The sequence below is a fragment of the Hibiscus syriacus genome, unplaced genomic scaffold (assembly GCF_006381635.1).
Source record: "Hibiscus syriacus cultivar Baekdansim isolate YM2019G1 unplaced genomic scaffold, ASM638163v2 tig00110655_pilon, whole genome shotgun sequence".
Taxonomy (NCBI): domain Eukaryota; kingdom Viridiplantae; phylum Streptophyta; class Magnoliopsida; order Malvales; family Malvaceae; genus Hibiscus; species Hibiscus syriacus.
Genome location: NW_024062815.1, coordinates 78,528 through 222,706, shown reverse-complemented (window position 1 = coordinate 222,706; position 144,179 = coordinate 78,528). Strand labels below are relative to the sequence as shown.

General features: G+C 32.5%; 6 protein-coding genes and 2 pseudogenes across 8 annotated transcripts; 6 read left to right on the top strand and 2 right to left on the bottom strand.

Moving 5' to 3' along the window:
- Positions 1-28,813: 28,813 nt before the first annotated feature.
- On the top strand, positions 28,814-36,839 carry LOC120137266 (zinc finger protein BRUTUS-like). The gene is made up of 14 exons (XM_039153064.1): positions 28,814-29,255; positions 29,760-29,969; positions 30,222-30,416; positions 30,524-30,882; positions 31,219-31,444; positions 31,648-31,816; positions 31,894-33,117; positions 33,292-33,463; positions 33,557-33,778; positions 33,856-33,993; positions 34,383-34,617; positions 34,749-34,808; positions 36,317-36,388; positions 36,478-36,839. Exons 1-14 carry the CDS (start codon positions 28,953-28,955, stop codon positions 36,619-36,621), a joined length of 3,729 nt encoding a protein of 1,242 aa, XP_039008995.1. The 5' UTR covers positions 28,814-28,952; the 3' UTR covers positions 36,622-36,839.
- A 4,241-nt stretch (positions 36,840-41,080) lies between these two features.
- Positions 41,081-41,787, bottom strand: LOC120137267 (annotated as a pseudogene).
- Positions 41,788-49,357: 7,570 nt separating this feature from the next.
- On the bottom strand, positions 49,358-51,018 carry LOC120137261 (zinc finger protein JAGGED-like). Its single transcript, XM_039153062.1, has 5 exons — positions 50,861-51,018; positions 50,324-50,412; positions 50,029-50,160; positions 49,823-49,901; positions 49,358-49,754 (listed from the first exon to the last, which is right to left on the bottom strand). The coding sequence occupies exons 1-5, from the start codon at positions 51,016-51,018 to the stop codon at positions 49,358-49,360; spliced, it is 855 nt and encodes a 284-aa protein (XP_039008993.1).
- A 24,034-nt stretch (positions 51,019-75,052) lies between these two features.
- LOC120137260 (adenylate isopentenyltransferase-like) lies at positions 75,053-81,310 on the top strand. The gene is made up of 2 exons (XM_039153061.1): positions 75,053-75,168; positions 80,351-81,310. Exons 1-2 carry the CDS (start codon positions 75,053-75,055, stop codon positions 81,273-81,275), a joined length of 1,041 nt encoding a protein of 346 aa, XP_039008992.1. The 3' UTR covers positions 81,276-81,310.
- Positions 81,311-97,007: 15,697 nt separating this feature from the next.
- On the top strand, positions 97,008-98,178 carry LOC120137245. 2 transcript variants are annotated; one of them, XM_039153048.1, is made up of 3 exons: positions 97,008-97,455; positions 97,541-97,604; positions 97,884-98,178. In XM_039153048.1, exons 1-3 carry the CDS (start codon positions 97,268-97,270, stop codon positions 98,175-98,177), a joined length of 546 nt encoding a protein of 181 aa, XP_039008979.1. In that variant the 5' UTR covers positions 97,008-97,267; the 3' UTR covers position 98,178. The 2 variants fall into 2 exon arrangements, with proteins under 2 accessions (XP_039008979.1, XP_039008980.1); XM_039153049.1 differs by having other exon boundaries at positions 97,060-97,455; positions 97,887-98,178.
- An 8,301-nt stretch (positions 98,179-106,479) lies between these two features.
- Positions 106,480-110,078, top strand: LOC120137251 (chaperone protein dnaJ 16-like). Of its 2 annotated transcripts, none has more exons than XM_039153052.1 (12): positions 106,480-106,882; positions 107,798-107,921; positions 107,999-108,081; positions 108,177-108,288; positions 108,370-108,474; positions 108,570-108,620; positions 108,721-108,810; positions 108,911-109,019; positions 109,124-109,272; positions 109,354-109,407; positions 109,511-109,718; positions 109,817-110,078. In XM_039153052.1, exons 1-11 carry the CDS (start codon positions 106,743-106,745, stop codon positions 109,712-109,714), a joined length of 1,221 nt encoding a protein of 406 aa, XP_039008983.1. In that variant the 5' UTR covers positions 106,480-106,742; the 3' UTR covers positions 109,715-109,718; positions 109,817-110,078. The 2 variants fall into 2 exon arrangements, with proteins under 2 accessions (XP_039008983.1, XP_039008982.1); XM_039153051.1 differs by having other exon boundaries at positions 109,511-109,723; positions 109,822-110,078.
- A 1,713-nt stretch (positions 110,079-111,791) lies between these two features.
- LOC120137244 (IAA-amino acid hydrolase ILR1-like 1) lies at positions 111,792-113,805 on the top strand. Its single transcript, XM_039153047.1, has 5 exons — positions 111,792-112,211; positions 112,355-112,480; positions 112,549-112,863; positions 112,959-113,087; positions 113,393-113,805. The coding sequence occupies exons 1-5, from the start codon at positions 111,813-111,815 to the stop codon at positions 113,765-113,767; spliced, it is 1,344 nt and encodes a 447-aa protein (XP_039008978.1). The 5' UTR covers positions 111,792-111,812; the 3' UTR covers positions 113,768-113,805.
- Positions 113,806-123,707: 9,902 nt separating this feature from the next.
- LOC120137250 lies at positions 123,708-124,581 on the top strand (annotated as a pseudogene).
- The last annotated feature ends 19,598 nt before the right edge of the window (positions 124,582-144,179 follow it).

The window sequence follows — 144,179 nt, the reverse complement described above, 5'->3', positions numbered from 1 at the left end:
TGGTGATTGGATTGTGGGCTATGGATGCAATATCGGACGCTGTTCGGTCCTTCATGCCGAGTTATGGGCCCTTCTGGACGGTTTACGCCTCGCATGGGATGTTGGGGCTAGGTCTATCATGGTCGAAATGGACAGTGCTGAAGCTTTATGGTCGAAATGGACAGTGCTGAAGCTTTATGGTCGAAGCACGAGCCCCACTCCCCACGGAGTCTCCTTTCTTTATATTGTTAAAAAAAATACTAAATATTTTTTTAAATAAATTAACAAAAAGGTTAAAAGCAATGAAATAATATTACTTTTAACTATTGAAGTTACATTTCTTCTTACTTGGGCTAATTCCATATCTTAGATCTTGATATAATCTTATATTAAATATAAATTCATTTACTTAGAAATTATATCATTGTTCTTTCATGGTCAAACACGTTTATTAGTATCGTAAACCTAGTGCTTAAATAAATAAAACCAATGAAGCATGTGTTTTGTTGAATAAATTCTCAAAGAAGACAAACAAGCCTTCACAATTAATACAGTAATGTTTTAAAAAAACAACAAGAATAGATTTAAAGCATGTTCTAGGTCGCTGGAGAATGGTGGGGGCAGTGTCTAGAATCTTTTCGCTTCAAAACCATAACAATTTATAAACACCTCAAATTATTTAAAAAAATAAAATTTATTAGAATATATCAAATATAATTCAAATATATATTTACCATCTGAAATACTAGTCTAATAATTTAGTGATAAGTACAAATCAAATGACTTTAATGATTAAGAGATTGGTATTATCTCTTGAGGTCTCGATTATGAGCATTCTATATGTTAGATGTATAAACGTCTATGTAGGGACGGATGCAGAAATTTATGTCAATGGTGTCTTAAGAAATTATATTAAAAATTTTAAGGGTAAAAAATTTAAAAAGAAATACAAAGAAAAATAGTTAAAGTTTAAAAAAAATACAAAGAAAAATTTAAAAAATTTAAAATACAAGAAAATTTAAAAATTTTAGGGATTGTAATAGTACTCTATAGCACCCCTGGGTCCACCATTGGATTTATTGTCAAATAGTTAAAGTTGCTTGAATAAATAATCCTTTATATTTATGTAATATTATAAAAAATAATATTAATGATAGTTAATTAATAATTTTTGTAAGAAATAATTTCAATAAAATGAGTTTTAGCAATTAGGGAATATAAAGAGGAGATAAGACTTGTGAAAAACACGGGCGTGTCACGTGCCAACCGATAATCGCCACACCTTCGCCCATACAAGTTTTCCTTCCAGACCATTCATTAATAGAATTATTATAATACCACTATTCTTTATTATTATTATATAATAATAATTATTATTATTATTATTATTTTAACGTTTTTCTCTTGTTAGTATTAAATCTGGAGGGGCGGATAATTAAAATGAGCCTCTACTGGAAAAAAAATTAACAAGTTATCTCTCACGACATCCACTACATTATATAAATAATCATTTGACCTATGGAGACATGTTTTTGTTTCTTCATCTGGATATATGTCTACTGTGTATATATGTATATTGGAACCCGGTTGATCACAGAAGGTCTAAAGATGGTCATTTAACCTAAATTCGACGAGTTTTGATCCAATTTAATCCGACATAGTCAGATTTTTTTATAAAAAATATCAGGTTCAGATTGAGTCGGGTCGGATTTTTAAAGTGGTGATGTCAGGTCAAGTCAGGTAGAGGGTAAAAAACTTAGACCTGACCCGACTCGAGGGTAATAATGTGATTTTCGTAAAACTATTATTATTTTTTAATTAAGTCGTTATTTTATATTGGGTCGGATTGGAACATGTCCGATTTATAGTCTAAAAATTCGGTTCGGGTCAGATTCGGGTAGAGGGTATGTGACAAATGTCGTTTTGATGTCAAAATAAATTCATTCTTCTCAATTAATAAATAAAGGAAATACGTAGTAAAGAGAAGTAAGGGTCGATCCTCATGAACTTATAAAATTCTAAATTTATGTTTAAATGATTTAAACCATGGGATAAATAGTAAAATAGGGTTTTTTTTGTAAAAAGATATTTAAATAATAAAAAACAATCTAAAGAAAGAATAAAGAAAATAAAGAGTGTAATGTTGAAAATGAATATAGTAAAACAACCTCAAGCATCGCTTTGACTCAATTTTCTTCGGATCATCAAATTAGATTTTTCCTACGGGATTCACGTCGGGTACTTTGTCTACAAGGGCAATCATCGTAACTCTATTTTGTATATCGAATACCCAATGCAATCTTTGATTCCAACTTCGGAAATTGATCTGATCAACATCAATTGTCGTAGATCAATTATCGTTTAAGTTCGTGAAGACTGACTCGGATTGTTGCTTCAATAACTACTAATTCTGATCTCAATTCCCTCTTGGCAAGGTTATCTCGTCAAGTGTGTTCCCAAGAAGTCGAATATGATTTCAATATATAAGTTAATCATTCCTTCCACACATTTAATCGCAACAACATTTTGACCAAAGTCAATCTTTGATTTTGAAAACTGTTTTGATTTTGAAAAATAAGCGCATAGAATGAGAGAGATATTCCGAAGTTATTAAGGTGTTTTTCAATTCTCACGTTGGAATTGAGTTATCGCTTCAGCTCTCGGCATATGAGAAAATTAGCTAAGCATGACTAAAGACATACTTAACATATTAAAAAAACTTAAAATAAAATGAAAAATGAAAAACTTGAAAAATAAAAGAGAAAACTTTTATAAAACTAGAAAGGAGAAGAAGAATATTGTAATCTGAGTTGTGAATTTAAAGCTTACCTCAAGAGGGTATTTATAGTCTCTAAAAACATAGAGATAAACAAATAAATTAAAATAAAAATAATCCTAAAGATAATTCCAAATGTTTTATAAATTCAAACTTTAAAATTTAAAAATAAATCTTCTAATATAACTCTGTCAGTCCACCTTTCAGAAGACGTTGACTAGATCTTTTAGAAAACTACTGCGGACTGTACCTTCTAGAAATTATCACGTCAGACCGTGTCATGCCCAGAGTCATGCCCATGTCTCCAGCCGTGACCAAATAATAATAAAAATACATAATACGTCCGTTTTACTGCTAATTCTGGAAAGTAAGATCCTGCACGAAAATAAGCATGACAACCAAATCAGTAACAATAAATCCATAAAATCGAATATTGAACAAGCAAATAATATCGATTTAGAACACTCATCAAATTCCCCCTCACTTATCTCATGCTTGTCCTCAAGTATGATATAATCAAATCAGTCAAAAATTTTATTTACTTTTCTTTGTCAAGTTTCACATTCAAGGAAGCAAGGTAGAGACCACAATAATTATTCAAGTCGAGATACCAATCAATTGAACATCACCAATTGGAACAAGTTAAATGCAATTGTAACATCCATTCATTCATCAATCTCAATGCTTATAACTCAACACCTTACCGGGATTCACTCAAATCACTCAATGTGTTTGGGGTATAGAAACGCTCAATGTCAGAACCGACATGATATTACCATAGGCCTGCAAGTAAATCAAATCTCCACTACTAATTAGAACAAGATGCATAAATCGAAGGATCTTTTATTGGTTGTAACGGGGCTTAGGTAAAGGTTGGGAAAAAGTCTAAATAATATGAATAAAATTCAAGGCAAGGAACTAACGAATAACAAGTTCAACTCCATCAAAACATTAAGCACGATAAGATAAAAAGACAAACCATCAAACAACAACTTTCCTTTCGAAATGAATTTGATTTATTTCCGCATTTTTGTTGTTGTTTTGTTTTCCACTTTTTCTCATGTTTTTTTTTCTTTTTTTCCCTTTTTCGAATAGCTTCTTTTTGTTTTCTTTCAAACTGTTGCTATTTTTTTTCATGGAGATATATCGGATTAACTGTTCACTTGTTTCTGAAAAAGGTAGAAAAGAGGGATAAAATAAAAAGGATTGGATTTATAAATGTGGTGAAAACAAAGAAGTGGGAATAAGATCAAGAGTGGTTAACTAGGGGAAAATGCATGGGTAGATAATTTTTGTGGGGAAAATAGAGTGGTTAATCCTAAAGTGCCCAAATATTTTTTAAGCATCATGTTCATGTGTAATCTCGACAATATTTAAAATGCATGTTCTAGAATACCAATGTCAAATTCGACACACTCAATCCAACAAAATGATATGCTCGTAAATGCTCAAATCTCACCAAATTGTTTTCATGCATTTAACTAAGCACATTTCAACCAACAAAATCATGGAATGTCATAATAAATCTAACTTGATTACAATTCATGCTATCCACTATAAAGAATATCATAACCTAAACAATTATGTGTTCTCAAATAATCATGGCATTCCAAAAATATTCAACAAGACAAAGGAATTCAATGAAATTTTTCGTAAATCCAATCAACACATACTAGCATCAAAATATTGAGATAAGCAAAGGGAAATTCAACCTAGACTCTACTCCCCATCACTTAAAGCATTTTTCCCCAAAACGTAAACTTAAAGTACAAGATAAGAAATAGAGTACTCCATGAATTTACTACAGACCACGGCCTCGGTGGGAGGCGCTGGGACGGAAAAGTGGGCTACTCGGGTTGATGTCGTGAACTAGAAGCATGGTCAGGTAGTGTCGTCAGTGGAAAAAACTGCATCTAAATCCTCTGTAAAACCATAAATGTGATAGTACATTAGTAATGGTTGAACGAAAATAGGATCGAAATTTACCTCAGGAGTATTTTTGGATGTTGCCGAATGCATTGAACATGATGAGAAATCTAACGGGCGTGGATGTGAGGAAGTGGCCACGGTTGGCATAGACTGGAATGATTGAGATAGTGAGCGCGGTGGAGAGTGGCGACGAACAATGCTTGGTCTGGGACAGAAAGAGACGGTGGGTGTGAACGTCAAATGGTATGACGCGAGCAGAGTGTTTGGTGCAGGCCTCGACATCATTGTTTTGCTGGTTCCTCGTGCACACCATCATGGAAATTATAGTCGTTTAAAAGCTCGGTGGTGGGTACGATGAGGGAAGCGACCTGTGTGGAGTAGAAAGTTGGACAAGGCCAACGGTGGGAGTGAATGAGAAGAGAATGAGCAACATGTTTGGTTTGGGGAAGATGAATCTGTTAGGTTTTGATTTTTTTTTTCTGTTTGATTAAAAAACGTGGGGAATGGTGTTTTAATTGGGGTGAAATTGGTTTTTAAAATTAAAAATAGGGTAAATATGATTGAGATAAGAGGGAAAATTGAATAGGGGTAGGGCTCACGGTGAAAGGAAAAGAAAGATAAGAAGAGGGTGAAGTGGGCGAAGACAGGTATATATTTCAAAATGGGTGGCAGATGGTTTTTTTTGGGTTCGGCTAAAATGTGTCGGCCTTCAAGGGAGATGCTAACGTGCGCCATTTAGTAAAACGGTGTGCACGAAGTTAGAACAATTTTTTTTCATTTTTCTGTGCGATTTCTACTGCTCTTGGTGTAACATCCCAAAAGGCGGGTCAATGACCAAAATAAAATTTTTGGTAATTTAGTGACCAATCTCAGAAGAGATTGAAAGTTTAGGGATTTAAATGAAAAGTATTAATGTTGGATTTAAATAACAAAGTTTGAAGTAACAAGGGTATTATGGTCATTTTTCAGGAAATATTTTTATTTCCCTTTATAAAGGGTAATAAGCACGTGGGAATGAGATAATTTCTCCAGAGCATTCTTCAGTCTTCTTCTTCTTCCTCCCGTATCTCCAAGCTCAAAGATGAGTTTCTTTGCTTGTGGATTAATTATTGATTTTAAGGTTGGGTTATGATCATTAGAGGATAATTAATCTTAAGAAAAGCTTAATTTGTTCTAAAACAACAAGATGAAAGATATAGAAGAGATTAAAGAAAATGAGTTTTTAAGTGAATTTTTGAAATAGAAGGAGTTAATAGATTTTGAAGTTGAATTTGACTTGTCAAGGGTTAAATTAAGAGATGTGAAGTGATAGAATGAGTTTTAAAACATGTTAAAAAATCTGGTATGATTATTGAAGTCAATGAAGAGGAGAGGATATTAAGGTTAAAGACGAGATAAATGAATATAAATGAGTTTAAACATGTATATGTAAGTTAAGAATAAGAAAGGGGATGATATATGAAGTAATTAAGCTTAAAAGAGTGGATTTTCAGGTATAAATTGAAATTCTGGGCTATGTGCATCGATGCACATTCAATGTGCACCGATGCATCAATGATAAATCCCAGAAATTGTTCAAGGTGTATCGATGCACCTGAAGTGCATCGATGCACTCTTCTAAAATATGAACATCGAATGCCATCAGTGCATCGATGCACAAGTAGTGCATCGATGCACCCCCTTAAATGTAAATATCGAATAGGATTTATGCATCAATACAGGGTATGGTGCATCGATGTATACCTTCATTAAAAGATGAAAATGGCTCTTCTTTTAGCCCAAGAAATGATAGTTTAGAATATATTAATTAATATACTGATTAGTATCAATGAATTACTATGTAGATTCAGAGCCTAAACAAGTTCCAGAACTTGGCAAATAAGATCGATCAAGGAAAAGATAACAGATCGATATTGACTAGTGAGACCAGGTGAGTAAATGATATTAAGTGTACATGATGTTTATGGAATTAAGACTTGCGATGAGTCTAATTCCGATAATATATAACATGAGTACAATAATATAAGTATAGTATGATATGATGTTTAAGAGTACCTGAGCATGATTCTGTAATAATATGGTGCTAGAAGTATATGAGTAAATGCATAGGTTTAATTGTCGAATGTATCTTTGTATGTGAACATTGTGAATGCATGTATGTGTGATAATAGGTTATATGATCATAATAGATAAGATATATGATAAAATATATGTGAAAGTGATATGACTCATATGTGTTTCTATGAGAACGTTACACGATATGCTATGTATGTTATATGAGTGATGTGAATATATGTTATGAGATAAGAATCATAATTATAAGCTATGTGAAAAAAAAGAATACAAGTACAAGTGGAAAGTTATGTGATACGTGAATGTGAATTTCATGGAAAAAATACTACGTGAAAGTAAACTACGTGACTATGTGATATGAATATGTGAATGTGTAATGAGGTAAAAGATAATGCCCATATCATGTGTTATGAGAGCTATAGGTATATTTGGCATGCCAAGAGTCGAGGGTCTACGCGGTCCTTTGGGACATAGTGGTCCTTCGGGATATATGTGTTATAAGTGGTCCTTCGGGACATCTACGTGGCCCTTCGGGACAAATTCTACGCGCCCCTAGTGGGAATTATACGAGCTGTGGTGACAGCATAGTGCATAACCTCTATGTACTCACATACCTTAAGTTCTTAGTAGTGTGCATGGGCTAACAAAAAAGATAACGATAAAATATGAGTTGCAATGAGAAATGTGTTACATGTTTTATATGATGATATATGTGAATGTGTGTATATGTTACAGGAAAGAATGTGTGTTATGGGTTATGGCATTTGTTATGGGATGTACATGAATATATGTTAAGGTATATATATGAATAAATATCAAGGACTCATATGATGATGTAAGAACATGTTATAAGATATAGAATATGAAAATAAAAGATCATATGAACAAGAGATAAGAGATAGAAAGGATAATCATATAATAGTATGAGAAAATATAAATGGTGACATGCATGTGTGTATGTAATTGTTACATGAAAAAATATGTATATCAGTATGACGTTGTATTACATGATATGTACATGCATTTGATAATTTACATATGTATTTATATGTCTCACTAAGTCTATGACTTAGCGTATGAGTGTTTCACACGTAGGTTCAGGAAAACAGGAAGAGAAGATAAGAGGAGCAAGACAGGTTAGTTTCTCCTTACCGAAGGTCAGATCAGAACCTAAATGAATAACATGTATTTTGTTATATATAGAATTTAGTTGGCATGTAATTAAAAGATTTGTATTAGATACGCTCTGATCAGTTTTGTAAAAGCATATGTTTTATATCATAGAAAATAAATGGTTTTATTAGAAATATCAAACTGAATATTGGGTATTTTGTAAAAGTAAATGTTTTGAGTAGTCAATGTGACACCTCAGACTCGTATCCGGGTCGGGTACGAGTTGGGGGTGTTACATTTAATGGTATCAGAGCTAAGGTTTAGGCGATTCTAGGCTTAAACCGAAGTCAAATGAGTTTTAAAAATGTGTACATGCCAACATAAAGTGAAAATTTCTGATCTGATAGTGTAAGGAGTGTGTTATCTTGCTAATAGAATTAGATTACTAAGTTATAATAGAAGTATGATTATGATAATTCCGAAATAAAGTGAAAGGTGATATTCCTGATTGTTGTAGCTATTCACCTGCCCTGGCCAGATAGGATGAAGAGCGTACACCTCAGGAAGTGCCTTGTAAGGTCAAAGGTTGATTTCAAAAAGTTGAAAGCATATCTGAATAGTGATAGAAGGTCTTTACTGTTTTGAATCAGAAAAGTGATATGGAATAGTTTTGTTATTACACGAATAAGATAGAATATGGTGAACAAGTGTCACCATAAGAAAGTTAAAAGATCTAACGATGTGATTAGAATTTGTAAAAAAGTTCAAGAATAAGTGAATTAGTGATCAGTTTATAAGATAAATGTAATTAGAGATATGAATTTGAAACAAAGATATAGTACCGTGTATAAACAAGAGTGTAGATATAATAAGGGCTTGCATTCTAGATGGAAAGAGTTAGCGTTGGCTAACCAGATTATGTGATGGAAAATGTATTGAAATTATAAGATTTTGAGATATTGTCAGGATAAGATAACTAAAGATAAGATGGATCTGGATACAGTTGTATATTTTGATCATATTAATGTGACATGGTGAAGAAGGTGAGGATTCATATGTTTGAGTAAAGCTAAGGATTGATAAGAAGAGTTTAAGAATGATGCATCAGTGATCAGTTTATAAGATAAAAGAAGTTAGAATATTGGGTTGGAACAACGAAAATTTCATGGTATATGAGAATAAATGTGGATTGATAAGTTAAGTAAACTATTATTGAGATAATTTTGACTGGAAAGAATGCATATGAATGGTTCGATGGAGGTTTATGCTTTAGATTGGAAGAATTGGTGCTGACTAACATAATCATGTGATGGTAAGTGTATTGAAGTTAAAGGATTAGAAGATAATGTCAAGGTAAATTAATTAAGTATGATGTGAATTTGGATGTGATTCTGATCATATAGATATGATGTAGGCAAGAAAATAAATATTTGTATATTTTAAAAAGGGGCTTTAAGGAAGGAAATACAAGTACAAGAGATGGTAAAGAATGAAGTTCTCTATAAGTAAAGCGGATTATCAAAGTTACGAAGATACGATGAAGATCGGTAATCAGAGATGAGTATAAATGATAAGAAAAGAGTATGTAAACTTTAAAGAAAAAGATATGATATGTATAAGAAGATTTTGATTTTGAAGGAAAGAAAGAATAAAAGGATAGGAAAAGATTGTGTGTATAATAATACAGACAAGGATTATTAAATGAGCAAAATCTTGATTTATGTGCAAAACACATAGAGAATGATGGAAAAGATCAATTGATCCATAATATTGAGGAATAAGGATTTGGGGTTACAGTCCATATAATGAATGATATTATATGGACTTATACAGATGTGAACGTATATTAAGAATTTAGTATGGGAAAATGGTAAGTTTGCTAGTGGTAACAGGAAAGATTAAGGGAAGCAACATGAAAATATTAGAAGACATGATATTATAAAGGTATGCAGTGAAAATTCGAGGATGATTTTTTTTAAGGAGGGGAGATTTGTAACATCCCAAAAGTCGGGTCAATGATCAAAATAGAATTTTTGGTAATTTAGTGACTAATATCAGAAGAGATTGAAAGTTTAGGGATTTAAATGAAAAGTATTGATATTGGATTTAAATAACAAAGTTTGAAGTAACAAGGGTATTATGGTCATTTTTCAGGAAATATTTTTATTTCCCTTTATAAAGGGTAATAAGCACGTGGGAATGAGATAATTTTTCCAGAGCATTCTTTAGTCTTCTTCTTCTTCTTCCTCCCGTATCTCCAAGCTCAAAGGTGAGTTTCTTTGCTTGTGGATTAATTATTGATTTTAAGGTTGGGTTATGATCATTAGAGGATAATTAAGCTTAAGAAAAGCTTAATTTGTTCTAAAACAACAAGATGAAAGATATAGAAGAGATTAAAGAAAATGAGTTTTTAAGTGAATTTTTGAAATAGAATGAGTTAATAGATTTTGAAGTTGAATTTGACTTGTCAAGGGTTAAATTAAGAGATGTGAAGTGATAGAATGAGTTTTAAAACATGTTGAAAATCTGGTATGATTATTGAAGTTAATGAAGAGGAGAGGATATTAAGGTTAAAGACGAGATAAATGAATATAAATGAGTTTAAACATGTATATGTAAGTTAAGAATAAGAAAAGGGATGATATATGAAGTAATTAAGCTTAAAAGAGTGGATTTTTAGGTATAAATTGGAATTCTGGGCTATGTGCATCGATGCATCAAGGATAATTCCTAGAAATGGTTTAAGGTGTATCGATGCACCTGAAGTGCATCGATGCACTCTTCTAAAATACAAACATCGAATGCCATCAGTGCATCGATGCACAAGTAGTGCATCGATGCACCCCTTTAAATGTAAACATCGAATATGATTTATACATCGATACAGGGTGTGGTGCATCGATGCATACCTTCATTAAAAGATGAAAATGGCTATTCTTTTAGCCCAAGAAATGATAGTTTAGAATATATTAATTAATATACTGATTAGTATCAATGAATTACTATATAGATTCAGAGCCTAAACAAGTTCCGGAACTTGGCAAATAAGATCGATCAAGGAAAAGATAACAGATCGGTATTGACTAGTGAGACCATGTGAGTACATGATATTAAGTGTACATGATGTTTATGGAATTAATACTTGTGATGAGTCTAATTCCGATAATAGATGACATGAGTACAATAATATAAGTATAGTATGATATGATGTTTAAGAGTACCTGAGCATGATCCTGTAATAATATGGTGCTAGAAGTATATGAGTAAATGTATAGGTTTAATTGTCGAATGTATCTTTGTATGTGAACCTTGTAAATGCATGTATGTGTGATAATAGGTTATATGATCATAATAGATTAGATATATGATAAAATATATGTGAAAGTGATATGACTCATATGTATTTCTATGAGAACGTTACACGCTATGCTATGTATGTTATATGAGTGATGTGAATATATGTTATGAGATAAGAATCATAATTATGAGCTATGTGAAAAAAAAAGAATACAAGTACAAGTGGAAAGTTATGTGATACGTGAATGTGAATTTCATGGAAAAATACTACGTGAAAGTAAACTATGTGACTATGTGATATGAATATGTGAATGTGTAATAAGGTAAAAGATAATGCCCATGTCATGTGTTATGAGAGTTATAGGTATAGTTGGCATGCCAAGAGTCGAGGGTCTACGCGGTCCTTTAGGACATAGTGGTCATTCGGGACATATGTGTTATAAGTGGTCATTCGGGACATCTACGTGGTCATTCAGGACAAATTCTACGCGTCCCTAGTGGGAATTATATGAGCTGTGGTGACAGCATAGTGCACAACCTCTATGTACTCACATACCTTAAGTTCTCAATAGTGTGCATGGGCTAACCAAAAAGATAACGATAAAATGTGAGTTGCAATGAGAAATGTGTTACATGTTTTATATGATGATATATGTGAATGTGTGTATATGTTACAAGAAAGAATGTGTGTTATGGGTTATGGCATTTGTTATGGGATGTACATGAATATATGTTAAGGTATATATATGAATGAATATCAAGGACTCATATGATGATGTAAGAACATGTTATAAGATATAGAATATGAAAATAAGAGATCATATGAACAATAGATAAGAGATAGAAAGGATAATCATATAAGAGTATGAGAAAATATAAATGGTGACATGCATGTGTGTATGTAATTGTTACATGAAAAAGTATGTATATCAGTATGACGTTGTATTACATGATATGTGCATGCATTTGATAATTTACATATGTATTTATATGTCTCACTAAGTCTATGACTTAGCGTGTGAGTGTTTCACACGTAGGTTCAGGAAAGCAGGAAGAGAATCTAAGAGGAGCAAGACAAGTTAGTTTCTCCTTACCGAAGGTCAGATCAGAACCTAAATGAATAACATGTATTTTGTTATATATAGAATTTAGTTGGCATGTAATTAAAAGATTTGTATTAGATACGCTCTGATAAAATAAATGCAACGAAATTAAAAAGGGGTTGCCTCCCATAAAGCGTTTTTGTTTAACATCATTGGCTCGACAACTTGGTTCAGACTACATGTTCGAGAAATACTTCATCCACTTCATACGCTTTTTCCAACTAAGAATTTCCTTATGAGAAATTCTACGATCATATAATTTTTTTATTTTCTTCTTGTAGAATTTGACATTCTCATAGGTTATTATTCATAACTTTTTAAGCTTTGAAAACATATCTAAAATAAACCAGTGAAGTAGCATTTTCTCCTAAAAAGACACTCTTTAATTTTTTGGCATTTGTTTCAATTCTATCTCAGGTGCCTGCAAAACAGAAGGCAGAACTTTAGACTTAGAAAGAATCAATTTTAAATCGGCACAATCTAAAAATATTTTTTTCAACTTCCTGATTTTCTCATCATGATATTCTAACTCTTTACATAGATCAAAAGAAAAATTAGTTTCTACAAACTTATTTTCCAAATGATCAATAATACCAACATAATTTATACTCTCCACTTTGTCAAGATATCTAATTGCCTTATACACATCAAATTTAACGATCTCACCATCAAACTCCATTGTTAAAATTTCGCTTCTTACATCAATTTTTGTGTGTGCAGTACTTAGGAAATGACACCCCAATAGAATATCAGAAGAAGTACTGGTGCGATCATTTTTCATATCAATTACATAAAAATCAATGGAAAATATTAAATCGTTTACCTCCACCAGCACATTTTCCAAGAGTCCTTTCGGGTAAATGATAAATCTGTCGGCAAGCTGAATTGATATTTTTGTATCCTTCAAGAGTTCATTAGTAATCATATTGCAAACAGATAGAGGCATTACATTAATTGAGGTGTCAAGATCATACATGACTCGCTTTATCCCAACTTTACCAATTTTACAGGGTATTGCGAACATACCTTGATCTTTTAATTTTTTGTGGTAACTTTCGTTGAAAAACAATTGAGACATGTTCTCATAGATTTACCTTCTTATTCCAGGTAAGTTTCCTCTTTGTTGTACAAAGGTTCTTAAAAAACCGAGCATATCTTTGAACCTTTCGAATAACCTCAAGGAGAGGTATATTGATTTCCACCTTCCAAAATACGTCTAGTATTTCCTTTTCCTCAGCTTATTTATCCCTTTTTACTAACCTCGATGGAAAATGTGGTGGCACGTCATAGAGAGATAGCGTTAGATCTGTTTGTATTTTGTCACTCTTCTTTTGGGATCCTGAGTCAACTGTCTTTTTTCCTTTTTGGATTGCTTCATCTTCTTGAACAGATGGTGCGATCACTGTACCACTCCGAAGAGTGATGGCACTAACATTCTCCCTTGGATTTACCTCGGTTTGAAACAGAAGTTTACCTTGTGATTCCAAGCATCCCACAGTCTGAGCCAGTTGGCTTATCTGCTTGTCTACCTCTTGTAAGTGGGCTTCAGTATGAATATGAAACTTTTCCTGGGAAAGAGATAATCTTTTAATGATTGATTCTAAAGATGACTTCTGCGGCTGTTGGTTGGTAGAGGTGGCCTTTTTTAATAAACTTGATTTGGCCTCGATTTTTTAGTATAACTGAAATATGGATGATCCATCCATCTTGGGTTGTAAGTGTTGTTGTAGGGATTATAAGTCCTCTAGGGAGGTCCTGGAAAGTTCCCTACTGCATTAACTTGAGTTGTTTTGTCATCTTGAATCAGTGGACAGTCGTCTATTGGATGATCAAGTAATGCACATAATCTGTTGGGTCATATCTTTCATGCAACAAGAGAGTTAACTACTTCGGTTAATTTATCTATTTTACTTTCTAAAGAAGGCGAACTTATCTCATTAACCCTTCAAGGAGGTTCAATAATTGGACAAAACTGTTGGGAATTTATGGCCGTTGTGGAAATTAAATCTCTAGCCTCAGTAGGAGTCATGTTAACCAAAGCTCATCCGTTGGCAGCATCGATCATCTTCATTTCTAGGGGTGTTAATCATTCATAAAAATATTGAAGGTGTGCTTGTTCGGTTAACCCATGTTGTGGGAAACTGGCACATAATTTTTAAATCTCTCATAGTAGTCATAGAGTGACTTCCCGTCAAGTTGCTTGATTCCCAATATTCTTCTTCGTAACTCACTTGCTTTCGCCGTAGGGAAAATCTGTCAAGAAAAATGCGAGTCATTTGAGCCCATGTAGTAATAGAATTTGGGGGTAAATAAAATAATCACTCCATAGCCGAATCGACTAAGGAAAAAAGAAAAGCTCTAAGTTTGATTTGATATTCAGTTACTCCCCGTGGTCTCATGTTGGAGCAGACCATGTGAAATTTCGTGAGATGTTTATGTGTATTCCTGTTTGGCAATCCGCGGAAGGTAGGGGGGAGATGAATAAGGCCAATTTTTAACTGGCATGGAGTTTCGCCTTGGGAAATATCAATGCACAAAGGCTCTTATTCAGTAGGTGTCACGGCTAACTCTCTGATAGTGGGATTGACCATCAGATCTGGTTATGTATGAACAGATTCACTTAAACTCGATTCTGGATTTGATTCTGTGTCTAACTTGTTGAAAATATTTTGATGTTTCGATATAACAAACTAAGTATAAATGAATTTTAAGATTTTACAAAGATTTTCATAAGTATATTCGATTCAATTAATCGAATATCAAATTATTACTCCAAGTCTTTCAAGATCAATTTCAAACCTTACTAAATGTGTAAAATTGTGTTTTATACTTAATATATTTTTGAAACAATTTTCACAAAGTATTTTGAACCAAAATCAAGCCTAAAATCAATTTTTCAAAGGAATGCACCGATGCACCAATCCATGCATCGATGCACCAATGAATAAATTGAACATCAAATGCATTTTATGCATCGATGCACTCTCCATGCATCGATGCACTCAGATTTTAATGAAAACATCGATTGCATTTTATGCATCGATGCACTTAGGCTTATTCAAAACATCGAATGCATTTTATGCATCGATGCACACTTAGTGCACCGATGCACTAAGTGTTCCAAAGGTTAAAATATTTGAATTTTACACTTGATGCACCGATGCACTGACGCTCCCAACTGATTTTATTAATTGTTTTCACACTTAAACGGCTCTATTGACTCCACTAATCATCCCCAACGTTTAGAATCAATTGAATGAGTATTTAAACAAGCTTAGAAGCCATTGATCAACAACAAGAAACAACAAGAATCAAGAATTAAGAGAGAATCAAAGAGAAAGAATCAAACCTCAAGTTTGAGCATTTTAAGCCTATTTTTCATTCAATATTCATTTTGCTTTCAAGAACACTACTTGTACTCAATTTTATTTATTCTTGAGTGTTCTTTTCTTTGTTCTAGAATTGTGCAAACACATTTACCTTGTGAGGTTTTTCATTAAGTTTGCAAATTTGTAATCTTCTCTTTGAGAAAGAGTGTTCTCAAGAATTGGGGTATATTCTTGAGGGAGTTGTAAGGTTATCTCTTTGGCCTCAAAAGAAAGAACAAATTAGTGAATTTGTTGGAAAATCCTTAATGTGGATAGCTAAGGTAGTGGACGTAGACTTTGGTTGAGAAAGTTGAACCACTCTAAATCGTTGTGCAATTACTTTCAATTTCCTGCAAAAGCTTCCACCAAAATTTTAATTGCCAATTCACCCACCTCTTGGCCGATTCCATCAATTGATTAACTCAACAATTGGTATCAGAGCCACACTCATTTGAAGGTTTAATCGCCTCTTGAGTCTATTCGGGAAGATTTACATCGATAATCAAGTCATCAATGACCTCCACTTTAAACTTCGACTCTGGTCTCGATTCGATGCCCCGTCAACAAGCCTCCTTTTTTCAATAGAGCTAACTATACCTATTGGAATAATAGGATGATGTATTTCATTCAAGCAAGTGACATGGGAGCATGAAATGTTGTAGAAGACGGATATATCAAGCCTCTCACTCATCCAAGATTGTGGAGTGAAGAAGAGATGAGAATGTTCCAGCTCAACTCCAAAGCCATATATATCATATTTTGTGCTCTTGGACCAGATGAATATGGAAGAGTTTCATCTTGTACGACTGCCAAAGAAATATGTGATAAACTACAAGTCACTCATGAAGGCACCGACGAGATAAAAGAATCTAAAATTAGTCTTCTAATACATAGCTATGAAAATTTCAAGATGAAACCAAATGAAGATATCAAAGCTATGACGGATAGATTTTCAACGATTGTCAATGGTCTCAAATCATATGAAGAGATCATTTCTAACGAAAAGCTTGTGAGGAAGTTAGTTTACTCACTTCCAAAATCGTGGCAATCAAAGAAGACGACAATCATCGAGGCTAAGAACCTAAAATCCTTAACTCTTGAAGAGCTAATCGGTTCCCTCCTCACTCATGAAATGATTCTTGAAGATGAGGTGGACCTCGATAAAATTGACGAGACACCAAAGGAGAAGGAGAACATGGGAGTTACTCTCAAATCAATAAAAGATGAGAGTGATTCAGATAAAGATGACGATGACGAGGAAATGAAATTGTTTGCCAAACGGTTCAGAAAAATGATGAGACCTTACCGAGGAAGAAAATTCAAACGAAATGAAGGCTTCAAAAATGAACCAAAAAGAGACTGACCCTATCATTTGCTATGAATGCAAAAAGTCGGGGGCATGTCAAATATGATTGCCCACAATTAAAGAGAAAGTGTCAATCAAAGAATAAGCACAAGGCTCATGTGGCTACATGGAGCGATGAAGAAGGTTCCGATGAAGAGGAACAAGAAATAACAAACTTGTGCTTGATGGCATTCGGGGAAGATTCTAAGGTAACCGCTAACTCATTTGATTTAGATGATTTATCTTATGATGAGTTATTAGAGGAATATACTGGGTTAGCTTCAGATTATGAGAAATTGTTTTTAAAATATAAAAATGATATTTCAAAATTGAAAAATGAAAACAATCTCATATCCAAGACCAACAATGATCTTGAAGGTAAAATCAGTGATTTGCAAATCAAGCTAAAAGAGTTTGAAAAGAAAAATTCGGATTTGAAAAATTTACTTTCAAAGGTCAATGATGATCATCAAAAGAAAATTGATGATCTTAAAGCTTCTTTTGATAAAGTTGGAACAAAACGTTTTGAAAATGGAGAAACTTCAAAGTCCCACTTTGTTAGAAAAAGTTTTAAAAACTACAATCATAGAGGTCCCCAAAGAACATATAATGGAAAAATCGTTAGAAATATATGGGTTCCTAAATGACTCATTACTACTAAAGATAAGGATATCCTACACAAATGGATACCTAAGGGGACTAGGATTTTGGAAACTAATGAATATGGACCCAAAAGAATTTGGGTACCAAAAATCAAAAATTAATTTATGTTTGTAGAAAAGGAGCATTGCTACAATGCATGAGAAACAAATTCAAATTCATGGTACCTTGATAGTGGATGCTCAAGACATATTTCCGGAGACAAGAGCCGGTTCATTGAGCTTAACGCTAAAAATGGAGGAGAAGTGACTTTTGGTGATGATTCAAAAGGTCACATTGAAGGTATAGGTACTATAGGTAATACCTCTTCCATACAAAATAAGAATGTTTTATATGTGAATGGATTAAAGCATAATCTTTTGAGTATTAGTCAATTTTGTGATAAGGGATTCAATGTCATGTTTGAAACTAATGGTTGTAAAGTTATTGACATTGCATCTAATCGGATTATGCTTGTTGGTCATAGAATATGAAACATTTACATGGTGCATTTAGATTCTATAGATATGACTAATTTATGCCTAGTTGCTAATGATGAGCATGATAGTTGGTTATGGAATAGGAGACTAGGACATGCTAGTATGAGTGTTTTGCAACGGCTAATTCAAGGAGATTTAGTAAGAGGGTTGCCTAAACTAAAATTTGATAATGATAAAATCTGTGATGCTTGTGCTAAAGGAAAACAAAAGCAAGTTTCTTTTAAATCCATTGATGATGTATCAACTAGTAGAGTATTACAATTGATCCATATAGATCTTTTTGGGTCAACTAGAACTACTAGCCTGGGTGGAAAATAATATGCATTTGTCTTGGTAGATGACTATTCTAGATATACTTGGGTTCTATTTTTTAGTACTAAAGATGAAGCATTAGAACATTTTATCACATTTTCAAAAATAATCCAAAACGAAAAAGGTTACTCTATCACTAGTGTTAGAAGTGATCATGGCACTAAATTTGAAAATCTTGGATTTACTGAGTTTTGCAATTCTAATAGCATTAGCCATAATTTTTCAGCACCTAGAACCCCTCAACAAAATGGAGTTGTTGAGAGGAAAAATCTAACTTTAGAAGAAATGACTAGAATCATGCTTTGTGAAAATAATTTGCCAAAATATTTTTGGGCGAAAGTCACAAATACCGCTTGTTATGTTGTAAATCGAGTAATGATTATGCCAATTTAAAAGAAAACTCCATATGAAATTTTCAAAAATAAAAAGTCTAACATTAGCTATTTTCATCCTTTTGGATGTAAATGTTTTGTTTTAAACAACGGTAAGGAAAATCTTGGCAAATTTGATGTTAAAAGTGATGAAGGAATTTTTTTGGGTTATTTCTTAAATTCTAAAGCTTATCGAGTATTTAATAAAAGAACTTTAGTTGTAGAAGAGTCTATACATATTGTTTTCGATGATAATCCCCTTCAAAGGAATGATTCTTGTGTGAATGATGATGTAGGCATTATAAATATAAATGACGTTGGAGAACCATCATCAAAGGAAGAAATGAAAGATGAGGAAACTCAAGATCCTCTCGAGAATCCAACCATTGAAGAAAGGGAAGTCTCTTACCCAAGGGAATACAACTATGTCAAGGATGGTGAAATAATAGGTGATCCATCCAAATCGGTAACAACTCGATCTTCTCTTAGAAATATTTGTAATTATGTTGCATTTATCTCATGCATAGAGCCTAAAATTATTAAAGAAACATTAAATGATTAACATTGAATTATGGCTATGCAAGAAGAGTTAAATCAATTTGAGAGAAGTAAAGTATGGACATTAGTTGAAAGGCCTAGTAATAAATCTATTGTAGGTACTAGATGGGTATTTAGGAATAAGCTTGATGAAAGTGGTAATATAGTGAGAAACAAGGCTAGACTTGTTGCTCAAGGGTATACTCAAGAAGAGGGCATAGACTATGATGAAACATACACTCCCGTAGCTAGGATGGAAGCTATTAGAATGCTATTAGCATTTTCATGTTTCAATGAATTCAAATTATATCAAATGGATGTTAAAAGTGCATTTTTAAATGGTTTTATAAAAGAAGAAGTGTATGTGGAACAACCTCCTGGTTTTGAAGATTCAAAATTTCTAAATCATGTTCTTAAATTGACAAAAGCTCTTTATGGTTTAAAACAAGCTCCTAGAGCTTGGTATGAAAGATTGTCAAATTTTTTAATCGAAAAAGGTTTTTCAAAAGGGAAGGTTGACACTGCATTGTTTTTAAAGCATAAAGGTAAAGATTTATTAGTAGTTCAAATTTATGTTGATGATATAATATTTGGTTCTACTAATGATGTTCTTTGCCAAGAATTTTCTAAGCTAATGCAAAGTGAATTCGAGATGAGCATGATGGGGGAACTCTCATTTTTCTTGGGACTCCAAATCAAGCAAAGAAAAGATGGCATATTCATCAATCAAGCTAAGTACGTCAAAGATATGCTCAAGAAGTTTGGACTGGAAAATGGGAAACCTCATGACACTCCAATGAGCTCGTCAACAAAGCTTGACATAAATGAATGAGATAAATGTGTGGATGTTAAATTATATAGGTCAATGATTAGTTCTTTGCTTTATTTAACTGCAAGTAGTCCGGACATTATTTTTAGTGTTTGCTTTTGTGCCGGATTTCAATCATGTCCTAAGGAATCACATTTACTAGCTATTAAGAGAATCTTTAGATACCTTAATGACACTCCTAGTTTAGGACTTTGGTATCCTAGAGACTCTAGCTTTAGCTTGCATGCCTTCTCTGATGCGGATTATGACAGATGCAAATTAGATAGGAAAAGCACCTCCGGTACTTGCCAATTCTTTGCAAATATGTTGATTTCTTTGTTTTCAAAGAAACAAAATTGTGTGGCATTATCTACCACTAAAGCGGAATACATTTCAGCCGGTAGTTGTTGTGCACAAGTTTTATGGATGAAACAACAACTTTTTGATTATGGAATTGAAGTAGGTACCATTCCTATCAAGTGTGACAATACTAGTGCTATTTGTCTCACTAAAAATCCCATCCAACACTCTAGAACTAAGCATATTGAAATTAGACATCACTTTATTAGAGACCATGCCACTAAAGAAGATGTAGTTCTAGAATTTGTTGATAATTTGCACCAATTAGCAGACATTTTTACAAAACCTTTAGATAAAGAAAGATTTTGGACACTTAGGAGAGAATTAGGTTTAACTGACCTATCTTCACTTAGTGTTTAAATTAACTTTAGCACTTTTAATACTAAATGAAAAAATGCTTATAATAATAATAATAATATTTTATTGCATTCTTTGCTATTAGTTAGGGGGAGTTTATGATTTTTAGTGAAAATTGATTATATGTTCAAATGAAGTTCAAAGATAAAATTAATTGATTGGACATGATTAATTTTCGTTATATGAGTTGCCAATACCACTTGAGTAGTTTATTTTAGCATTTTAATGTTTAAATACAAATTTTTGTCATTTTTGTTCTTAATGCATCGATACACTGAACAGTGCATCGATGCATCCCTTTGTATGTGCATCGATACATCATGAATATGCACCGATGCACTCCTTGAATGTGCATCGATGCACAAAGCCATGCGTCGATGCACAAAGCCATGCATCGATGCATCCGTCGGGTTTTGGGTTTAAAAGACTTATTTTCTTATTTGTTTCAAACCCTAAAACTAAACCCTCTCCAGCCGTTCACCTCTCTCCCTCTCTAAATTATCTTCTTGCTCAAAATCAATGAAAAATAGTCGGAATCTTCAAGCTTTTCATCTCCATATCCTGCTAACATCATTAAATCGTGCAAAACAACTTCTCATTCTCATTAATCCAAAATTTTCAAGGTATTTTTCTAAAAACCTCTATTTTATCATATTTTGATTTTAGAACTAGTTTAGATTATTTCTAGGATGAACATTATATCGGGCATTGATTGTTTGGTGATTAGAAACAAGATTTTACAACAAATTTCGTCAAAAACACACAATATTTCAAAATTTTGTTTGAAATTCAAAATAAAAAAATCGAAAATCTTTTGATTTATTTAGATGTTTTTGACTCAATTATGTTGTTTTTCATGAAAACTATACATATTATGATTTTTCAAAAATTATTTTCAAATAAGTTTTCGAAACCTTGCCCATTAGGATTTAATTTAGAGAATCTTGAATTATTGCGGACTCAATTGAGTTTTGGGATTGATTAAATTGCATACATGTGTTTTTCAAATTGTAGGTTACATTCCTTATTCTGATTCCTTAAACCATGTCAAATCCTAAATGCCCTAGGACCTCTTCTAGTCGTTCTACCCGACCTCCTAATCCCGTTCCTCCTCAACCTACAAATCTTATAGGATCCTGTTTTAATATGCATGAACGTTGTAGAGAAGAATTGTACCATAGGTACATGAACTCTTTCCAATCTTATAGAATCCGGGAAGAGCGTATTCCTTCTGTTCAAGCCATGATTGATATTGACTTCGAATACCTTCCAATTCTCAAAACATGGAAGTTTGATAAACTGTTTCACCTAAAACCTATCGTCTATTATCAGTTAGTCTGTATTTTCTACTCTAATGCGGTATGCATTCAAAACCAGACTCAATGTGGGACTATAACAATTAGATCCTACCTTTTAGGATAATATATTAATATTGACTCCGAGACGATAGATTCACATTTTGGGATAGATGACGATGGTTTATATAATGAGAAAGAAACTGTGGAATATCCCTATGTTCCAAATGCTAGTGTTAGTACTCTACGATCTCATCATGATTGTCTTCTTCATTTGATGATCTCTTGGTGATTTAGACCATCCGGAGGTAGGTACTCCACTCTTCGTATTAGGGATTTATGGTGGATGCACTGTATCAAGAATAAGAACAAAATAAATTTGCCACACATTATATTTAGTGAGCTAGTATATACCATAAACATTATTCCTTCAAAACATGTCGAAACATTAGTTTATGGATGTCTTCTTAGTAATCTTTTTATCAAACTCGGTCTTAACGTCTCTCTTGACAATCTCATTCCTCTTCAAAACCAAATCAATCTCACCTCATTGAAGAAAGCTGATTGGAAACAGGATGAGGAAACTAGTCAATGGGTTTATCGACCCTCTAAGCAAACTCCGGGAGCGAGTTCTTCACGAGCACCTCCTGCTCCTAGCTCTTCTCGTGCTCCTCCTCCTTCTCCGGCACCGGTTGCAGATGATGATCCCGAGCTTCAAGGATTATTTCAAGACATTGACGATCCCGACAATGCGCCGGCACCACAAGAGGATCAAATAACTCCATATTTTCGTTCGTTTTTAAAGACATTTGATCTATGGTTTGCTTCCATCGAATCTCATTTGACTGCTAACAACGAAGCAGTGAATCATCGCTTAGACACTTTGGAAGCTCAACAAATGGAGTTTCAACGGCAGATGCTTGCACGTATGGATGCTCTTTCTCTTGAGATGCAAGAACGATTTCCTCCTCCTCCCGATCCTCCAATGGAGTAGATTTTTCCTTGTTATGCTTTCTTGGATTTAAAACTTGGATTGATTTTGATGTTTCTGATTGTTTATTTTGGATTATTGAATGTTTGGATTAGTGTTTTGGTTGTTTTGGCTATAAGAACTTAATACATATATGTTTAGTTTGGTTTGGTTTGATTTGATTTTTCTTACTTTTACATCATTAGACATATATGACCAATTTACCATTTCATATTCGATATGAATATTGATTATGAAACTAATAGCTAATCTCTCTTTTGATTGTGATCTTAGCAGCTTAATCTTATTATTAAATAAATTGGCTAAATTTTTTAAAGTCTTTTTGATTTAACAAAAAGGGGGAGAAGATGTATCATAATAAGAGGGAGTAATTTTCAACTTTTCAAATTGATTTCAAAAATAAATTTTTAATACAAATCTTAAAATTACTCAAGTGTTTTGTTATATCAAAAAGGGGGAGATTGTTGAAATATTTTGATGTTTCGATATAACAAACTAAGTATAAATGAATTTTAAGATTTTACAAAGATTTTTATAAGTATATTCGATTCAATTAATCGAATATCAAATTATTACTCCAAGTCTTTCAAGATCAATTTCAAACCTTACTAAATGTGTAAAATTGTGTTTTATACTTAATATATTTTTGAAACAATTTTCAAAAAGTATTTTGAACCAAAATCAAGCCTAAAATCAATTTTTCAAAGGAATGCACCGATGCACCAATCCATGCATCGATGCACCAATGAATAAATTGAACATCAAATACAGTTTATGCATCGATGCACTCTCCATGCATCGATGCACTTAGGTTTTAATGAAAACATCAATTGCATTTTATGCATCGATGCACTTAGGCTTATTCAAAACATTGAATACATTTTATGCATAGATGCACACTTAATGCACCGATGCACTAAGTGTTCCAACGGTCAAAATATTTGAATTTTACACTTGATGCACTGATGCACCTTGTGTATGAATCGATGCACTGACGCTCCCAACTGATTTTATTAATTGTTTTCACACTTAAACGGCTCTATTGACTCCACTAATCATCCCCAACGTTCAGAATCAATTGAAGGAGTATTTAAACAAGCTTAGAAGCCATTGATCAACAACAAGAAACAACAAGAATCAAGAATTAAGAGAGAATCAAAGAGAAAACATCAAACCTTAAGTTTGAGCATTTCAAGCCTATTTTTCATTCAGTATTCATTTTGCTTTCAAGAACACTACTTGTACTCAATTGTATTTATTCTTGAGTGTTCTTTTCTTTGTTCTAGAATTGTGCAAACACATTTACCTTGTGAGGTTTTTCATTAAGTTTGCAAATTTGTAATCTTCTCTTTGAGAAAGACTGTTCTCAAGAATTGAGGTATATTCTTGAGGGAGTTGTAAGTTTATCTCTTTGGCCTCAAAAGAAAGAACAAATTAGTAAATTTGTTGGAAAATCCTTAGTGTGGATAGCTAAGGTAGTGGACGTAGACTTTGGTTGAGAAAGTTGAACCACTCTAAATCATTGTGCAATTACTTTCAATTTTTTGCAAAAGCTTCCACCAAAATTTTAATTGCCAATTCACCCCCCTCTTGGCTGATTCCATCAATCGATTAACTCAATATAACTGTTGTCTCATTCTTTCCCGAAGTGTCTGTGCGTGAAGTCTCCGAGCTCTGGCTTCGATTTCCAGGTCGTACTCCACTAATTCGCATGGGCTTATCCTGGTCATAAATCAAAAGCAAACAAAAATTAGTACATTTGAAATATATTTAAATATTTTTACTATTAATTTAATATAAAAATATATATTTTACTATTATTTTAAATTAAAAAATATATAATATTTTAATATATTTTTAAAAGTTAAGATAATAAAAATATATATTTTAATTGAAAATAAGAATAAAATATATTAAGATAATAATAAAATATATATTTTTATTTAAAATAAGAATAAAATATATTTTTAAGTAAAGATAAGAATAAAATATTATATATTTTTTAATTTAAAATAATTGTAATATATATATTTTATATTAATTTAATAGAAAAATATTTAAATATATTTCAAGTTAAGATATTTAAAAAATATATTTTTAAGTGACGATAAAGATAAAATATATATTTTTACATTAAAATAAAAATAAAATATATTTAATAAATTAAGAAAAAAATAAAAATATTTAATAAGTTAAAACAAAATTAAAGAGATAATTTTAAAATTTAAGATATATAACATATTATTAATTTTGAGTAAAACATTTACATATTAAGATACAAGATATATACCATTTGTTGTCCAAAATATGTTAAATAATTGTCTTGGCTCAATAGTTTCACTTGCATTATTTCACTCAAGGGTCCTATATTTGAATCCCCCACTTGCTTCTTTGTTGCTTTATTTTATTCCAACCAGAGGGTGACACATGTCACCTTTTGATTAGTAGAAATAAATATATTAAATTAAAAAATAAATTAAAATAAATTTAGTCTTCCAATCAAATGATAACATGTGTCCTGATAGGTGTGTAGCAAATGACACATGACACCTCCTGATTCGTAGGTAAATTTATTTTAATTTATTAAAACTATGATCAAATTGAAAGAATATATAAATAACATGAAATATTTGTATAATTATACCATCCATGTAAGCCTGTTAATACCTGTTAACAGTCCACGTGTGTTTTCCATCACATCTGTTAACGACGAGTGACCAATTTGTAACAAACGATAATGTTAGTAACCGATTTTTTACTTTTGAAACATAAGTGATGAAAAAAAAATTTACCCAAACATTGTTGACCATCATAGTAGTTTACCCATATATATATATAACCTTAGCAAAGCTAAATTGGCGATTATACCTTTGACGAGTGTCCGTCTCAGACGCCGAGTGGATGCTTACGTGGGCGTTGGGATAAAACCAACCTTTGTCCTGACCGCGCTCTCACGTGCTCTCCACACGTGTCAAACACTTTGCCTCTCACCTTCTTCCTCCACCATGAGATCTGCCCACTTCCATCCTTTTCCGTCTTTTCACTCACAAATCGTTTTTTAAACATTTCGGGTTTGTGTCGGATCGAGTTCGGATTTAAGGTAAAAAATATTTGATCCGAAAAAATATATAATTTTATCTTATATATTTTGAAATAATTATAATAATACCCTCTATATATAAATTTTTTAATTAAATCACTATTTTTATTGAATAAAAATAATATTTTATTATTATTTGGATTAGGTGAAATTTTATTTTGGTCAGGTCGGATATCGGGTGGAAGATCCTTTGTTCTCGGATCGGATTGGGTGGACCAAAAACCCGACCTATGTCCATCTCTAATTTTATTCTAATTATAAATAAATAAATAAATAATAGATTCCGAGTTTAAAAATATGAGCTTAGCTGTAACAATACCTTTTTAATAAAAAATATTATTACGTGGAATCTATTAATAATTGCTTTTTTATTTTTAATTTAAGAAAATTGGTAGAGAGTGAAAAAGGGGAGAATCTAATGGTACTTCATGTAGTAAAATAACAACATTTATGCAGATTTTATATCTAAATTAATTAGGAAAATAATGATTATTTTAAATACTCTTATATTAATAAAAAAATACTCTTATATTAATCCACATTTCTTACAATTATTTATGGTAATATAATTTTTTCGCATTATTGCTAATGTAGTAGTAATATTTTAAAATTTTGCATGTAATTACCAAAATCTGGACCAAATTTTACCTAATTTGTTCACTTTAATTCTTTAACTTTTCATATTAAATATAATTTATTTTTTATATTTTAACTGATAACAAATCAACAATAATTAATTTTAGTAGATAAATAAAAAATTAATAAAATTATGAGTTATTATTTGATTATTTTTTTATTAAGCTAAAGTGATTATAAAATAATATCAGTTATAAATACTCTTAACCATTTGAAAATGAATGCTCAATCATCCTGCTGCAGCTACTGGTGCTTGAACCCATGATCTCTATGAACAACAATGATTTCTTTAATCACTGAGTTGAGTTAGTTTGTAACTATTATTTGATTCATAAGATTTATTGTACACAAATTGCATTTTATTATCAAATTTTAAAATATAAAATCATAAATTCTTGAACTTAAACCTTAAATCTATAATTCTCAAACCCTAAACTAAAGAATTAACCCTTGAAACTTAAAATCATAAGTCTTAAACTCCAACTAGAACATGTGATATAAAAATACATAAAATTGCGTAAAATTTACATAAATTGACTAATAAATACTTTTTTTAATATCATAAATTTTAAATTTCTTTTTATAAAAATCATAATAGATTAATAACGTTAAACAAGTTATTTTCTCTCTCTAAAACCATCAAAGATCACAAACTAATAATTAAATAATAAAATTAGAATTATACACAAAAAGAACAAAGAAATTAACTAAATATCTCAAAATATAAAAATAGTTATAAATATAAGAGAATCAATTATTTTGAGAGTTCAAAATAAAGGTATGTTTGTTTAACCGAAAATATTTTTCGAAAAATACTTTCTGTAAAATGAATTAATTTTTTAACATTTTTTGAAAAATGTTTTTCGGTGTTTGGAAAATTTTATGTAAAGCATTTTCCACTAATTGATGATTTTAGAAAAAATATTTATTATAACTATTAAATACAATAAATAATATTATTTATCATAAACTTAATATTATTATTTTTAAAATATTAAAATAATTTATTTATTTATTATTAAAATATTATTTCTATAATTTTATTAATAAAAATATTAATATCAGTACATTTTATTGATATAAAATGCTATAAATTATATTAATTATTTGTTAAAGTAATATTATTATATTATATTATAAAAAGTATTAATTAATATATTTTAAACATCTTTATTAAAATATTATTAAATTAATATATTAATATTAAATATATAAATTATTAATAATTTAATAATATTATTTCTATGAAATTAATAAATAATATAATTTTTTAATAATTCATTATATATTATTAAAATAAAAATATAATATCTTATAGTATTATAATGTAATTGAGTATTTTATTATAATATTACAAAAATAATATATATTATTAAATATTAATAAATATATTTTAAATATTTTAATAATTAATATTTTGATTAAAATAATATTAAATATTTTATTAATATTAAATTTATAAATTAAAATTATTTTGAGTATTTATTCTTTGAGGTGAAAAGTTTAGAAAATGACTTATGGAAAATCATACCGTAAGTTATTTTTTAGAAAACACAAGGAAATTCTGTTGACCAGAAAAATATTTTATATTAATCAACCAATTTTCCTCCGACCAAATATTAAAAATAAAAAAAAATATTTTTCAAAAATTATTTTACGTAAACAAACGTACCTAAGTAAATAATTAAAAAATATTAACGGTAAAAACAACTCAAATATAATAAATAAAAAAAACATACCGGTATAAAACAAAGAAAATAAAATATATAATAAAAAAATATGACAAAATTGTCTTAATATTATTTTTAATCAGTACTTTCGGACTCAAATATTACTATTAGAAAATGGATCCTATTTTTCTACCGCATTGATGAAAAACACGTACTTCTCGCTAACAAGACAGAAGAAAACAAAACAGGCAAAAGAGGGGAAAAAGAAGAGGCAACAAACACAAAGGAGAAAAAGGAAGCTGTGAAATGAAATCTCCAAGTTGTTTGAACAGGCAAAGTATTTAGGGATTTTGGAAATCTGAATCGGAAACCACTTCGAGTTTGCTGTCTATAATGTCGACTCCGTTTTCGAGCTTAGAAGCCGGAGGAGGGGGAGGCGTAGCGATAATGGCAGGTCCTTTGAATCCAATCGATCCATCAACACCGTCCAAATCGTGCTTGAAGAATTCGGCATCTAAATCTCCCATTCTCATCTTCCTCTTCTTTCACAAGGCCATCAAGGCTGAGCTCGACGGCCTCCACCGAGCCGCCATGGCTTTTGCCACCAACCACCACGACGCTGATCTTAATTCTTTGTTGGAGAGATATCATTTTCTTCGTGCTATATATAAGAACCATTGCCACGCCGAAGATGAGGTTCATGCGTTGTCGTTTTCCTCATTGTTATCTATCTCTCTTTTTTTTAATAGTTTTGGCTTATTTTGCCCCTTCCTTTGAATCGAAGAATCTTGTATTTGTTGTTGCTCTTTTCTACTTTCCGGAAAATTCTGATATCTTCGTCAGAAATTAGCTTTTACGAAATTGATACTAAATTCGTAGGTTTTGTGATGCTTTTATCGTGTTTGAAAGTTTATTGTTTAAGGGAAAGAATTTGATTGATTATAGAAATTGAGATTTAGATATGGGCTGATTTTTGTAAAGCTCGCTGTCCTAGTTTTCTCAACCTTGATGGCTCAAAAGACTAAGAAAATCCCAAAGAATTAAACTGCCTTATTGTACTTACTCATCTAATAAAAGTTGTACGGTATCTCCAAGGTCTTTTTTTCCCATTATTCTTGTTGGTTGCATCATCAATTCATCACCTTACATTTGTCTGTTGTTTGGGACTGATTACTGAGTTCATAGCTATCTTATGTGTAGGTTATCTTTCCGGCTCTTGATAATCGTGTGAAGAATGTGGCTCCAACATATTCACTTGAACATGAGGGTGAAAGTGTACTGTTTGATCAGTTGTTTGCATTGCTGAATTCAGATATGCAGAATGAAGAAAGCTATCGGCGAGAATTAGCCTCTTGCACTGGAGCCCTTCAGACATCAGTTACTCAGCATATGTCCAAGGAAGAGGAGCAGGTCGGTTAGATATTTGAGGCAAATGTGCATATGAGACATTAAATCAGATTTTGGTTGTTTTGTTCTTGATGTGTGATAGCAGCTCATCTACTGTATTTTGGAGTTGGATGAGGTTGCGATATACATTGCTGAGATGATTGTATTCACTGATCACTTGTCATGATGCTTTCCGTTTCAAACTTAGGGTTCGGAGTTCAACAGTCTAGGTTAAAATTTTCTTTTAGTTTCACGTGATTGCTTTGGAATTGGCAGGTATTCCCCTTGCTTATCGAGAAGTTTACATTTGAAGAGCAGGCATCACTGGTATGGCAATTTCTTTGCAGCATACCTGTTAATATGATGGTGGAGTTTCTTCCATGGCTTTCCTCCTCTATATCATCAGATGAACAGCGAGATATGCGTAAGTGCTTGAGCAAGATAATTCCAAGAGAGGAACTTCTTCATCAGGTGACAAGTCTTCTAGGTTATATGTGATATTATCATTAATTAATTTTCTAAAACTCAAAAAAGTTCCTTTGAGAATCAAATCTCACAATTTTAGTTCTGCTGTGAAGGTTATTTTCACCTGGATGGAAGATGTTAAGACAACTGAGAAATGTAAAAATTGTAAGGACGAGGCTCAAGGAGAAACTTCTGGACCTATTGTCTTACCAGGTCCAACTGAAAGTGGCCACTGTGCATGTGAATCTTCCAAAAGTTATAAAAGAAAATATACAGAGCTAAGTTCTGGACTTGAGTATTCTACTCTGTCATGTCCTATTGATGAAATTATGCTTTGGCATAATGCTATTAAGCGAGAACTGAATGATATAGCTGAGTCTGCTAAGAAAATACAACTTTCTGGTGATTTTTCTGATTTATCTGGCTTCAACGAGAGGTTGCAGTTCATTGCTGAAGTATGCATCTTTCACAGGTGTGGATTTTCTCTGTTTTTTTCACTTTTAACTGTTAAATTCTGATAAAAATGTTATTGTCAAGGCTGTTTTTATGTTATTAGAAAGAGGCTCTCCATATTAGTAATCATCTTTGATTAGGATTGGTATTACTTCATAGCTGGCACTTTGTATCTTGCATGCTCTTTTGAAGCCAGAGTTCATTGTAGGTGGCTAAAAAAACTTCAATTGTACACTCTGGTGTGCGATATAGAAAAAATGAATAAAATAAAAGTATCAGGGCTACTTATTATTTGCCTTTATGACTGGTAGCATAACAGATACCTGTTATGAAATTATCTTCTCTCTTGCTGCAGTATTGCTGAGGATAGAGTTATATTCCCTGCTGTAGATGCAGAACTATCTTTTACTCAGGAGCATGCAGAAGAAGAAATTCAATTTAACAATCTTAGGTGCCTTATCGAGAATATTCAAAATGTGGGAGCTGACTCATCTTCTGCTGAGTTCTATGCAAATTTGTGCTCACAGGCTGATCAAATAATGGATAGCATACAGAAGCATTTCCATTGTGAAGAAGTACAGGCAAGTATTTTATTGCTTCAATTTGATGAGTTTCTGTCTTTGCTTTGTGGAATTTCATTGCATGCTTCTGTATTTCTTGACATTTGTATAATCGTTGTACCAATTGTCTGCAAGTTTACCAGAGGATATAACCTGAAATTTTGTTTCTTATCTCTTTTTGTGCCCTAGTGCTGTCGTTAAGGTTTTCTTTATTCCTCTTGTAGGTACTTCCACTTGCTCGAAAGCACTTCACCCCTCAAAGACAGAGAGAACTTCTTTTTCAGAGCTTATGTGTGATGCCCTTGAAATTAATCGAGTGTGTCTTGCCATGGTTGGTGGGATCGTTAAGTGAAGAAGAAGCTAGGTCTTTCCTTCAAAATATGTATTTGGCAGGTTTGATTATTATTGACTGGGTGTTCTAGGTTATGTTTTTCCTTTTGTATGTTTCTAACTTTCAGATTAATGGTCAGCTCCAACATCAAACTTTGCATTGGTTACGCTATTTTCTGGTTGGGTTTGCAAAGGTCGCTCTGCAGATGTTTGTCTGTCTTCCGATGCATTTGGTGGCTGTCCTGCAAAAATACTTACGAAAGCCCAGAAGGATATTGACCAACCATGCTGTGCGTGCACCTCTATCTGTTCTACCAAGGAAAGGCCAAATTTTGTTCAGGCAGATGATAATAGACGGCCAGTAAAGCGTGGAAATTTATTTTTATCTGAAGACTCTGATTCTTTTCAGTTGACAGGAATAATAAATAGCCATAAGTTATCTTGTAGTGATCAGTCTTGTTGTGTCCCAGCTTTAGGAGTGAATAGCAGTAAGCTTGGCGTGAGTTCTCTGGCTGCTACAAAATCTTTGCGGTCATTATCTTTTACTCCTTCTGCTCCCTCCCTCAACTCAAGTCTTTTTAACTGGGAAACAGACATTAGCTCTAGCGATGTTGGAAGCTTACGACCGATTGATAACATATTCAAATTTCATAAAGCTATCCGTAAAGATTTGGAATATTTGGATATTGAATCTGGAAAGCTTAATGATTGGAATGAGACTTTCCTAAGGCAGTTCACTGGCAGATTTCGCTTGTTGTGGGGTTTATATAGAGCTCACAGTAATGCTGAAGATGATATAGTATTTCCAGCACTAGAATCTAAGGAGACTCTTCATAACGTTAGCCACTCTTATACTCTGGATCACAAACAGGAGGAGAGGCTTTTTGAAGATATTTCATCTGCACTTTCTGAGCTTACGAAACTTTGTGAATACTTGAACAATAGTGATGTGCATGATAACTTGAATGGAATTAACTCTGATCCTTCTGAGCAAAACGATACAATGCAAAAGTACATTGAGAAAGCCACACAGCTTCAGGGCATGTGTAAATCAATTAGAGTAACACTGGATCAACATGTGTTCCGAGAAGAACTTGAGCTTTGGCCGTTGTTTGATAGACATTTTTCTGTGGAGGAGCAGGACAAGATTGTTGGTCGAATTATTGGTACTACAGGTGCAGAGGTACTCCAGTCAATGTTGCCATGGGTAACTTCTGCCCTTACTCAGGAGGAGCAGAATAAAATGATGGACACATGGAAACAGGCAACTAAGAACACAATGTTCAGTGAGTGGCTTAATGAATGGTGGGAAGGAAATGCTGCATCTTCACCGACATCAACATCTGAGAGTTGCATTTCTCTTGGTGTGTTTAATGCTTCTGTCCATGGTTTAAATTGTTTTATTTATCTTTTTAGTCTCGTTTGGTTGCTAGGTTACTGAAATTTTATGCTGTTAGTTCTTCGAATTTCTTGATATCTGAATCAATGATTTTCAGATATGATCTATTCCTAATGAAATTGAAAATTTCTTTTTTAAGGCACCGATGTACATGAGAGTCTAGATCATAGTGATCTCAATTTTAAACCTGGATGGAAGGATATATTTCGTATGAATCAGAATGAGCTTGAAGCAGAGATCAGAAAAGTTTCTCGGGATTCAACTCTTGATCCAAGGAGAAAAGCGTATCTTATTCAAAATCTTATGACCAGGTTTAGTCCGCCCATAATACAATCTTATGAGCCCTATGTACATCTGTGTATGTCTATCATTGCTTCATCTAATAAATTTGTCGGTTATGCTAGTCGCTGGATAGCTGCACAGCAGAAAACTCCTCAAACCTCAGCAGTGGTAGGTTCAAATGAGGAAGATATACATGGATGCTCTCCATCTTTCAGAGATCCAGAGAAACAGGAATTTGGATGTGAACATTACAAAAGAAATTGTAAACTCCGTGCTGCTTGCTGTGGAAAATTATATACATGTAGGTTTTGTCATGATAAAGTCAGTGACCATTCAATGGATCGGTAATATTCTCCCATTCTTGCTTTCTTGGTTTTGGACCAACTTCTATAAGTTTAATTTTTGTTTTGTTAAATTGCAGGAAGGCTATAACTGAAATGATGTGCATGAGTTGCCTGAAAATCCAGCCTGTTGGACAAGTTTGCATGACACCTTCGTGTGGCCAGCTCTCAATGGCAAAATACTACTGCAACATCTGCAAATTTTTTGATGATGAAAGGTGCTACCAATCTCTTTAGGATTCTTTATACTAGATCTAAAGAGTTCAGTATTATTGTGAAGATAACTAGAAATTTTGAGTAATTTTGAAATTTGTTAACGAGTATGTTGTCTCTTGATCATCTGGAGCACTAAAGAAACCTCCCAAAAGAGTGGAGAATGCTTGTACCTGATCTGCTCATTCCCTTGTTTATTCGGTAGAATTTCTAAGTTTGTCTTTGTCCCATTGGTTGTAGAAAGACTGAGCTATGTTTAGAAAATGAGTTCTTGTGAGCACTCTGTGAACTGGTTCTTATTCAGTCTGGAAACTTTTGACAGTTTTGTAACAAAAGCTGTCGACTGCTGTTGCCGTTCTATAAATATTCATCTTGTTTCTTCCATTTATTTCAGGACTGTCTATCATTGCCCATTTTGCAACTTATGCCGTGTTGGAAAGGGACTTGGTGATGATTTCTTTCACTGTATGGTGTGTAATTGCTGTCTGTCCAAGAAGTTGGTGGACCACAAGTGTCGAGAGAAAAGTCTAGAAATAAACTGTCCTATCTGCTGTGATTTTTTGTTCACATCAAGTGAAAGCGTAAGAGCACTTCCATGCGGTCATTTCATGCATTCAGCATGTTTTCAGGTCTGCACGGTATTCCTTTGTTATTTCCAGATATTTTATTCTGTTCAACACATCAACCTTATCTTTGGATGTAGTGGAACAATATTTTGGAGTGCTTAATAATAAATTCTTCACATACTTTGTTTTGTCAGGCATATGCATGCAGTCACTACATCTGCCCAATTTGTAGCAAATCAATGGGAGATATGGCAGTAAGAAAATTAATTTTAAATGCATACTGCCATTTTAAGTTATGATTACATATAAAATTATTTTAGGGGTTAGGCAGGTTGATTTTTTGTTTCAGTTTCGGGCATTTTTTATTTGCTTGCATAACTTAAACTTAAATATCATATAAACCTTAACTGTTTAGGATCACAGTTTTATCTTCAATTCATATCAGGAACATCCTTCTGTCAATTGAACAGTTAAGAAAATTGTCAACTTACCAATTGGAATACACATTTTGCTTTTGCAACTTACCGCCTAGTGGAAGAATGGAAATCTAGGTTGAGTAAGGTGTTTTTCTAAACAATTGTGAAGTTTGAGGGAAATTATGTTATGTTTGGAACTAGAAGAACGTAAATGTTATTTGAGGCAGCCTTTAGGACAATGAATGCAATTTACTCTTTTTACTATCAATACAAACTTGAGTGCATTTAGATGAGGGATTTCAAGGAGGAATTTAATTTTTAGAAAGGGTTTCATATTCTATGTATAAATTGACCACCTTTGGCTAAATAAAGTTGGAATATCCAAAAAGTTAAGATTTCAATGATGACATTGAAAAGCCCAAATTGGCTCAACTCAAGTCTTATGTGTTTTTGTACATGTTTTATTCTCTCTCTAACTAGAAAACTCGTATTAAAATATATATTTTAACTTTTTATTAACATCTTCAGGTTTCCATGAATTATATTTATGCCTCCCATATTGACCTTTTCCCTTTCTGTTTTAATCTTAAACATCAGTTCTCTTCATCTCATAATATTTTTCCTGTCACTTGAAATTCCACTAAAATTTCATTCTTAAAAAAAATGATTATTCAAACAATATGTTAATAAATATTATAATTTAAATTGATTTGAAAATAATTTCATTTTCAAATTCTTGACCAAACACACCTGTTGAAATTCATTGATAATATCTAAATTTATATAGCAAAATTTAAAAGGAAAAGATGAGCCAAAAGCCTAAATCAAATATAGTATAGGTCAAATCCAATCTCAAAATGCACATGAACTTTGTTCCTGTGTACTGTGATAGGCGAACTTTATTTTGGTGCAATTGTATGCATAGATGACAACTCTCATTTTGATTCAGTTTTCGCATATCACTAACACTGTTTTCTACATGGCATCATTTTTTCTTTACTTGTTACATGTACATACATCTATATTTCTTGAACATGTAAATGTCTGTATTTATTTGTTTTTATGATTTGATATCTTTCAGTTTCATGTACACAATTGAATTAAATTCAAAGTTTTATGCGTATACTTATGTTAGATCAAAGTTTCCATCTCACATTGCACATTGAATTCAACTTCATGTATGATTTTGGGATTTATACTTCAGAAGCATAATCATCTAATTAATCTCCCAACGCATGCTAAATGGCTAGTAGTTACTGGCTCGTTTCATTCATCACCCATCATTGTTTTTACATCTAGTTGAGACGTTCCACTTATTCTCAAGTTTTTGTACTACCTCTTTTCAGGTTTACTTTGGCATGCTCGATGCCCTTTTGGCTTCCGAGCAGCTTCCAGAAGAATACAGGAATCGTTGTCAGGTAAACCATGCACCATGCATGACATTCTATGTGTATTCTTCAAGCTCATGTTTTTCTAGGAATACCGACACACTGGTGTTGTTAATCAGGACATACTGTGCAATGATTGTGATAAGAAGGGAACTGCAGCATTTCACTGGATGTATCACAAGTGTGGTTATTGTGGTTCATACAATACCAGGGTAATCAAGGTCGAGTCGGCCAATACCTTCTGCACGACCTCGAATGTTTGAGGGATCTGGTCTCATGTTAATTTAGGTATGTATGTAAATACCTCAAGAGTGCCCACTTACGTACAAGGCTTGTATAAAATCAAAATTATCGCATTATTCTAAATCCAATTTTTTCCCCATTTTCATCCCTATAGATGGAAGAAATTATCCCGTTTTTTCAATGATGTTAATTTTTGTTGAAAGGCAGAGCAAGTTTAAGTATGTATTCAGAACTTTAACCTCGTCTTGTGCATATTGTTTTTACTTGAGACAGTAAGTGTGGTGGTTGATGAACTGGAAAGTATGCTATTTGAAATTTAGAACAGAATGAGAAATTTACCTGGTGGAGGTGCAGCTACTCCCCACGGATGCAAACAGCTCTCTCCCTTTATACTTATTGCCACTTTCGCAATCCTTGGAGTTACGAAGGAAATACAGTAGGCAGTGCTTTGCGCTCTCGTTATTATGAAAACAAGATACCGGAACCATAACGTCCGGTGAAGTCTTGGATGAGACGAGTATGATCATGGCGTATGATTTTAGCCTATCGGACCTGAGCTAAAAGAACGTTGGTCGGATTATATTTCCAGGACATGGGAATTGAAGATTAAGCATGGCAGGTTTACGGTGGGATTGTACAAGGCGGATGACGACCGGATACCTGCCTGACTGGCGTTTATGTTTATCGTTTCCTTTGGCAGGAACAAGAAGGTCCAATTTTCTGACTAGTTCCATTATAATTCCGTCGCTTTCTTTTATTTTTTTATAATATCAAATGTTTAAGGTATTTAATAACAGTTGACGAAGTACATAATTATTTAATTAAAAAAAGTATTTCTAATATAAATTATAACACAGTTAATGTTATGGTATTTTCTTTCGAAATTAATATCTTAAAAAGGGTAAATTATGTGAACATTTCTCTTTCTTTCGGTATGATTGACTTTGATTACTTTGGTTACTGGTTTTTTAATTGAGTGCACTTGGTCCCTAACGTTATCAATTCGTCCGATTTAAGTCCCTCAACTATTAATACCCGTTAGTTCATTAACATAAATATTAGAACAGTTAAAAAATTTTAAAAAAATTCATTGCATCCACGTGTTCATCAACACTTCTTTCTTCAGTCTTTTGCTCACTTGTTTCCCCATTTCTTTACTGTTTTTATCAACACTCAGGAACTCTGGTTTCATCCCATTCCTCCCGATTCAACTCGTAAGTTCGTAACCCTACCTTGCTTTGCAAAACACAGGAACTCATAATAGTCAGTATGGGGGTGGAACTCTGGTTTCAACACTCAGTCGTCGTTCATTAAGATCAACCTTGCTTTGCACGTCATTCCTTCACGCCTTTAGTTATCAAGAGCAGCAGAAAAAGTAGGAAGAGTTTCTTTAAGCTTACAAACATAAGTAGCCTGTCCAACAGTGGAATCCCTGGCTCGGATGAGGATATTCTCGAAACTAAATTGTACAGAGAAGCAATTGCCGAAGGCGGTGGAGCATTTAAACGTCATTCCAGATTTTGTTAAAATACGTGGCACTTTTAGGGCATTTTCGAAAAAAAGCTTTGTTCAACTCAAATATAGGATTGATTACAAGAACTGCTTGTTGGAAGCTTAAGATGATTCCACTCCTTTTCCATTTATCTTTTCCCCTTCTGCACTGGTCTTTTGGAGGGAGTTCTCCATTTATTCCGTGTTGGATGTTTACTTCAATACGAAGTTGCAGGTTATTACGAAGCAAGCAATTGTACAGAGATGCACTGCGAAAGTGACATTCGATGAGAAGTCTATGGTGTTCAACGACAAAGAGTTGCATGAACATTTCAGACAGGTTGCAGGGGAAATGTTGGGTGTTCAGAATGTTGCAGAAGCAAGAGTCTTGATGGGAGCAGAGGACTTTGCATTCTATTCAGAGGCAATTCCAGGACTTTTCTTCTTTCTTGGAATGAAGAATGAAACTCAGGGACCATTTCATTCGGGGCATTCACCCTACTATAGAGTTAATGAAGACGTATTTCCATGGCTCAACTACATGAATCGTTGGCGACAACTTACCTCTTGGAAAATACACCCAAGCATACTTCATCACCAGAAGGAAGTTCTCATGATGAACTCTGAGCACAAACTTCTGTGATGTCAAATACATTTGTAGTTGTATGTCTCACGCAAAATATTGAGTTTATAGGGGATTGAGCGTTATCATTTGAGAATGTTGTCATCAGAATCTTGTTTGAACATTTTATGGATAAATGAAGCTAGGAAAATGCCAACTTGTGGGGTTCGTTGTAAGTCCGGTCGACTCTTTCCCGAGTACAGACCGACTTGTAGCCCCACTTTTTCCGGTGACGTACACTCCAATAGCTGACAGAAAGTTTTGGAATGAAGTGCTGATTCGAGGGAAAGTGGGGATAGTGACCACCCCTATGCTTCCATAGTTGACGTATTTTTTTTAAGTTTTTAAGGGTAAGGGTGTTAATGAGAATGTATTGTGGGACTTTTTTTAAGGGTAAGAGTGTTGATGAGAATGGGTGGAAGAAGAAGAAGAAGGTGTTGATGAGATTGGGTTATAAGAAAAGAAGAAGAAGACTCAACGTTTGAAGAAGAAGGGTGTTATGGAAGTTTTTTTTTTTCTTTTATTTTTGAATTGCCATCTCAAACTTCTGTTAATGGGTTAAAGAAAGTTAACGGTTGAGGGACATGAATTGGATGGACCGATAATGTTAAGGATCAAGCGCACTTAATTAAAAAATCGATGACCAAAGGCAATCAGACCAAAAACAAAAGGGAATATTGACATAGTTTATCCTCTTAAAAATTATTTATAATTTATTGAATAAAAATTCTTAAAAATAATTGTAAGAGTTATTTAAAGGCTTAGTGCTCAAATAATTGCCCAAACTATACCTTTTGTGTTAAATAAGTGCTTACAATTTTTTTATTACAAATATTAGCACTTTAGGTGTATAGGCCGTCAACGACGTTAGTTTTTTCCGTTAAATGACATGTGCCACAACCTAGTAATTTTAAAATTTATTTTTTAAAAAATATTAAAAATATTATTATATTTATTTAAAAACCCTAACTTTTCTTATATTATAAAACAACCCAAAAATTCCAAATCCAAACCTTAATTTGCCGTTGTCGCCCTCTCCGGCCACGACCATCACCGTCGATATAGTCCTTGCCATTATTTTAGTTATATGTTGCCATAGTTGTTGTCGATTCACCATCGGCATCGCTTGGGATTGTGATTTTCATCCTAGGGTTCACGGGATTTAAAACGTTGATTTGTCGTCGGTCGGTCACAATTTCATAGGGGTTTTGGTCGCCGGGTGAAGGGGAGGTTGGGTGGAGCTTATTCGACGGCAAAGGGCGACGGTCGGCTTGGGTTTAGGGGGGTTGAAATGAAGGTTTTCAAAGTTTAGGGGTTATTTCAAATTTTATGTGTTTTCTTTTTAAAAATATATAATTTTATTTTTTAATTTTATATAAAAAATTTAAAATTACCAAATTGTTACACGTGTCACTTAACAAGAAAAACTAACACCGTTGACGGCTCAAACACCTAAAGTGTTAACATTTGTAATATTAGGTACCCGGATGGGCTAAAAAATATAGTCACTTATTTGTCACAAAAGGTATAGTTTAAGCACTTATTTAGACATTAAGCCATATTTAAATAAAAATAATAATATTTTTTATAAAAGAATTCACCCTCTTAACATTTAATTTAATCATTTTTTCTCACTTACGATTATTAGGATAAATTATGCATTTAGTACATAAAAATATCAATTTTTGTTCATTTTAGTACTTAAATTTTTTAATTTTTTTTAAAATCATACTTAAAGTTCAATTTTTGTTTCATTTTAATGCCCCTATTCAAAATATAACTTTAAGTGTTGATTTTTTTTGAAAGTTTAGATACTAAAATAGATCAAAATTGATAGTTTATGTACTGAACGCGTAAAGTTTTTAATGGTGGGGGTATTAAAATGAATAAAAAAACTAAACGTTAGACATAATTTAGACTAATTTAGACTGCAGATCACCGTTTGGGGATAAAAATGAAATATTCAAAAGTTTAAGGATTAATTCAATATAATTGTCATAGTTTAAGGATGAAATCAAAATGTTTAAAAGTTTAGGGGCCAATTTGAAACGAAGTTCATGGACCGGGGACGTATGGTGCAATTAACTCAATAATAAATGAAAACAAGTAGTAGGAAACGATTGTATTATATTCATCCAACACTAATCTATCTGGTAACTTATTTTCTTTTTTGAATTAATCATTAATATCCGATCTATTAACCGACTAATCATGTTTGGATACTAGAGGCGAGGGCGACCCTCCCAACCTAATTTGCTCTATTCGTAAACACCAAGATTCGAACTCCTGATCTTACTTAAGAGATCTAATGTCTCATCCTACTAATTGTCCCAAGCCGGATTCTTACTCGAATCCTTCAACATATATGACAAAACAAGCATTTTCAGATAACAAACAACAGTACATTAATTGTTCCAAGCCGGGTTCTTAACCACGAGAACAGGGCACTTAGCGTTGTGAACACATTGATTGCCAACACAGTTTGTACATTCATTCAATCTTCAAACAGTAAGAAACCAAACCGAGTCGAGATTGTTTACTCACCTCTGTATTGCTCCTCGACCATTGCTCCCCGGTATAAGCAACTCAATGTTGAGCCTTTCCACGGCCTCACATATTGCATCTTTTGGGTCCCCAACTTCTGTCATCGTCTCTGCTTCAACCTGCACCAGAAGAAGTGCATGTTGATTTAGTGGGATTTTCGATTTATAGTGATTACGTGTTTTTGATACACATCGAGTGTATATAATTTGAACTATACCCCATGATTGGCGCAGATCTCCTTAGCTTTCTCCAGCAACGAGAAGAAGGAGAAGAAGGAGAAGAAGAGGAGAGCAGAAACATAGGAGGGGCACCGTAGGTGGAAGCAGAAAGGTAAGCAAAACCGGGCAGAGGCTGCGCGTTGAAGATGAAAAGCTGAGAACCGGAGATGGTTTCACCCAGGTTTTCAAGAGCCCATTGAAGAGCGTAGTGGCTGCACTCGTTCTCTTCTAATGCCACCATCGCTTTCTTCTTCCTCTTCCCTTCTTCCATTCCCACTTCTCTAGTTTTCATTTCCTTCAAGCCTTTTCGTTTGCACCTTCTCCCCCCCCCCACACAACACTTTTAAGTCTTATCCGAAAGCACTACTGTTCCTAATGTTTCTATAGTCAATTTTTTTTCCTCTTCCAAGGTCGACCTTTAATTTAGATCGATCCGGATCACACATACTTAATTTTAATTATTAAATTTCTCAATGAAATTTTTTTACATACATAAATGCTCGAACTTAAAATCTTATTTAAACAATATCAAACTGCTTACTACATAAACCAACTCTATTGATATTATAGTCAATTTTTTATTAGTCATTTTATGTAAGTTTTGAGTCTAATCCTTATATTCATTTTGGTTATTTATGTTTTTCATATTTTCCCCCTAAATTTTTAAATTTTATTTATATTTAATTAATAATTATTAAATATAATTTTATTTATTAATTATTATATTATAAAGATTTATATCCTAAATAATTACTTAAAGTATATATATTTTTATTTTAAGTACTCAAAGTATATTTTTTTCAAAGTAAGTATCTAAAGTTTACTTTTTGGTCAAAATATGTATCTAAAGTATTCAATTTTTTTATCTAAATACCTAAAGTATTCTTTAAATAATATCGAGTGCCAAATTTTTTTGAACTTAGATGAAATAGATTGAATATTTCAAGTACCTGTTTTATTAAAAAAATACTTTAGGTACTTATTTTGATCAAAAATAAAATTTTAGATACTTATTTACAATATTATCCTATTATAAATTAAGCTATAGATTTATTTTTTTTAAAGTAGTTATGAATTAATCATACTATTGAAAGGTTGTCAATTTCCCCTCCGTTGATTTTATAAGCAAAAAAGCAAGGCTCTAGTGGAGATTAAAAATGAGCTTTGATTTTCGGCTATATTTTGATTTAGTTTCAAGCCTTGCGATTGTTGAGAATAGTTCGAATTTTCTTTTTCTTTTAATATACAATGTGTGCTCTGTCTAAAATTAATACTTAAATTATATCATTTTTTAAATCTAAATATCCAATTTTTTTGTCAAAATAAATACCTAAAGTTATCATTTTGGTCATAATAAAGACCTAAAGTATTTTTGGTCAAAACATGTATTTAGATATGATATTATCTCTATAATTTACTTTTTTTTATTAGTATGTGATAGTTATAAGATAATATTTGTTCGAAATACTCTCAACTGATTGACAATGAACGCTTATATGCCCTACGAATATTGTGCTCGAACTCGAGACTCTTTAGAAAGAATAACATTCCCTTTAACCATTGAAGTTGCTTAATGAATTTTACAATTTACTTTAAATTGTTGAAATAAGAGATATAGAAGAATATATAAAATATAGACTTAATTAATATATGTCCTCAAAGTACAATCTTTATTTTAAATTGGTCCTTAAACTTTTAAATGTTTCAGTTTCATCCCTAAACTATGACTATCATTTTAAATCAGTCCTCAAACTTTTAAATATTTCAATTCCATCCCCAAACTATGATCTTCATTCCAAATTAATCCCCATACTTTTTGAACATTCCAATTTCATCCCAAACTATACGTATAGACTAATCACATCCATTGTTAATAAAATCATTAAGCCAAGTTATATTATTATATATTTGAAACAAAAAAAAACAAAATTTTGGTTAAGCTATGGTTGAAACTAATTATATATTTGGATGAATTTTGGGATGAAATCAGAATTTTCAAAAGTTTAAGGACTGATTTAGAATGAGAGTCATAGTTTAGGGATGAAATTAGAATAATTAAAAGTTTAAGGACCAACTTAAAATGAGAGTTATAGTTTTGTGACATATGACGCAATTAACTCTAATACATATATATAGCCAATTAGGCATGCAGCAGCTTTAAACATTCCCTTTGAATGAATTACCAGGAGCCTATAGCCGACTACATGCTTTTTCTCTGCCCTGAATCGCTTTGTGTGTTTACATGCATCTCTCATTTTTCAGTTAGATGCAACCTTTTCAGTGTAGTTCTAGTCTATCCCAAGGCCTAGAAGGCCATTGATCCCCAAATATATTTGAGAAAGGTACGGGGTTGACAAAGATTCACTGCTTGTGGTAGACCTACAGTGCCCTAAATACTGCATTTCTATGTATAAAGTATATGTTTGGCCACGTGGACAAATTATGAACCCTAGAGTCATACCTTTCGGGTTTTAGATGTCATCCTTTTAGACTACGAGGGTCGTCTTCCTTTTAGCATAATTGTCCTCGTCAATTAATTGCTCTCCATCATTTTCTCCCAGCTCACACCCACATACCAATGAACAAGCCTACATTGAATGTCTATGATTTGAGCCATTGATCCATTGTTAAGTAAATCGTTGAATAAAGCCTTGAATTTGGGTTTTACTCACAAAACCATAGTGATTGATATCAACTTAGATGATGTTGCTTCTTTCTTGTTGTATCTCTAATGTTAGTGATAAAAGTATGTAAATAGAACCTGATATAAATCATATTCATCATCATCCAATCAGTGACGGATCCATAAACATGCTAACAACACAATTTTTCATAGAGTAGACAAAAATAAAATTTTAAAATGAACATCATTAATAAAATAAGTAATTAAACGAAAAAGTTCTAAATTTTAAGGTGGGCATGTGCCCACCCTAAATACACTATGATCCGTCACTGATTCCAGTCACCCTACATTCATGGATATGACTTTAGGGATAATATGATAATTTCTCCCTTCTTCTCCCTAAGAAAAAGGTATGATGTTTTATTTTTTCTCTTTTTTTCAATGATTTCTTTTCTTTTCTTATGAGAATACTCTCTCTCTTTGTTTTCTCTATGACCATTAAACTTAATGTATACATCTTTCATTACGTGTGACTCTTCATCTAAATAAAAAATATGATCTGTCATAAAAGCATCATTTTCTATATTGTCCATTAATATTGATGCGGTGGACATTAATAAACAGTTGAGCTTAAAAAAAACATAATTTGAAGCTCTCTAGGTAATACTTTATTTTGAGCTTTCTCTATTATTATTTGTTTATATCTCTACAAAGATCTTGATGAAGCTATAATATTCTTCATAGATTCTATGTAAAATACGATAATAGACATTTTGTTTATGGTGTTTTTTTTTTTGCACGCTCTAGATCACTCACAGTGTATGTAGCCTATGCACTTGTGGATCCTACTTGGTGCTCTTCCCCCGCACCCTGCAGAGCCTACTAGTGCTCCTCCTCTGTACCCGAAAACCTCTTAATTAGTGCTACTCATGGATTTAAATTGTAATTACCATCATATTTTTAATTACACTGTGTTTGTCGCGATCGCAATAATAACAAGTGTTATTGTAATTATTATAAGTATGCAATCATGCGATAACAGTTTTAAACAACATGTTAAAAAGGAACTCGCATACGTAACGTACTCAGGCGTACCATAACGAAAAGTTAAGTATATTATTATAAAATTATAAAATCATTGATGTTCTTCTTGACTCACATAAGAACAAATAATAAGCCATACATATATGGCAATGCGTACCTCGTCCCAATCCAAACATAATGTAAAATAATATTATCTGGGTTTCCACGTATCATGAAGAGAAAATATTCTATTGAAACAATCATTCTTATAATAATTTTTAAAAAAATCTATATATAAAAAGACTGTCCACCACACTTTGATTAAGACCCGAAATACTATAACACCATAGCGAACATCTTGAAGGACGGACACAAGATCTAATGGTAGGAGGATAAATTTTTAAAATTTTAAAGATAGATAAACTTATAAAATTATAAGAAGACGAAAATAAATTATTTATATAAAATATAAAAAATATTTAAAATATATGATAATTTAAAAATTTTAAATACCACTGCCTAACTGACCCTCGGTCCATCTCTTAACCCCTTAAATACAACCGTAAGCAGGCACAAAAAGTAGAGTATTATCAACATCAAGTTCTGCAAAGGGGTCATCAAATGGATTGCCCTGAACAAAATCACCTACTGAATCTATTAGATTAAGAACAATCATCACAAACTGTTTCACAGTTCATAAGGGTAGAGAAATGGTATGATCCAAGATGCAGTAATCTCTCTCTCTATGTGTTTTCTTTTTCTTTTTCTCTACAGGATAATTCCATGTCTTCGAGTTGAATCTGAGTTCTGAAATGCAAACGAGTGGTGGACAGATTTTGCAGTCTCTTCTGCTTAAAACCTATTGCCTTTGAGCCTTGAGGGCGCACATGTTAGGGCTACCCTACCCTAGGGTTAGCCTCACTTTGAGTTTTCTCTCTAACCAGCCGATTGGAATAAATCTTTGCAATCTCAAACACCTGAGACTCTTGATATATTAAATAATATTTATGTTATTGTGTTTGTCTTAAATGTTGTCTTCTGTCTTTAAAGTCACTGCCTGCATTAAATTGTGTCTGCAGTGTAACTCATTAGCTATTGAGCCTCGGGTTCTAGGGTTTTTTTGCTCTTTATTACTTTTGAAACTAAGGCCTTATTAATTAAACACTATATACTATTTAGTGGAAAGAAACGAATCCCGTATTAATTGAAGTGGGACGATAAAGGAAAAGAAGAATCATCCAAATCTGTACTGCTTTTGAAACTTTGAGTTTTAGGACTATTGTACGATTCCCATATCTAAAACCATACCGGAGTTTACTGCTGTAAAAAAATGGCGTTCAAGATTTCCCAGATCTCTTACTCAAAGTAAAGATTTCCCCGGATCTCATTGGATTTCACTTAATGTAACTAAAGATTATAAGAATAAACCAAAAACCCTAAACCAAAAAAAAAACCTAACCGCATCAATCTTATTGTTGATTGCCGACCTCTGTGACTATTAGTTCTATTATTTTTTTATATTATGCCTTTTTTTAGTCTTTTTACTTTTGAATTAGATTCTATGTCCTTGTGACATATTTTTCTTTGTTCTTATGGCACGCGTTTTCTCTACTCTTGTGGTACAATCCTCATGATTATTGATATGTTTTTCACATACATTTGCGGTTGTTTTGGTTCACGCATAAAAAACATCACGACATTTATTTTCTGATTAGTTAGTCGATAGTCAAGTATAGTCAGATCCCCTCTTTTGGTAAAAAGTTGTTTGTCGATGTAATCATATTGTGTAGCGAAGCAACCTACCAGATTATTTGATTTGCTCTCCACTCCATTATCACTTCATCAAGCGTCTCATTTAATAGAGACAATGAGTTTTTATAAAGGTTTTGATGGTTGTCATTATCATTGGAAGGTTTTATTTTCTTTGTATCCTTAGTTTTAATTTTTTTTTCTTTTATATGAGTATTTTGGTGATCTAAATTTCTCTCTCTATTTTTATGCGATTAATTTTGAACCATTCCATTATTAATAAAATTCAATTGCCAATTGTTAAGAAAAAAAAGATTATAGAGTAGATTCACTCTCTCGACAAATCCCAGAACTATATTGTTATCATATTGTCTATTGTGATCGAAATATAAACTAGCTAGATAATATTCGTGTGTCGTGTTCTTTTCTTCCTTTGTTTTTTGTTTAGCTGGAGACAACACCAATTTTAATATTGATTGCCGACCGTCGGTGATTTTTATTTTTTTATTCTTTTTCATTTTATGTCTTTGTTTTTTTTTCTTGAGTTTTTTCACTTTTAAATAAGAATATGTCCTTGTGACACGCTTTTCTCTCCTCTTATGCCACGCTTTTTCTTTGTTTTTGTGCACGCTTTCTTATGGTTTTTGGTAAGTTTTTTGCATACTTTTACGGTCATGTTGGTGCTTCTACAAAGATCCTCACGGCATTTGTTTTCTGATTGGCTTGTCGATGGTCACGTATTGTCAGTTCCTATATTTTGTAAATGGTCGTTTGTCGATATAATCATAATTGTGTAGCGAAACAGTCTACCAAATTGTTTGATTCACTCACCACTCCGTTATCACATCGTAAAGCTTCTAGTTCAACTGAGACAAGGAGTTTTATAAAGATTACTGGATTGTTTTTATGTTTGGAATGTTTCATTCTCTTCGTATCTTTGAGCTTAATATTTTAATTTTATGTATGGGTTTTTGGTGACTATTGTCTCCAATTTTCTCTTTGGATGCGTTATAATTTTGATTCTTCCATTTTTATTAATGAAATCCAGTTGTCATTATTAAAAAAAATGTTAAAAAATTTGGGTAAATTATAAATTTACTCACTGAATTTTACTTTCTCCTAATTCATTCACTGCACTTTTAAATTTTTCAATTTAACCACTGAATTTTATAGATTGAATTTTTTAATCACCCGTCTTTTTCTTAATAACGGTTTGATTATATAACTTATTTTAAACATTAAAACCAGCCCCGTATGATTTATATTTAATAAAAATTTATAACCCTTTATCTTCTTCTAGATGTGAAAGGAAAACAATTCATGGATATCCATTAATCTTCACCTTTCTGCAACCAAGGAAAACTATCAATCGACAATCTTGAGATGACTGCCGTTAGATGCCAAAGGAAAAGTAACCGGAGAAATACTATCCATGACAGCCACATCTAATGTGTCTCCTTTGTCATTTTCATCGTCTCCATAAATCATTCATTTTCCTACGATGCTACATAATAGGGTTCTGGGGTAGCGAAACATAAAGATCCATTGAAGGACGCACCTTCCTGATGGAATTTCTCAATGAGGAGCCATCTTACTGTGTCCACGATTGATCCTTGGAGCCGTACATAGAAGCATAAAAGTATAATGAGTGAAATAGGAGAAAAATAAAGTGCATTAAATAAATTTGTAATTTACCGTAAAAAAAACAGAGATGAAAGTAAATCAAATGTTAATAATTTTTTTCACGTTACACCTTTATGAATTTAAGCAAAGGTAGGGAAGTTAGGGCTACGCCGACGAGAAAGGACGCAAAAGGAGAAGCATTCATGAATGTATATCAGAAGGGCATAAACATTTAACCAATAATGCAAGGTAGATGATGAAAAACGAAATTCAGTGCTTAATATCAGACCTTTTTCTTAACAGATTTGATTCTAGGTCAGCAAGAAAAGGGTTAATTAACCACCTCTCTAGGTCATTGCCCATATTGTGCTAACATGGTGTAACCATACATGTCTCAAATATCAAGAAGATCCCAAATAAAGAGGGCCAACCCCATTCCACCAGCTCGGATCATGAATGCAATCAGGACCCAAAAAATACTTTATAAACTTATAAAATTTTAGTGGGAGCAACAAGGATAAGCACATAAATAAAATTGAAAAAAGGACTACATAACAAGAGATTTTAAATAAGAAAATGAATTGCCAAGAGCAAAAAGGGGGTTTAGAAACTTTCTGTTCATATCTAACTCGTCCCCATTTCTTACTGTTCAACACAACACAAACCCCATCCAATCGCGACTGCTCCAAGCCAAACTAGCTGAGAGTGCCCAAAGCTCCAAAAAGCTGCACCTAATCCTTGTACGTAAACCAAAAATTTTCCTTCTCTCTCTCTCCTTCTCTGGGTAGCGCGTCAAAGCTGTTAATATACTTCATAAACATGATCAAAGTATTTTTTAAAGATGAAAAAATCTTTAGAACAAGTTAGAATCCGTCCTGAAATCGATTTTCCAAGCGCTGATATTGTGTCCCTCCTGCATAGTTCCTACCCGAATTCAGCCCCTCTTCCTGGACGTTGTTGCTCAGTGATACGCCTCTTCCGCCGTGTCCGACCGGAGCTCCAATGCAAGTGAAGTTAGTGTCTTGTGGAACAAGGTAGTTTAAGTTTTGCTGAGGGTATTGTGATGGTGAACCGCTGCTTCCTAGCGCATGTCCTATATAGTAATCGTTGATGGGGTAGGAGCTGAGACGTGACGGTGATGGATGTAAATATGGCGGCGGTGGCGGTGGTGGTTGAATAAGCATCGAAGAAGAGCCGGGGAAGATTCTCGGTGGATAAACTGATCTAAATGACAATGTTGGATCATAACTCGGGTGGCACCTGCAATGATTGGAACAATTTTTGCTCAGTGACATGAAAGTTGGAGGAGAATAGTGCATAGTGCATACCCTAGATGCCCTTGGGTGGCCAAGTTATCGTTATTGAAGACCAGCTGGCGAGCTCGGTTCAGTGTCTCTGTCTCCCTTTCTGACTCACCCAACAAAAAAACGCAGATCAAATCAAATCATAAGTGAGTCATCCAACACGGAAAACCAGCCAAGAGATTCATCATAACAACCTCTGACGCTACATAAAAATGGAAGAAATGACTTGCCTTGGCGATGGCGGTTCATGTGCCCCCCAAGAGCTTGAGATTTGCAGAACTTTAGGGAACAAAACCTACATTCATAGACCTTCCCACACTCATCTTTCCCATCCTTACCGCCGCTTTTCTTTTTCCGAGAGCCTGTTTTCATACACCCACCAATTAAAGCAACTTCGATGAGACCATTCTTTGCCCTATACCCCAACCCTAAGTTTACCCAAATCGTGTAACAAAAAAAAAGAAGCTACTTTAAAGTTCAAACCCTAAAGCATCAAGAAAGAGTTGAAGAGAAATGTGAGTATACCGGAGGAGCCTTCCTCAAAGACAACTTTGCCATCCCTTGTATAATCGTCGGGCAAGTTATTGAGGTCCAAGGGATTTTCTTCAGGTCTCCTGCAAAATGAACAAAAGTCACAATTATAAGTGAAAGAGACAAAAGGTAGAGGTTGAAGATGAAGGGAGGTAGACCTACATGGTACAAACAGAGAAAGACAGGAAAATATGAGGTGAACAATGCTTGAGATTGAGATAACTAAAGCTTCAGAAGATTACAAGACTTCAGTTCTAGACCGGGCTAGTTTGAGTGGTGGTGTAGAGAAAAAAAGCTAGATTGTTTTGAAAGTTCTCTATCAGCACCTCATCCACCAGCTCTCATAAATTGAAAGAACAAAAGAGGGGACAGTGGGTCTCGTGACTTTGGAAAAAAGGAGTTTAAGGAATGGGGGTTTAGTGGAACTGATTTGGTTGGTTTTGCCTACAGATAGAGGGTCACTTGCCCTAAAAACTAGTTTCATGAAACAATGATGGAGCCTGAAATAGTTAAGATTACAACAGGATTTACCATAAAACGGGTTTGCTATTGGATTCATTTAAGCGAAAGGCTGGAACCAGAAGTGTGGTTTGAGGGTAGCTAGCCCTAGAATTAAGGTGATTAGTGGGTGGTGCATGGTAAAAGTAGAATGGGGTTGGTCCCCGTGTAAGGCATCCCTGGGGCATCATTGTACCGTGAGCATTGCCATGGAACATGGAACTGTAACTATCAAGATCTCATTCTCAGGGTTTTTGTGATCTAAGGTGGGATAAAGACTGAACCACAGAAATAAAAGTGTTGTTTTATTCTTTGGAACTTCCCTCCTTGTTTCATGATCCTCTTTTTTCCTTCACTATAAAATCTATATGTTGTGTTTTTTTTTTCGTTTTACTTCCACATTTTTTTAAAGAAAATGTAAGTGTTTTATAGGGTAAACTAATTTTTGACATTACACTTGTTTTAAGTTTCTATTTTGGTCATTTAGCTTTTTATAGGTAAAAAACGTACTTAACATTATATTATGTTTTTATTTTTATCACTTATTGTTAATTTTGATTGTTGACTTAACAGATATGATGATGTGGCATGATATAATAATAGTTTTATCCCCCTAAAGTTATACATTCTATCAATTTGGACATGATTTGAAATCGATAATTTCTTAATATTTAAAAATTCTATCAATTTTATCATAGTTTTAATTAGAAATATTAATAATTCTATCAATTTTGATTGTTGACTGAACTAGGGATGAACATGGGTCAAGATGAGTTGGGTTTTGGTCGACCCGGCCCGAATATTATATCCTCTCCATTTGTCACCCAGCTCGATCTGGGTTTAGGAAGGCTCCACTCGATCCAATTTTTGAGATAAAAACCTACACTCGACTCGATATGACCTGATACACACACAAATATATATATAATCTTAATTTTGTTAGATAAAAAATAAGGACCTAAATAAAAAATATATAAAAAGAATGATATTATTACAATTATCCCTAATATATATAAAGGGATAATTTTTTGAGTCAAGTCAGATCAAATTAGAATATGTCGAATTCGAATCCCATGCCCACCCCTCAAGTTTAACCATTGAGTCAAGCTTTATTTTTTATATATTGGGTAACATTATACCTATGGTTCAATGACTAAGTCCTTTTTATCTTAATTGCCCAAGTTTGATTCCCTTTGGTCTTATTGTTTATCATCTTATCGGATGGCTAAGTTCATTACATTATTTTAAATTAAAACGAGGACCAAATTAATAGAAAATTTAAATATTAAAAATTTATTGAAATATTTTGAATTAGAAAAAAAAACACTCATGCATTTAGCTATAGCACACATGTTGATTCACATGACTATCACATGTATAGTTTCTATGAATCTATCAAGAATAGTAATGTATTACCTCAAGCAAAACCACCAAAAAGGAGAGCAAGGGTAAATAGAAAGAAATGAGGTCACCTTGTCCCCATATCACCAAGCCCACGGCTAAATCAAGGCTAGAGACAAAAAAAAACTTTTTTGTATTCCTTTGAGGGTAAAATTACATCTTGGTCCTCCTCATTCAAAAACACCCCTTAAGTCACCAATTGAGCTTCAACTCCTCCCCAAGAAGGCCCAAATCCATAAATAACAAGCCCAAGACACCTAAACCTACCATTTACTAACTTGGGTACATCCCCAAAAGCCCGCTTGGTACAAGGGTCTATGTGTACTAGGGTCTATAAATTTAATTTTCAATAATTTTGTGTGAGAATTCGATCATAATCAATCAATCATGAATATCATATGAGAGTAGTATATTTATTGCAAGGTCGTTGGAAAAAGACTATAAATAAATTCAATTTTCAATAATTTTATGTGTGAAAGTTCGATCATAATAATTTATTAAAATCATTCTGAGTTAAATATTCAACATTTAGAAAGCTGAATAGATAAGAACAAGTTTTCATATCTTTGAGTTGGACTATGCATGATTTTGCTTTATATTTTATATTTGAATTATATTAATTATTTATTTCTTATATTATTTTAATAAAAATGCATATTTTTATTAAAACAACATGTTTTTCACCATTATTTAATTTAATAAAAATATAATTACTCTATTAAATTGTTCTAAATTTTTCATACATTATACATTTATACATGTAAAATACAATTAAATTAAAATACATTCATACATTATACATTTATACATGTCAAATGTTGAGATTAATGGAGAAAAAAGGAAACGTAATACAACAATCATATTAGCTACTCTTTGAGTAAAGCACTAGGTTAATGCAAAAGGGACTTTTAGCTACCAAACTTTGAACATTGTTCTCAAAATTAATAATACACTCATGTGGTGCTCAACCACCACAGGGATACGACCCTGATTTTGAATCTGTCGGGAGGTCGAGTCAATGTTGTATCTTAGGGTTCGTAGACCATATTGCAAGGGTACGGTAATTCAATGCCGTTTCAAGTATCCAATACGTACTCAAGATGGATGTGAAACAAGTACAACTTGGGTACGTACAGGGGGCGCCTCATGTTGAAGAGGTACGACTAGAATTAGTTGGCTACATCAAAGAGATTTTTTAGGACATATCAGGTATGACGTTTGAACTTCATTCGTATATCCATAGTCATTTTTGATATTTAACTTTAAAAATAATTAAAAAAAAAAGATGATTGTGAATAAGAAGTTGAAGTTTGATTTTGAAGCCTGAAATATTAGTTGGCTTACGATGATTTTTGGATGAGACCCGAGTTTTTTTTTTTTGTTGAAATGTCTCCTTAGGTATGAACAATCTTTCAGTTATCTATCTAATACATCTTCAAATGCCGAAAGCCATATATAAAAGTGACGATGGTCAATGAAAAGCAGTACTTGTTGAGTCGAGAAACGGTGGTTTGGCCGGCTTGATATACGGGTTTTGATGGAGACGATGATGGTCCTTAGTGGTCGGTAGAGAAAAAAGGTTGCACATTGCTATGACTAAGACTAATAAAAAGTAGGAAGAATTAATGAAAAATGAAGAAGATGATAGTATGTATTCATGATGTTCACTGATTATTTAGTCAATTCTAATACAATCTTGCTACTTTGATCATCTTCGTTTTTGTTTTCTTTCTTTAAATTTTCTATATGCTACGACCTTAACCAATCTGTTAAGGTTGTTGAATCCAACACGACACGAAATGTAAGGATTATACTATAGAATGTAATAACATGATAATTTTTGACAATTACACTTTTAATATTGATATCGATTTTTGAATAATTATATCTTATAAAGATAATTAATTATTTTTTTAATCAAATATGTGTATTTATTATTTTGTTAAAAGCTAAAAAAATTGAACTATTTATTTGAATCAATAAACTAAATTTATCTTTCTTTCTAGGGTACATATACGTTTTTGCATATAAAAAATAAAAGAACACTAATGTTGTTAATCTCCATCTTTCTTTCTAGGGTAATTACGCATTTTTGTACTTGGTCTAAATTTGCATACCTAATTGAACAAAAAAAAAGTTTAAATACCAAATTACATTTGGAACCAAATTTAGGTATAAAATATATATGGGTAAACAACAAGTTTAGACTCTCAACTAGTACTTTCGTCCTGTTTTGGTCATCCAACTATTTTTTTAACTCATACTTAACTTTATGTTTTGATTTCATTTTGATCACTCACCGTTAAAAAATTTATAGAAATATTGACTGATATTTTTTTATTATTTTTCAATGATGATGTAGCATTATCTTACGAATGACCCGTCAACGTCATCGTTAAATTTTTAATGATGAGTGATCAAATGAAACTAAAATTAAATATTAAGTATGATTTAAAAAATAGTTGAGTAACCACAAGTGATAATTAAGATATTAAAGGTGTAATTATCCAATATATTATTTACCCTTTCTATTTTCTTAGATCACCCCTTCGTCGTGCATGCGTGTGTGTGTCTTGTCGCCATAAACTTTCTTAAACATCTTTCCTTTTCTTGTTTTCAAACATATTTAATTGTATCCGGACCATGTCGAATTTAGTTTTCGTTCTTTTGCATTTTTTTTGGGTTCAACGTATTGATGCGTATTCAAGTAGGATGATTAGACCTGTGAATCGGGTGGATCACGTTGTGTTCGGGTCGTATTTATTTCGAGTCGGGTTTAATTCGGATCAAATTGATTTCAAGTTCAAGTCCATTTTAGTCTGGTCATGCCAATTTAGTGTGTTTATCTATTATTTGATTGTCATTTTCGTTTAATTTTCTTAATATTAGATTTTATATCGCCCTGATTAACCACAAAGATATTTATTTGTTATCTTGTTAATTTTTAATGATTTGAACTTTCTGATTGGATTTAAATATATGATTTATATTTGGAGATAATTTTTTCAAGATGTTCGACTCTGATTTACGTTTTCGATGATATTTTGATAGTTTAATTATTTTTTATGATTCGTTTATTGATGCAATTAAATATCTTCCTATTCATATTTTGTTTGAATTTTTGAAATATTTTTAATTTTTCCTTGTATGACCTTTGTATGATATCAAGTGTTCATTTCTTATATCAATCATGGGCGGACCTTCGTGAGGACCAAGAGGAGCCTTGGTCTCTCATAATTATTTTTTTAAGTATTAACAAATACCAAAAAATTTATATTTTTAAAAAGTAAATAAATAAAACTTTATCAAACCCCTTAAATTAAAAAAATTATACATTTAAAAAATAAAAACTATTTTAACCCTCGTTAATAAATTTCTAATTCGGTTTCTGATGTCATTGGTTATTAGAAATCTCCAACGTATATATCTAGTTTATGTTTATAATTATAATTTTTTATTATAATTTTAAAATTTTCCTTTTTTAATAAAATTAACTAATTTAATTTAAGTAAAAGAATAATAATAAATCTTCAAAATAATACATTAGAAAAGAAAATTTTCCACATATTCCTGCTTCATTAAATATAAATAAATACCATTTTAGTATGTTTCTAAAAGTGACGTTAATAAGAAGTGTTGACAAAATTAGATTGAATAATTTGAATCTAATTAAATGAGTCAAATGTAATACGTAATTTTGGTCAAAGCTAAGTTATCGCTATCTGATGTGGATAGGTTTGTCGAATTCAAAAATTAGAAGGCTTACATCGTAAATAAGTACATAATATAATATTCTTTTTCATTTAAATATCTCAAATATGTTTTATTAAAATACTTAAAATTATATATATATTTAAATAGATATCTAAATTAATTAAACATATTCATATAAATTTTAGAAAAATTGAATATTAAATAATGAATACTTTAAATACTTAAATGATTATTTAATTATTTATTTTGATTAAAAATATAATTTTAAATATTTATTTTAATTAAAAATATTTTAAATACTTAAATAAAAAGACGATATACTTTAGATATGTATTTGTTATCTATTTGTTATGTAAACCAAATTACAAACAAAAAAACAAAGAAAGAAAGAAAGGATTTTTCTTGGCAACCATCAGCAGATCATTCGAACCGTCCATGAGAGAATCCACACAGCAATCAAACGAAAAAAAAGCCATCTTTTTTTTTTCACCACAGCGAACGTATTAAAAAAGGAAAACCCCAGAAAAAAAAAACAAGCAAATTGCTTAAAAATCTCACCTTTTCCTCTCGAGGAGTGTCGCCGTTCGTTAGCGAAGCGTGGAAAAGCCTTTTCAGGTAGAAGGTAACGTTCCTAAAGCATTTCGAGTTTGTTTGATATTTGGGTATTCTGTTTTGGGGTTGTTTGTGGAAAGATGAGTCTTCGAAAAATCGATCTAAGGTAATTTGGTTCGAAGAGGGTTGATTAGCCCTCATCGGAGCTGGAGTCCGAGGGCCTAATGCTATGATCATCTTCTCTCAAAACGTGAGAGAGTGAGTGTGAAATGGAGAGTTGAATGAGAGAGGCGGCTGGAAGGAAAGTATGAACTGTTTTTTTTTTTTTTTTTGTATTTTAGGTATATACACTAGGTTTAAACGCTGCTGTTTTGCATCTAGGGTAGGATTTGCTTTCTTTTGGTCAATGGGCTATTTGCTTGAGAAGGGTTCCATCTTTTGTAATATTTTATTTTTATTTCCAACCATCAAATGAAGCTATTTTATCTTGATTTGAGCCTTGCCTTTGCTTCATGTTATATTTTCGTCCTTGTTTATTTGTTGAAGCATTTATGTTAGTATTTTTTTTTTATGTTGATAGCTTGCATTTATGCCGTTTTAGTCAAAAAAAAAAATAGTTTCGAGCCAGCCATTAACAGATATCTATTTGCATTAATACCATGGCCTTACATTTGTTTCATGCTTGTATATATATGCTTGTATATCTTTTAAACTTACAACCCATTATGTAGCTTTTATACAAACAAAATATAAAATAAAATTGCATCTGTTTATTTAATTATTTTAGTAATTTAGATAATTTTGTAAGAATAATATTCTTATAATAATTAATTATGAAAATAATATAAAAATATTTAAAGAAATAACATATATTTTAATTATGTAGGATAAATGTATATTTAACTAAAAGTGTTTTACTAAAGCTAGACTGGAGACCTAATTTCTTTTGTACTAAAAAAAATGTTTTACTAAAGATACTCTTAATTGGAAGCGTCTTTGTCCTACGTGATATAACATGTCAAATAGATCAAAAACTTCTTTAACTAAGAGTGTCTTTAATAAGACGTTATTAAATAAATATATCTTTAATTTAAATGATTAAAATATATTATTTCTTTAAATAATTTTTTGAATACTATTATTATTATTAATTACTAAAAATATATTATTTCATAACATTATCAATAATTATAATTAAAAATACATTTACAATTTCATACTAGTTATCTAATTTTCCACAAAAAAAATGGGTAAATTACACTTTTCCTCGCTGAATTTTACTTTCTATCCTACTTCACTTTTGTACTTTCAATTTTTAATTTATTAATTGAACTTTCAAATTGCTCCTATTTTGGTCACTTTAAGTTATTTTATTATTATTTTGATATGATGTATTTTTTTATTATTGTTTAATATAAAATAATTTAAAATATAAAATTAAAATATATGGTGGCCATCCACTGTTCGTCGTTGTTGGACGCCACCGTCGACGATCGTAGATGGTGGTCATTTGATCCCAAATTTCATCGAGCGATTCGTCTCGACCCTTTGAGTTTGAATCCAACCTCCATTTTGTCAGAACATGCTCTGAATTCAATCGAAAGTGAGAAAACTAAAATGTCGACCATCGTAGATAGCAGTTGTTCGATCCCAAACTTCATGGATCGTTTCGCCTCGACCCCCTAAGTCTAAATTCGACCTTCATTTGATCATAATATGCTTCAAATTTGGATAAGAGATTGATAGTGAGAAAAATTGAAATATTTGAATCGATATTCACTAGTTTTGGGACTTTTTTTTGGTGAAACAACCACTAGATTCGAACTCAGCATGACAAAATGAGTCTCTTGATATAATTTGAGATCGAACGGTTGTCAATTCCAAAGGCTAACAATGGTTGACGGTGATGAGAGGGGGCGAAAGAGGTGGTCTGATTATTTTAATTTTTAAATTTAATAACTATTATAAATCATTTTATTCTTTATTTTTAAGGGTAAATTACACCATTTCTCACCAAACTATACTCTATCTCTTATTTTCCTCACCCAACTTTCAATTTTTCTATTTTGCTCACTAAACTTATCAATTGAATCCCCCATTTTCTCTTTAATTTCCGGGTGATGTGGCTTTTTTTTATTTTTAATATAAAATAATTAAAAATATTAAACAAAATTAAAATGTGGTTGGATGCCATCGTCGATCACCATCAACCGCAATAGATGGTGGTCATTTGGTCTCAAACTTCAAGGGTCACTTCGCCTCGACATCGTGAGTCCAAATCCAGCCTCTATTTTGTCAAAAATTGCTTCAAAGTCCACGAATTTGAGATTAAAAGTGAGAAAGCCGAAACATTTATGTCGAGTTTCACAGGTTTTGGGATATTTTTCGGTGAAACAACCACCAGATTTGGACTTAAGGGTCGAGATGAACCGACCCATGAAATTTGGGACCGATGACATGATAGTCGGCGGAGAGAAAATGAAGAAAAAAAGGAAAATGGTAAATTACACAATTCCTCACTGGACTTTATTCCATCTACTATTTTACTCACCGAACTTTCACTATAAGATTTGTCATGACGTTGTTTTGGTGTATATTTGAGTTTTTCAAAATTATATTGTTTTGATGCTTGTGCCACATCATAACGACGTTAAATAGTTAATGACAGAGTGAGCCAAATGATTCAATTTGTAAAGTTCAGTGAGTAAAATAGAAAAATTAAAAGTTAGGTGAGGAAAATATGAGAGAATGTATAGTTCTGTGAGGAACGATGAATTTACCCTATTTTAATTATTTTTATATTTTAAATAATTATAATAATAAATACCATATCATAGAATAATAGTAGTAGTAATAAAATAATCTGTAGTGACCAAAATAGGTATAATTCTAAAGCTCAGTGAGTAAATTGAAAAAATTAAAAGTACAATAAATAAAATAGAAGAGAGAGTGAAGTTTATTGAGAAATGATGAACGATTTGAAATGACAAATGTCAGAGTATCCTCTTGGGATAGTTACATAGATATTGATGTTCAACTACGTTAAACTATTACTATATTTCATAAATAAAAAGCTAATTCAAATTAAATTAAATTTTCTGATGTTATGCAAATATTTTAAAGGTTTTTTTTTTGTTTCGAAGCTATTAAATATGATTTGAACAATCAATATTATAGCATTCAAGATATTGAGTTTGACAATCATATCATTTATCATGTCAACCTACGATAATTATCATCACTTTGAATTTGACACTTACACAAAGTCTACATATAAACTATCATGTAAGGCTCGAGAAGTGGACTCTCTCCTCCTCCCTCATTCTCTAGGATGGTTGTTCATAATCTTATGTAGTTGGTCCGCTGTCTCTTTCTCTTTCATACAATTACCATATGTGACTCTCCATCAAATCAAAAAGGACGAACTGTCATAAACAACTACACCATTATTTCTCTCATCAGGATATTTTTACCTATTTTTTTTTTTTTTTTTCTCTCGTAATTTCTTTAATTTTCTATTTATTGTATTGAAGGGAGTCTAAATTCTCCCCAGTGGTTTGTGGACAGAAATGTGTATATGTGAAGCATGCGCGGGGTGTGCTTGAGATTTGACAAAATCCTACCACTACTTTCCCACTTAACCCTAACAAAATTGATTTGACAAAAAGCTTTAGAACAAACCCAGATTGAACCCTACCGGCCATTAGTTATTCCATTCTACAACATCATTCAAAGATGAGACTCCACAATTACTTTTTCGGGTTTAATCGCATTATACACCCGAGATTCTCCATTATTATTCATTTTACCCCTTAAAGAATTTTGTATTTCTGAAAATAAAGTGTGAAATTTTAGTTAAATTCATGTGACAGATTTTGATTGAGCAATTCATTTTCAATGGATTTAGACAGTGAGTTAGCTACGTTAAAATTTGGAACTACAGGAATAAAATTCATATAAAAAAATCAAGGGATAAAAATGATAAAAATGGACAACTTTAAGGGTATAACGTCGATTTAACCATTTTTAATGACTATGATAACTTATTCTTTTCCTTAAATTGCTTTTCCTAAATTTCTACATTTGATCGGGCCAGATAAGCTGCTGTCACCCATCAATCACATCTCTAAGCAGAAATAGCAATCGGGTAATACTCCTTGACTTACTATTTATACTTATAAGATGAATTTGTTCAACGAATATAATATTATCTTTAAGAATAATATTATTGAAATATAAAATTATTATATAAATATTATATTATTTTATTTTATTTATTTAAAAATATAATGTTTGGTTAGAGGAATATAATATTAATTGAATACATATTTTATTAAATTTCGTGTAATATAATTTTATTTATAAAAAATGAACTTTAATATTAAATTATATTTGAATGAAAATTTGGACAAATATTTTAATCGTTATACTATATAACTTTTGAGAAAAATACATTTAATATATCATTTAGTATATTATTATATTTTTAAATAATTTTCATAAGTATCATATTTATTTATATAAAATATAATATAACATAAAAAAATAATATTATGATCTCGTGTTCAAATATATTATTTTTCAATGTATAATATTTATTTTTAATAACTTAAAGTTAGAAATTATTTTAAATAATTACATTTTTACAATCATACTATTTTTCACCTCATAAAATTATAAATAATTAATATATTGAATACTAATAATATAAAATAATTTTAAATACTCATATTATTAATATTTTATTAAATTAAACTTTTTGTATATTATTATTATATTTATTGTGTTTAGTAAAGTACAAAAAAATTGAAAAAGAATTCATTATTCTAAGAGTATTCTTGTCCAAATTGGTGGGAATTGTCTAATACCTAAGAATTTGGAGGTAATGATATTCCTACCATTTTAACAAAAAATATTATTATTGGGAAAAGAGTATTCCTTAGTAATAATCTTTTCCGTGAACCAAACGTGGGAATGTTATTCTAGAAAAGATTATTTCCCTTGGTAATATTTCTTGTTGAAAACATTTTGATATTTCGATATAACAAATTAAGATAAATGAATTTTAAGATTTTCAATTAAGGTTTTCTAAGTATATTCGATACAATTATTCGAATAACAAAATATTACTCCAAATCTTTCAAATGTTATTTTTTTAATCCTTACTCAAGTGTAAAATTAAGTTTTAATCTTAAAATAATTTCAAAACGATTTTACAAAATATTTCGAACCATCTCAAAGAAAAAAAATTCTAGATTGCTCAGAGGGAACCGATTCCCCCCGAATGGTTTGGCTCCGAGAATTCCAGTATGCTCGGAGGGAACCGATTCCCCCCAGGGGGTACCGATTCCCCCACTGTTCAACGGTCGAAATATTTGAATTTTACACTTAGGGAACTGATTCCCCCTATGGGGTACCGATTCCCCCCACGCTCCAAGCTGCTTTATTAATTGATTTCACACTAAAACGGTTATATTATCTTCATTAATGATCCCCAACGTTCAGAAGTGATTCAAGGTGTATTTAAGCAAGCTTAGAAGCCATTGATCAATAACAAGAAACATCAAGCAACTATAATCAAGAGAGAATCAAAGAGAAAGCATCAAACCTCAAGTTTGAGCATTTCAAGCCTATTTTTCATTCAATATTCATTTTGCTTTCAAGAACACTTATTGTGCTCAATTGTATTCATTCTTGAGTGTTCTTTTCTTTGTTCTAGAATTGTGCAAACAATCTACCTTGTGAGGATTTCCTTGTAAGCTTGCAAATTTGTATTGTTCTCTTTGGGAGAGAGTGTTCTCAAGAATTTGGGGTATAATTCTCGAGGGTTTGTAAGGTTACTCTTTGTCCTCAAAAGAAAGACAAATTAGTGAATTTGTGGAAAATCCTTAGTGTGGATAGCTAAGGTAGTGGACGTAGACTTTGGTTGAGAAAGTCGAACCACTTTAAATCGCTATGCAATTTCTTTCAATTTTCTGCAAAAGCTTCCACCAAAATTTTTTATTGCCAATTCACCCCCTCTTGGCCGATTCCGTCAATCGATTAACTCAACAATTGGCATCAGAGCCTAACTCATTTGAAGGTTTAATCGCCTCTTGAGTCGATTCGAGAAGAGTTACATCGATAATTAAAGTCATCAATGGCCTCTACTTCAAACTTCGACTCCGGTCTCGATTCGATGCCCGTCAACAAGCCTCCTTTCTTCAATGGGGCTAATTATGCCTATTGAAAAAATAGGATGATGTACTTCATTCAAGCAAGTGACATGGGAGCATGGAATGTCGTAGAAGAATGATACTTCAAACCTCTCACTCATCCAAGATTATGGAGTGAAGGAGAGACAAAAATGTTTCAGCTCAACTCCAAAGCCATCCATACCATATTTTGTGCTCTTGGACCAGATGAATACGGAAGAGTTTAATCTTGTACAACTGCCAAGGAAATATGGGACAAACTTCAAGTCACTCATGAAGGTACCGATGAGGTAAAGAAATCTAAAATTAGTATTCTAACGCATAGCTATGAAAATTTCAGGATGAAACCAAATGAAGATATCAAAGCTATGACGGATAGATTCTCAACGATTGTCAATGGTCGCAAATCATATGGAGAGATCATTTCAAATGAAAAGCTTGTGAGGAAGTTAGTCTACTCCCTCCCAAAATCGTGGCAATCAAAGAATATGGCAATCATCGAGTCTAAGAATCTAACGTCCTTAACTCTTGAAGAGCTAATTGGTTCACTCCTCACTCATGAAATGATGCTTGAAGATGAGGTGGACCTTGATAAGATTGAAGAGATACCAAAAGAGAAGGAGAAGAAGAAAAATATTGGAGTTGCTCTGAAATCCACAAAAAATGAGAGTGATTCGGATGAAGATGACGATGACGAGAAAATGGCATTGTTTGCCAAACGGTTCAAAAAATGATGAGACCTTACCGAGGAAGAAAATTCAAACGAAATGAAGGCCTCAAAAATGAACCAAAAGAGAAGGACCCGATTATTTGCTATGAATGCAAAAAGCCGGGGGTCAAAATTTGCCCATAATTGAAGAGAAAGGGTCATCAAGCGACGAAGAAGGTTCCGATGAAGAGGAACAAGAAGTAGCAAACTTGTGCTTGATTACATTCGGGGAAGATTCTAAGGTAACCTCTAACTCATCTGATTTTGATGATTTATCCTATGATGAGTTATTAGAGGAATATAATGGGTTGGCTTCGGATTATGAGAAATTATTTTTAAAATATAAAAATGATGTTTCAAAATTGAAAAATGAAAATAAACTCATATCCAAAACCAACAACGATCTTGAAAGTAAAATCAAAGATTTGCAAATCAAACTAGAAGAGTTTGAAAAGAAAAATTTGGATTTGCAAAATTTACTTTCAAAGGTCAATGATGATCATCAAAAGACAATTGATGATCTTAAAACTTCTTTTGATAAAGTTGGAACAAAACGTTTTGAAAATGGAGAAAATTCAAAATCCAACTTTGTTAGAAAAGGTTTTAAAAATTACAATCATAGAGATCCCCAAAGAACCTCTAATGAAAAATTCATTAGAAGTATATGGGTTCCTAAAGAGCTCATTACTATTAAAGATAAGGATATCCTACACAAATGGATACCTAAAGGGACTAGGATTTTGGAAACTAATGAATATGGACCCAAAAGAATTTGGGTACCAAAAATTAGAAATTAATCTATGTTTGTAGGAAAAGGAGCATTGCTACAAGGCACAAGAAACAAATCCAAATTCATGGTACCTTGATAGTGGATGCTCAATACACATGACCAGAGACAAAAACCGGTTCATTGAGCTTAATGCCAAAAATAGAGGAGAAGTGACTTTTGGTGATGATTCAAAAGGTCACATTTAAGGTATTGGTACTATTGGTAATAACTCTTCCATACAAATTAAGAATGTTTTATATGTGAATGGATTAAAGCAAAATCTATTGAGTATTAGTCAATTTTGTGATAAGGGATTCAATGTCATGTTTGATATTAATGGTTGTAAAGTCATTGACATTGCATCTAATCGGATTATGCTTGTTGGTCATAGAATAGGAAACATATACATGATGCATTTAGATTCTATTGATATGACTAATTTTTGCCTAGTTGCTAAGGATGGACATGATAGTTGGTTATGGCATAGGAGACTAGGACATGCTAGTATGAGTGTTTTGCAACGGCTAATTCAAGGTGATTTAGTTCGAGGGTTGCCTAAGCTTAAATTTGATAATGATAACATCTGTGATGCTTGTGCTAAAGGAAAACAAAAGCAAGTTTCTTTTAAATCCATTAATGACGTATCAACTAGTAGAGTATTACAATTGATCCATATAGATCTTTTTGGGCCAACTAGGACTACAAGCTTGGGTGGAAAACAATATGCATTTGTCTTAGTAGATGACTATTCTAGATATACTTGGGTTATATTCTTAAGTACTAAAGATGAAGCATTAGAAAAATTCATCACATTTTCAAAAGTAATCCAAAACGATAAAGGTTACTCTATAACTAGTGTTAGGAGTGATTATGGCTCTGAATTTGAAAATCTTGGATTTACTGAGTTTTGTAATTCTAATGGTATTAGTCACAATTTTTTATCACCTAGAACCCCTCAACAAAATGGAGTTGTTGAGAGGAAAAATCGAACTTTAGAAGAAATGGCTAGAACCATGCTTTGTGAAAATAATTTGCCAAAATATTTTTGGGCGGAAGCCATAAATACCGCTTGTTATGTTGTAAATTGAGTAATGATTAGGCCTATTTTAAAGAAAACTCCATATGAAATTTTCAAAAATAAAAAGCCTAACATTAGTTATTTTCATCCTTTTGGATGTAAATATTTTTTTTAAACAACGGCAAAGAAAACCTTGGCAAATTTGATGCTAAAAGTGATAAAGGAATTTTTCTGGGTTATTCCTTAAATTCTAAAGCTTATCGAGTATTTAATAAAAGAACTTTAATTGTAGAAGAGTCTATACATGTTGTTTTCGATGATAATCCCCTTTCGAGGAAAGATTCTTGTGTGAATGATGATGTAGGTATTATAAATACAAATCAAGTTAGACATGACGTTGAAGAACCATCATCAAAGGAAGAAACAAAAGATGAGGTAACTCATGATCCTCTTGAGAATCCAACCATTGAAGAAAGGGAAGTATCTTATCCAATAGAGTACAATTATGTCAATGATGGAGAGATTATAGGTGATCAATCCAAAGGGGTAACAACTCGTTCTTCTCTTAGAAATATTTGTAATTATGTTACATTTATTTCATGCATAGAGCCTAATAATATTAAAGAAGCATTAAAAGATGAACATTGGATTATGGCTATGCAAGAAGAATTAAATCAATTTGAGAGAAGTAAAGTATGGACATTAGTTGAAAGGCCTATTAATAAATCTACTGTAGGTACTAGATGGGTATTTAGGAATAAGCTTGATGAGAGTGGTAATATAGTGAGAAACAAGGCTAGACTTGTTGCTCAAGGGTATACTCAAGAAGAGGGCATAGACTATGATGAAATATACGCTCCCGTAGCTAAGATGGAAGCAATTAGAATGTTATTTTGCATGTTTTCATGAATTTAAATTATATCAAATGGATGTTAAAAGTGTATTTTTAAATGGTTTTATAAAATAAGAAGTGTATGTGGAACAACCTCCAGGTTTTGAAGATTCAAAATTTTTGGATCTTGTTCTTAAATTGACAAAAGCGCTTTATGGTTTAAAACAAGCTCCTAGAGCTTGGTATGAAAGATTGTCAAATTTTTTAATTGAAAAAGGTTTTTCAAAAGGGAAGGTTGACACTACATTGTTTTTAAAGCACAAAGGTAAAGATTTATTAGTAGTTCAAATTTATGTTGATGATATAATATTTGGTTCTACTAATGATGTTCTTTGCCAAGAATTTTCTAAGCTAATGCAAAGTGAGTTTGAGATGAGCATGATGGGGGAGCTCTCATTTTTCTTGGGACTCCAAATCAAGCAAAGAAGAGATGGCATCTTCATCAATCAAGCTAAATACGTCAAAGATATGCTCAAAAAAGTTTAGACTGGAAAATGGAAAACCTCACGACACTCCAATGAGCTCTACAACAAAGCTTGACTTAGATGAAGGAGGTAAATATGTAGATGTTAAATTATATAGGTCAATGATTGGCTCTTTGCTTTATCTAACTGCAAGTAGATCGGACATTATGTTTAGTGTTTACTTATGTGCTAGATTTCAATCATGTCCTAAGGAATCACATTTACTAGCTGTTAAGAGAATCTTTAGATACCTTAAGGACACTCCTAGTTTAGGACTTTGGTATCCTAGAGGCTCTAGCTTTAGCTTGCATGCCTTTTCTGATGCGGATTATGGAGGATGCAAATTAGATAGGAAAAGCACCTCCGGTACTTGCCAATTCCTTGGAAATATACTGATTTCTTAGTTTTCAAAAAAACAAAATTGTGTTGCATTATCTACCACTGAAGCCGAATACATTTCAGCTGGTAGTTGTTGTGCACAAGTTTTACTGATGAAACAACAACTTTTTGATTATGGAATTGAAGTAGGTACCATTCCTATCAAGTGTGACAATATTAGTGCTATTTGTCTCACTAAAAATCCCATCCAACACTCTAGAACTAAGCACATCGAAATAAGACATCACTTCATTAGAGACCATGTCACTAAGGAAGATGTAGTTCTAGAATTTATTGATACTTTGCACCAATTAGCGGATATCTTTACAAAACCTTTAGACAACATCAAAAATCCAATCAATCTCATCTTTCAAGGTAAATTTTTCTAAACTCTCTATTTCATTGATTTTGAACATAGAACTAGTTTTAATTAATTCTAGATAGAAATAGTGATCGGGCATTGATTGTTTAGTGATTAGAAACTAGATATTACAACTAATTTCATCAAAAACACAAGAATTTTCCAAAAATTTTGAAATTTTCGAAATAAAAAAAATGTTTTTCAAATTATTGTGTTTTAATTAAATTGTGTTGTTATTATGAAAACTATACACATATATTGTTTTTCAAAATCCTATTTTTCAATAGTTTTAAAAAACTTTGCCCATTAGGATTAATTTAGAGAACCTTGAAATATTGAGGACTCAATTGAGTTTTGGGATTGATTGAATTGCATACATGTGTTTTCTAAATTGCAGGTTATCCATTCTATTCCGATTTCCTAAACCATGTCCAATCCTAAACGTGCTAGGTCATCATTTAGTCGCTCACACCGTCAACCAAATCCACCTCCAAATCCTCCTCCTATTCCTGAAATTCCAATTCCTAATCCTAATCCAGTTGATCCCAATTTAACTATCCAAAATTCATGCTTCAATCATCCTGGTCCCAGAAATCATCGTTTTTGGTATTATCAATATTTCAACTCTTAGAAAATTAGAGAAAAACATATCCCTTCTCGTCAAGCTATGTTAGATATTAATTTTAAATATGTTCCTCTTTTACAAGAGTGGAAATTCGATAAACTTTGTGACCTTGAACCTATAGTTTACCATCAACTTGTTCGAATCTTTTATTCTAATGTCGTTTGTGTCAAAAACTGAGCTCAAACTGAGACCATAGAAGTTCGTTCCTACCTCCTAGGACAATTCTTGCATATTAACTCGGCTTACATAGCCAAGGCATTAGGATTAGATAACGATGGTATTTCAAATAAAAAAACAAATTTTAGGTTCTCGTTATAAAGGAAGGGATAGTGCGAGTGTCTTAGACCTTCATGAACGTTTTCTTCACCTAATGATTTCTTGGTGGTTTCGACCATCCGGAGGTCGTTATTCTACTCTTAGAGCCTTGGATCTTTGGTGGTTACATTGTTTCGAGAAAAAAAATATTAAAATAAACCTACCTCAGATCATTTTTGCTAAAATTGTTGAAACCGTAAATCTTGTTCCTAACAAGAAACTCTATTTATCTCTAGTTTACGGTTGCATTTTGAGTAATCTTTTTACTAAAGTCGGGCTTAGAGTTGGTCTAGATGCCTCATTTCCTCTAAAGAAACAAATTAATCTTCTTTCCTTAACGAGAGCGGGATGGATAAAGGATAAGGAAACCGGTGAATGGGTTCGATCTTATGAAAATACTCAGGGAGCTAGTTCTTCACGAGCTCCACCAGAAGGTGATGATGATCCCGAGCTTCAACAATTAATGCGAGACATCGATGAAGCCGAAGATGAGCCTGAACAGCCCGAGGAGCAGCCCGAGGAGCAAGCACAACAAACGCATCAAATGCCTCCATATTTTCAATTTTTTATGGAGATATTCGATTTTCAATATGCTACCATGGATTCACGCTTTACTTCTATAGAGTCCTATTTATCCACAATGGGAGCTCAACAATTAGAAATCCTTCGAGAGATGCGCACAAACAACACTTCGATGAATGAATGTATTGATGCACTCTCACATGAGATGGCCGCTATGCGAGCTCGTTTTCCTCCTCCCGATCCGGATGTTTGAATCTGTGTTTAGCTTTAGAACTTTGAACTAAAAGATTATTGTTTCAACATTTTGAATATTTTGGAATGTTTGATTTTGATAGACTTTGGATTTGTTTGGATGTTTGAATTTATATATTTGGTTTAGTTAAATTTATTGCATCATTTAAATCATGTTAGATATATGACCAATTTTGCCATGTCACATTGTTTATGAATATTGATTATGAAACTAATGGCTAACGTTTCTCTTGATTGTGATCTTAGCAGCTTAAACTATATATAATCAATTGGCTAAATGATTTAAAAAAACATTGTTTAAACTCTTTTACGAGTCTTTTTGATTTAACAAAAAGGGGGAGAAGTGTTAAATGTTTTAAATGGGAGAAGTGTTAAAGTAAGGGCGAGTAGTTTTTCAAAAACGTCATTTTTGATTTCAAAATCTTAAAATTACTAAAATGTTTTGTTATATAAAAAAAGGGAGATTGTTGAAAACATTTTGATATTTCGATATAACAAATTAAGATAAATGAATTTTAAGATTTTCAATTAAGGTTTTCTAAGTATATTCGATACAATTATTCGAATAACAAAATATTACTCCAAATCTTTCAAATGTTATTTTTTAATCCTTACTCAAGTGTACAATTAAGTTTTAATCTTAAAATAATTTCAAAACGATTTTACAAAATATTTCGAACCATCTCAAAGCCAAAAAAATTCCAGATTGCTCAGAGGGAACCGATTCCCCCCCAAGGGGGTACCGATTCCCCCCTGAATGGTTTGGCTCTGAGAATTCTAGTATGCTCGGAGGGAACCGATTCCCCCCACTGTTCAACGGTCGAAATATTTGAATTTTACACTTAGGGAATCGATTCCCCATATTGGGTGTCGATTCCCCCACGCTCCAAGCTGTTTTATTAATTGATTTCACACTAAAATGACTATATTATCTTCATTAATGATCCCCAACGTTCAGAAGTGATTCAAGGTGTATTTAAGCAAGCTTAGAAGCCATTGATCAATAACAAGAAACATCAAGCAACTATAATCAAGATAGAATCAAAGAGAAAGCATCAAACCTCAAGTTTGAGCATTTTAAGCCTATTTTTCATTCAATATTCATTTTGCTTTCAAGAACACTTATTGTGCTCAATTGTATTCATTCTTGAGTGTTCTTTTCTTTATTCTAGAATTGTGCAAACAATCTACCTTGTGAGGATTTCCTTGTAAGTTTGCAAATTTGTATTATTCTCTTTGGGAGAGAGTGTTCTCAAGAATTTGGGGTATAATTCTTGAGAGTTTGTAAGGTTACTATTTGTCCTCAAAAGAAAGACAAATTAGTGAATTTATGGAAAATCCTTAGTGTGGATAGCTAAGGTAGTGGACGTAGACTTTGGTTGAGAAAGTCAAACCACTTTAAATCGCTGTGCAATTTCTTTCAATTTTCTGCAAAAGCTTCCACCAAAATTTTTATTGCCAATTCACCCCCCCTCTTGGCCGATTCCGTCAATCGATTAACTCAACAATTCTTTTCTGTAAATCAAACGCCTCCTAATTTCTCCTTAAAAATATTATATTTAATTTTTAAAAATAGGGTAAATTCTATCACAAGTCTCTTAATTATTGGTAAGGTTATAATGGATCATCATATTTAAAAAACTACAAACGGGTCACACTATTTATCAATTGTAGCAAAAAGGTCACTGAATTGTAAAAAGTTTTAATTTTGCCACTAAATTTTTCGAATTGTTTTTATTTTCACTATTATAAATGATTATAAGAAGTAATATTGAACAAGCAAGGCGATCTCTTCATTGAGCTACACATGCATATATACATCGGTGCACTGCTTACATTCCTCATAACTGCAGCTTAACGGACTCTAACAGTCTAGCTTAGTTGCTTAACAAACTAACTGACTCTAACACCTCAGCCACTAATATACACACACATGTCACTAATTATAACAGCCTAACATTCCCCTACTTGTTCCAACTTTCTTGTTTGATTTTATTAACTGGCACAACATAAATTCTGCTACGAAATTCTTCAAAGGCAATTCTGGTCAGTGGCTTGGTAAAACCATCAGCAATTTGAAATGCAACCAACACATAGTTACTTCAGTGGCAGTATCAGCAAACAACTGGTTCTTGTAGTTGATGTAGCCCTAAATCAGCAAGCAAGGCATTCACCCAAGTTACTTCAATGGCAGTATCAGCAACACATTTATACTCAGCTTCCATCGTTGATCTGGAGACTGATTTCTGGTTCTTGGAGCTCCATGCAAGAAGACATAGACCAACAAATACTCCATAGCCAGAAATAGATTTTCTATCATAAACATTGGCTCCTCAATCCGCATAAATAAATGCTGAAATAGTCAACCCTGCATCAATCGACTGAAACAGCAGTCCATAGTCCATAGTTCGAGCCAAATACCTCAATATTCTCTTAACTTCATGCATATGCGTTTCACGTGGAGCATGCATATATTGTGCCAACTTCCCATCACTGTAAGCCAAGTATGGTTGAGTGTGACACACATATAGTAATGACCCAACGATGTTCCTATATTCACTAGGGTTCTTCAACAATTCACCCTCGTCCCCCGGAAGGTTAGAGGACACTACCATTGGTGTTGTACACGCATCAGCTCCTTTCATTTTAGACCTTTCAAGTAGTTCCAGTACAAACTTCCTTTGGCTCAACATAACTGAGCCATGTGCTCTATGCACTTCAATCCCCAATAAAAAACTAAGGCAGCCACTGAGTAGTTGCACTACCTCTTGGATTGCATCCGATAACTGCCCAGTGATGACAATGTCATCAACATAGACCAATAGAAATAACTCCCCATCATCCCTTTTGTTGATGAACAACGATGGATCAACTCGTGAGGCTGCAAAGCCAATCTGAACCAAACTATCTTGAAGTTTGGTGTGCCAATTTCATGGGGCTTGCCTAAGCCCATAGAGAGCCTTTTTAAGTTTGCAAACAAGAGGGGTTTCATCCACATCATTTTGCTCGAATCCCGGTGATTCCTACATGAAGACATCTTCATCCAGATCTCCGTTAAGGAATGCGTTGTTGATGTTTACATGTCTCAATTCCCAACCGTTAGTCACAGCTAAGGTCAACACAACATTAAAGGAAGAAAATCTTATAACGGGACTGAAGGTGTCGGTAAAATCATGTCCAGGCACCTGTGAGAAACCTTTTGCAACCAACCGTGCCTTATGTCATTGTATAGAACCATCATGGTTGCGTTTGATTTTAAACAGCCACTTGCAGCCAAATGAAACACGTCCTGCTGGTAATTTCATCAGCACCCACGTGTTTTTCTTCTGAAGTGCATCGTACTCGGCTTGTACTGCTTCTCTCCCTCTAGCAGACTATAATGCTTCCTAAACCGTATAGGGTACTTCATTCTCAAAGTAGCTAGTGTAGGATTTATGTTTAAACACTCCACACTTGTTGCGTGTTAGTATGGGATGAAAATTTTGTAGTGATGAGTTACTCTGCAGCCGACTGCACGCTACTGTGTCTAACCCTCCATCTATTTCATCATGACTACCTACACCAGTCGTGCTAGAAGGCATACTTGAATATACATCATCGTTTCACAGTGGTGTCTGTGGTTGTTTCTGGTGTGACTTCTTCAGCCACATGTGACGTATCTCCATGTTGAGAGGGAAATCTAACTTAGTTTGACCCGTAATTTCATGATCACGGTCAACTGCCTCATCTGGAGTAGCACTGCATGGCCAGCTTCTCACATCAGCAACAATGGGAATGTCCCAAAACTGCATTCCTGAATAATGACGTTTTGAACAAGGCATTGTTTTATCTACAAAGGGAAAGACCATTTCGTTAAATATGACATGACGCGATATATATACCCTACCATCACTTGCAAGGCACTGTTATCCTTTGTGCTGAGGGCTGAAGCCAAGGTAAGTGTACGGTTGTGATTGAAAATCTAATTTGTGATTCTGAAATAGTCTCAGATTTGGGAAGCATTGACACCCGAATACTCTTAACGAATCATACTCTGGTTTCTTTTAAAACAACCTTTCAAGCGGTGTCACTCCACCAAGAACTACTGTAGGCAGTTGATTAATAAGCTGGACTGCACTGTATATGACCAATATCAAAGGGGTAGGGATGCTTGAGAAAAAAATGAGCCCAAGTTCTACTATATGTCGGTGTTTATGTTCCACTACACACCATTTTGTTCGGATGTGTGTGGGCAGGATAATCGATAAGTGATCCTTGATTTTGCTAAAATCATCAAGAGCAGACGATACTCACCACCCTAGTCTGACTGGATTGCCTTGATTGTCAGCCCAAACTGGCTTTCTATAAGTTTATGAAACAGCTGAAAGGCTATACAAGCTTGCGCTTTTCTTTTGAGGAGGTAAACCCATGTTAAACGTGTGCATGCATCAACAAACGAGACATAGTAGTGGAAACCATTAGACGTAACATGGGGAGGCCCCCACAAATCGGAGAACACAAGTTAAAACAGAGTAGTATACTGACTTTTCGAGGAAGAAAATGACAGTTTATGGCTTTTTCCCATAAAACAAGCCATACATGTTTTATTAATATTCAAATCAAGGTTTACATCAATTTCTTTAGCTATTTTATTCATGGCATAGCTAGCTAGAAGCCCTAATCGACGATGCCACAGTTCGGATTGTGATGTGGTTGCAGACACAAGATGAACAACAACATTATGGCTCTCTACTTGTTTACTGCTAACCGAAAAGATGTATAGCCCTTCATTCTCTTCACCTTGCAGGAGAATTTCCTTAGTAGCCTTATCACGAATATAACAGTTTTCAGCATGAAACTCAAGGAAGATAGCATTGTCCCTAACAAGCTTTGAGACCGAAAGCAAATTCTTGGTTATCCGAGGCACGTGTAATAATTCATTTAGCAGCAAGTTTCTTGAAGAAGAAGCAGCAGTATTACCAATGCTATGTATATCAAGAGAGAGTCCATTACCCACAGTAAGCTTACATGGACCTCTAAACTCAATCGAATTTGAGACATTTGTTGCATCAGGTGTAATGTGATGTGTGTGTTGCACTCGAGTCGACAACCTAGTGATCAACAGCGTTGGAGATGACATTAGCTTGTGCTTGACCAGTCCCTTGACAACACCCCTTACAGTACTCACAACTCACGTTAGGGGTTTTTGACATTAAATAATGTGTATTAGCATGCTGGCCTTTATGAGATCGCGAGTCAAAGGTTACGCACATATATTCCTCATCGAAATGATGCCAACACCAGTCCACTAGGTGACCGAGTTTCCCACATAGTTGACATTGAATCTTGGCCCTTCCCCGACCTCGACTCCCAGGTCTGTGCATCGAAGATGACCGAGTAACCTTGGATTCACGTCGATCACCTTTAACAACATTATAATCCTCCTGATGCTGAGCTAAATTGGCACTAATGGGAAGCAAGTTTAACTGCTCATCAAAGCCAGCTAATTACGCTTCAGCATCCAAAATGACTGTGTAAAAACTGTCCAACGAGAGTGTCTCCTTCATCCTATTAATGAAAGCCATAAATGGTTGGTACTCACTGGGCAACCTTTTCAGGATGCTGGCAACATGACCAACATGAAGGACAGCACTGCCACACGAGGCAAGTGCATCGCAGACCTCTTTAACTTTGGTAAGGTATATACGCATGATGTTGTTACCTTTCTTGAGTGACTGCAGTTTGCAATACAGGCTCACCATCGCCGTTGTAGACCTATTGGAAAATAGTTGTTGCACCGTAGCCCATACTGTAGCAGTCAATTCAGCACCTACAAACTGGGGAAGAATGTGAGAGCTGATGGTGGAAAGAAGCCACGACGCAAGCGCGCTATCTTGTGTCACGAAATCCTCAAAAGCCTCATTAACACTGACTTCACCATTGTCACCAGTAATCATCTCAGGTGGCAGCTTCAAAGCATCGGTTAACAGCCATTCTAGATGATGGCTACGGACAATTAGCAGGATTTACTGCTTCCATAGTAGGAAGTTCGTTTCATCGAGAACGACGTTGATCTTCTTATGCGAGAAGCCTTTGGACGACTCCATTTTCAGGCGAAAGCTAACAACAACGGAGGTTTAACAAGAAACCCCAAGATCTTCGACGAAAGATACCATATTGGAAATGATTATAAGTAGTAATATTGAACAAGCAAGGTGATCTCTTCATTGAGCTACACCATATATACACTGGTGCACTACTTACATTCCTCATAACTGCAGTTTAACAGATTCTAACAGTCTAGCTTAGCTGGTTAACAAACTAACTGACTCTAACACCTCAGCCACTAATATACACACACGTGTCACTAATTATAACAGCCTAACATTCACTATATCGTTAAAACATTAATGATGTAATGACATGGTCATTATCTTCTTATTTTTTACATAAAATTTTCAACTCATTCAATTGTTGTCACCAGTCAATTATCGTTCGTAACAAGATCAATTATCAGTCAAGTTGTAAATTTACACTTTCTCAAATTAATATTTTTAATTAGTCAATGATGATATTTTGGTTAATCAAGCATTAGTTTATGCATTGATGAAACAATTTAAATTTAATGAATTCAGACGTGTTTAAACGCATATCACCCATCACATTACAAATTTAAGGAGATGATTGAATTGCCTAAGGTTTGGACCCTAATATTTAATCTTATTCTAATGGATTGTTGGCATGTTACAATAATCTCTTCAAAAGCTTAAAATCTAAAGATAGTATACGTTTAAACGTATTCAAATCAATATCTTTTTAAATATGACGATAATTAAATCAATTGAATTAAAATTAAATTTTGTAACATGAACCAAGTGATCTCACTGATTAAATGAATGATTGTTATCCTTAAAGGTCTCATTTTCAAGCACCAGAGATTGCATAGGGTATTTGAGCGTTCATTATCAAATGTGAACCAAGTGATCTAACTTATTAAAGGAATGATTGTTATCTTTAAAGGTCCCAGATTCAAGCACCAGAGATTGCATAGGGTATTTGAACGTTCGGTTGAAAGCTTTTTAGACAAAAACTATCAATTATAATCGCCCTAAATTAATAAAAAAAAATCCACCTATTATAACATACTCTTTAATTATAGATCCTTAAATATTGATCTTTAATATTATCATATTATGTGGGTATTATAAACAATTTAAGTCATATCCCATAATCAAAAGATCCAGTCAAGTATTAAAAATAAGGGTAAACTACATATTTAGTCACTCATATATTTTCGCAGTTTTATTTTGGTAACCCAACTACTTTTTAAAAAAACTATACTTAATGTTATATTTTGGTTTCGTTTTGGTCGTCAAACTATTTAAAAAAAAAATCATACTTAGTGTTACATTTTGATTTCGTTTTGGTCACCTATCGTTAAAAAATTAATGATGATGCAGATGTATTACTATAGCGTAACAGCACATCATCATTGGAAAAGTTCTAAAAAGAACCATATCAACAGTTTTATTTATTTTTAACGGCGAATAACGAAAATAAAATAAAAACATAACGTTAAATATAATTTTATACCTTTGGGAAAAGTAGTCGAGTAATTATAACAGAATCGTTAGAATAAGTAGATGACTAGATATGTAAATTACCCTAAAATAAAGAGGGGGAACGGCTGAAATGATTGACGAAAACATATACATATTTGCACTAATTAAGCAATGGCCGGAAAGTGGGGAAATTTGCGTTCCACATAGAATTCTCAAAGTTAATTATATGCTTTCATGGAGATGAAAGAAAGCTCATTATTAGAGTGCTCATTTTTGTCAACACGTTCTTCTTCCATTTTCAACTTTAAATCTCTTTCAGAGTGTACTAAGCTTAAAATGCCAGCAAATAAACCACTCAAATTTTCCTTTTTTGTTTGCTTTATTTTTATTCTGTATTCATAAATGAAAAATATTAAAAAATAAATATATTTGATTTTATATAATAATAATAATAATAATAATAGCAATTAAATTTAATTTAATTGATCCGTTTTTTATATTCTAATTTATATACTTCTTATAATTCTCTATAATGATATATATAACTTCTATAACAAAATTTTGGGGAAGAAAATCGGACGAATATTTTCTTAAATTAATTTCTTTTTATGGTCAAATTCATAAGTTAAATTCAATGATGTGATAATTCCAGAATTACATCAATACTCGAAATACAATCATTGTTGTTTACTTTGGCCTTTGACCATAATATGTTATGAGGGTATACTATGCCTATAAACGAACCGAACAAACACGAACGAGAGAATATTCATGTTCATTCGTTTACTTTAACCAAATAAACGAACGGAATTTATTGTTCGTGTTCGTTCGGTTTGTAATTTAACTTGTGCGTGTTCCTTCATGTTCGCTTGTTAAAATGACAAACGAACATAAATGAACGAACAAAAACGAACGAATGTAAACGAGAAAAACATAAAATTAATTGGGTTATATTTGAGAAGTGTTTTTTTTTTCCAAATAATTTTAGGATTTATATTTTCTTTAATTGATTTGAGTATTTTTATTTGGGTTTAAAATTAATTGGGTTTTAAAATGTTAACGGATTTAATGTTAAAATTTATTAGGTCTTAATATTTCACATGAGTCTAGTTATTGTGTTAAATATAAACAAACAAACATAAACGAACGTATTATCGAACGTTCACAAACATAAATGAACGAACAAGCCTTTTGACGTGTTAGTTCATTTAAATAAACAAACATAAAATTATGTTCATGTTCGTCCGTTTAATAAATATGAACGTAAACGAACTTATTGTTGAACGATTCGCTGAACGTTCGGTTCATTTATAGGCCTATGTTATACAATTCTTATAATTTGTATTTCTTTTTCTTTTCGCATATGGTAATTATAAAGCATAGATTTAGATTTTTTTTTTAGTTAATTGATTACGAATGCAAAGACATTTTGCAGTATGCGAATGCAACTGCTTAAATCCGAAACATCTAAAGAGAATAATTATTTCCTTTCACATCGATGTTGCTTAATAAATTCAACTTGTATTTCTATTTGACAAATAAATTCAATCTAAAATTGATATATTACTATTTTATAAATAAATTCGAAAAATAAATCATAGATTACCTTTAAGATGAGCAAAAATCCAATTATAATTTGTTATTATTTCATATTTTAACATTTTTAAATTATTATTAAAAAAATAGGTTCGAGAATTTTAAGATGCAAATTTTTTGTAAACTTTATTTTATTTAAAACAACTAGGTCAATTAATTAGATCAACTTGGCATCTTGATGTGATAAAACTAGATTCCGTCTTACTAAATTTTATATGCCAACAATGAGTATCGATGTTGCCTGCACTAATGAATCAAGATCCATTACAAAATAACTAAATCCATTGCCAACGAATGGAAGAAACACACACTTTCAAGATTTTGGGCAAACTACACCAATCATCACTGAACTTTATTTTCTCTCTTGTTTCACTCACTGTACTTTAAACCCGTTCAATTTCCTCATTGAATTTAATATAATTAGCATTTTTTGTCGCTCGGTCGTTAAATATTTAACATCGTCAAAATGATGTCTTTCTAGAAAAACAAAATTTTCACCAAAACGATGTCTTTCTAGAAAAACAAAATTTTCACCAAAACGATGTCGTTTTACACCTACGTAACAGCTCGTTTATAATGTCGTTTAGTGAGGAAACGGCTGAGTGACCAAAAATGCTAATTGTATTAAATTCAATGAGGAAATTGAATGAGTTTAAAGTACAGTGAGTGAAATAGGAGAGAGAGTAAAGCTTAGTGATGATTCGCGTAATTTACCCCTTTTTTAGGTTGGTACCTAAGGTTTTTAAATCCGTTGGAAAATGTTAACTTCTAAATTCGTTTGAAAATGCTACGTGACGCTTAAATTTAAAAACAAAAATTAGAAAATAATTTTAAAAAATAACAAAATTTTAAATATATATATTTCTAAAAAATTTATAAAGAATTTTTCTGAAATTCTCAAAAAAAATTATATAGAAATAGATACAAAAGGATCAACTACAATCTGTCCTAAATAATATACTATGACTGGTATTATTATTTTCAAATCCAGACAATATGAGAAATAAATATTAGATTGCAGCTGCTGTTCTGACTTTGATTAAATTTTATTTTTAGGATAAATTTTAAATTTCATCACTCAACTTTATTCTTATTTCTATTTAAGTCATTAAAATTTTAAATATTTTTAATTTACTCACTGAATTTTCGATTTACTCGTATTTTGATCACTTCATTGTTAACGACAAAAACTTTCTTCATTTTTTTTGAAAACACCACAGTTTTGAATCCTCTTTTATTTCTCATTGATGAAACATATTCTTTTCCAAATCTCAACGACAGGGAAGTGGAGGAGAAAGCGAACTGTATGTATTCATTTCATGATGAATGGATGGAAAATTTTATATATATCATAATGGTTTAGAGTTGCATGAGTTTTGGGATTATTGTTGTGTTCAATGAATTTTAAAGTCATTTAGACTGATAGGAGACAACGAGACAAATATTTTGATATATTGAGTGGTCGAAGAAGATAACAAAGAATGTTAATTACAACACCAACGTGACACAAGGGTGAAAGTATAAAACTTTCATCTTTGTGACAGAAGATAAAATTTAAAAACGAAAGAAAAGAAAAATGATGTAAATGATACATGAGTTCATGTTAATAAAAATCATTCCACATCGGTGCATGTAGCTATCATGTCAGTTTCTACTTATGACTTAACACTCAAGTGACCAAAATAAGATCAAATAATAAAAAAATTAAGTGAATAGATTGAAAACTTTCAACTTTAGTGATTAAAAATAGAAGCGAGAATAAAGTTAAGCGGTGAAATTTGTAATCGGCCCTTAATTTTATTAGATGGGTATAAATTAATACACTATTATCATTAGTATTAGTATTATTAAAACCTTAACACAAAATATGTTGGGCGAAGAATGTTCCCACATGAAAGCGAAGCATTAGCACATTGAAAATTCTCTCTTTCCTCCATACTGGCAAAGCATAATACTATATTTTAGCAGCTCGTGGGCTTAATTTACTTTATAAAGCATTTAATTTGATTACAATTGAGATTCGATTTGCTATTAGCTTAATCACATTCTTAACTAACCAAAAAGGTTCATCTTGACATATTCTCGTACATTAATTCTATTTTCTTAAAACTGAGCACGAGGAACTAGTATAAATAGAGAGAGAGATTTGGTATCTCAACCACAACCACCTCAAACTTATACAGTAATTTGAAAACGGCCATTGATTGAGCACTTGAACAGCTCAAATCTCTCTTTTTTATATATATACAAACACCTGATATATTATACTTCTCTTGGCGCCACGGGCACCGGGAAGAGTCGTCTCTCTATCGACTTGTCCACCCGTTTCCCTCGCTCTGAAATCATAAACTCCGACAAAATGCAACGCTACAACGGCCTGGACATAACCACCAACAAAATCCCTCTCCACGAAAGGAACGGCGTCCCCCACCATCTCCTCGGCGACGTCGAATCCATCGAGGCCGACGTGTCTCCGTCGCAGTTCCGTTCAACGGCCGGTTCAACCATTTCCAACATCGCTTCGACTGGAAACTTGCCGCTCCTCGTCGGCGGGTCCAACTCTTTCATCCATGCTCTCCTAGTGGAAGCCTTCGACCCTCGAGTGAACGACGTATTCGCCGCGCCGGACTCAGTGAGTCATTTGTTGAGGTACGACTGTTGTTTCCTTTGGGTCGACATGGCGTGGTCGGTACTCTCCGACTACTTATGTGAACGAGTCGACGACATGCTCGACTCGGGCATGCTGGAAGAGCTGGCTCAGTTCTACGACCCAACGAAAGAGGGTGTCCGGGTCGGGTTAAGAAAAGCAATCGGAGTACCCGAATTCGACAAGTATTTTAAAAAGTACCCACCGTGGGAGAGCAAAGAAAACGGCACCGTACCACCACCGAAGGAGGGGTGTAATAATCAGGCGCGGAGTGCCGCATACGAGGAAGCAGTGAGGGAGATCAAAGACAACACGTGTCGATTAGCGAAGCGGCAGATATGGAAGATCGAGCGGCTCAGACAATCCGGGTGGGAGCTAAACGGACTGGACGGAACGGCGACGTTTGAAGCGATATTGAAGAAGAAAGAGTGGAGGAGTATTTGGGAAAAGGAAGTATTGGAACCAAGCGTGAAGGCCGTGAACCGGTTTTTGGAGTAGGAGGTTGTTCCAGCCTTATTCCAGCTAATTTATTCTTTCTTCGTTCATAACACAAAACACCTCTCTCTCTCTCTCTCTCTCTCTCTCTCTCTCTCTCTCTCTCTCTCTCTCTCTCTCGCTTTGATATACACATAAAATGTAATTAATGTTTTTGGTAGATGGGGCGACCAAATTTTGTAGGAAGGACAAGATTTTGTTGTGTTTTCTGTTTCCGTACTAGAATTACAGAATTATGTTCTTTTAAGGTTTTAAATGGAATGACAGATGGGGATTCAAAACTCCAATTTGGTTCTTGGAACTATATTACAGGTCATTTAGGTCCTTCATACCTTCTAGTTTAGGTCGCTTTACGCCTTTACCCTACGTTCTAAACCCTAATGTGGCCAACACGTGAAGAACAGGGATAGTTGGGATAAAAGAAAAACAAAAGATAGACCTAGGTTGCCCTGGATTCTTGGAACAGCAGGGCAATGGTCCTAATGCTCTGTTATCTATTTTAAGAATCAGAATTCCTTACTCCCACTTGTTTCTCTCGTCATCATGAGCTAAGCTTTAACTAACTGCACCCATAAACTTTTGGAATGTCAATTCCGATTATTAAATAGATTTTAAGGTAGTATTGAAAAGAAACATCCGCTCGATTTTAGATATTCTAAGGAGAATAATGTTCTGTTTTACTACTGAGATTATTTATCGATCTTCGTTTTCGTTTTCATGCGCCAAGAAATGACAAAAATAAATAAATTATGCATCAGCTTGGATTAGGATAATCGTTGCTATCATCGATACATAATTGCCTTCATTGTTTTTCATCCCCTCCATTGCCTGACCACCATATGTTCCATCAAGCTATTATCCGTAAGCATGGTCCTCACGTAGAAAGCTACACTGAAAGAAGGAAATACACTCGGCTGCTATCCGTAATTTTGGTTCAACCATTTGCAGTCATTACCCGAAAACTCAAAAACTTCCTGCATATCGATCCGATCCTAATCACTGGCCGAAGTTAGAATCTGGGGGATGAAGATGGAGATGAAGTCGGAACGCGGTGTGGCGGGTAGTTGAGATCACCCACCGGCCACCGCATTAAGCTCTGTGAGAAGTGCTCACTATTTTCAGGTTAAAGGAAGCTGTCATTTATCTTTTGGCCTCATATTCCGAAACTCTGTTTGATGAAATGGATTAACCTTATGTTCAGTGGCGGATTAACGTTGGTAATATGCCTACCTGAAATTTTTTGGAATTCAATTTTTTTCTCTAAAACCCAAAATTTTATTCGTTAATATATGTACCCATCCTAAAACTATGTCTATCTTGAAATTTTATCGAATCAAAAAGTTTATATTTTAAATATATGTGAGTCCATCCTCAAAAAAAAAATTCTAGATTAACCACGATTAAGTTGGAGTTCACAGTGTTAAATAGTTGCTATTTTGTTTTGGGGACAATATTAATTTTATTGGGAAAAAGAAAAGTACATATTATTATATACATTGCATATTTGCAAGAACCCTACCCCCTTATAGGCATGGCTTGAAACTAATAAAACACAACTTGGGTTCCATAAATGGTAGCCAGTGCCCGAATAAGTATAAAGACAAAACAAATGGTAATAATTAAATAAAGGTAAATATGCATTTGATAATCAAAATTGACTAAGATTCAATTTGGTTTTATCCAATCAGGTACATAAATTGAACTTTAAGGTTCAACTCGATATGTAAAAATTTCCTTCGTTCCAGTTAGGCACTTGAACTTGATTTTTTGGTCTAACCTGATATCTTTGGTAAAGGGCTTATTTGGACTAATTTAAACCATGAAGTTAAATTAATGTACTGATTTGAACAAAAAACAAACTTTGGGTACTTAATTGGACTACAAATTTAGATATCAAATTGAATTTGGTTTATTGGATCAATTTGATACATAAGTTTTTTCTGTTAAAATTAATTAATCTTGCATGCGGAATCAATTAACACATAAGGATCTTAATAGAGTAGTCAACCAAATCAAGCTCATGACATAATTATTAAGAAGTACAGTAAAAAATGAAAACTTACTTGATGATTCCATTATAATAAATTGAATATCCCAAAAGTAAGAAATAATAAATGTTATTCAATCCCAATACTGTGTGATCATCAATTCGCCTTGTGATGATATCAAGACTTGTTTGATTCTTGATGAAAGAATCAGAACCTCAAAAAAAAGATTGTTCTTGTTTTCTTTTAAGAGAGAAAAAAAATAGCATTGAGAAAAAAAATTGTCTACTACGTGAGATTTTAAAAAATTGATTATACTATATTTTTTAAATCACAAAATATCCGAAATGCCAAAATAACTGAAAGACCCCTCTACTTTTCAGTTACATATAACACCACTCAAACTTATATTTTCACGGTATAGGACGGAGGGATTTACACCCGATCATTGCCTCCTCAACACTACACCAATCATCACTGTGTGTACAATAACAACAATTATCAATTACTTAAATTATATAAATCAATATTAAAATTCAAAATTTCTAACATTCTCTCACTTGATTCATATATGACAAGTATATAACATATTAACATAATTTGAGCTCACTTAAATAATGTAATGTAATATACAAGTCACAACTTTGTAAGAATTAAACCGATCGAATCATGGTGGTCACGGGCCTAGCAAACATCCCGATTCCTTACATGTATTATAGGTCAATCCAATTCAAGTAGACACAATTTAATAAGATAAACACTCAAAAATATCTTATCTGATAATATCTTAAAATAAGATCCAACATCTATAATAATAACAAAATATGCATAATTGAAATATGTTTCATAGATAAGCAAAATCCAAACAAACATCGATATCTAAAGTATCAAACAAACATACATGTGCAAGACATATATTCATACATGTGTGACTAATCATCCACTATACAAGGTGTAAACACTAATTTTTCATTTTACTTAAATTACTTAAATTATTATTTTTAAAATTACTATTATTATTATTATTATTTAAATATTAATATTAATATTATTATATTTATTTATTATTATTATTAAATAAATACAAATATTGATACAAAACCCACAACCCATTTACAAAACCAGAACCGACCCAATCTAGTCCAGGCCCAACAGAACCAGCCCAATCAATTCCAAGCCCAACATCGGTGGCCCAACTAAACCCTAAAACCATATTAGGGTTTTCATCTTATCCCAGCCGCCAGACAATTTCAGCCGTTGGATCTGGCAAGATCCAACGGTCCATAAGCCTCCAGATGAAACCCTAGGGTTATGATACCCTAGGGACCACGCGACGCAGCCTCCACATCCAGCCGACGTTTCTACTGCCAAGTGACCCAACCAGATACTGCCGACGCCCTCGCTGCCACGACGCCACCTCAATGAAGCCTCCAGAAGTGTTGTGTCACCATTCACGTTGCCATCCCTACGGTGAGTCACCAGCATAGCTATGGTGACTCACCGAGGGCCATTCATTTAAACCGGTCCAAAAGCAGTATCGTGGTGGCTATAAAGCCACCGAACCTGTAAACAGAAAAAAGAGGGCAAGAACCCGAGAGCAAGACAGAAAAAAAAACAGAGAAGGATGAAAACAACCAACAACCATAAAACAACAAGTAACCATTAGAAAAACAAAGAGAAGAAAGGGAGGAATCTTACCACGATCATCGAAGCTCTCCAAACCGTCGTCGAACTGTTAAAATACCGAAGGTATTTTCCTTAGATCTAGGAAATACTAGAGGGTTTTAGGATAAAAGGAGGTTGGATTTGGCTTTAGGGTTGTTAGATATTTAAGATAAGGTAATTTTGTGCATTCCGACCACCGTAGGCGGTGGCCGGTAGTGGTGCCAGTGCTGGAGCAAGGTGGTCGGCTGGTTTCCCTCATCGGAAAATACAAAGAGAATTTATATCTCTCTTTTTAGAGAGAGAAAGGATAAATAAGAAATGAAAGAGTCTTTCTCAACCAGTTAATGGGTATTTAAACTCTTCTCGAATGACGTCGTTTTGGGGACGGGATATTCCTATAATTACTCTCAAGGGTAAAACCCTTTCCGCAACCTCTCTATGTTTGTATCCTTGCAAATTAGTCACTGAAATCAATTTTTATAAGTTTTAATTCAGTCTTCGAATTTCTATTTATTATAATTTAGTCTCTGACCTAATTATATATACTTTAGAGTAAATACCATATTTAGTCCCTCATATTTATATATTTAATATTTCAATCCCGAATAACTAATATAGGTTAAATCATACTGTTAGCGCTCAAAATTTATAATATTTCGAATTAGAGTATTTAGGTTTTATCGCTTATAATTTAATCATTAATTATTTTTACCATTAGTGTTTTTATTATTTTATTATTTATACCTATAGTTTTAATTTTCTATATTTTAGTCACATATTATTATTATGGTTAAATTATACTTTTAATACCCATATTTTATGTATTTCAAATTAGGGCTTTGAGTTTTATATTTTAGTCACTTATATTTTAAGTCTTTTCATTTTTGACCCTAATTTTTTAATATTTTGCAATTTAATATTATTGCTTTTAATTTCTTTTATTTTAATCATTATTTATTTGTAATATTATTTTATTATTGCTTTTATATTTTAATTATTTCTTTAATTATTATTTTTAGTTTAGTCTTATAAATATATATATATATATATGTATATATTTGTTTAAATAATAATATTTATGTATTTTTAATATCAAAGAAAATGGCAGCCTTAAAGCAACTAAATGTCATATTCTGGTATATTAAAAATAAATAAATATCCTACTTATAAAAACCAAAAAATATATATTGTTTTATTTAAATTATTTTCTTAGTAAAAAATGTTTTATTAATATTTATTTATTTTTTAATATTAAGAAATGGGTTGTCTTAAAGTACCTAGAAGTTCTTTTCTGATATTTCTAAGTAAATAAATATCTTATTTATAAATATATATATATATATATATATATATATATATATTTTCTTAAAATTATATTAATAAATTTTAAATAACAGGATTATGAATTAAATATATTTTTGAATTTTTAAATTTCCAATAATAGAGACAATTTATAATTAATAAGTACCAATTTTGGGCGTTGTGGGGGTGCTAATCCTTTCCCAAACGTAATCGACCACAAATCCTTTTTTATTATTAAAAAGAATGAATTTTTGGTTAAAACGCAGACCAGTTTATCTTTTAATTGATGTTTTCTTAAAAACTCTTTTAAAAGATAATTTTTAGGTATTCGACCTACTTGACCCAAAAGGCCGATGGTGACTCCCAAAACATTTTAAAAACCATTTATTCACATCACTTTTCCCGCCAAGTAAAAATTTTGTGCCCGGGCGAAAGCGAAAACCGGTTACGACACAAGGACTTTGCGACTACTCTTATTTCGCTAACATGACCAATAAGTGTCTTATGAGCTAGTCCTTTAGTCAACGAATCCACAATTATATCATTGGTGCCAATGTGCACTGTTTGAACTATTTGATTTTGCACATCTTATTTGACAGATAGATACTTTAAATCCATATGTTTGACGCCCTTGTAGTATCTATTGTTCTTAGAGAAGAATACAACAATTGCATTATCACAATAAATCTTCATCGGTTTAGCAATGATACCAACGATGCCTAAACCATCAACAAAATTACGCAGCCATAACGATTGAACTGTAGCTTCAAAGCATGCTAAAGATCCAGCCTCCATAGTGGAAATAACAATGACAGACTGCTTACCACTCTTCCATGAGACATCTCTATCAGCTAGAAGGAATACATAGTCGAATATAGACTTCCGGGTATCCGAACATCCGGTATAGTATGAGTCCGAGTAACCAAAAATCTCTAGGTTACTAGTTCTTCTATATGTGAGCATGTGATCCTTAGTGCCTTAAAACTTTTTTGCAGCTCTCTAATGAACTAGTCCAAGATTTGATTGATAATGACCCAACATACAGACTGTAAAGCTTATAACCGGCTTAGTACAGGTCTGAGCATACTTCAAACTCCTTACTAAAGAAGTATAAGGGATATTATCCATTTCTTTGCACTCCATGTCATTCTTGGGACAGACTAAAATTATCTAAATTCTGGATGGAAACTGGACTAGGTGTACACGATTCCATCTTAAATCTTTCTAGAACTTTGTTGATGTAAGTCTTTTGAGACAATCTCAAAATTCCTTGTAATTTATCTTGAAATATTTCTATTTCTATCACATAGGAAGCCCCACCCATATCCTTCATCTCAAAGTTTCTAGAAATGTAGCCCTTAACATCATGCAATAACCCACGATCACTAGCGGTAAAAAGAATATCATATACATACAACACAAGGATTATAAACTTGTTTCCCATAATCTTCATATAGATACATCGATTAACAGTCATTTTTACAAAGCCATATGACAATAAAATATCATTAAACTTCAAGTATCATTGTTGGGAAGCTTGTTTTAATCCATAGATTGATTTCTTCAACCTACATACCATATTTCTTTTACTTGTGATCTCAAAACCTTGAGGTTAATCTATATATACCTCTTCTTCCAAATCTCCATTGAGAAATATTGTTTTAACATCCATTTGGTGAAGCTCAAGATCAAAATGAGCCACCAAAGTCATTACAATCCTTAAAGAGTCCTTTCTAGAAACTGGTGAGAAAGTCTCTTTATAATCAATGGCATCCTTCTAAGTGTAACCTTTGGCAACAAGTCTGGCTTTGTACCTCTCGATATTTCCCTTAGAGTCTCGTTTGGTCTTAAAGACCCACTTATAACTGACTCTTTTATAATCCTTTGGCAATTCCGTCATTTCTCAAACATTATTATCATCTATAGATTTCAACTTTTCCTTCATGGTCATCAACCACTTGTTAGATTTTTCACCGTTCATGGCTTGGTTAAAAAAGAATGTATCATTATCAATGCTCAAGTCACTTTCATGCTCAAGTGCATAAATTTTATACTCATTTGAAATAGTCGATTTTCTCTCTCTAGTAGACCTCTTTAATTCTATTTCTTCTTGAGGTTACAGTTGCTCATTAAGTTGAGCTTTTTCCTCATCTTCTTAAACAATGACATCCATAATTGGATTTTAAGCATCCATTTGTTGTTGTTCCATATCCATGCCTTGTGGACGTGCTACAATAATAGGAACATCAACCTGAGATTGATCACTTGATGGGTTTTGGCCCATCAATGACTCTATTATCTCTACATTATGTGCTCCCCCCATACTCCCACGAACTTTGTCATTTTCAAAGAAGTGAGCATTCCCAGACTTTACAATTCTCGTACTATGGTTAGGAAAATAAAATCTATACCCTTTTGACCTCTTCGGTTATCCAATGAAATAACCACTAATGGTCCTGAAATCAAACTTCTTTTCATATTGATTATATATCTTCACTTCGGCTTGGCAACCCCACATGTGAAGATGTCTTAAACTAGGCTTCCTAGATGTCCACAATTTATAAGGTGTCTTAGGAATTGCATTACTAGGTACTCTATTCAATGTGTATGCTATTATGATCATGAAGCTCAATTGAACAACCGAATAATTTGCGAAGAGGGGTGAATTGGTTTTATTTAGTTTAGAAAGTAAGGAGTATAAAGATGAAACAGTTTACACAAGGATTTATAGTGGTTCGACTTCTTAACCAAGTCTACATCGACTACCTAAGCTCCTCACTTAGGATTTTTTAACAAATTCACTAATTTGTTCTTTCATTTTCTAGGACAAAGAGATAACCTTTACAACTCCCTAGCTTTTCAAAGGCTAAGATAAACAAAGGTTAAAATATGTAAACAAGAAAAATCTCCCAAAATGAAGGTGTTTACAAAGATTAAGCTCACAATAAAAACAATTAAAAGATTTGCAATGAGCTCAAACACATATGTACAAGAGAAAAAGAAATATAAAGAGTGAAAGAGCTTTTCTCTTGATCTTTATTTCTTGTATATGTGTTGTCTAACCTTCTTCAAGTGTCCTCAACTTGTTTTTATATGTTGGAATGAGTTTGTGGACATTTCTAACCGTTGGGGATTAATTTTCTGCAAAATAAAATTACCCATAACAGGGAGTATCGGTACTCCTTTCATGAGTATCGATACTATATTTATAATATTTAAATAAACTAGTTGTTGAAGACCGATGGGCTTGAACAGTATCGATACTATGTTTCATGATATCGATATCTTTGTGTAAAGTAGTATCAGTACCCCTTGCGTATCGGTACCTATTTTTGCATTCTGGAATTCGAGCAATTTGGAAAACAACCGGTAGTATCGATACTACCTAGAGAGTATCAATACTTCTCTTATCTTTGGTATCGGTACCACATGAACAATATCGGTATTGTTCATGTAGTATTGATACTGTAAGAACAGTATCGGTACTACGTACTCGAAAAACTGTTTTGTGCTTAAATTATAGTTTAATGAACTTTGAATTATTTTTGAAAATTTTGAACAAATTCAATCAACTCAAAAAAAACATTTTGCCTTAATCTGTTATATCAAAGTATTATAAAAATTGTTCAACATATTCAGTAGTCATAAATGCATACATCCACAATGAAACAAGTATAGAACTATCACTCATCATACCTCTCACCATTTCCATCAATGTATGATTACACTTTTCCGTTACACCACTTTGATGTGGTGATCCCGACATTGTATACTGCGCACAAATGCCCTTAGACACAAGGATTTGCTTAAATGGACCTGGAATTTGTCCAACTTCCGATGTCTTTCCATAATATTCACAACCTCTATCGGAACGTATTACATTAACATTTGTATTTAACTGCCTCTCAACCTTCGTAATAAATGTCTCAAGGACATCAACTGATTGAGTTCTCTTATACAGTAAATATAGGTAACAGTACTTACAATAATCATCAATGAATGTGATAAAATACCTCTCACCACCCCAAGACGGTACGTCGAAAGGACCATAAATATATGTGTGTATTAAATCAAGTAATCCACTACTCTTTGTGGCTACCTGTTTTAATACATGTTTGGTTTGCTTACCCTCAATGCAATCCACATAAGTATCATTACAATCGCTAAAATCCAATTGAAACAAAACTTCACTTTTAATTAGCCTCAAAATCCTTTCTTTAGATATATGATCGAGTCTTTTATGCCACAAGTCAGCAAAAGATTCATTGGGTACATTCCTTTTCATACCAACATCACATTCAACATCAACATTAAATAGGGAATTAACTAAAGTAGTATTTAGATTGAAACAATACAAAGTACCCGACAATAAACCAATACCACAAAGATTTGTTCCACAATACAATGAAAAACAACCATGTTCAATCCTAAAATCAAATCCTATAACATCCAGCCTAAAAACATAAAAAAATTCTAAAGCAATCTGGAACATATATACACTTCTCTAGGTCAAGGCAATAACTCATATCTAACATAATTCTATATGTCCCTACACCTTCAATTCTAGCCTTAATTCTGCTTCCTATAAATAGAAAGCTGTCACTTTTCGGCATTTGTTTGAAATTTAGGAAACCCAGCATAATATTAGAAACATGAGTGGTTACACTAGTATCAAACCACCAAGTATTAGAAGGTACCTCAATCAGTTTTTGATTCAAAGCATTTGAAGACAAAAATTATATCTCTATTTTAAACCATGTTTTTATCTTTGGGCAATTAGCCTTGTGCCTAGGTTTGTTGTAAAATAAACATTTCAGTATCTTTTCAACCCCTATTTGTCCATTATCGGGTTGCACCTTAAATGGTTGTTTTCACTTATTCTTTGATTTCTTACTTAAAGCTTTGTTGCCACTAGAACTAGTGTTTGAATTACCATAATAGGAAAAGTTGACTTGAGGAAGTTTAACCTTATGGTCTTCCCTTTGCCTTACCTCCTCTTGCAAGAGCATGGTCTTAGTATCCGAAAGAGACCATTTTTCCTTAAGATGGTTGTATGTTCTCCGACATTGCTTGAAATCATCACCCTTACATGATTTTAGCATGAACTCAACCAACACCCTCTCACCAAGATCCATATCAAAACTTTTAAGTCAGTTATAGATATTCACCATGTGGGTAATGTGTTCTTCCGTTGACTGAGCTATAGTGTACTCTCTATTAGATAAATCATCAGTAAGAGCAATAACAAATTTATCCACAATGTCTGTTATAGTACACTTCTTAATTTCAGCCACAAATTCTCCCACATTCTCAGTCTTAGGCTGTGAAGGCTTAATATTAGGCGTTATGCTAAGCTTAAGAATGCTCATCATAAGCCTATTCGATCTCTCCTAGTTCTCCCACAATTTCTTGTCTGCCTCCAGGCTAGTACCAACTGGTTTAGTGGGCTCATCCATAACTAGAGCTAAATCGAGTCCTAAAAGGCCAACATTTAACTTGACATATTCAATCCAATCATCATAGTTTTTCCAATTAATCTTAACACCATTGACAGTCATATTTGACATAGTAGAGACCATTGCAAACATTTACATCTTACATATGAATTGCTTTGAATTTAAACCACAATTCATACTATAACATATACCAAAACATTGCATTTAAATTCACCTTTGGGCTAAATCTAAACACAACCAACAATCATCAAACATGCATAATTCTTATAACATATATAAGGTCAATCATTAAGTTTACTTTAACATACAAGTCATCTTTGGATGTAACTTATATATTAATTAAACAAAGTTCATAACCTATTTCAATTGTTATTAACCATGAGTAAGATCTACCTTTGGATAATTGTATAACTACATGTTAATAACTATAAATGTTTATTATTATTAGATGTCATTTATGATGCTACATCAAATAAATATTTATAAACATGATATAAATCATTTAATGAATTTCGAGAGGGCCACTTTGGTAACTAACGTACTCACTAAAATATTAAATATTTAAATAATGATCCAAAATTGCTTGATGCGATCCTACACTTGTCACGACAACGTCATTAACTCTACTTACCACGACAACATCATTCACCACCAAATTGGGATTATATCATTGTTTCTTATCAATTAACAATCAATCTAACATCAATATCATAATCAATTGTCAATTTGCAAGTTCAGTTAATCTTCAATAAGAAAATACCCAAATTTCTTATGAAACCTTTAATAAAAAAAAATACCCAAATTTCTTATAAAACCTAAATTGGTGATTTAATTCCTATCAAACCTAGCTCTGAAGCCAAATGTTAAAATCAATTAATTTTGCATGCAGAAGCAATTAACATAGAAAGATCTTGATAGGGTAATTAAATCAACCAAATCAAGCTCATGGCATAATTATTAAGAATTACAGTAAAAGAAATGAAAACTTACTTGATGATTCCATTATGATAGTTGAATATCCCAAAAACAAGAAATAATAAATGTTATCCAATCCCAATATTGTAAAATCCTCAATTTGCCTTGTGATGATATCAAGACTTGTTTGATTCTTGATGAAAGAATCATAACCCCAAAACTGAGAGTGTTCTTATTTTCTTTTAAGAGAAAAAGAAAGAGCCTTGAGAAAGAAAAAGTTATATGCTACATGAGATTTTAAAAAAGTGATTCCACTATGTTTTTTAAATAACAAAATAACCGAAAGACCCCTCTACTTTTCAGTTACACATAACACCACTCAAACTTATATTTTCACGGTATGGGACGGAGGGATTTACACCTGATAATTGCCTCCTCAATACTACACTAATCATCATCGTGTGTACAACAACAACAATTATCAATTACTTAAATTATATGAATCAACATTATAAATCAAAATTTCTAACATTTTCTTGGTCCAATTAGATGTTTTTTTTCTAATAGAAGTCGTTAGTCTTATTAAAAAGTGGAAATATCCAAAATTACAATAAAGTTTTACAACTATTATTGTAAACTAAATAAATTATTTGAGCATTTTCTTATGACATAGAAACTAGCCACTTCAAATCATAGAAGGACTATACATGAAAAAAGTTAAAAACCCAACCAAAAGACTCGAATAAAAAAATAGATACAAATAAATTTGATTGCATCGGCAAACAAACCACAAAAGGATATTAAGCTTATTGAAAGACCGTCGAGAACCGTAAATCAGATTCAAATGCCATGGAAACTATCCATGAGCATAAAATCACATATCCATTAATTAGTTGTTTCAACTTATTTAATTGGTTCAAATTAATACAAGGTTGGGTGATTACTAGATTCAATAGATAAGATATACTTTTTAAAATTTATTCTTTTGATAATCTAGGGTGATTATAATATAATATATGTTCATAATTTTTCTTAGTCGTTGATAACATACACGCCCCATGCACACACAATTAATCGAACCTAGCGCACTTTCTGCAAACACATCTGATCGAACCTAGAACTTCCAGAGAGAACATCATTCCTTTTTATCAATAATATTGAATAAATCTAATTCAAAAAATTAAATTGAGGAAATTATTTTATTTTTAAATTGGTATTAATATCTTATTTATTTTAGATAGGTTGATCCAATAAATTCAAAGGCTGAAGAATAGTGATAAAAATAATTATTGTTGTTAATATGTAGTATCATTGGATTATTTTATAAAAAATAGAAGGGAAAAGTCTCGCTAATAACGCTTGATTTATTTGAGGAGATTAGTCATTCATCGGATGTTTACCTCATGAGTAATTCGAACTAGAGAATTTAACTAGTTAAGTTGAGTAAAATTTAATTTGATTTGATAAATTCGTGAGCAACTTGTTATTATTTTATATAAATTTTAATATATATATTAAAAAATTATTTTATCCAAAAAATTACCAATTTATTAAAACTAATAAAAATATTATAATTTGTTAATCTATTAATTTTCTAATAAGCAATCAAAATACTAAATTATTAATTAGTATTTTACTACACTCAATAATAATCCCTATTTATAATTTTGATAAATTTTTTTGTTAAATTTAGTAGGCAAACCTTTTTGTCTCTTTGCTTTCGTCCATATCGTATTTTTCACATAAATTTAGCCCTCAAAGTTGCTCAATTACATCATTCTTTACATTACCCCTAACTTAAAACCCTAAACTCTAAATCATAACCTCATTATCTCTAAACTATAAACTATAAACCCTAAACCCTAACTTATAATTTAGAGTTTTAAGTTAGGGGAGTATATAAAATGATGCAATTAAATAATTTTTATGACTAAACTGATGCGAAAATACGATAGAGACAAAAATGATAAATTTGGTCTACTATAGGGGCAAAGGTGACCCTTGAGCCAATTTATTAATATATGTTTATATTAATCTCTTTATAGTATTAGTAGATTTTATATATAGTTAAGAAAATAAGATAAAAACTTCGGTGAGCTTAATGAGCAACAATTTGAGCAAAAAGCTTTTTTAACGAGCACGAACCGAGTAAAATTTTGACGAGTTTAACGAGCAAAAAGTCAAATCGAACAACAACTTTCAATAAACAAGAGTTGAACACTATCAAACTCACAATCGACTCACTCGATAATCACCTCTGTTAATTTCATACATCCAAACCTAAAAGGAAAAGGCATGACGGGGGCATAAATAAATCAAGAATGCCCCAATGTTTTCTCCTAAACAGATGCACTAAGAACCAGACAACACTAGTGGCCAAAAAATTGATAGGTCACCATCCGATCCTTCCAATCTACTAATTACTAAAAATTTCAAATTATTCAAATCGTATTTTATAACTCAAACTTTATTTTAATTTTTTTTCGAGACAAGTTTATGAAATTATAAGAATAAGTCAGATTAAATTGAGTTTTCTAACGTTGAATCGAATTGAAAAACTCATTTTTTTAAAAAATCGAGTCAAATTTCATTCATCCTTAATTTTGATTATACATGTGATGTCATGCAGGGGTCTCTAAGAAGTAAAGAGTTGGGTGGAATTGATTAATGGTGATAGTGAGATGGTGGTTTGCTTGGACGGATTGGCTACTCAACTGGGAATGCAAAATTGTTGAGAATGTCACCACCACTGTTTTGCTTGTTGGGTTCTAGATTTGGTGCTTCCAAACTTTCCACAAAAAAATTCAATTTAGGGCTTAAGGTTGCGTTAGGTCAAGCAAAAGGATGGGTCTCTTTAATATCTTACCTAAACTGAAAAATAAATATATTTATGTCCCTAATTAATAAAGTACCATACTTTATTTGAATCCAACAACCGATCTCGTTAGTTAAAGGCATATTGTTCTTCTTAAATATTCTGAGTTTCAGTAATGGTGTACAGACTCATTTATGAGATTTTAGTGGCCTGAGATGAACATAAAAATTAGATCCCTAATAATAAGTATCAAAAAAATTAAACCATAATAATAAGCAAAACTAAATATTTTTTTTAAATTACGTTTTTATTCCGTTTAATAAACTATGTAATAAATACATCAAATTTTGAACAGAAAACATAATGAAAGAATAATTAATTTAAAAATAATAAATAATTTAAAAATATCACATCAATATCGTTGTTAATTTTATAATGATAAATAACAATAACAAAACAAAATATAACGTTACGTATGACTTAAAAAAATTAAATAATCAAAACATAAATAAATTAATAGGTTTGAGAGTAAATAGATAATTTATTCTTTTTAATTATATAAATGGCTCTCCCTTTTTCCCATATGTATGGGGTAAGGAGAGGTAAGATAGTAGGCTACCCCCAACACCAGATTGAAAGCAGCTTCCGTAAGAGACCTCCGAATTATGAAATGTCCTCCGCGGGACTCGATCTCACGACCTCAAGGTTAAAATGACCCTCTTGTCTAGGCTCAGGAACATATTTGATTATGTTTGTTTTAGTATATGTGTATTGTCAATGATTAAAAAAATTAAACATATATTATTTTATAAAAATTAAAATGATATAAATTCGATTGACATATCTTCTAATATTCTCATAACTAAACAATATTAGTGGAAATATAATTTTTAACATATAATATGATTTTCTATCAGATTTAATTTTATTTTAATCATCGATATATCAAATAATAGCAATTAATAAAAATTATATTCAATTTTTGCATGTGAGAATCAATTTTATTTTTAAAATCATAGAAAATCAAAATAAGAATTGAAATTGAACTCGAAGCCTTCATTATTCAAGTACAATATACTCGGGCTCTTCTTTTCCTTTTTTTTATTGTAATTTTTTTAATTTTCTATTCTTACGTGTCGTGTTGCCACGTTGCCCTAAGACTTCTGCTATTTTTATTAATTTATTTCATTTTATTACCAATTTTCGTGATTCACTTGTCTCTTCCTCTTCTATAATTAACACGCGGCCTTTCTTTTCCATCATTACACTTGTTTGTTGTCTCGCCTAACCTCGCCCGCTCCGTTTTCCCTCTCTCTTGTTTCTCAGTACTTTTTCTAGATTTTTTTTTTCAATTTTTTTTATATCGACCTCTGTTCATGTTTAGTCCTTGCCCCAACAGTTCTTCAACGCAGCTGTACAGCTAGAATCGCCTCTGTTTTGTGTTTAATTTGTTGTGCCGTTTTCCTCTGTTTTCAGCTTCCGAACAACGCCTTTTCAACATTTCCTCTGTTTCTTCCTCGATTTGAATCATGTCCTCACGAGAACCTAATTTTATAATTTTAAGCTGATATTTTTTTTCTTTTTGAATCACTTCTCTAAGCTTCGTTAGATGTTTAGATTTTTTTACGGCTCAATTTTGGAGTTAGATCTATGTATTTATTTATTGGCTTCTGTAGATCTAGCGATCTATAACTGATTTTCATTAATCGTGGAAACTTAATCCTAGAAAGAAAACTGCAACAAGTCTACGGTTAATTTTTTCGGTTTCTGTAGAAGATGATGTTCGATTGACCTAATTTTTATGTTAAATAGGGATATCGGATTCTAATAGTTAAAAAAACGTCAAAAGAACAAAAGATGCAGCAGTTTGCGATCCAACGAACCGCTACTGGAAGCAACCGTGAGCATCTGCAGAGCTCTTTTTCGGTTTCGGTTATGGTTACGGATCGGAGGGGGACCGTCGTCTGCCCGAAACCACGTCGTTTGGGTCTCCTAAACACCTCTTTCAAGGACCACCCTGTTGGATCCCTCAGATGGCAAATTAGGTAATTTCCTCTTATTTCCATGGCCGCCTTTAACAAATTTGTTAAGAGTAGAGAAATAGTAACAAATTTGTTTGATGACTTTCAGCCATCAAGCCGAGCTTTGTGATTCAAAAGCAGGGAGTGATGTTTTGGATATGATTCTTACAAAGGTACGCTTCTTTCTCTTGATTAAATTAACGGACTAAGCAAAGTTGATTTAATGGGCTTTGTTTTAAGGAAACACTAAAATATTCATTAATTATAAAAATAATTAAATCAATCTTCAGCTTTGGAACAATGGCGACGTCTCGATGCATGTGATTTGTTTGTTGGGGAAAATTTAAAAATAAAACCGTTAGTTTAAAGTGCCAACTAAAGAATTTCTAGAAGAATATTGTATTTCATCTACGAGAAGAACCGCTCATCTGATGATTGGTTTTGGAATTTAGCAGGGTGGTTGTAGAGCGGAACAAGTAGCGTTGTCGCCCCCATTTTTTTGTGGGCCGCCGCCGAGTAGAGTAGCTAACCCGTTAATTCAAGATGCTCGATTTGGGGACGACAAGGTCATCACCCCACTGTCACAGCAGTCTACGAGCCTGCCTATGTCCGGCTCTCCGGCTTCCTCTTCGAGGAAAGGAGGCTGCATCCGAGCAAATTTTGTTAACAATCCGGCAGTGAGAGTAGAGGGGTTCGATTGCCTCGACAAGGATAGCCGGAATTGCAGGATTCCGGCGCTGGCCTAGAGTACATAGACGAATTTTGAAGTCTTTTTAAGTGAGACTAAAAAGAGGAGAGAGAAAAGGAAAAGAGCCCGTTCTTTAGTGTAAATATATGGTTAGAGAAAAAGGGTTCTTTGTGTGCAATCAAAACGATGTCGTATTGCAAGTATATGAGTTCCTTAAAAGAATATTGAAGATTTAATTATTAAATATTGAAGTTAGAATTCAAAATTAAAGAAAATAGAGGGAAATTAAGGACCAAGTTGATGTAGGGAAGAGATTGAAGTCTAAAAGATGAACTTTATACAAATCAATGGCTTTGAGAGTACAAAACAAACAGTTTTTTTGAAGACTGCGGGTGTCTGAATCCGCAACCCCGTGCATGTTGAACACAATTTTTACTACTTGTGCTAATATACCTTTTATAATAGAGTAATAATAAAACTATAAGGCATGGTTATCCTAACCATTGGTATTGATCTGAATAATGCCTGAGAGTTTCGAGAGAAATCATTTTTCCTCCCAAACTATAAAACGCTTCTCATCTTCGTCATCGGAATCGTCTTCTAACTACGACCAAAATCCCATCCGTCAAGCTTCGTGAGATCGCACCGATCGTCAAGAAAATTTCCTTGAAGAACCGTTGGAAAAAAATACAAAGTCTCTCAACCTTCAAGCCACCGGTGACTTTCACTGCCCGCATCAAGTGAACCAACTGGAGGTTTCGCTTATTCCAATATTGGATGTGGTGGTGTTGTCATTGCCATTGTGAGGGGTGGACGACGAGGTGTTTCGATCATTCATAAAAGACATCTCCGTCGCTGTCCATCGCAAATCAAGTATGGTAAGTTGGCTTAAAATCAACTAATTTCGAATTCTAGAAAATTTGGAGCTATTTCAATCACCAAAGATGCCACATGCATCCCACTCGCTGCCATGCTTGTAGGACTACACCTTCGTCAAGGGAGATGGGATAGCTTTCTAGAAATCGGTTTAAATTGGTCTGGAGTCGAACCGATGTCGTGCCGCGCCAAGCCACCTTTGATCGGTCGTTGACTTTTTCTCATAACTATTATCCTGACGTTTTTCGACGTTCTGAGTCTATTTTTGGGGTCTCTTTCACCAAATTCAAATCTAGTGAGCTTCTTTTCAATATTTTACCTTTAATTTCGATCTGATTTTTGCGATTAAGTTTCAATTTTGATGCAATTCATTTTGCTACGTGTCCCAGATATTATGGGATGTCAAATTCAATTTCAACAAAGATTGAAAGGAGTTTAAATGGTGAAGCAATTAGGTCAGAATCGATGTAATAATTTGCTACCTTTTGTATGCTTTATGGAGCTCGTTGGTAATTGGCCAATACATGAATGAATATGTTTAGACATGTGATTATCATTGGTTATTTAAACTCATGTTGATCTCGATAAAAGAATATTAAATTGACTAAGACTCGAATGACTCGTTTAAAAATTCAATAAATGTTAAGAAATTCTAATTTTATGGATTAAATAATAAATTAGTTAAAATTGATACCTTAAATCCAAAATATTATTGTTAAAACATTTAAGGGCTGTAACACTTGGATGAGAAATGATGAAAATATACTTAAAGCATGAAAAGAACAAGGATTGGCCTCGACAGTGGAAACGAATTGAGAATTCATATTTGAACCGTTAAAACCACTGAGTCACTTGTTAAATTACTAATCATTATGGAATCCTGATATCCACTTTCTAACCTTTGAGATTTTAAAATACGTAGATTTTCTGGTTTTTTAATAAACATCTAAAGACTAATTTATCGGAAGTAATCCATCTGCCTAAATGATTTGAAATGTCTGAAATACCTTCTAGTTCTAAAATAACCTAAATACCCTTGTGATTTGGATTAAGTGAATGTCGTTGGATAAATTCTGAAAATACTAATAAAATTTAAGAGTTGTAGCACCCCGAAAAATAACAAAACTCGATCTAAGTATGTCGGTCATTCCTAATACTGTTATAATACGAGAATAACATGGATACTACAGTGATAATTTCTGGAGGTAATCAGTTCATTGACATGAGGCAATTTGCACCAAGAATGAATATTCGAAAAGTATCTCTATTCAAATATTTGATAAATATTGCATTACCTAGATCTTGAATATTGCAAATGTCCATTCTACCTTCATTAAACGGATTTACCAAAATTATCTCTTGGAATCATAATGTCTAAAATGTCCATGGAGGCCTAACTGATGAGATCACTCTTGATATATTCGTATCCTGAATAATCTCAATGCATCAGAGTCTGACCATCCTTATGATATATTTGTATATTAAATGATCCTGATGTATCAACTTTCGAGTGTCTAATTAGATTTGTTAACTATCAAACTCTTTTTAATATTGATCTCATTTCTGAAATTAGTTCAAAATTGATAGAAGTTTGGTGTTTTAATTCCTAATAATCACCAAGTGTATTTGAAAAAGACCAGGGTCCTCTAACGTATACCTTGTGCAAATGAATATTTTTATGATTTTAAAAGTATGACTCTGTTATTTGAAATAAAAGTACGATCTCTTACTTCTATTTCTGATACAAAAGTATATATGATTTATGATCTCGATATTACTGTTTAGTGAATGATTTTTTTTACTATGGTATTATCCGGGATGTGATATGAAGATTTTGCATGTATAGCTCTAATCAAGTTGATAAATCCTTATGGACCTAAGGCATCCCTTAGGATGGCTCATAGCTCAATAGGCCTTTGGTAAGTCCTTATGAACCTAAGGTAACCCCTTAAGTTAGCTCCTATGCCTCTACTATGATAAGTTCTTACGAATCTAAGGTATCCCCTTAGGTAGACTCCTACGCCCAATAGATTTAGGATAAGACTTTATGGATGTTGTTCTGGGGAACTGAATATCGATATTCAGTTTGAGGGTAATTATGTGATTTTTAGAATCTATTTTACTAAACAAGTTACTACTGTTTTAATCTATATTTACACTTCTCTGCATTGATGGGACACTAAACTTTCTAACTCAGTCTCCTGAATCATTCTGAATGTTTTCTTTAAACTGTAGGTTCTCAACTATTACTCGAATGGTGCGTTTGGTTCACGGAATATAATATTACCAATGGGAATTTAAGATTATCAGGGAATAGGATTACTGGAAATTTTGTATTTTGTGTTTGGTTGGTTTAGAGGAATGTAATATTATCGTATTTGGTTAAAAGAATAAAAGATTATTGGAATGTATATTTGACCAAATTGTCCTTATTATATTTTTTTAACAAGTTGAAAAATAATTATATATTTTTATTTAAAAAATTTAAATTCATAAAATTTATATAATTTTTTTACAAAATTGAAAATGTAAAAATGTTTAATGAAAGGGTAAAATTTTATTTTAACCACTAAACTTCATATAAAATTTTAATTATAGACTTTTTTTGTAAATCTAAAATAGTTTAAGGATAAATTTGCAATTTAACCTTCGTAGAATTTTTATTATTTAATGACAGAAGAATATTTTTGAAAAAAAAAATTAAGGGCATTTTAGTCCAAAAAGTCGGTAATCCAACAATACCTAAGGAAAGGGAGGTAATGACATTCCCGGTAATATACTCCAAAAAATCCACTATTGATAATCTTACATTACCGAGAATGAGATTCCCGACTAACCAAATGAGATAATATGGATTTCATTCCTATGAAAATCCCACATTCTCCCATCTAAACACCCACGAAGAATTAATTAATGAAATTTTAACTTCTCACTAGAATATGTAGATGCATGGACCACTAAGAAAATTTTATGTTTTACCATATATTTGTTTGGCCTTTAACATCATTTGGTAGTTGTGTATTATTGAACTTCTGCAAATCTAATTCAATTACTTACCATTTTAGGTTAAAAGTAACGACCCTATGCATTTATCGATAATGGGAGTTTCTTCGACATTACTTGCAAAGTATGATACATGTGTAATTAGGGGACATGTAAATCACATATTATTTTTATATTAGAATTTGAATCTCGTTTTATAACATGTACCTGTGAATTATGTTTTAATGTTGAATGTTTCTGAATTAATATTTTATTTTAATTTTCAATTTTTTCATAATAATAAATCAATTATCATTTGTTTTTTTAAATTCTTTTAAATTGGAATAAATCAATTATCATTTACTAAAACGATAATTGATTTATTCCAATTTAAATGTTAAGTCTTGAAAGTTCATGTACTAAAACGGACCAAAATTGATAGTTTAGGTAAAAACGCATTAAATTTCTAACGACAATGTATTAAAATAAAATTAAAACTAAATGTTATGTATGATTTTAAAAAAAAAATAAAAAATTTAAGTATTAAAATTGACCAAAACTGATAATTTAGGCACTAAATATGTAGTTTACCCTAAAAATATTGAATGGCCAAAAAGCAAATTTTGGTTAAAGTTCATAACTGCAAAATGAATAGTATTAATTACATGATTATGAATGGACTAAATGAACAATATAATAGATTTTTACAATATCCGAGATTTGAATTAATCAATTATTAGATCGAATATAGATTAAAGATAATAATAAATCAAATATTAGCGGCTGAAATATAATTTTATATTTAATTGAAGCTTTTTAGAGGTGTTGTTGTACCCTTTATTTATCAATTATTGACGTAAATTCCAAGCTGGTATCTCTTGGAAAACAATCATATGGAAGTAATAAGTAAATCAATTTATTTTAAGCTAAGACAGACAACAAAGGTTGACACATCTTTGTCTCTATAAAGCCATATAGAATGATTGAGGGTTAATAGGGTCATGTGTTAGGTGGTATGTTGTCATCCCTTTGCTTCCCCACCCTAACAAAAAGATTTCATTTCCTGTCATTAATGGTATATATGTATATTGATAGACAAATTAAGGTTTAATTGAGAATGAGTTTTAGGTTTTAAGCTTTAGATGATACCCACATTGGGCCTTTAGGTGGTTGGATTGATTAGGACTTCTAACTTTCTCTCGAAGAGAGAACAACGTGATGCCCATTTCCTTGTGGCAAATTTGCCTCCAACATTTTTTAGCTTAAATTAATTAAAATGCGTAAATTAGTCATTAAAAAATAAAATAAATTTGTGCAAGTATAAAGTTAAAAATTCAATCAAACAACTCGTTCAAACGATGGATATAAACAGATATCATTGTCTATGATAAAAGATAAACATCACTAACGTAAGAATATAGATACAAGGGTATATTACAAATTTAGTAATTAAACTTTATTCTCTCTCTCTTATTTCACTCGGTGTACTTTGAATCTTTTCAATTTTCTCACTGAACTTAATAAATTGGATATAAAGATGCATTGGGCTGTTATATTGCAAAACGATGTCGTTTGGGTGAAAATTTTGCTTTTAAAAATGATGTCATTTTTGAAACTGTTAATTGCTTAACGGTGGAGTGACCAAAATAGCCCAGTAACAAAAAAAACTCAATGTATTAAGTTCAGTAAGGAAATTTAAAACTTTTAAAGTTAGTGAATGAGATAAAAAAGAGAGTAAAGTTAAGTCATGAAATTTGTAATTTACCCTAAATACAAATGTATATATAACAATTACTTCACGGCTTCTTCGATCATATAGGGTTGTGGGAAAAATTATTTTTCTATATAAGGAATCCACCATATTATTTCATGATCTAGGGCTTCTTATTGGTCTGAAAACACCATGCACTCTTGGTGTTTTCTCAATTTGTCTGAAGACGTCGTGCAATCGTGAAGTCTTTTTCATTTACCTGAATATGCCATCCAGTCGTGGAGTCTTCTTCATTTACCTTAATATGCCGTGAAGTTGTGAAATCTTCATATTTAGAAAGTCTACTTACTTAAATCCAGAAATCCCTAAATCTGCTTCTGGTCTCCGAGGAAATATGTAATACGCACCCACGTGTACCTCGATCAATTGACACGTGCCAATGTAAGCAGATATGTGCCGCATAGTCCAGTGCACAACTATAGCATTTATCAGTTAAATGTTTAATCTTTTTACTTTTATCACTGATCTTTTAATTTTGTTAATTAAACCACTTAATTATTTAATTGTATTCAATTAAGCTACTAACTGTTATCATTTGACAAAAATACTGACATTATAATTAAATATTTTATTATAATTATACATTTCGTCTCTTATATTTACATATTCTTTCAATTTAATCTTATTTTTAATAAATTAAAATAAATTTAATCATCTAATCGAATAGTACTATATGTGAATAATTAAATTTATTTTAATTTGATATATTTATTTTCTATCAATTAGAAGGTGACACATGTCACCCTTAGATTGTAAGAAACAAATCAAGTAAAATAAGATTAACGAGATTTGATCCAAGGGTGAAGAATTTTAAGCACATACTCAATTACTAAGCCAAGTCCACTTCTTAGTTTAGAGTAACAACATTTTGCATATATTTTGTATAATAGTGTATAAATAATTAAACTAATAATATTTTTATATCTTTAAAAATATATATTTTATTTTTATATTGTTATTAAATATATTTTATTATTAACTTAATTTAAGACTATTTATTATTATTTTAATTTAAAAATATATATTTTATTCTTATCTTAGTTTAAATATATATTTTAATTTTTAAAAATATTTTAAAATCAAGAATAAAATATTCTTAGATATATTTAATAAAATAAAATAAAATAAATTTTTAAAATTTAAAAACATAAAAATTAAGATAAGGATAAAATATATAATTTTAAATTAATATAGTGATAAAACATCTTTAAATTAAGTTAATAATAAATATATTTAAAATTAAGTAAAAGTAAAATATTTTTAAAGATATATAAAATATTATTAATTTAAGTATTTATACAATAAGATACAAAATGTATGCGTAGTGTTGTTTACTTTAACCAAAGGTAGACTTGACTTAGTGATTGGATATGTGCTTGATATCCTCGATTAAAATCCAATTGACCCCATTTTGAGTGGTTTGCTTTCTTATAATCAAAAGTGACACGTGATATTCTCTAATTGGTGAAAATAAATATATCAAATTAAAATAAATTTAATTATTTAATCGATTGATGTCATATGTCATCAATTAATAATAAATATGTTAAAAATAATATTAAATTAAAATAATATGTAAATAACATAGACTAAATATATAATTATATCAAAATATTTAATTGTCACGTCAGTGCTTTGTCAATGGTTAACGGCTAGTGACTCAATTGACTATAATTAAATAGTTAAGTAATCTGATTGATAAAATTAAAAGATTTATTGTAAAAGAAAAAGGACTAAATAGTTAAGTTACCAATGGTATAATTTACCCATTATGTTATAAATCATGAAATTGTTATTCACTTGATTTTAAAAAGTTACAAATGAGTTATTTTATTTATCAATAGTTACAAACATATCATTCTATAGTTAAGTGTGTAATGTATTTTAAATTTTTAGTTATAATTAAATTATTTTATTCATCGATTATAAAAATCAAATGATAATAAAAATCATGTCGCTCAATTATAATTAAAAAATTAAAATTTATTATAAATATGGTTGACAATGAGTCGAGTTAGGTTACATTTTTTGTTAATCTAATCCGACTTGAAAATCATATTCCTCCGCTTGAACTGAATCCGAATTTATAGATATCATATTTGATTTTAAACTTGGTTCAAAATTTAAATTAAAAGTCTACATTCAACACGATGTGATCGACACAAATATAGAAAATCTTATTTTTATTTAAAAATAGGAAACTAATCGAAAAAATAGAGAGAGATATTACATGAATTATCCCTAAACATATAGAAAATTATATGTTATTATCTAGGGTGAAATCGAATCAAAGATTTTTCACGTTAAACTTGGACCTAATCCGATTGTTTTCAGTATTTACAAAACTTTATCCGACTTGATTCAGACATGATAGAAAATATCAACCCTATCAAGTATGTACTCATTAATTGCAGATCAAATTATCATTCCTAATTATACACAACGTTAGAATGATCTATTTATCACAACCAATAAATAAAATAACATATTCATACATTTTTGGAATTTAATAGTTCATATATAATGTTACTAATAATTTAGTGACTCTCAAATGTAATTTACCGTTTTTTAAAACATTTGAAGCAAGAGAGAGAAAAGTGTAAATTTTAAAAAATAAGATGAGAAAGAAGAAGAAAATATTAAAAATATTAGCGGTACAACCAATCATTTCCCCCTCCAATTTTTTCGTTCTATATGCTTGTCTCTTTCTTCTCTCGCTTCTCCTCTCCAAAGCTCCAGCTTTTAGGTGCCATGGAGTTGTTATCTTTTTCTCTATACTCTTCTCAATGCACCTGAAAATTTTCTCCTTTTTCTGCTTTTTAAACCCAAAAAAGTTTCCTGCTTTGTTGAATTGGAAAGAGAAGGGAATTATTTCATTCCGTTTTCGGAATTTAGTTGAAGGTTTTGAATTCTGGGTTTCATCTTCTCACTGGAAAAAACGTTAAAGAAGAAGGAAAACTTAGTTTTTGTTTTGTTTGGTGGTGTTTGTATAAAATGCCGCCACGTCGATCCAAGTCGGAGAGGAACGACGGCCTGGCCAAGCATCTTCGTCGAGATCCTTATGAGGTGCTTGGTGTATCCAGAAACTCAACTGATCAGGAAATTAAGAGCGCCTACCGGAAAATGGCTCTAAAGTATGTTTTTTTTCTTTCTATTTTTTTTAGTTGAGAGGTCCTGAAATGCTCGATTTCGTGGTATTTTTGTTCAAGTTTAGAATACATCAGGATTCTCTGGTTTAAGATTAGTCATAATTATGGTTGATTACAAGGTAAACTTACATTCGTACATGGAGTATAGTGGGAGAGTAAGTATTGAGGACTGATTATATTCCTTTCCAGCTAGCTGCTATGGTAAATGAAACGTGATTTGGGACTTATATTTGTAGGTGAGTTCTTTTATAATTTTCACCGTTTTAGATCTTGCTCTACTTAGGTGGCTTAGCTATTAGGGGTGAGGGTTCGATCAAATTGAGTCAAGTCAAGTCAAAAAATTTCATGTTAGTTAAGTTGATTATTCCTATTTTAGGATTCAAAATGTAATTGAATTTTTTTTCGGAGTCGAGTTTTTGAGTATATGTTGAAATTCAATTGTAAATATTTATAATGTTGTAATGTGGATTGGTCCAATTTAAAAAATTTCTCTAATCATATAATATAAACATATATAGTTCTTCACAACAATGTTATTTAATAAGTCAAATGCTTTTGTGAAAAAAGTAATGATCAGAGTATAAAGAAGTTAAGGAATTGATGAGAAGAAAGAATTTGTAAAATAAATTGCAGTAAAAAATTCAATTGAATAAAATGCAAAGTTGAGGGACTAAATTGCAAAAAGAGTAAATTTGTTGGTAAAAGTAAGAATTGAAGTTATATAGATATTCTATAGTGTTAAAATGACGAGGAATCAGGGGTGAGTATTCTAGTTAGTCATGTTGAATCGAGTTAAAGAATTTTGAGTTAGTCGAGTTGAGTGGAGTTGGTTTTTTGAATTGAATCGAGTTTTGCTCGCTCCTATTAGCTGTTATAAATGCTACTCTTATTCTGTTTCAGGTACCATCCTGATAAGAATGGAAATGATCCTGTTGCAGCTGATATGTTCAAGGAGGTCACATTTTCTTATAATATCTTGTCCGATCCAGATAAAAGGCGCCAGTATGACACCGCTGGTTTTGAGGTAACCTATACATGGATCTAATTAGCCAAATTAGATCTTTCAAGAATTGATCGTGCTGTTTTTTTCCCTTTGAATAGGCTGTTGAAGCTGATAACCAAGAAATGGAGCTAGATCTTTCAAGTTTGGGGGCAGTGAACACCATGTTTGCTGCACTTTTTAGGTAACCCCCTGTCCTTATGATACTAGTTAACGTGTTCCGTTGTTCAAGTTGAGGATTAAGTCGACTGTATTATTGTAACTGATTCGTATGAATAGCAAACTTGGTGTGCCGATTAAGACGACTGTATCTGCAACCGTTTTAGAGGAGGCACTTAATGGTGCGGTCACTATTCACCCACTTCTTCTGGGGCAACCTATTTCTAGGAAGGTGAGATAATTATATTCATGTTCTTTTCTAGTACTTTTATTGATTATTTATGCAATCACCGAATTCGTATGCATTTAACAGGTTGAAAAACAATGTGCTCACTTCTACTCTGTTACAATAACAGAAGAAGAAGCAAGAGATGGGCTCGTTTGCCGAGTACAATCATCTGAGAAAAGCAAGTTCAAGGTGGATAGACTGTGACTTAGAACTTATGGATTCAATATCATCTGCATATCGAAAGTTCTTATGCCTTGTAGTTTTACCGTTTATATTGATTGCAGTTATTGTATTTTGATCTAGAAGAGACCGGTGGATTAAGCCTTGCACTGCAGGTAACGAACTCCCGTCCGCTTTTCTCTTTTTAGAATTCGCAAGTTATCCGTTATATGTTGCATAACGAGTTAAAGCTACTTCTGTTCCCTTTCGGTGTAGAGGGACAGTGTCAAAACAGGAAAAGTTACATCTGCCGGAATGTATTTCCTTGGCTTCCCAGTCTATTGCTTGGATCAAGCAGTAAACTCGGTGAGTTATCATTAACGGATATGTCATGGTTGTGCTTCACGATGAAACTGAAGTTTGATTTTGTCGCTGTTCTTCTGGTTTTGGATATGCTTCGCTGTAGGTATCTGCCGCGAAGGACCTGGATGCAGCTTTCTTCAAAAAGCTGGATGGATTTCAACCATGTGAAATAACTGAACTAAAACCTGGCACACATGTATTTGCTGTTTACGGTTAGCTCTTTAATTATATGCCTCTCGGAGGTCTTGTGCCGGTTAGTTTATCGGCGTGGACGAAGCTTACTACCATTTTAATAATTCTGGCACGTAACTTCTAGGTGACAACTTTTTCAAAAGTGTAAGTTACACAGTAGAAGTTATTTGTGCTGCACCTTTCATAGAGGAAAAGGAGAATCTTAGAGCGGTGGAAGCGGATATTCTGTCCAAACGAGCGGAGCTGTCGAAGTTTGAAACCGAATACAGAGAAGTATTTACTTTCGCACATACAATGTTCTTGTCTGTATTCAACCATGTTTTTATCGTCGATATTCATGTAATGTGTTAGCAGGTCCTGACACAGTTTACTGAGATGACAAGCAGATGCACAAAGGAAACGCAAGAGGTGAGATTAACATGTGGGAATTATGTGCCTAAGCTACTCCAGAAATGAATTCACGACTAAATGGATAAATTTCTCGATCACATCCTATATGACGGTTTCGCAGATCGACGAGCTTCTCAAACGAAGGAATGAGATTCATGCCTCGTACACAACTATTCCGCTAATTAAGCGAAGTTCGAGTAGGAACAAGACTAAGGCCGCCTCCAAAGAGGCCAAAGAAGACGGGGAACATTCTACGAGGGATAGAACGAAGAAGAAGAAATGGTATAATATACACTTAAAAGTAGACAAGAGAAAGCCATGCTGAACAGGTAAAGTATGGTATTTTGTTTTCTAGGAAGCTTCCCTCCAATTCGAATGAACAGACAACGATTAACGAAACCTTAAATCCCGTCGATCATTGTATCAGGTTAGAAAGAAGTAAGCAGCTTCCGGTGTCTGAAAACTCTCTTCGTGAACCCAAATTCTTTTTCTGTGGTTCAACATGCATGCAGCCAAGTAAGAATGCATCATATTATGTTGATCATGAAGTGAAAAAGATGGTTTAACCATTTTTCCAGCATATCAAGGATGACAACTCATTGTTATTGTATGATTCTTTCTTCTTCTTCGTTTTTCCGTTTTATTCATCTGTCATATCTTCATTTTTTCTCGCCTGTGGTAATCGCGACTAGAATACTGCTTGTAATCGGCATGAAATTAACTGGTAGCCTGGACAATTATGCTTGATACAACTCTATTATGGATGGTCTTTTTGCAACAGTCTTTCTGTTTCTGATGCTGAAGAACTAAACATATCCTCTTAAGATCTTCCTCCAGATGTCAAGTGATCTCAAAGATGTGATCAAATCTTAGTTAAACCACTTTTCAAGTGATTAAATTATTTTAATTAGATTTTTAAATTTTAGTTAAATTTCAATTAATTTAGGTGCAATAGCTATAACTACAAATTCCATCTTACATGTACGTCTAAATATAAGAGTGTTCAAATACTTAATTCAATTAATCGATCGAATCAAATTATCTAAATTTTATTAACTGGATTTTTTCCCCTTTAGCCGATAATTGAATAAATTTTTTCAAAAAAAATTAATTGAATTAAATTGAGTTTGGTTAATTAATCGGTTAACCGAATTAATTAGATTATTCAAAATTATAAATAATATATATAATATATTATATATTTTTATTTATTTTGTTAAATCGGTAGGTTAATTCAGTTAGAATTGAAGTTTAAACACCATTAATGTTAAATAATATATTAAATATTTAAAAATTTCAGTTAATTAATAGACTTCAACCCGAATTAATTTCAGTTTATTCTTATATATTTAATATTTTAAGGATTTTTATTTTTATATTGTTAAAATATTTTTTTAATTATTAAAAATATAAAACTTATTATAAAATATATTATTTTAACAGTTTAAAATATAATAAAATAATTATAAGATATAAAATATATTGTTTTAATTGTTTTAAAATATTAATATATTCCGATAGGATAAGATTGTGATTTTAATCTAAAAATTGGTAACAAGAGAGGAGAGAGAGGGGTGCCACAAATCGAGGAATTTGTGGCAAAATAGAAAACGTGAAAAATGAGGGATTTACTAACTGACATAGAAGATATGGGTGAACTTATTGATAAATGTGTAATATTTGCCCACTTCATCAAATAAATAAGGCCTGTACTCTATGTTCATTTAGATTTTGATCCTCATAATTTATTTTTAAAAGTATAATCCTATATTTTAAAAAATTTAAAATTCAAGTTTAATCGAAAACATCGATGAAATTCGTTTATTAAATCAGAAACGTACATGGACTGAATTTTTTAAAAATAAAAGTAGAGGGTCTAAGTTTCGAATATATGAAGAGTAAAAGGACTTTGGACATATTTTAACCAAAAAATAATAAAATCTATTAAAATAAATGAAATGTAGATTTATAGTGAAAAATCTAATGAATTGCAACTCAACTGATTGCCTGAAATTTTTTTAAGATAAATTACCTATTTAGTCATCTACTTAGTTTCTGTTTTAGTCATCTAACAATTATTTTTTAAAATCACATCTAAAGTTACGTATGGGTTATGTTTTGATCATCCCCTTAAAAAGTTAATGGTGATGCTAATAATGATATGTCAGTATTGAAAAATAATTAAAAAATATCACATCGTAATCACATTTATTTTTTTAATAATGAGTAATTAAAATAGAACCAAAACGTAATATCAAGTATAATTTTGAAAAAAGATAGTTATGTGATCAAAACAGAAATTAAATAATAGATGCATGACTAAATCAGCAAATTTACCCAAAAGGTTACCATTAATGTTAACTACCCACCCAGTTTTATATCATAATACTGGGTGGCTCGAATCCAAGCTAATTTAGAGGGCCATGAAGGCCTTGAGTGGAACTCTTCAGCAATTCTTCGTAATCTCCGTAACCCTATCTTCCCTCTGCTTCTCTTACAACGAAGATGATTGTTGTTTCCGTTCTTTCACCCCGACAACAGCAACACCTTGTCCGAACGAATCCATCAAAGACCGGATACTTGAACTCGCAAACGATCGAGAAACAGTGGATTGGATGAAGCGAATAAGGAGGATAATACACGAACACCCTGAACTTGCTTATGAAGAAGTTGAGACCAGTAAGCTCATTAGACACGAACTCGACCTGCTCGGCGTTTCTTATCGCTGGCCGGTGGCTAAAACCGGCGTCGTCGCTGAAATTGGCTCCGGTTCTCCACCCTTGGCTGCTCTCAGAGCTGATATGGATGCTTTACCTATTCAGGTCTGGTTTCTTTTTTCTAAGATTCAGTTTCCCATATAGAGAGAGAGAAAAAAGGAAGAAACAGAAACAGATTTCTACCCTGTGATTTTCAGCTTTAACAGATCAAATAGCAAATTAAAGAAATTGATTCGAGTAACGTGCAGGAATTGGTGGAGTGGGAGCATAAAAGCAAAGTAGATAACAAAATGCATGCTTGTGCACACGATGCCCATGTTGCCATGCTGCTCGGAGCAGCCAAGATACTGCAAGAACTCCGATGCCGGTTGCAGGTCAAGAAGCATAGATAATTATGCCCCAACTCCAATACGAACTAAAGTTTGAATTTTTATTGATATAGGGAACTGTAGTCCTAATATTTCAACCAGCTGAGGAACGAGGTGAAGGGGCCAAAGACATGATAAAAGAGGGCGTTCTTGAAAACGTGGAAGCCATTTTCGGGTTGCATTTGGTGCATGCGTATCCCACCGGTGTGTGCGCCACACGTGCTAAAGAATTCCTAGCAGGCTGTGGGAGCTTTAAAGCCACGGTTAGTGGTAAAGGAGGTCATGCTGCGATCCCCCAACACGCCATTGATCCCATTTTGGCAGCTTCGACGGCGATTATTAGTTTACAAAACATAGTTTCAAGGGAAACCGATCCTTTAGATTCTCAGGTTTGCTTGTTTCTACGTAGTTTCAGACATTGGGTTTTGATGTAATAATAATGCATCGGTTGACTCAAGATTCAAGAGTATATTGCATGCTGCAGGTGGTCTCGGTGTCCATGATTCATGGTGGAACTGCAGTCAATGTAATCCCAGATTCAACAACGATAGCAGGAACCTTCAGAGCTTTCAGTAACAAGAGATTCAACGCACTTAGGGACAGAATAGAAGAGGTGATCTCAAAATGCATTAATCACAAATGGAATTTGAATTATCAATCTGTTTCTTGCGTTGACGAGAACAAGTTTATCTCGTCCGTCGTTAGGCAGTTCATCCCTTTCAATTGGTAGAGAGCTGATAGTTTCAACGAGTCTAGTCTAATAGAGGCTTGGACATTTTTGGAGACCATCTCCGAAAGTATAACACATCTTTGATTAGGACAAGAGCATGAGAAACCATAGCATTTATAATAATGTATTACTATGATTTTTCATATACATATTCATACATGTATTTATAACCAACTTTTTGTTACCAGGTGATCAAAGCTCAAGCAGCCGTACATCGATGCTCTGCCGTTATCGACTTCTCGGGAAAGGATAATCCGACGATTCCTCCGACCGTCAACGACGAAAACGTACACGAACACGTCGTGCGAGTGTTGAGGGAGATAGTAGGAGAAGAAAACACGAAACTAGCTCCTCCATTTATGGGGAGCGAAGACTTCGCTTTCTACCTGGACAAGGTCCCAGGATCATTCCTCTTCTTAGGCATCCACAATGAGAAAATCGGGGCCGTACATCCTCCACACAGTCCTTATTTCACTATCGATGAGGATGTGTTCCCCATAGGAGCAGCAGTTCATGCTGCATTTGCACTTTCATTTCTCTCAAATTTTACAACTTCAGTTTGACTAGCTAGTACAAGACAAGTACACAGCCAGCTACAGTATAAATGTATAATGGAAACTTTATTTATACCATGTATGTATGTACGTATTTTGATTGAAAAATGAATAGTTTTTGGTGTTTTGTCTTTTGTTTAGTGTAAAGGGTTATGAGGTGTCATTCCAATTATTCGTTGGATACAAATTTGTACGCAGAAAGTAGCACTAATACTAACTGACAAGGTATTTTCTTGTGGTGGTCACATCACATTGGTACCTGACAGCAAGGGGCCATTACAAAGTTGAAGGGTAAGTGCCCTTAAAATTGCTTGGAAAGGCATGCCTACCTTATCAATTGATGTGAAAGAAATACAGGACTGTTTGGTAAGCCTCGTCTATCTGGGGGGGGGGGGGGACGATTGGCTTGAGGTTCCGAAATTATACAATCAGATTTGATTTACATAAAAATTATTAACATGTAATAATTTATTATTAATAATAATATTTTTTAGTTAAAATAGTGAGAATATAAAAATAGTTTAATTTAATAAAATATTAATAAATTTAAGTGGTTAAAATTATTTTATAATTTTAGTATATATTATATTAATTATTTTTATAATTTTATGATGTGAAAATATTATTATTGTTAAAATATAATTATTTAAAATAATATTTAATTTTGAGTTATTAAAAATAGATCTTATACATTAAAAATTAATACATTTGTCCACTCGAGCCACAATATTATTTTTTATATTATATTATATTATTTTATATAAATAAATTTGATACTTATGAAAACTATTTAAAATTATAAATTTTATATACTAATTATATTAATTATATATTAAATGTATTTTCCTTTAAATTTAGATAGTGTGATAATTAAAATATTTTTATAAATTTTCATTCAAATATTTATAATTTAATATTAAAGTTTTATTGTTAAAAAATATATATCACAATGATAATTTGGTAAAATATGTATCCAAGTAATTTTATATTTTTAACCAAATATTGTAATCTTATATTCCTGCTAAGTAAACCAAACAGAGTAATACAACATTCACAAAGTAATGTTACATCCCGATAATTTTATTCTTAAAGATAATCTTATATTCCGTGAATACAACTCACCCTTAAGGAAGCATGTAAATAGATGAGAGTATAAAATACAATCAACTAATGTAAAGTTAAAATAACGTTGCAATCAATTGTAATTGAAAAAAATTATAAATGCATAATCTTTTAGAGTAATCTTGATAATAATTTTGGGTTGAAATCGAAAATAATACGTTTTTCATAACAAATCACGTAAATTGCATGGTTGCAACCTAAAAAGTTATCGTAAAAAAACTCATGTAACATGTTCGATTGTACCCGAAATTATTATCAATTGTGTAACTTTTTATGAGTAGACAATATAATATTATACGTAAAACCCGCCACACAACAGAACTATCGTAGATAGAAGGGTTGCAGAACTAACTTTTTTTGACTCCAAGAACTATGAACGAATATAGAATTTTATATTAAAAATGAATTTATAAAATTTTAAAATACAAATAAATTAGAAAATATAAAAAATTTAATGCCTCGGTCTAACTGCCGAGGACGAGACCAAGCTATATGTGTGTGCTCATGTTTCTCGTGGGCGGCTGCAATCTTATTGTTCAATAAAATTATGGATAACAATATAAATAGAAAAAATATCTGTAAAAGTGAAATTAATCGTTTTAATATTTCAATTTTCAATGAAGAAGTTTAATAGAGATTAATAAAAACAAAAAGAAAATGACAAAATGAAAGAAATATTGTTAGGATAGAACATCATGATCAGTAGTCGATCTGACTCATACTCTGTTAATAATAACTAAATTTCTTCATTATTCTCCCTAAACTTTCGATTAAAGAAAATTTTATAACGATCGCGTTGTAAGGAAATTTAATTTAATTTATACGCTACTAGCGATAAGTAACGTTGAACACCATTAATTAAGTTATAAAAATTTAAAATTTTAAAGGATTTAATGTATAATTATAAATCATTTATAAATTTAAAGATAAATTATTTAAAATACAATATTAATTACATTATTTTTCATAATTTTTTTAACAACAAAAAAATTGCAATTTAGTTTAAAAAATATTTAAAAAGGTATTAAAAATTTATGGAAAGTAGTATAATTAATATTTATTTTAAATGATTTAAATTTAAATTTTTAACTAATTTATAATTATACGTTGAGTTCTTTAGAATTTTAAATTTTCATAAATTAAATTAATAGTGTTCAACGATACTCATAGTTAATGATATTCAACGGTACTCATTGAGCGTGATAGACTCTTCCTTCTTTTAAAGAATATTTCGTTAATCAAACTCTTTTAAAAGAATGATTATTACTCGCCAACTTACCAGATAAATAAACACTATGTCTAGATCAACAACCAATTAATAATACCAAACTATAACAAATTATGAATGAGAATTCTGAGCGTCGAATTGATAAAAAACTAAACTATAGTAAGCAATTACCACTTCAACTTGCCATGGATAGTTATGTTGTACGGCAGTTTTAATATACGATTAAGAAAATGTCTTACCGGAAATATTAATATTTTTTAACATTTCCAGTAAAACACTACCTAAAACATTATTTTTTTTCTACCGAAAATGTTAATTTCGTTACCTAAATTTCGGTAGAAAAAACATCTTTTAGGTAACGTCCAATATTAAAATTTTCGGTAGAAAAATTAATGTTTTATTTAACGCTTTACCGGAAATGTTAAACATTTCAGGTAGCGTCCAATATTAACATTTATGGTAGAAAAAAATAATGTTTTAAGTTGCGCTTTATCGGAAATATTAAAAAAATATTAATATTTTTTGTAGCATCTTTCCTTAACCATATATTAAGGCTATCGTACCTTAGACATCCTACATTTAATGAGATTCAATAATTTTATAAGATGTATCGAATCTTAATATAATAATTAAAATAACATCTGTTTCAGATTATTTTTTATATTGATATTTTTTTATCACATAAGACAAAGGTGCGTTACGTGAAAAACACTTTTCATAAGTTTTTATTTTTATTTTTTGGGTAAGAAACACCTCATGCTATTTTGAAAGAAACCGATTATAACTTTAAAGGTTGAGTTAAAATGAAAGAAAAGTAAAAAAGAGAGACCAAAAAAATAAAAAATAAATATATGAATCTTATCCAAAAAGAATAAATGTATGCAGTGTGTGTCTTCGACACATATTTACACGAACACAAACATGATAAATATTGAATTTTTGGACCAAAAGTATAAAAAGAATATAACCACGAGCATAATAAATGTTGAATTTTTGGAGAAAAAATATGAAAAAAATATAACCTTTTAAAATATATTTATTGAGTAATTTAAGATAAAGCTAATACACGTGTATCGTCAACATTGATGTTAGTCCAGTCATCTATAGGTGGCTACCTTATTCTAACTCAAATTCGACCCTAAAATTTATATCTTAATCCTCAAATCTTGAGTTTTACTTGACCCAAACTTCATAAATAATTATCTTGTTGGGCTAAGATATAGACTTTTATTTTGTTAGGCTTTAAGCCCATTTGGATAGTATAAGAGTTTTTTTGGCCCAATAGGACAAACTGGTTTATTATTTAGCCCAATAAGACAAATAGAAGTTTATTTTGGTATATGACATTTGCTACAGTGACTGGAATTCGTCACATTGATGCGATGAGTTCTAAAAACACTATAGATAATGTTGTAGATTTCAAAATAAAAATCCGAGCGCACTAATGGGCTAAATAAAAAAACCGAGTGGAAAAGAAACCCTATGGATAATGCATTTGGACCAGAAGTGCTGCTATCACATTAGTCCAACACGAATGACGAATAGATACTTTCAAGGCCTAGTTCAGAACCCGAATAGATAAATATTTTTGGATAAACTATCTATTTAGTCACCCATTTATTACTTAGTTTTTGTTTTGATTACTCAATTATTATTTTTTAAAATCACACTTAGAGTTATGTTTTGATTACATATTATTTTAAAATTAATTGTTATGTTGACGTGGTATTTTTCTATTATTTTTCAACGCTGGCGTTGCATTACCTTATGGTGACACGTTAACATAACATTATGTACAACTTTGGGGGGAAATTTGAGTGACCAAAATGGAAACTAAGTAATATGCGGGTGACAAATATGTAGTTTACCCGATAATTTATCCTTTACTGGGGGATGAGTCATCAAGCAGAAGATCAAATCTTCTCCATGCTTTCTTGGATCATAACATAGAGGTTTGATAGGAAGAAACAAATAGGGATGCAAAGATTCATTTCCACCCCCACCACTTCCTAAGAGTCAAATCAACCCAAACTTTACCTCAAGATATATGGTGATTACAATAATAAATATTAGATTATTATTTTATGTATAGACGGTAAAATAAAATAACAAGTAAAAAAATAGGGTAAATTACACGTTTAGTACTTAAATTATTAATGTTTATCCTTTTTAATTCCTGGACTTTTATTTTTTTAAAAAGTATTCCTAAAGTTTAGTTTTATTTCATTTTAGTATTTCTGTTCAAAATTTAACGTTAAGTTTTAGGGGAAAGTTGAAAGTTTAAGTATTAAAATTGACCAAAATTGATAGTTTAGGTATTAAACATGTTAAATTTGTAACAGTGGGTACCAAAATGAAACAAAAACTAAACTTTATGTATAATTTTGAAAAAAAAAATAAAAGTTTATTATGTACTAAAATGGGTTAAAACTGATATTTTAGGTATTAAATGCATAGTTTACCCAATAAAATATTACATATATGCTTTAAAAGCATATAATAACAATAAAATTTATTCATAAAATTCTTTTATTTTTGTTATCAATGTTTAAAGCAATCATCCATGGAGAATAAATAATAACATTAAATGCTTAAAAATATGAAGAATTCCACTGCCTATCTAGGGTTTACTTTATGGAAAAAGATCAAAGTAATTATTTTATGTACAATCCAAAGGCATCTTTGATTGATATCAATAATCTTTTAATATTATACCATATCCTTAAGTTGATTTAGGTGCTAGTTGGGAAAGATGTGTTGATTAGTAGTTTGGTAAAAGAGGATAAAAGATCCTCTCACCTAATGGAAAAGAGAAAATACCCCAAATTACACAAAATTTTGAAAAAGAAGATGCCAAATCTTCAAAGAATGGGGGAAGCACAATCCATTTATGCAATTATTTATTTCATCTGTTTTACTATTCATATTTTTCTGATAAAAAAAAAGGTTAGGTCAGGGTGACTCCTCTAATATAGGACCAGTACACATAGGGATGAGCATGGGACTTGAACCCAACGGATTTCGATCGAGTCGATTTTTTTTAAAATTCGGGTTCGGGTCGAATTTTTTAAGTATACTATTTGAGTCGGATCGGATTTGAGTTTAGGGTTTACAAACTTTCACGTATTAAAGATGGAAAAGCATATGAAAATATTTATTAATGAAGAATTGATAATTTTTTTATTTTTTATTTTTTGAAAATATAACACTCGATAATTAATACTCCATCGTATTTCTATATTATATTAGAGTTATATTGCTTTTAGAACCTTTCACGTATTGATTCAGATCGGATCCACTTTGTTTAGCAGAGTTCATTTGGTCGGCCATGACCTAACGACAACAGTCTCTCATGTATAAGCCAATGGCCTATGTAATCCCTTTATCAAACTCACAAAAGGGCAAAACATAATAGGTGTTTCTTTTTCTTACACCAATCAAACTCATGTTTGAAATTTAACTAGTAAATATAGGCATCACATACGAAGAAAAATATAGTTATACAATATGATATAATAAAAAAAGGAATATAGAAATGGTAGAAATAAATCAAAATCAAAATTTTAAATTTTAAATTATACGTGTTTGATCTATTGATTAATGGACCCAGATAAAATACTGTAAAAAAATCATTATAGGGACAACTCTTCTAGGTCAATTTGTTATATTCATATATGAGGATTTAAACCTCCGATGTTATATATAAATTTAGTGTCTTATCTCACTAAATCAAATGATTATTTGTATAAAACAAGTTTTTAATTGTCTATAGTGAATGCAAAGTATAATATTTTCATATTTTTTTAGCGTATTGATAATACACGTCTTTCATATGTAACGACTCGAAAACTTAAATCTTTTTAAAGGATAATTTTTTCTTGAAATTATTCAATAGATTCGACAATTTTTTTTTTGAAAGATCAGTGAGAGAATATTTATGATGACTGATTTTCTTACTTTATTTGTGCTATGGTATTATTGTTTTACCCTTATACGAGGGAAAATAAATTTGTAGGACATGAAAATGGCCCAGTTTTAGATCCAATTTGACTAAAACTCATTAACCCTAATTAATTAGATTTCCTCGTGACTACTTTAGTCTTTGTTTCGTGGCTTTTATTATTAAAATTATTGGAGAAGTCAACCTCTTCTTTATGTTTCTTTGGAAATGGATGTTAAATAGATTTATTTATAGTTTTTCGTGTTTATTTTTTATTTAGTTAAACGAATAAATATGAATATATTTTTATTTATATTTGTTTGATTCGTTTACAGGTCTAAACAATGTTAATATTTAATTTTGTTTTAAATATTATTCAAATTAACTTTTTATTATGTTAATAGTTTATGTTTTGTTTTTTTAAATGTGAACTGCTTTTCCACTTTTATTTAAAACTTCAATATATTTATTTACATTTTAACATTTATTTTGAATAATGTATAATATTTATTTATTTTCGGAAAGAAGAAAAAAAAAAGACATTGGCTTTATTTGTTCACGTCACGTCAACTGCTGGACATGTGGGCTTCATGTTTCTTTTTTGTTTTTATCTTTTAAGTTTTTTTTTTCTAAAAAAAATGAAATTAACTTAAATTTGAAGAAAAAAATTAATAGAATGTTGAGTGATTCCAATCCTTCAAAAATGAAATAAAAAACATAAATCATGTTATTTTTAACAACAAATATTAATTATATATATATATATATATTGATTAAATTAAGATGATTACAAAATAGTATTTGTTCTAAATATTTTTAATCATTTGATAATTATAGTTATTGATGCTTAAATTCGTGATCTCTAAAAATATTAACGATTCTTTTAATCACAGGTAAGTTGGTTTGTGTAATAAATATCGATTATATTGGATGTACTCGGCACATGTGGAATATGGTTGAACTCTTGGTATGGGATAGGTTGAATTCATGATTAAGCTAAACAACAATATTTTAATTTCACGACCATGTCATGCAAATCTAATTCAGTTCTGTTAATTCAATTATGGCCCCTTCTAAAAAAAATTATTTAATTTAAAATGATTTTCTAATTTTAATCTTTTCAAAATTTATAATTTTACCTGTCTCTTTACATTAAAATTTAAGTTCCATCTCTAATTATAAATACATAAATGCGTGAGATAAAATAAAAGATCAAATCGAATAGAATCGGATCGGATCGGATTTCGGACAAAAGTTAAGTGAAAGGCAAACGTGAGGAGAAGCTTTGTTGGTCCCCGCCTTCCTCCCAAGATTTGCTTTGGCACTCCTACAGATCTCTATTTGTCGTTTTGGCCACCTTTTCCTTCCACCTTTTGCGTTTATATCTTCCCTTCCATGTCATTATCCCCTCCAAATCTTTATTTATTTCCCTTCTTTTACCTATTTTATAGATAACAAAATAATTTTATATAAAAAATAAATAATATTATAACAATAACAATTTTTATAACCAGTAAACTAGTAAATGAAATTTATAATTGTATAGAATAAATTTATATGCTATACTATACTATATTATACTATACTACTATACTATACATTTCATCAAAATTTTATAATTTTTATATTCTCATATATATATATATATATATATATATATATATATATATATATATGTTTATAATGTGAAAGGAAAACTCATTAACCCAACTAAAAAAATTATAGGGTAAATTATACCAATGATCACTAATGTTTAATTATAAATCGATAATGTTAATGATCATTTTATTACAAATCGATAGTATTATTAACTAATTTGTTATTTTTGAAACTTCAGTGAGGAAATAAAATCGTACTCAAACATTAGTGATCCTTGATGTAATTTACCATAATTATAATTAGATCCCGTTAAAATCCAACACGTGTCTTTGAAACAAGTGACGGGCGTTAAAGTAGTTCAAAAGTTAAATTTATTAATTTATCTAAATTATGCCGAAAATTTTAATTTTGATCTCAAGCCCATCGATTATTATTCTAAAAGTTTAGGTACACTTTTGTTTTATTTTTTAAACGTATATTTTAAAAAAATTAATAAGTGATATTTTTATTTTATTTTAATTAATATATAATCACTTTTATTTTATTTTAATTAGGATGGGTCATTTAATATAAATAATTATTAAACTTTTAACAATTTTTTAACGTGTGACATATTAGTAAAAGGATATAATTTTTATTTTAACCTAAACTTTATTAAAATATTCAAAATAATTTAGGAAATTCTCAATTTATTCCTTTCAATGGGCATCTCTAAGCCCCTCTCTTCAGTTCCAAACCTATGTCGGTTCAATCTCAGAGAAAATTAAAGCCAAATTCTAATATTTCAAAAATGAAATTCTTAATTTATTTCCTTTCACAACAAATTTTCACCAACAGAACAAGTATAAGAAAAACTCAACCAGACATTACTTTCTGCAAAATAAATGATAAAACAAGCCTTCTTCAGCTGATATTGTTGCATCTTTCCTTCAACCCAATTTAAGAGAGCAGCTCCAAAAGATCGTTTCTTTCTTCCCTCTCTCTCATTTCACAAAAAAGGCCAAAAGACCCAGGAACAGGAACACAATTTTCTCCGCAACCAAACAAAAAAAGCAGACTAGGAAGAGAAATTCAACCCCACACCTAGACCCACTTTAATCACCGAAACATACGCAAAACAAGCTGGTTCTTCTTCTTTTTTCCCCTTCGTTTAGATCAAAAGGTTTGAGAAGTTCCTGAATTCTGGGTCTAATGAGAATATGTAAGATCTGGGGGAGATTGAAGCAAAAGGAGAGAGCTCAAATGTTTCTCTTGGATCTCAAGAAAAGACAGAAATAGTAGAGGAAGAGGAGCAATGAAAAGATCGGTGGTGAATGAATATATAAAGGGAAACGAATATTAAAAAAGGGTAAATTAAAATAGCTATCTGCATTTCAGGCTTTGCTATCTGCCTCAGCAGCTTGACACCAAATTGACTTGTGAATGGCATATGGTTAAGAAAAGAATTGAGAGGAAAGGGGAGGGAGGGGAGGGAGGCGAGGAAGGGAAGGGAAAGGAATCAAGAAAGGGGTGTGCGGCGCTGCAAGTGGAGAAGCCAGGAAGAAGAAAGAATATTTAAAAAGGGTAAATTATAATTTTATCCTTAAATTTTGAATTTATAAAATGAGCCCTAATAGTATTTATCTACAATTTAATAGTTAAATAAAATTAAACCCTTTTATTATACCACGTCAAAACCATTAAAAGTTAGTGATTGTTTATATTAAGTATAACTGATTATGTATTAATTTTTTAGATTGGTGACCATACGTTTAATAAAATAAATAAATTATTAACTATATAGTTTACTCAAAAACTTTATTGGAGTTGTCTTGAGGGATTGTTTGTTTATTGTTGAATGAAATCATTTAGACGTGTTTGATTCTCACATCTAAATAAAAATTATTGAATGATTTAATAAAATATTGTTAAATGATTCAACATTAAAATATATTATGAATGATTCAGAAATATTATCAAACAGCATGTCATATTCAAAACTAAATCATATTGAATAATTCATTTTGATTTAATCCAACAGCTCTAAGTTAATTTTTAAAAAAAAACTTTTCCCAGAAATAGTCAAGATGCTGTTTGTCCAATTCAATCGGTCTTTTCAAAGAAGAGATTTTTTAAGCTGTTTTTATATTTTGCCGCCGGTTGGAAGCCGTGTCTGATTTGACGGCGCTTTCCCACATTGACCTCCGTCATCTTCCCCGAAACCGATCACTTCCACATTTCTCGAGATCTTAGACCACGAGAAAATGATTCCCTAGACGAGATAATCAAGGAGGCACCAAAGTGGATTTTCGAATCCCAGCAACTATTGAGCCGTCCCTTCCTTTGTAATAATAAAAAATAAGATTTCGTGGATTTTCTAGAGAGAGAAAGATTTGATTTGAGAGAGAAAATACAATTTAAATTGAAAAAAAAACTAAATAAAATGAAACATTGCTGCATATAAAATGCCAGGCAGAGGGCAATGAGCAACCATGTTTATTAAAGTTGAAATCTTTTTCTTCTTCTTTTCAAGAGAATTCTGTGTTTGTGCTCTCCTCACGATGGCAGTGAACGGCGCCGTTACGGTGGAGATCGAAGGCTATGATCTTTTAGCTTCTGATTCAGAGGAAGTCCATGTCCTCGCCGTCGATGAGCCTCGTTGATCGGAAAGTAATTGAAAGGTTGCTGAAAATTACTTCTTGTAAAGGTTGGTCATCGAGATTCCCATTTTTTTACTTTATAATTAATCATTCTTTTGAATTTGAATTGAACGGGATTCCGGATGTTGCAGTGACGGCGGTGGATAGTGGCCGGAGAGCTTTGCAATTCCTGGGATTGGATGAGGAGAAAGAAGCCAATGGTTTTGTGATGTTCTGCTTTTGAATTGAATTTCATCATCGCCGTCGGTGTTCTAAATCTATGTTTTTCAGCTTGATCTTTAGCATTTGTTCATGTTTTCAGGGTTTGAAGGTTTGATCTGATCACAGACTACTGCATGCCTGGAATGACCGGTTACGAATTGATGAGAAGGTTAAGGTTAGAAAGAAAGCCCAAATTCTGGGAATTCGTTTTGCTTTGCAGTGTTCATCTGAATGAATGTTGTTTAATATGAACAGGAATCATCTACTTTTCGAGAAATCCGGTGGTCATCATGTCATCGGAGAACGTCGTGGCTCGAATCGACAGATGCTTAGAGAAGGAGCTGAGGATTTCATAGTGAAGCCGGTGAATTATCAGATGTGAAACGTATAATAGATTACATGACACAGATTTCAGGGAGGGAGAAGAAGAAGAGGAATCAACAAGAGAAAGACCAGAGACGACGGCGATGACCGATCTTATTCATCGACGCCGTCCATTTTATCATCGTCGTCGTCATCCCCATCGTCATCTACGACGGCACCGTGTTCTCAGTGGACTCTGGATTCTCCTACCAGACGTCTCAAAATGACAAGCTTTGAAGAACATATTTTTACTGATAAAAATTGAAACTTTTTCGAAGAGACCAAATTCCTCACTTTGTGCTTCTTTTTTGGATTTTTTTTGGATATTAAGGGTGATTTTTCTGATATATCATTGGTGATCGGTAATATTATCGATTTAATATTGGTCAAATTATATTTTTTGATATAACACCTTTAACAGTAAAGCGTATCTTTTACATTGTGTTATACGATGATTTGGCGTCACGTGTGGTAAAGACGTCCCTGCACCGCGTTATACGGTGAGCTGACGTCACGTGTGTATAGCGCGGCCCCTACAACGTGCTATAAGCTACGTAGGAGTATAGCGCAGATCAGGTACCGTCTTATACTTTTACTCCTAATAATTTTATATAACGCGGGCAGGTACCGCGACATACCTTTACTCCATAATTTTATATAGCGCGGGGCAAATATCGCGTTTTATATAACTTTCCTCGCTATAAACACTATTCTCCGCTGGTTAATTTCTCACATCTCTCCTCTCAACTTATAAATTAATACAACAATTCCGTTAACGAGTCAATAATTTTGACAATCTTCTCATATTTTATTTAGAAGTTCATGCGATTTTTCGTTATAAGGTAATTTTGTTATATTTTTTTTTTATATTTATTGTTTATTATGATTATTTGAAAAAATATTATACTAATTATTTTCAATTAATTTTTGTGTTTGTAAAATTGGAAAGCGGGAGCATACGACGAAATAGTTTTGTGGTGCACGTAATAATATTAAATTATATTATTTAATTTATTTACGTTGATGTGTAAAAATTTTATTGTGTTATATATTCGTTCATATATAATTTATTAAATCAAGTTTGTTTCATTTATTTCTTTTCCAGATATAATAGTGTCGTTCTTTTAAACTCAAATAATGGCGCGACTTTCAGCTATTGTTTATTATGATAGTGAAATTCGAGAAGATGAAACTGACATTGTTTTCGTATCAAATGAGCGTGTTAAAATATCATTCAAGAGAAACATAACTCTTGAGGAGCTTATAACGAAGATTTCGAGGAAGATTCATGTTGGAAGTAGTATAAGAGTGTCGTCGTTGCAGTATAGATTTCCAACATCATTGTTGCCATTAACTTATACAACGTTCGAACTTTCGAACAATGATGATGTTGAAATGATGGTTGAAGCTCAAAGTAATTATTCAGACGCCGCTATTGAGATGTATGCACATTTTGTTCAAGTGTGTGTTGTTCGGGGTCAACCATTAAGCTCCAACTATGGGTTGACTGAACAAGTTGATCAAGTTGACAGCCTGACGACAGTAATGTGTAATGATTTTAATGCCATAATGGGGAGACATTCATCCGCAACTCCTTACGATATGTACTGAGGTAGGTCGACGAACATTCCGTATGGCAACATCGCGTCCAGTTCAAGGGGAATGCATTCATCTGCAAATCCCTTTGACCTTAATATGGAGATGCTATCGACGCAACCATCTATGCAGTTTCCATTTGACGTGATGGCTTCAAGCTCTGGGGGGAGACATTCGACTGCGAGCTTTTTTGATCTCAATGTCGATATGCCTTCCAGTTCAAGGGGAAGACATGCAAGTAGTAGGTTCTTCGACCTAAATGTGGAGAGCATGAAGGAACCATCATCTCCACCAGAAGAACCGCTTCGTGAGCCTGGTGCGGATGGTGCTGAGACTGGACTGTTCATTGACCCAGAATCACCGCAATTCAACTCCAATGATGATGAAGTTCCAGGAAATGTGGCACAAACTGACCCTCCTACACACACATGTATGAAGCTGATTATGGTGCAATGTACGGGCCAGAATTTGCGGATATGCCTCATCTCGGTGACTATGGGTATTACTCATCAATAAATAATGGTGAGTTATCTTTAGGCATGGAGTTTTCAAGCAAAGAAGAAGCGATGATGGCTATAAAAAATTACAATATTCGTAATTCTGTTCAGTCCAGAGTAGACCGCTTCACGACCGAAAAATATGTATGCTAATGTGCCCAGCGCGAAAACGGATGCAATTGGATAGTTCGCGTATCGAAGAGGAAGAGGAAAAACAACATATGGAAACTAACAGTATACAACGGTCTTCACACATGTTGTGCTGGAGGGGTCAACCAAGATCATCCCAACTTGGACTCTGAAGTGATATGCCAAGCCATCATGCCCATGGTCAAAGCAAGCTCTCATATAGCTGTTGCAGTGTTGATTTTAGCTATACAATCGCAGTATGGGTACACTGTCTCCTATAAAAAAGCTTGGTTGGCAAAACAAAATGCCATTGTCAAACTTCATGGCGAATGTGATGCATATTACAACGAACTTCCAGGTTGGTTTAGGCTGGTGCGGACGTTGAATCCTGGGATAATTGTGGACTTCGAAACCTCATATGCATACCATAATGATCAAGTTCTTCGCGATCGATGCCAATTCTACCAGTTTTTTGGAGTTACCCACAGTGCGTTAATGTTGTCAAATACTGCAAGCCTGTGGTCCAGATCGACGAAACTTTATTGTATGGAAAATACAAGCAAGTTTTATTATTGGCAGTTGTCTAAGATGGCAATCGAAACATTCTTCCAGTTGCTTTTGCTCTTGCGAAGGAGAAGATACAACTTCTTGGGCTTTTTTCCTCCGAAATTTACGGGCACATGTTATCACGAGGGAAAACATCTGTGTCATTTCAGATCGTGGAGCTGGGATCAAAGCAGCAATGGAGTCTTTGGGTCCAATGTGGCAACCACCCTTTGTCCAACATAGGTATTGTCTTCGACACATTGCCGCGAACTACCATGGAAGTACAGAAGAATGATGAGCGCTAATTAATTGTGCGCATGGGTAAGTAAAACTTAGCAAGTTTGTTATCTTTCGATCGTTTTAATTTTGCAAAGACAACAAGGTTAGTAGTTATATTTTTGATCAGGTTACGAACTACTTCCTCGAACGTTTGAATCAATGTTTCAAGAGTTGCAGGCGAAGAACAAGGAAGGATATGATTACATAAGCCTCATCGATAAAGAAATGTGGACGAACGCATATGATGGTGGATATCGATATGGACACATGACGACCAGCTTGGCAGAGACAATCAATTCAACCTTAAAGGGTGCACGTCACTTACCTGTAGCGGCTTTGGTAAAGACTACGTATTTTCGTTTGTGGGCGCTTTTTGCGAAACTCGGGGGACAAGCTCAAACCTGGATGCAAGGATGTCTATCACCCTAGATTAGTTGCAGATCTACAGAACAAAATTGCTGCATCAAATGGAATGTCTGTAACAAGCTTCTCTAGAAGGCATGAAATGTTTCGTGTCACAGAGTTACCGCGACCTCTTCAAGGGATTGAAGCTGTGTCGTTAAGAGTAAATCTAAGGGACAGAACGTGCGACTGCGGGTTTTTTCAAGCTCTGAAATATCCATGCTCTCATGTGATAGCAGCTTGCTCGCATACACATCAAGACTATAACCATTTTGTGGATCCCATATACCTACTATCTGAAGTTTTTAAGGTATACGAATTTGAGTTTCCCCCATAGGTAATAATAAAGACCCTGATGAGGTTCAAGATTGGCTTCCGATTGTACCAAATCTGAGTTTTTGAGGGAGTGGTCGTCCAAAATCCATCGAATTCTTACGATATGGATATTAGAGAAAGATCTAGACAAGACAGAAGATGTGGGCATTGTAGAAACCCAGGACACACTAGAAACATGTTCACTTCTGTTGTCATCAAGTAACATTGATGAGGAAATGATGTATTTTATTATCTATAATAATTCTTCTACTCTAATTTGCATTTACTTCAAGTTAATGTCATTTGATAATCACCGATGAAGATTAAAAAAACAAACACAATCATTAAATTTTAACAAACTAATAACAATAAGTATTAAATGGTAAATGATAACCAAATTACAATAACTGATATTAAATGGTAATAAAAAACGAACTGAAATACATTAAAAAACAAAATAAAGTAAGTATTAAATGATAAATAAAAAAATTACAATTTAACAAAATAAAGTAAATACAAATATAATAAAAACAAATCTATCGATATCTGTGACGCGAATGTGTTTCCGGGCGGCTGCGGTCTCGAGGAGGATTTCTTCGTATCACTGGTTCTGACTCCTCGCTGTCATCATCATCACCATCATCGTCGTCGTCGTCTTACGCAGGTACATGAGGAGCTGATGACGATGAAGCACCTCCGTAGAATAAGGACCTGGAGGTGTATGACTGACTATCCCACCGGCCTGCGAAAACTGGAAAATTCATAAAACCCAGACATCGATGTGAAACTGTACAGGAGGCAGTGTCTGTGCTGCGGCCATGGGTGATGAGGCTGAACCCGCCAAATATCCAGCATATGAACCCCAAGTCGGGTCTACAAACATAGACCCATAATAGCCTCCAGGAGGGGTCATCTGTGACGGTGACGGGGTCATAAAACCGGGTGAAGGCGGCGGCGGTGACATATGGTAATGGAAAGTCGATGGCGGCATCATATATGGCTGCAGCATCATATATGGCTGCGGTGGCTGCTGGAAAGGTCTTACTGGTGTAGTTGAGGATGAACCAGAAGCACCTGCTCTCCGTCCACGAGTCGGGGGACGATGGTGCTATGTCGGTGAACGTCTCTGTCGACGTCGTGGAAAGGTCTGCCCTCGTGCATCCTCGGGAAGTCGAAACGGTTTCTCGTTACTGTTGAACCACTCATAATAATCCTCAGCATACATCAAGAAGTCATTAAAAATGGGCTCTCTACGTGGAAGGCGCCGATGTCGATCCTCCCACAACACGACCCACTCATGATGCCTCACAAGCCAATCTGTATCTATCTTGCCGCGTCTATCTAAGCTATGCAATTCATCCATATTGCGAGGGGCTTCCGGAATTGGTTGAAAACAACCAAACTGTCGGAGCACGCGATCAGTGGAGTGCCACTCGACAGTCGCATAACAGATCAGAGGGACCATCACCATCCAAACATCTAATGGACCCCTCAACTCAGGTGGGATCACCGCCCTCGCATCATCAGTAGAATATGGCACCCATTCAAACTAAAACAAATAATATATAATTTTTATCAAAATAATAATCTAATTATATAACTATAATCTAAAATCGATTTTTAAACATTATAATTCATACTTGTGTGCCAGCCTTCTGATCGATTAGCACCCTAATCTTTTCTAAATCATCAGGTAGCTCCTGATGATTTTTCCTATCAGTAGACCACCTATTCAAGGAAAAGAAATTGTTATACACTGTATAAAATTATTAATATACAAAATCAGTTTTATAATTACCTCAGAAGTAGTGGAAATACGAATGTGTTATTCACAACGGGACATAAAAAGGGCAATCAATACCATACCCAAGACTGCAGCAGCAGGAGACATCCACCGATAGTATTACGCCTGTAGTCAGTGGCTCCACACATCTCCCTGTACAGCAAAGCCAAAACTGTCGAGCCCCAACTGAATGATCCGACGAGACGAAAGTCGCTAAGATGTCGCAACCACATGCAGTGAACTAGGTTGCGCGATTTGTCCGACATCAACAACCCTCTTATCAGCTGCAGTATGCATGCCCGTGCATACATCTTAACCTCATCCTCAGAGGCGACTGCGCTCAACTCTCGAAAATTGGCATCTAACCAATTTAACGGTATCCTACCTCCGATAAAATTTTCCGGGACACGTCCTAGACTATCCCAACACAAAGCAGTCCAAGAACCGGAAGCTATCCTCGATATCACATCTCCATCCACCGGAAGCCCCAGGTGCATAGAAACATCCTCAAGCGTGATCGTGCACTCTCCGCACGGAAGATGGAATGTGTGGGTCTCCGGCCTCCACCGCTCTACTAAGGTAGAAATCAGGTCTGGCTCTATCTTACAGTGACCCTGATATCTACCTATGTAACCGAATCCAACCTCTACTAAATACGGCAAGACAGGGCTGGTATTACTAACTTAAGATTCCTAATAAAAGGATTTAATACACGGTCCTTCTCCTAAAAATAAATAATTACAAAAATTAATTCTTAATCTAATAATCATGCATTAAATGAATCAACTAATTATTAATAATAATTTAAATTAAATTAAAACGTTAAAATGTTACCGTATCAACAAAGTGTCGAGATATTTAATTATTAATATAATCATGCATTAAATAAATAACTAAATATTACTAATAATTTAAATTAAATTAAAACGTTAAAATGTTACCGTATCAGCAAAGTGTAGAGATATATGATTTTCATCCGAGCGAAGTAGACTGTCTTCCATTATATATCTGCAAAAGAATTATATTAGTAAAATATTAAATAAAGTAAAAATATAATAGTAAAAATATTATAAAATATACCTTAAAAAGAGAGTATTTGAGAGAAATTTAGAGAATTTGAGAGAATTTGGTGTGATAAAATTGATTGAGAATGGGGTATTTATAGGGAGGAGGGTTCGGTAGTTAGGGGTATAGCGCCCCCTGCACCGCGCTATACCCCACGTGTCAGATATACATGTATAGCGCGCTGCAGGGGCCGCGCTATACCCACGTGGCGCCAGCTCACCGTATAGCGCGGTGCAGGGGGAGCGCTATACCCCACGTGGCGCCAAATCATCGTATAGCGCGGTACAGGGGGCGCGCTTTACTGCTAAGGGTGTTAGATCGAGAAATATAATCTGACCGGTGTTAGATCGGTAATATTACCGGTTACCGGTGATATATCGGGAAAATCGCCGATATTAAGAGTTTGAATGTATAATTAAGAAAAAGGTTTAATATAAAAAAATAAATGTATAATTTTTATTTCAAAAAACGTTTTAATCTTTTAAAAAAAAATTCGTTAAAATTAGATGTATAACGTTTTAATAAAAACCTAAAAATTAAGTATTTTTAAGTGTCTGAATTGTAACAATCGTTAAATTTGACCGTTAAATGACACGTATTGAATCTTGAAAATTTTAAAAATATAAAATAATTTTTCAAAAAGAAAAATACAAACAGTGAATCCTGAGTGTGCAAGCTCCTTTTATTTTCTTCTCACATTTTCTCTCTCTCTTGTTGGTTTTCCCTTTGATGGTCGCCGGCTAATTGGTCGATCGTGGCTATCATCACCATCGCCATTAGGACTGACTTTCACTCTCGATCAAATCTCCGTTGACATTTTACCGTAAGCTGCCACTGTTTATCGTCACGTGTTTTCGTCCGAGCTGAAGCTACGCGGGTAACAAGCGGATCACCATTCGCATTTTTCCTAGGTTTTCAACCGAGCTGGCGCCAAGCAACAAAAGCGTGATTCACCATCCGTGACTTCGTGGGTACCATCCGCACCTTCCATAAATACCTCCAACCGTCATTCGCTCTCCCTTAATTATCACATACTCATCCCTTATAAATACTCCCTCATACAACTATCAAATCACACAAAAAATCACTCTTATTCTTTCTTTTTATCATTCTTTCTAACAAGTTTCAAGTGAGTTATGTTATTATTTTTAGAAGGTAAATTTTTTATTATATTATAATCATTAAATAATTTATTGTTTTATTATATTTTATTGTACTAATTTTTTTATGTTTTGCATTTATAAAATGGAAGGCGAGTTGTTGCATTTAGATATAAATCATATTTCAAGTCATTTTATCGATAAGGTAACAATTTTAAATTGTGTTATGTTAATTACTGTGAATTTTTTTTAGTATTTGTTTATATTTTAATTTGTATACTACTTATTTAATTAGAAGAATGAACGTATATTAGATTCATTTATTTCTAATGCTAAGTTAGAGATATTGAATTGTGTCTGGACGTATTTAGTCGAGGCTAGATTCAGTTACATAGCTAGATATAAAGGACATTTTAACCTTAAATCTAACATTATTTCTGCATTGGTTGAGAGGCGGAGACTAGAGACACACATATTCCATCTACCGTGTGGGGAGTGTATTATTACGATGGAGGATGTTTCCTTAATTTTAGGTTTTGGGTAGATTGAGATATCATTTTTGGTGTGGCAGATGGTGATTGGCATTTATTGTGCGAATAGTATCTTGGAAGTATCCTACCTAATTTCAACGGTGGTCGAATATTGTTATCATGGTTATCTACAAATTTTTGACAGTTAAGCGACGACTAATATGAGGAAAAGGCTAAAATATTTTCCTGGACTTGCATATTACGGCTCATAGGAGGGATATTAATGCCCGATAAATTTCACAACCAAGTTCATTGTATGTGATTGTGTCATCTCGTAGATTTTTGAGTTGTTGGCTCATTCACTTGGAGGCTTTGCGGTTTTGGCATTTTTGTATAGAGAAATGTGTCAAGCAACTAATTATAGAAAAAATGCTATCGGCAAATGTCTCATTCTTTTGCAGTCATAAGCGTGGTATCGCACGCCCTCTTTATGTCCGGTCGTGACAAACCAGTTAGTCGTCCCGTTATTATTGAGGTAATTTCAATATTGAGTTCGTATATAAATAATTTTTTGAGTATATAATGATTTTTTTACGTTGAATATGTGGTCATATATAAGGAAAGAACATCGTGATATACCAGGCGAATTGAAAGAAATTTGGCTACTCATTGATCAAAATGCTGGTACACGGGTATGTATTTAAATTTTATTACTTACTTTTAGTTATTGTTATATAATTAAAATATTATTTTGATAAGAATTATATATATATATATATATGTGTGTTTTAGTTTCAATGGACTCAATATTGAAATTACCTCAACAATAACAGGAAGACTAATGATTTTTTCACGACCGGCATAAAAAGGGCATGTGATACCATGCCCATGACTGCAAAAGAAAGAGAAATCTGCCGATAGCATTTTTTTATAATTAGTTGCTCGATACATTTCTCTATACAAAGATGTCAAAACCACTGAGCCCCAACTAAATGAGCCAACAACTCGAAAATCTGCGAGATGACAACCACATACAATGAACTTGGTTTTGAGATTTATCGGGCATCAATATCCCTCTTATGAGTTGCAATATGCAAGCCCATTAAATATTTGAGTATGTTCCTCAGAACAATCATCGCTCAACCGTCAAAAATTTCTAGTCAACCATGATAACGGTATTCGACTATTGTTGAATTGGATGAGATACCTCCAAGATACTCCTCGCACAATGAATGTCAATCACCATCCACCACACAAAAAATAACATTCTCATCTACTGAAAGCAAAAAATGTAAGGAAATATCCTCTAACGTAATAGTACACTCCCCACACGAAAGATAAAATGTGTGTGTGTCTGATCTCCACCTCTCAATTAACGTAGAAATAAGGTTGGATTCAAAGTTACAATGCCCTTCATATTTCGCTATGTAACCGAATCCAACCTAAACTAAATACGGTCAGACACGACTCAGTGTCTCTAATTTAGTGTTACAAATAAATGAATCTAATATACGATCATTCACCTAATTAAATAAATAGTATACAAATTAAAATATAAACTAGTACTAAAAAAATAAATGATAAAACATTCACAATAAATAAAATAACATAATTTAAAATTATTATCGTATCGACAAAATGACTCGATATATGATTCTCATCTAAACACAATAATTCACCTGTCATTTTATAACTGTAAAAAGTAATAAAAATTAGTATAATAAAATATAATAAAATAATAAACTATTACATAATTATAATATAATAAAAAATTAGCTTCTAAAAATGATAACTATAATTACTTAATATTTGATAGACTGATATATAGAATGAAAAATATAGTGTTTTTTTGTGTGGTATGGGTGTTGGATTATGGGGGTTTTATAGGGGGAAGGGATGGGGGTTGGGTGGTATTTAAGGCAGAACGGTTGGGATTTAAAGGAAAGACGTGCTTCATGATCTACGCTTTACCACTTTGGCGCAAACTCGGATAGAACCCCGTAGAGGGGCGGATTATGATCCGCGCTTTTCCACTGTGGCGCCAACTCGGACAAAACCCTACGAAGATGAACCTCATGATCTGTGTTTTGTCAGAAAGAGTGTTAGATCGTTAGTATTTGAAGAAATGTTACATGGCAGGTAATATTTAACTATTAGGATGATTTTATTTTTTGGTAAAACTCCCCTTATACACATTGCTCTGTAATTTTAATTTATCGATATCTTATATAATAATAAGTTAATTAGAATCAAATATTGTAAAGATACATTTATAGAAATTATTCTTTTAATCTAATTTATTTCATTCATAATATCGATAGAGGTGTAAATGAACCAAGTTTAGATGGATAATGTTATGTTCGTTTGTTTATTTTTAATGATGTTCATGTTATGTTTATGTTCACTTATTTTTTTAAGGTGTTCATCTTCGTTTATTTATTGTTCGCGAATATGTTTATTTAATGTATACAAGCATGTTCGTTTATATGTTTACGAACACGTTCATTTAGCTTTCATGAACGGGTTTGTTTATATGTTCAAATTGCAGTTCTACCCTTTCATTTGCAAACTAAAAAATGATAAAATTATGCCACTAGTGTTTAAAATCCTTAAAATTCACAATTTAAATTTCAACTTTCACAATGTGTTCAATTTAGTCCCTACTTTCACAAATATTTAAAATGTAAAAAAGAGAAGAAAAGAAAAGAAAAGACATAAACGAGTAAACGAGCTTGTTCATGAAAATAAATAAACGAGCTTGTTCATGAATGAGTATAAACGAGTAAATAAATGAGCTGATAAACGAACTTATAAATAAGTTCATAAGCGAGCTTGTTCGTGAACATATATGAACCGAACACACCTTTATTCGTGTTCGATCAAATAAATGAGCATAAAATTTTTTGTTCATACTCATTTATTTAGCTTAACAAACGAACATTTCACCGAACGCTTTGTTTATTTACGCCCCTAAATATCAAACAAATATGTCAATGCTAGGACCTGAATGTTCATCTTACAGACTCTTAAAGGGCCCAAAACAAGACAACATATCCTAAATATCATTATGTTCATATTGATAAAATATTTGTTTCCTTTTAATCATAATAAAAATATTTTTGGATCAAAATGAGTTTAGAGTAATTAAATTAATGTTTCTGTTGAGTTAATCGATTGACGAATATGGCCAAGAGGGGGGTGAATTGGAAATTAAAATTTTGGTGGAAGCTTTTGCAGAAAATTGAAAGAAATTTACACAACGATTTAGAGTGGTTCGACTTTCTCAACCAAAGTCTACGTCCACTACCTTAGCTATCCACACTAAGGATTTTCCACAAATTCACTAATTTGTCTTTCTTTTGAGGACAGAGTAACCTTACAAACCCTCAAGAATTATACCCCAAATTCTTGAGAACACTCTCTTCCAAAGAAAATAATACAAATTTGCAAACTTACAAGGAAATCCTCACAAGGTAGATTGTTTGCACAATTCTAGAACAAAGAAAAGAACACTCAAGAATGAATACAATTGAGCACAATAAGTGTTCTTGAAAGCAAAATGAATATTGAATGAAAAATAGGCTTGAAATGCTCAAACTTGAGGTTTGATGCTTTCTCTTTGATTCTCTCTTGATTCTAGTTGCTTGATGTTTCTTGTTATTGATCAATGGCTTCTAAGCTTGCTTAAATACACCTTGAATCACTTCTGAACGTTGGGGATCATTAATGAAGATAATATAGCCGTTTTAGTGTGAAATCAATTAATAAAACAGTTTGGAGCGTGTGGGGAATCGGTACCCCCTGGGGGAATCGGTTCCCTCCCAAGCATACTGGAATTCTCGGAGGCAAACCATTCAGGGGGGAATCGGTTCCCTCTGAGCAATCTGGAATTTTTTGGCTTTGAAACGGTTCGAAATACTTTGTAAAATTATTTTGAAATTTTGTTAAGATTAAAACTTAATTTTACACTTGAGTAAGGATTAAAAATGACTTTAGAAAGATTTAGAGTAATGTTTTGATATTCGAATAATTATATCGAATATACTAAGAAAATCTTTTTGGAAAATCTTAAAATTCATTTAACTTAATTTGTTATATCAAAATATCAATATGTTTTCAACAATCTCCCCCTTTTTGATATAACAAAACATTTTAGTAATTTTAAGATTTTGAAATCAAGTTTTTGAAATTATTTGAAATCAAGTTTTGAAATTACTCCCCCTTACTTTAACACTTCTCTCATTTCTCCCATTTAACACTTCTCCCTCTTTTTGTTAAATCAAAAAGACGTTTTAAAAGAATTTAAACAAGGTTTTCAAATCACTTAGCCAATTTGATTATATATAGTTTAAGTTGCTAAGATCACAATCAAGAGAAACGTTAGCCATTAGTTTCATAATCAATATTCATAATTAATGTGACATGGTAAAATTGGTCATATATCTAACATGATGTAAATGTTGCAATAATGAATAAATTTAACCACATCAAATATATAAGTTCAAACATCCAAACAAATCCAAAATATTCAAAATGTTGAAACAATAATCTTTTAGTTCAAAGTTCTAAAGCTAAACACAGAATCAAACATCCGGATCGGGAGGAGGAAAACGAGCTCGCATAGCGGCCATCTCATGTGAGAGTGCATCAATACGTTCATTCATCGAAGTGTTGTTTGTGCGCATCTCTCGGAGAATTTCTAATTGTTGAGCTCCCATTGTGGATAAATGAGACTCTATAGAAGTAAAGCGTGAATCCATGGTAGCATATCGGAAATCGAATGTCTCCATAAAATATTGAAAATATGGAGGCATTTGATGCGTTTGTTCTGCTTGCTCCTCGGGCTGTTCAGGCTCATCTTCGGCTTCATCGATGTCTCGCATTAATTGTTCAAGCTCGGGATCGTCGTCAGCTTCTGGTGGAGCTCATGAAGAACTAGCTCCCGGAGTATTTTCAGAAGATCGAACCCATTCACCGGTTTCCTTATCCTTTATCCATCCCACTCTCGTTAGGGAAAGAAGATTAATTTGTTTCTTTAGAGGAAAGGAGGCCTCTAGACCAACTCTAAGCCCGACTTTAGTAAAAAGATTACTCAAAATGCAAGCGTAAACTAGAGATGAACAGAGTTTCTTGTTAGGAACAAGATTTACGGTTTCAACAATTTCAGCAAAAATGATCTGAGGTAGGTTTATTTTAATACTATTTTCGAAACAATGTAACCACCAAAGACCCAAGGCTCTAAGAGTAGAATAACGAACTCCGGATGGTCGAAACCACCAAGAAATCATTAGATGAAGAAAACGTTTATGAAGGTCTAAGACACTCACACTATCCCTTCTTTTATAACGAGAACCTAAAATTTGTTTTTCATTTGAAATATCATCGTTATCTAATCCTAATGCCTTGGCTATGTAAGCCGAGTTAATATGTAAGAATTGTCCTAGGAGGTAGGAACGAACTTCTATGGTCTCAGTTTGAGCTCGATTTTTTATACAAATGACATTAGAATAAAAGATGCGAACAAGTTGATGGTAAATTATAGGTTCAAGGTCACAAAGTTTATCAAATTTCCACTCTTGTAAAAGAGGAAGATATTTAAAATTAATATCTAACATAGCTTGACGAGAAGGGATACATTCTTCTCTAATTTTGTAAGAGTCGAAATATTGATAATACCAAAAATGATGATTTCTAGGACCAGGATGATTGAAGCATGAATTTTGGATAGTTATATTGGGATCAACTGGATTAGGATTAGGAATTGGAATTTCAGGAATAGGAGGAGGATTTGGAGGTGGATTTGGTTGACGGTGTGAGCGACTAGATGACGACCTAGCACGTTTAGGATTGGACATGGTTTAGAAAATCGGAATAGAATGGATAACCTGCAATTTAGAAAACACATGTATGCAATTCAATCAATCCCAAAACTCAATTGAGTCCTCAATATTTCAAGGTTCTCTAAATCAATACTAATGGGCAAAGTTTTTGAAAACTATTGAAAAATAAGATTTTGAAAAATAATATATATATAGTTTTCATAACAACAACATAATTCAATTAAAACACAATAATTTGAAAAGCATTTTTTTATTTCGAAAAGTTTAAAATTTTTGGAAAATTCTTGTGTTTTTGATGAAATTAGTTGTAATATACAGTTTCTAATCACTAAAAAATCAATGCTCGATCACTATTTCTATCTAGAACTCATTAAAACTAGTCATATGTTCAAAATCAATGAAATAGAGAGTTTAGAAAAAATTATCTTGAAAGATGAGATTGAGTGGATTTTGATGTTGTTTGCACGATTTTAATGATGCTAGCAAGTTTAGAAGATGATATTTGAAGAGAATTCCGATTAAAAACGTTGTTTTGAGGCAAGAATGGAGATATGAGAGAGTGGAGGGGATAAACGGCGTGAAGAGAAGAGAAGTTTTGAGCCAAAACCAAGGGTTCTGCCAGATAAAACCAGAACCCCAGGGGGGTATCGATTCCCCTGTGGGGGGAATCGGTTCCCCTTCAAAGGGGGAATCAGTTCCCTCATGGGGGTATCGATTCCCTCTACACCAAAATGCTAAAATCCGATTTTAAACACACAAAATGCTAAATTAATTTTCTCTAGTGGTATTGGTAAGTCATATATTGAAAATTAATAACGTTCAAACAATCAAATTAATCTTTAAACTATATTTCAACATAAAGTTAATTTTCATCAAGAATCATAAACTCCCCCTAACTAATAGAAATGAATGCAATCAAAAATTACTATTCTAAGCATTTTTCATTTAGTCTTAAAAGTGCTAAAATTATTTTAAATACTAAGTGAAGATAGGTTGGTCAATCCTAATTCTCTCCTAAGTGTCCAAAATCTTTCCTTGTCTAAAGGTTTTGTAAAGATATCCGCTAATTGGTGCAAAGTATCAACAAATTCTAGAACTACATATTCCTTAGTGACATGGTCTCTAATGAAGTGATGTCTTATTTCAATGTGCTTAGTTCTAGAGTGTTGGATGTGATTTTTAGTGAGACAAATAGCACTAGTATTGTCACACTTGATAGGAATGATACCAACTTCAATTCCATAATCAAAAAGTTGTTGTTTCATCCATAAAACTTGTGCACAACAACCACCAGCTGAAATGTATTCGACTTCAGTGGTAGATAATGCAACACAATTTTGTTTCTTTGAAAACCAAGAAATCAACATATTTCCAAGGAATTGGCAAGTACCGGAGGTGCTTTTCCTATCTAATTTGCATCCTCCGTAATCCGCATTAGAAAAGGCATGCAAGCTAAAGCTAGAGTCTCTGGGATACCATAGTCCTAAACTAGGAGTGTCCTTAAGGTATCTAAAGATTCTCTTAACAGCTGGTAAATGTGATTCCTTAGGACATGATTGAAATCTAGCACATAAGCAAACACTAAACATAATGTCCGGTCTACTTGCAGTTAGATAAAGCAAAGAACCAATCATTGACCTATATAATTTAACACCTACACATTTACCTCCTTCATCTAAGTCAAGCTTTGTTGAAGAGCTCATTGGAGTGTCACGAGGTTTGCCATTTTCCAGTCCAAACTTTTTGAGCATATCTTTGACGTACTTAGCTTGATTGATGAAGATGCCATCTTTTCTTTGCTTGATTTGGAGTCCCAAGAAAAATGAGAGCTCCCCCATCATGCTCATCTCAAACTCACTTTGCATTAGCTTAGAAAATTCTTGGCAAAGAACATCATTAGTAGAACCAAATATTATATCATCAACATAAATTTGAACTACTAATAAATCTTTAACTTTATGCTTTAAAAACAATGTAGTGTCAACCTTCCCTTTTGAAAAACCTTTTTCAATTAAAAAGTTTGACAATCTTTCATACCAAGCTCTAGGAGCTTATTTTAAACCATAAAATTCTTTTGTCAATTTAAGAACATGATCCGGAAATTTTGAATCTTCAAAACCTGGAGGTTGTTCCACATACACTTCTTCCTTTATAAAACCATTTAAAAATGCATTTTTAACATCCATTTGATATAATTTAAATTCATGAAAACATGCAAATGTTAATAACATTCTAATTGCTTCCATTCCAGCTACGGGAGCGTATGTTTCATCATAGTCTATGCCCTCTTATTGAGTATACTCTTGAGCAATAAGTCTAGCCTTGTTTCTCACTATATTACCACTCTCATCAAGCTTATTCCTAAATACCCATCTAGTACCTACAGTAGATTTATTACTAGGCCTTTCAACTAATGTACATACTTTACTTCTCTCAAATTGATTTAATTCTTCTTGCTTAGCTATAATCCAATTTTCATCTTTTAATGCTTATTTAATATTTTTAGGCTCTATGCATGAAATAAATGCAACATAATTACAAATATTTCTAAGAGAAGATCGAGTTGTTACCCCTTTGGATGGATCACCTATAATCTCACCATCCTTGACATAGTTGTACTCTCTTGGATAAGATACTTCCCTTTCCTCAATGGTTGGATTCTCAAGAGGATCATGAGTTACCTCATCTTTTGTTTCTTCCTTTGATGATGGTTCTTCAACGTCATGTCTAACTTCATTTGTATTTATAATACCTACATCATCATTCACACAAGAATCCTTCCTCGGAAGGGGATTATCATCGAAAACAACATGTATAGACTCTTCTACAACAAAATTTCTTTTATTAAATACTCGATAAGCTTTAGAATTTAAGGAATAACCAAGAAAAATTCCTTCATCACTTTTAGCATCAAATTTGCCAAGGTTTTCTTTACCGTTATTTAAAACAAAACATTTACATCCAAAAGTATGAAAATAGCTAATGTTAGGCTTTTTATTTTTGAAAATTTCATATGGAGTTTTCTTTAAAATTGGCCTAATCATTACTCGATTTACAACATAACAAGCGGTATTTGTGGCTTCCGCCCAAAAATATTTTGGCAAATTATTTTCACAAAGCATGGTTCTTCTAAAGTTCGATTTTTCCTCTCAACAACTCCATTTTGTTGAGGGGTTCTAGGTGCTGAAAAATTATGACTAATACCATTAGAATTACAAAACTCATTAAATCAAATATTTTCAAATTTAGTGCCATGATCACTCCTAACACTAGTTATAGAGTAACATTTTTCATTTTGGATTATTTTTGAAAACGTGATGAATTTTTCTAATGCTTCATCTTTAGTACTTAATAATAGAACCCAAGTATATCTAGAATAGTCATCTACCAAGACAAATGCATATTGTTTTCCACCCAAGCTAGTAGTCCTAGTTGGCTCAAAAAGATCTATATAGATCAATTGTAATACTCTACTAGTTGATACGTCATTAATGGATTTAAAAGAAACTCGCTTTTGTTTTCCTTTAGCACAAGCATCACAGATTTTATCATTATCAAATTTAAGCTTAGACAACCCTCGAACTAAATCACCTTGAGTTAGCCGTTGCAAAACACTCATACTAGCATGTCCTAGTCTCCTATGCCATAACCAACTATCATGTTCATCCTTAGCAACTAGGCACAAATTAGTCATATCAATAGAATCTAAATGCACCATGTATATGTTTCTTATTCTATGACCAACAAGCATAATCCGATTAGATGTAATGTCAATGACTTTACAACCATTGATATCAAACATGACATTAAATCCCTTATCACAAAATTGACTAATACTCAATAGATTATGCTTTAATCCATTCACATATAAAACATTCTTAATTTGTATGGAAGAGGTATTACCAATAGTACCAATACCTTCAATGTGACCTTTTGAATCATCACCAAAAGTCACTTTTCCTCCATTTTTGGTGTTAAGCTCAATGAACCGGATTTTATCTCCGGTCATGTGTCTTGAGCATCCACTATCAAGGTAACATGAATTTGGATTTGTTTCTCGTGCCTTGTAGCAATGCTCCTTTTCCTACAAATATAGATTAATTTCTAATTTTTGGTACCCAAATTCTTTTGGGTCCATATTCACTAGTTTCCAAAATCCTAGTCCCCTTAGGTATCCATTTGTGTAGGATATCATTATCTTTAGTAGTAATGAGCTCTTTAGGAACCCATATACTTCTAACGATTTTTCTATTAGAGGTTCTTTGGGGACCTCTATGATTGTAGTTTTTAAAACTTTTTTTTAACAAAGTTGGATTTTGAATTTTCTCCATTTTCAAAACGTTTTGTTCCAACTTTATCAAAAGAAGTTTTAAGATCATCAATTTTCTTTTGATGATCATTATTGACCTATGAAAGTAAATTTTGCAAATCCAAATTTTTCTTTTCAAACTCTTCTAGTTTGATTTGCAAATCTTTGATTTTACTTTCAAGATCGTTGTTGGTTTTGGATATGAGTTTATTTTCATTTTTAAATTTTGAAACATCATTTTTATATTTTAAAAACAATTTCTCATAATCCGAAGCCAACCCATTATATTCCTGTAATAACTCATCATAGGATAAATCATCAAAATCAGATGAGTTAGAGGTTACCTTAGAATCTTCCCCGAATGCCATCAAGCACAAGTTTGCTACTTCTTGTTCCTCTTCATCAGAACCTTCTTCATTGCTCCATGTAGCCACATGAGCCTTGTGCTTATTCTTTGATTGACCCTTTCTCTTCAATTGTGGGCAATCATATTTGACATGCCCCGACTTTTTGCATTCATAGCAAATGATCGGGTCCTTCTCTTTTGGTTCATTTTTAAGGCCTTAATTTTGTTTGAATTTTCTTCCTAGGTAAGGTCTCATCATTTTTCTGAACCGTTTGGCAAACAATGTCATTTCCTCGTCATCTTCATCCGAATCACTCTCATTTTTTGTGGATTTGAGAGCAACTCCAATGTTTTTCTTCTTCTCTTTCTCCTTTGGTGTCTCTTCAATCTTATCAAGGTCCACCTCATCTTCAAGCATCATTTCATGAGTGAGGAGTGAACCGATTAGCTCTTCAAGAGTTAAGGACATTAGATCCTTAGACTCGATGATTGTCATCTTATTTGATTGCCACGATTTTGGGAGGGAGTATACTAACTTCCTCACAAGCTTTTCATTTGAAATGATCTCTCCATATGATTTGAGACCATTGACGATCGTTGAGAATCTATCCGTCATAGCTTTGATATCTTCATTTGGTTTCATCCTGAAATT

What these genes read in the sequence shown, in the direction of transcription:
- LOC120137260 (XM_039153061.1), top strand. Translation starts at nt 75,053, where the DNA reads ATGCGAGAAGCCTTTGGACGACTCCATTTTCAGGCGAAAGCTAACAAC. An exon ending in ATTGGAAATGATTATAAGTA is followed by an intron (nt 75,169 to 80,350) that starts GTAATATTGAAC and finishes GCACTTGAACAG; the next exon opens with CTCAAATCTCTCTTTTTTAT.
- LOC120137251 (XM_039153052.1), top strand. Translation starts at nt 106,743, where the DNA reads ATGCCGCCACGTCGATCCAAGTCGGAGAGGAACGACGGCCTGGCCAAG. An exon ending in TACCGGAAAATGGCTCTAAA is followed by an intron (nt 106,883 to 107,797) that starts GTATGTTTTTTT and finishes ATTCTGTTTCAG; the next exon opens with GTACCATCCTGATAAGAATG. An exon ending in CTGAGAAAAGCAAGTTCAAG is followed by an intron (nt 108,475 to 108,569) that starts GTGGATAGACTG and finishes TATTGATTGCAG; the next exon opens with TTATTGTATTTTGATCTAGA.
- LOC120137244 (XM_039153047.1), top strand. Translation starts at nt 111,813, where the DNA reads ATGAAGGCCTTGAGTGGAACTCTTCAGCAATTCTTCGTAATCTCCGTA. An exon ending in AACTCCGATGCCGGTTGCAG is followed by an intron (nt 112,481 to 112,548) that starts GTCAAGAAGCAT and finishes TTATTGATATAG; the next exon opens with GGAACTGTAGTCCTAATATT. An exon ending in TTAGGGACAGAATAGAAGAG is followed by an intron (nt 113,088 to 113,392) that starts GTGATCTCAAAA and finishes TTTTGTTACCAG; the next exon opens with GTGATCAAAGCTCAAGCAGC.
- LOC120137261 (XM_039153062.1), bottom strand. Translation starts at nt 51,018, where the DNA reads ATGATGCCCCAGGGATGCCTTACACGGGGACCAACCCCATTCTACTTT. An exon ending in AATAGCAAACCCGTTTTATG is followed by an intron (nt 50,413 to 50,860) that starts GTAAATCCTGTT and finishes TTCATTTTGCAG; the next exon opens with GAGACCTGAAGAAAATCCCT. An exon ending in CATGAACCGCCATCGCCAAG is followed by an intron (nt 49,902 to 50,028) that starts GCAAGTCATTTC and finishes TGGGTGAGTCAG; the next exon opens with AAAGGGAGACAGAGACACTG.
- LOC120137266 (XM_039153064.1), top strand. Translation starts at nt 28,953, where the DNA reads ATGTCGACTCCGTTTTCGAGCTTAGAAGCCGGAGGAGGGGGAGGCGTA. An exon ending in TGAGAGTTGCATTTCTCTTG is followed by an intron (nt 33,118 to 33,291) that starts GTGTGTTTAATG and finishes TTCTTTTTTAAG; the next exon opens with GCACCGATGTACATGAGAGT. An exon ending in AGTGACCATTCAATGGATCG is followed by an intron (nt 33,779 to 33,855) that starts GTAATATTCTCC and finishes GTTAAATTGCAG; the next exon opens with GAAGGCTATAACTGAAATGA.
- LOC120137245 (XM_039153048.1), top strand. Translation starts at nt 97,268, where the DNA reads ATGCAGCAGTTTGCGATCCAACGAACCGCTACTGGAAGCAACCGTGAG. An exon ending in TCCCTCAGATGGCAAATTAG is followed by an intron (nt 97,456 to 97,540) that starts GTAATTTCCTCT and finishes GATGACTTTCAG; the next exon opens with CCATCAAGCCGAGCTTTGTG. An exon ending in TGGATATGATTCTTACAAAG is followed by an intron (nt 97,605 to 97,883) that starts GTACGCTTCTTT and finishes TTTGGAATTTAG; the next exon opens with CAGGGTGGTTGTAGAGCGGA.